The 144,179-nt window shown below is 41.7% G+C and overlaps 3 protein-coding genes and 1 long non-coding RNA gene across 4 annotated transcripts in view; 3 read left to right on the top strand and 1 right to left on the bottom strand.

The window, feature by feature from the left end:
* LOC145407481 (putative glutamate receptor) overlaps positions 1–27,641 on the top strand; it is a 455,848-nt gene extending 428,207 nt beyond the window's left edge. Inside the window, exon 11 of the mRNA XM_080278412.1 lies at positions 27,479–27,641. Within this exon, the coding sequence (XP_080134538.1) occupies positions 27,479–27,622 (144 nt within the window). The 3' untranslated portion in view covers positions 27,623–27,641. The remainder of the gene's footprint in view (positions 1–27,478) is intronic.
* LOC145406098 (uncharacterized) lies at positions 6,215–8,293 on the bottom strand. The gene is made up of 2 exons (XM_080277298.1): positions 7,775–8,293; positions 6,215–6,670 (listed from the first exon to the last, which is right to left on the bottom strand). The coding sequence occupies exons 1-2, from the start codon at positions 8,291–8,293 to the stop codon at positions 6,215–6,217; spliced, it is 975 nt and encodes a 324-aa protein (XP_080133424.1).
* A 27,739-nt stretch (positions 27,642–55,380) lies between the features above and the next one.
* Positions 55,381–75,895, top strand: LOC145408111 (uncharacterized). The gene is made up of 3 exons (XR_013898860.1): positions 55,381–55,386; positions 63,783–63,907; positions 75,814–75,895. It is a non-coding gene; the product is annotated as an uncharacterized LOC145408111 (long non-coding RNA).
* A 12,330-nt stretch (positions 75,896–88,225) lies between these two features.
* On the top strand, positions 88,226–134,787 carry LOC145407473 (glutamate receptor-like). Its single transcript, XM_080278406.1, has 5 exons — positions 88,226–88,440; positions 100,375–100,503; positions 120,588–120,746; positions 122,247–122,337; positions 134,455–134,787. Exons 1-5 carry the CDS (start codon positions 88,226–88,228, stop codon positions 134,785–134,787), a joined length of 927 nt encoding a protein of 308 aa, XP_080134532.1.
* The last annotated feature ends 9,392 nt before the right edge of the window (positions 134,788–144,179 follow it).

The raw sequence follows: 144,179 nt of genomic DNA, 5'->3' as shown, positions 1-144,179 counted from the left end.
ATTTCACTGATATCTTACAACACCACCTTTCAGATCTCAACGTTATCTCAGTTCTTCTACCTCAAACTCAACATGGATAATCTCCAACTGGCCGTTGACTCTCTCCTGTCTCAAGTCTCTACCTTGGTTCGTATCCTGGTCGATGCTATCAACGGACGTGTCACTGCCGACTTAGTACCTGTCTCAGCTCTCCGTTCTGTCCTGGGATGGGCTCACTCCACCTTCGGTCTCTCCCCAGTCCTCCCTTACTCCTCCCTTGAATATTATTATCCTGTTCTCGAAGCCACTCTTACTACATACATCGTCGTCCATATTCCTCTCCGTTCTGCCATAACCTTTAGCCTTTTCCACACCATTCCCTTCCCTTTCTGCCTCAACAACTTGTTACAGGTATCTGTTCCTTCAGAATATTTCCTCCTCTCCCATGATCATCTTTCCGTTGCCTTCCTTTCTTCCACAGACCTCCAGCAATGTTCCTCCCTTACTCCGACCTCTCGTCTCTGTGCTGCCCACCTTTTCGCTATCTTCCCTAGCAGTGCTACACCCTGTGAGTCTGCTTTAGTTCGCAACCATTCCATCTACTCGGCCTGTTCTTTTGTCCCAGCTCTTGACCTCCCGGTCCACCATGCTCACCTCAACCATGTCCAGTCCTTCTTCTTTGCTGTTCCCATCTCTGTCACAATCATGTGTCCTGGTTCTTCCGTTCGCTCCGTCCCCGCTAGTGGTCTCTACAAAGCACCTGACTATTGTACCGTCAAATCAGAGTCCGTCATCACTTCCGCCAATCGCTATCACCAAGCTGTTCGTAAACACTCCTATGACATCTTTCAACTAATCGACATGCCTTCAACCCTACCATCTGCCAACATTACCATCACCTCCCCTCACTTGCGCATGCTCACCTTCCTCAATGACAGTGATTTCATTTTGGATCAATTTTCTCTGGCCTTCAGCTGTTCATGGGTTCATCCAACAGTTGTGTTTCCCCCTGTGGTTATCGCTTTCATAGGTTTTCTACTCATCATCTGTGCAGTGCATTGTTGTGTCAGAAAAATGGAACGTCGACTCCAGGAAATCAGAGTCGCTACAGGCATAGTACACCCTACACATGAGGTAGAAACTCCCCGTACTTAGTGCCCTCACATTCAGTGACTACCATTGCCATCTAACCATTCACCAAACTGTGAACAGCACTCTGCCTACTAGAAAATGATGGTATTTCTTTCATACATTACTGAGTGACAGTGTATCCTACAGAAAATACAAAAAAAAAAAAAAAAAATTGAAGGAAGAACAACAATAGAACTCTCATCTCTACTCCTTGTTTATCATGTATCAACCTATTATTGTGTAATTCCCATTATGTTTATATATACCTTCGACCCTTACTGGATTTGTACCTATTAATCCTTGTATATCTTATCTGTATATATCCTTCTAATTCCCTCCCCTCAACATGGCCATGTCTCTCCTACTGCCCCTGTATCATACTTATCCCTTGTACAAACCTCCCCGGTCCTGCCTTACTACTATAATCACCCACCATTTAACTCCTGGTGTCAGGAGACACCATCTCAGCTACCCGGGGGAGTAGTGTACCCCCTCCACAATATGTCTACCCCCGATGTATATATGTCCCCCCCCCCAATGCATACATGCCCCCACTAAATTTGCTAGGTCAGCATGCTTTCCCACGCCTGAAGACGGCGTTATTGCATCAGTTGATATCAGACAGCCGAGAAGGGCGGACTATTTTACTGTGAGCTTGTAATAAACTCCTTATCTAGCTGTTCGTACACGGAGTTTCTATCACCAAAGTATTGCAAGTTACACACACTACTTTATAAAGCATATTACTGAACATGATTAAACACTGTTTGATATTTTTTATCAAGGTACTTTACTTTATATAGTCAACAAATATATATATATATATATATATATATATATATATATATATAATCACTACCCCTTCTGTACGTGTTGGAACACCTTCCCACCGGCTGTATTTTCTTGTTCACCTAGGCGCAGAAGTCACTTGTCTCATTTCATTAAAAAAAAAAAAAAAATATTGCGCACTATCATAATTTGATCAATTCCATAGAACAATTAAACACTTGCTAAGGCACTGGGACATATATAAAACACTCAAAAATTATAAAGACACTCTTCACTCACCTGTTACATTTAGCTTCTCAGCCATCTCCTGGTACGTTCTCTCCTTCTTCTGCCTATCACGGTAGGATTTCAGGTTCTTGTTATAGAAGTGTTTCTGTTCCCGGTACCACTCCGCCACTTCTATTTCCTTTTCTTCCGATAATACTGAGTATGTCCTTTTGCGCTTGTTGGGAGGGTCCGTCGGTCTACCAGAAGTTGATGGGTCGATGCTGTGTGTTGACCACTGTGTTGACCTCTGAGTAGATCCCTCGTCCTCGCTGTGGTCCTCGGCTTGTACTACAGGATGTCTAACCCTGAATGATGTAGAGGTGCATGGTCTTGATACAGGAGAAGGGTCTGAGGGACGTCTTGGTGCAGGAGAAGGGTCTGAGGGACATCTTGGTGCTGGAGGAGGGCTTGAATGGCGTCTGGGGCTGTATGATGGTCTTTCAGGGTTTTCTTCAGGCAGGTGTGAAGGGATGAATTGTTGCCCAGATTCCATCTGGGTGTCACTGTCGCCTTCCTCTTCCTCTGCCTCCTCACCGGCATCGTCATCACCATCCTGAGGGTCCTGTGATGCAAATAGGTCAACTGATGCCTGTGCATCGCCTTCTCCCTCCTGCTGTGGCTTCATAACCTTCTTAAAAAGTTTCTGTCCCTTTCCCATGGTGGTTGTCGTCTCTGCTGCTGACCGAAGAGGAATACTGATTTTGACACTGTCCGAGGGTGTTTATATATGTGCAGCCACTGCCACACCGCACAATTCATCACGCCACTGTTGAGTCGTGTGAATATTGTGTGTGTCATGTGCACATCCAACAGAGCTCGTGTGCCTATCCTGTGGGCCGTGTGCAAATCGGGTGTTTGTCATGTAGCCCACCTGGCGCCATACACGACTATGGCGGTATATCCTGTAGTGATCCAGATGTTATTGTGCAGTTATCGTGTAGGTCGAGTGGCAATCGTGTCTGCCACACAAAAATCCGGTTTCACACATGCGATTACTTGTGTGGATATTGTGTTGTGATAGGACGCTGATCGTGAAGTCGAGTGTCTCTTACAGCTGTCGAGTAGCAATGTGGCTGTTGTCATATAGTGGTTGTGGATGTCGATTTTTGGGAAGATATTTATTTTGTCATTGTGTTGTCATGTTGTGATCAGATAAAGATCGTGTTGCGGTCGTGCTATTGACGTGTCGATCGAACACAGATTGGGGTCGATAAAGTTGGCCGATCACAGGATGACAACAGCAACTCCAACATGATCATAGTTTGATAACAACACTATAGTAACGCAACAAAAAATAACGTTTTTTTGCTTCACGCTGTCAGGCAAAAAATAGTGCATGGACTAATTTTTGGCCGACCACAGCGACGAATTCCGACCTGTATGACACCCCCTCGAAAAGGACAAATTGAGGCAATCTTTTTACACGATAAACTCACGATGTTAGCCGACTCGAAAAAAAAAAAATTGAAAAGATCAGCTGTGATCGGGGGCTATCGTACTATGTGTGACGCAGGCTTAAGAGTTAAATATCACTACTTGTTCATTTTTTTTTTTTTTTTCAGACTGCTACAGATTTCGGAGAACCATCCTCAAATATTTATATGTTAAATTTTAAAAATTTTACAGGGAAATGAGTACAGTATCATAAAAATGTTTGAAGAGAAGTCAGACTAACATTCTGGGCACACTTAATTATACTGCCAAATTTAATCTCTCTCTCTCTGTCTCTCTCTCTCTCACATCTACTGTATATATATATATATATATATATATATATATATATATATATATATATATATATATATATGAGCCCTTATGTTTCACGTGATTTGGGTTTATGAATTTAGCTTTCACAGAAAATCCCAAAATTTTCAAGAACTAATGTCTCACGATCAAGAATTCGTCTTTAGCGTCAATATATGGGGCGCCGGTTGGCAAGATGATTGTTACCATTTGTGAGACTTTGTGGTGCTCAGGTAGTGATCGCAACCTATCTATCTATCTATTGCCAGACGCCTCAATCCTGTTTAGGGTGGCCATTTTTTGCCTTTCCCTTCGTTCAGCTCTTGTTCTCATGTGGTCTACCTGTACTATATTATGGCTTCCTCTTCATTCACTGGAGGAGCACATAATAGTGGTGACAGTGAAATACTGAGAAGTTCAAATGATGGAGGGAAGTAGAGAAAAGACCGTCGTGAGTATCGGGTCGGTATGAAAAGGAAAAAGTATTCGGTAGAGGATAAGACGAAAATTTTTCAGGTTGGTGATCCATTTTTAATGTATCTTAATATTTTTATCATAGTCCTAGGGTTTTCAGTTATGCTGATAGCCTGGTTCGTGAGAATTATATATTAAAAGTGAGTAAAAGAGTACCTTTAGGAGGGGCTGTAGAGCCAGTCAGAATTGTTACCATTGAGTTAATACTTTTCGATTAGCGAAATTCAGGTTTTGCGCCAACCTCTTGGAACAAGTTAGACGCGAAACTTAGCTCACTATAAATATAACTATATATATATATATATATATATAAATATACCGTGCTTGACAGAAGTATGTGGCGCACGGCGCCCCCCCGAACAAAACAAACCTTTCAATTATGGAAAAAACATGTAAATAATGCATTATAATTACTTTTAATGCTTGGTAGGGTTTCCTTTGCGCCTCTTCACGGACCTGAGACGTCGCGGAAGTGAAAGGGCCAGGTTCCTCAGGTGCTGGGGTGATATACTTGCCCAGGACCCGCAAACGGCTGCTTCCAGCTTAGGCAGAGAGTTCATGTCCTTCCCTTGATAGATTCTTCTTTACGAGGTACCAGAGGTTCTCTATTGGGTTGAGGTCTGGGCTATTGACTGGCCAGTCTTTCATGAAGGAGACCTCGCAGTCACGAAGCCAGTTGGTGACAGATTTGGCTTTATGAGCAGGTGCACCATCCTGCTGAAACATCATGCACCTGTGAGCTCAAAAGACACTGGTAAATGATCACAAAGCAGCTCCAGGTAAACGTCCTAATTCACTTTGCAGTTCCTGGGAAGCACAACAAGCTTCCCCAACCCCTTACCAGAAAAACAACCCCATACCATTAGTGAATCAGGGTGTTTAACTGTGCTTTCCACGTAACGGGGGTCAAGTGGGTCACTACCCCTGCACCGGTACACTCGCCCTCCTAGATTACATGTAACGGTAAACGTTGCCTCATCAGACCACAACACTGACAACCACTGCTCCTCACCCCAGGGTAGGTACTTGTTAGCAAAGGCAAGCCTACGAAGTCGCTGGTTATGTGTAAGAAGAGGCTTTCTCACAGGCCTGTGGCTTGTGTAACCAAGTTCATGGACTCTTCAAGAAACAGTGCGCACTGAAACCTCGCCAAACACTTCCGGGTTGCTCTCCTTTATTCTCGCAGTCACACGAGGATTAGACTCCACTGCACGTTTGAGCACATTAACAGACCTCGGGGAAGTTTTCTTGGGCCTACCAGACCGTGGTTTCCTTGTATGAATGTCACCACTGTTTTCCACTCTGTAACGGGCACACCGCTTCCGCAATGTCGACCTAGCCACACAAACCAAATCACTATTTCCTTCGTGGGGTGGAGTGCCTCTTTTAGAGTAATGATCTGTGATATTATTTCATTAGACAATTCAAGGGTAGGGGCCATATTAAAGTAGCGAAAGCCAAAACACTGCGGTTCACTAAGAAAAAATAAAAAAATAAAAATAAATATGGTGCAACAAGAGAGGGAGGAGCGGCAGTTACCCCCTCTCTCTCACAGCCCGCAGGCAACTGACTACTGAATAGCAGCGTTACCAGATGCCAGTGACAGTATTATCGTACAGCCTTAGTCAAAGTTATCGTATTTTGGCTCAAATTATCGTATTCAATTGCTAAACCTAATCTTCGCGATACAAAACTATTAGTACACTTAATTCTTGACAATCAACTTGTATTAATGTTATCTAACTAAAAAAAAAAAAATCTATTATCTTGGGATTACGTGTTTCTACTGTAAAGAACGTTAATGAACTTACTGTTGTACGTGGCCCTTTTTCTACTCTATGTAGATGTCTGGAACATCATCTGGCTCCTCTCCAGCAAGAGCTGTACTAGGGTACAGCACTTTTGAATTCATATTACGCAACATAGCTCTTGATGGTGTGAAAGTTGTACAGTTGCTATTTTGGTCCCACTGCACACTCTGCATAGCTAATAACATGTCTCCAACAGTGTCGGTTTTTAGCCTGTTTCTGTCTTTACTTTTCATCCCGTTAACGTCTGAGAATATTCGTTCACAGTCAGCATTGGAATGAGGTAATGAGAGTATTGCCAGAGCAAAATTTGCCACACACTCGTATTTCGGGACTCCCTCATCATCAACCACCGTTTTTACAGTTCCCCAGAACTTTTCAGGGGAATTTTCTTTGATCATCCCCTTCTGTTGAGCCATACATGTTACTTCTTCTGGTAGATTGTCCATGCCAAGCCTCCTCCACTCATCATCCAATTTCTGAAGGGTCAGGTCATCTTGCTCAATAATTCTTGGCAGACAGCTTGCAAGGGGAACAAGACTTTGTTCCCGAACTCCTTGATGCCCGACAACATTAGCTGGGTTTAGTATGCTCAGTCGTGACAAAATTGGATCTCCAAAGTCATACCTCTTCTTCACTTGCTTGGCAGCAGTGACAAGGAATGATCTACACCCCGAGACGAAATTCTTTCATTCTTTCTCGGTCGTTGTACATTGCTACATTTTCCACTGTCCTCTTTAACACTGATGCCCCTAGGTATACTTGTTCAAGCAATAGAAATTCTCGTTCTTCATCTGGATCAACATCAGCCAGAGATCTTTTCATCACATAATCCCGGTTCATGTACATCAGCAGAATATCTTTGTATAGTTCACAGGCTTGTCCACGCAGTGAGTTATCACAACGCACTCACTTTGAAACAGTAGGTTAAATTGTGTAAATTTTTGTAACACACAATCCAAGTAACAAAAATACAGTCTGCAGTAAGGATCATGTAACATCTCATATGCTTGTGCTACTGATGTTGCATTATACTTTTTATGGTGCTGGAAGTGCAGATCAGTAAAGAACATCTGCAGAGGGCCCCACTGTTCAAGCATTCTTCTCACGACTGCGGCATATGAAAGCCAGCGGGTCCTGGAAAGTGTTAAAATGTGGTGCTTTTGTACACTAGCAAAATCCTGGAACTCTGAAAACTGAGCTAATCTCTTGGATGATAGTTTTAGGATGTTGTGAACATCGTGAACTAGCTGTTCAATACTATTGGGAAGCTCCTTACATGCCTCGGAGGCACATAAATGTGCCGAGTGACAAATGCACTTCATTAAAAATATTCCAGGACACACTTCTCTAAATCTGCTGCTAACGGAATTGTGCTGCCCCATCACTGTGCTGCAGCCATCAGAATCAAAAAATATAACATTACCAACAGGTACATTAAAATCACTCAGTGTATTCATAATTACAGAGAATATTCGTCTTCCTGTTGCACCCTCAACAGTTCCTTCTGGATCTTCAGCTGTAAATATCGGTACCAGACTCCAAAATTTGCTTACTACTTCTCGTGAATCTGCAAATCGTACCACTACACACAAATTCTGAGGAGTTGAAATGTCCGTTGATTCATCAACCATAATGCTGAACTTTGTATTCCTTAGTTTTTCTGCTAATTCTTCCTGGTAACATTTTGCCATGACTTTCGTACAAACATTGTGGCATTTGGTTCTTTTCATATGTAGGTCCTTTGCTATGGCAGAGTCAGGGAAACAGGCCTTCACTACATCACATAAATGGTCTGCAGCTAAAAATGATACATTATGTTCTACCATGAACGTTGTTAATTTTATTTCTGCAGCCCTTACTGCATCAGCTGTACTGTTCTTAACTTCACCACTTGCAAATGCCTCAGATATCTTTTTTGAAGATGGTACTGACAGTATTTTGTGTTTTACACTTTTTTCATGCAATTTAATTGGCGTTATTTGAGCTGATATTTCCACTCCACACACACGACACAATGCCTTCAAGGCACTTTTCTTTGAAGGCTGCAACCACGGAAACTGTTTTTCCCACGCACTTCTGTACTTTTGCTCACATCTCATTTTATTCTTCGATAAATCATCACTACGGGTCTTTTCTTCAGTGCCTTTTCTTTTATGTATTTTACTTTCAGACATGTTTTACGTTGAGGTAATGCGAAAGCTGTCAAAATTTTACGCTCCTGGGTATAGTTGCTCACTCGTGGGCACACAAGGCGAGGGGAGTCAGGCTACTGGGAGGAGGCCAGCAGCCCGGGCAGGCCACTAAACTCACGCGAAGCGAACAGGTCCAACGCCCGCCAGCCGCCCGGGCAGGCCACTAAACTCACGCGAAGCGAACAGGTCCAACGCCCGCCAGCAGCCCGGGCAGGCCACTAAACTCACGCGAAGCGGACAGGTCCAAGTACCGTCCAACTTACGTTTTATGGGTGATGAACTGGTAATTTGATTACCACTACATCTCGAGTTAAAATTGTTAATGACTAGCGTTTTTATCCAAAAAAAATATACATATTATTATTAGCCATATATTTTCACGTATTTATCGTATAATATCGCATTAAAATGAAGAATTATCGTATATCGTAGAGACGTTATTGTTTATCGTACCAAGCACTGATTTATCGTATTTAAACGATAATTATCGTATATCTGGTAACGCTGCTGAATAGTGGTGGGCGTAATCGATCACTAGTAATCGAATGATTCGATTATTTGTTGGAAAAGTACAGTAATCGATTACTTTTCCAGTAATCGATACTTCTGACCATTTACTCTGAAATTTGAAATAATGACAACGTTTGTTTGTTTGGATCTTATATATATATATATATATATATATATATATATATATATATATATATATATATATATATATATATATATAATTTCAACTGTGCCACCAGGCATATAACATAGATTATATAATATTTGTTACCTATATTCAGTCGGGTGGTAGGGTACTTGTTACGTTTAATAATAATTATATCCATTTAACAATAGTCAATGAAAGAAAACGGGATCAAGTAGCTGATTCTGCGGTCACGGGGTGTGAACTACTGGACTCGACTAACTTATTCACCAAAGTGATTTAGGATGGAATTTGTAATCCAATATTTATATATATATTTTTTTTATGAGTCATTGCAGCCATACCTATATTTGTGAAAGTTGTAAACCATTAAAGGAGTTTGATATTATTTAGACTAATGTAATGAATTATTAAATTAGTAAAGGTTTAACTTTTATAATGTAAATATATAATGTTGTTTTTCAATAATATGTCCTTGCCACAAAATACCCTTTAAATAACTTGTTTTTTTATTATTTAATAAGGTATAAAAAATATTCTGACACTTAAAACATTCGCTGAGTGAGGATTTGCCAGTTGCCACACGTGGAAAGTGTTATATACTGAAAGTAATCGAACAGGTATCGATTACTATTCGATTACTTTCGAAAAAAAAGTAATCAGTAATCGCGATTACTTTTTTTTTTTGCTGGTATCGCCCACCACTACTACTGAGGCGCCAGCCAACCAACATGCAGTAAGGCCTCGGGCTACAGTGACGTCATGTTAGTGACCAAAACTTAAATTATATATAATTACACACACACACACACACACATATATATATATATATATATATATATATATATATATATATATATATATATATATATATATATATATATATATATATATATCATCACCATGAGCCGTTTAAGTAAGTATCCACTGCAGGACCGGCCTATCCCGACCGAAGTAAGGACGATACAGCCAATGTATCTCTATCAAGTGGCTTAGGCTGTCTGATAGAGACTGTATGTAGGGCGAGAAGTGCTTTTAAGTGTAATTGTAGTGTTGTAGAGGCTTTGTATGTGTGTGTAGTCTGTGAACCAAGTGTAATCTGCCCGCACAAGCCGACTGGGTGCAAACATACTTTACAGTACGCGACACTGGTTCAACCACAGCACCCTTGGTGTCCACCAATGCAATATATGGCCGGGAGAACACTTTCAAAGTTTATTACCCTGACTGGGTGCAAACCCTCGCTCTCCAGCGTGCAAAAATGCACTTTACCACTGTGCCACAGAGGCTTCGCTTCATATATATATATATATATATATATATATATATATATATATATATATATATATATATATATATATATATTATTCCCTTTTCTTTCATTCCTTCATTCTTTCCTCTTTCTTCTGCCTATGGGTGACTCCACACTGAGTGACAAGCCAAATGGTTTCCTGTACACCAGGAAACTATTTACTATGCTGGGTGGTAACCATATAACCAAATTTTGGCGCCTGGTGGTTTAGTGGGTAACTATTGTGCTCCAATCGGATTGAGCCGGTGAAGGTTTATATCAAAGTGGTGGTTGGGGTTTATTGTTCATATAATGCCACTCAGGGATGAGTGAGGTTGGTCACTCTCATCTTAAATGTCAGGACCAACTGCCTAGCCCCGGGCTCCTACGCTCCTCATGGGGCAACGTAGGATTGGATGATGGATGGATGGACCGATATATATTAGCAGCAGCAGAATCATCCATACCTCCTTTCCCAACCTAGGGCAGGGTGAGGAGTAGCAACGTCCAGATAACTCAAGTTTGCCCAATCCAATGGGCCACGCTTCCATTCACTCATTAGGGAAGCCCCCGGATTCCTGGCTCAATCTGATATGCCAAAAAACATTCATCAGATTCTGTAGCTTCACATAAACGTATCATCAACGACAGAGTGAATCCGAACGTTGTTACATTAAAAAGGGGTGCCAGATCCATGATCATGCACTCCTCCTCACAACATTCATCCAACAAGCTCGATCTCTGGTTAGTCCTCTAGCCTCTCCGACTTCCATACCTCTCTTCCTTACTGACTCATCCACCATATCTCTACACCTTCTTCTTGGCCTACCTCGCCTCCTCCCTCCTTTAAATTCGCTCATATACTCGTATACCTTTTTCACCACTCTATTGTTATCCATTCGCTCCACGTGACCATACCATCTCGGCGCAGTCTCTTCGATTATGGTGTCCACAGACTTCCTCACTCCGCATCGTTCACGAATCACATTATTTCGTGTCCTATACACTCTCTGTACTCCACATACATTCCTCAACAGTCCCATCTCCATTGCTCTCACTCTAGACATTTAATTTTCATGCCATACCATAGTCTCACACCCATATGTTAAAGCTGACACTAACACTCCTTCGTATCCTATACACTCTCTGTACTCCACATAAATTTCACAGCAGTCCTATCTCCATCGCTCTCACTCTTGACGTTTAATTATCATGCCATACCATAGTCTCACACCCATATGTTAAAGCTGACACTAACACTCCTTCACGTAAGCCTCGCGCAGTTGCAACACTCAAGCCTCTGTTTTTTATCAAGGCATTCATACCACCAGCTATTTTCCTTCTTTGTGTCACTCTACTTTCCACTTCTTTTGCATATTTACCTCTCTTTTCTATCACTGTACCCAGGTGTTTGAACTCTCTCACCAATTCCAGTCCCTCTCCATGCACTGTAACGTCACACTGGGAGTCACTTTCTCTCTCGATTACCATGACTTTATTCTTCTCTTCATTTACTCTCAAGCCACGGCGCTCACAGACATCAGCAAAACTCTGCACTTGTCTACCAAGTTCTTGTCCGGTATTTGCAATAGCACTCCATCATCAGCATACAGCAAATATGAGCTATTCCATCCATTCTCATTCATTACCAATGCCATCCGTCTCTCCATTATTCGTGTTTTTACTTCTCTCATCATCCCATCCACATAGCCATGGGGACATCACATAACAGTGTCGCACGTCCACACTGATCGTGAACCATTCACTTAGATGTCCATTTACTCTTACACATGCCTCACTACCATCATGAAAACTCTTGACGGCACCTAGCAGCTTACCATCTACACTGCACATGCATGAAACGTCCCACAATCCTTCTCTGTCTACTTTGTCGTATGTTTTTTTCTAGACCCATAAATGCCATAAACACCTTATCGTCCTTCTTACAAGGCTTCTCCACCATGTCTCACTGCAAATATTTGATCCATACATCCTCTGCCACTCCTAAAGCCACCCTGTTCATCACTCACTGGGACTTCTATCTCTTATACTTTTTCAATAAGAATTCTTCCATATATCTTTCCTACAACACTCAATAAACTTATGCACGATAATTCTTGCACTCACCTCGCTGACCTTTATTTTTTGTACAGGGATTCAGGTTTGCCTTTGTCCACTATACTGGTACAGTTTCACTCATCCATGCCATCTTACATATCTCCATCAAGCACTTCATTCTGCTCTCTCCACCACACTTAATCATCTCTGCATGGACCTCATCAACCGCAGCTGCTTGCCCATTCTTCAGCCGCTTCACAGAGTTCTTCACCTGTGCGAGTGTCGCGTTTCCTGGCACTGCATTCCTTCTCTGTTCACCCCCCAAACCAATCATGTTTACAGCCGCTCTGCTCTCTCCATTCCCATTCATCATGCTTTCAACATATTCATTCCATATGGTCCTTACTTAATCCCCATGGGTTAATCTACCACTTTCATCCTTCACACTTTCACACTTCTTTTCGCTGTCACTTCCACATTTCCACACCTCTTTCCAGAATAACTTCCCATTTTCAGAGTAATTTCAATTCCTTTTTCATCCAAGATCATCATTTACGTCCTCCTTTTTCCTCTTCACTTTTCTATTTACGTGCTTCTTGCTGTCAGTATATTCAGTTTTTATTTCAATTGAGCCCCTGTTCTGTAACCTCTCCAGTCACATCTTAATCTTTTCCTTCACTGCTCCCTTAACCTCTTCATCCCATCATGCCGTACCATGCTTCTTCGTTGTTACTCTTGCCACACCACACACAGCTTTAGCATTCCTAACTAAGCAGTCCCTATGTCATTCCACAGGCTGTCCAGATCCAGTTCATTCCAGTTCACTAATTCCTACTCCCCCCCCCCCCCCATTTTTGGTCCTGTACGCATCTGCTATTTCTTTGAACCTCAGCTTCTCAACTTTTCAGTCTTTCTCCCTGACTGCTCCTCTCTCTCTCCTGTTCCACGTCACTCCTCTCAGCTTGATCTTGAATTCCACAGTCTTATGACCTGACAGACCTCCACATCGTCCTCTCACGGCCTTCGTATGAGCAACCATTTCCAGCATCGACCTCTCTACGAGCACGTAATCAATCAGAATCCTTTCGACACGATTCCCATTCCTTCTATACTATGTGTATTTATGTGCATATTTGTGGTTGAAATCGGGTCGCAAATGCACCTCCTTTCCTGACACATATCCTTCCTTTGCTTCCCATTATCATTTTCTCCTGGTACTCCATTAAAACCCATTATGTCCTCCTCATGACCAGTGTCTACTCTTCCATTCATATCGCCCATTACGATCACATTATAGCTCCTGGGCATTTCTCCCATTGCTTCTTCCAGCGCATCCGAAAACCTGTCTTTCTCACTCATGTCATCACACGGTGCATACGGTACAATCACTGCCACTTTCACCTTCTTAAACTTGAACTTGACATACATACATCTTGAGCTAACACTTTTGTAATCTTCACTGTGCCACACCTCATTCATCAACAAAGCAACTCCTTCCTTGCATCTTCCTTATCCATTCATGTCCGATCTTACACATTTCACACCCTCCCACTCCTCCACTTCACACCCAATCATCTTTGTTTCACACAATGCCATCACACCATATCTCACACTCTTGAACACATTCACTACTTCCACCCTCTTGCTCTCCTCATTCACACCTCTCACATTCCACATGGCCTTGCGAATCTGCCTATTTGGCTGGGGCCCTGGGCAGGTATTGGGCCCTCCGAGGCTCTCTGAAACGTCAGCCATGATTAAGTGATCTGAAATATGGGAATCTGAGGAGCACTTAACTCTGCCAAAAAAAAAAAAAAAGGTTATATGGTTACCACCCAGCATAGTAAATGGTTTCCTGGGCACAGGAAACCATTTGGCTTGTCACTCAGTGTAGAGACCATAAGGCATCCCTAGACTGATTGGATGATGGGCACCCCCACTTACCACAAAACACACACACACACACACACACACACACACACACACACACACACACACACATACACACACACACACATATATATATATATATATATATATATATATATATATATATAAATATCTAAATCTCTATATATATATATATATATATATATATATATTTTAAATGAAGACCAGGACAAGGAGACGATGGACTGGGGCCATGGTCACGATTTACTTCAGTGACGTTTCGAGGAAATCCAACCTCATCATCAGACAAAACTAAAATACGTAACATGAATTAGAAAATGAAGTTTCACCATAACCTCATTCACAAATTAATAAAAACAATAAAATATATACAAATTAAATTATAAAATGAAGTAGTAAAAAAAAAAAAAAAGAAAAATCATTCACAAAATTACTAAAAATCTATCCTATACACGTCTACACCGTGGCAACTACACAAGCAACTGATCAGTAGACGAAAGTCTGTGGAAAAGTAAACTTGGATGAGCCTGTAATTCTATTTCCCTCATTTTGGCATTCCATTCTTGTTCCCTCATTTTGGCATTCCATTCTTGTTCCCTCATTTTGGCATTCCATTCTTGTTCTCTCATTTTTGCTTGCACTTCATGTTCTCTCATTTTTGCTTGCACTTCAAGTTCCCTCAACTTAATTCTGGCTAACTCAAGTTGCACTTTGTCACCAGTATCATGAGCAGAAAAATCACTAGGGCCAGGTATCTCCGATGCTAAAGGCTCAGGGTCAACACCTTGTGCAGTATCAAATGGCTCAGAACTAGCTATAGAGGACTCACTTTGCTCAAACATGATGTCCAATACTAAATCAAGTAACTTAGTGACTGAGGCAGGAAATCTTAACTGTAAAACCTGGGCAAGCAATATGAGCTCGTGTTTTGTGAGTGTTTTCACTCTGGTTGGGGATGGCTTAGAATCCAAAAATGCTTTCACATCGCTATCACTCATTAGGGCCATGATTACTGATAATAATTAAGTAGGTAAGAGTAAGCCTCGGAGTCCCCAGGGGGGGGGGACCATAAATGCCCCCACCTTCAGCCCCTCTCCCGGTGACGACTCAAGGTGCCTGGAACCACTGTCTGACTCTCTTCTTCATTTCTGCAACATTCGTGGCCTTTCCTCTAACTTTTGCTCTGTTGAGCACCACCTCTCCTCCTCTAAACCTCACCTTCTTTTCCTAACTGAGACTCATCTGTCTGAGGCAACTGACAGCAAACCCTTTTCTGTATCCTCCTACTTTCTCTATACTCATTTCAAAGCCAAAGGTGGCTGTTGTGTATATATACACAACAACTTATCTTGCTCTCGTGTTCCTGAACTCGATTCTTCTGAATTCTCTACACTCTGGCTTCGGCTTTCCTGTCATTCTCTGACTAAATATATCTGTGCTGTTTACTTATCTCCTAATTCTACTGACTATCAAAAATTCTTTGACTATCTTACTTCTGTGATGGAGCACATTCTATCCATTTCTCCTTTCTCTGAAATCTCCATTCTTGGAGGTTTCAATGTTCACCACCACCTTTGGCTCTCCTCTCCTTTCACTGATCCACCTGGTGAACAAGCCTACACCTTTTCTATCCTTAATGACCTAGAGCAGCTTGTACAGCACCCTACCCGTATCCCTGACCGCCTTGGAGAGAGCTCCAACATACTTGATCTCTTCCTTACAACTAATCCTTCTGCTTACACTGTTAATCTTTTCTCTCCGTTGGGCTCCTCCGATCACAACCTTATCACCTTAACCTGTCCTATCGCTCCGGTACAGCCTGCGGACCCTCCAAAAACACGTCGTCTCTGGCACTTTGGAGCTGCGGATTGGGAGGCCCTCAGGCATTACTTCTTTGATTTTCCCTGGAATGATTATTGCTTTCATGGCCGGGAGCCATCTGGGTGTGCCTCGCGCATTACGGAGGTTATTCTCTCGGGCATGGAACCATACATTCCTTTCTCATATCCTTTGACTAATGCACGAAACCCTTGGTTTAATCGTGCTTGTTCTAATGCTGTCCGCAAGAAGGAGAGGGCCTACAAAATGTACCGGAGCCAACCCACCCCTGAATCACATCTTTTATACATTTCTGCCTGGAATCGTGCTAAGACTGTTATTTGCTCTGCTAAAAATAATTTCATCCGGACAAAATGCTCTCAACTCTCTAACTCGAACTCTTCCCGCTCCTTCTGGCACCTTACCAAAAACCTTTCTAACAACTTTACCTCATCATCCTTCCCTCCTCTTTTCTACTCTGATGGTTCTGTAGCTTTTTCTTCTACTGATAAAGCAGATCTCTTCGCTCAGACTTTCTCCTCCAACTCCACCTTAGACGATTCCGGTGCTGTTCCTCCCTCACTTCCCCCCTCTGACTTCCTGATGGCTAACATTAAAATTTCTTCAGCTGATGTATTTTCTGCCATTGCTGGCCTCAGTACTAATAAGGCATATGGACCTGATGGAGTTCCTCCTGTTGTTCTCAAGAACTGTGCTTCTGAGCTTACTCCCTGCCTAGGCAAACTCTTTCGCCTTTCTCTGTCAACTTGGACCTATCCTTCTTGCTGGAAGTTTGCTCTCATTTAGCCAGTCCCAAAGAAGGGTGACCATTCCGAACCCTCTAACTATCATCCAATTGCTTTAACATCCTGTATCTCAAAAGTTTTCTAGTCAATTCTAAATAGAAAAATTTTAAAGCATCTTTCCTATCACAACCTTCTTTCTGATCGTCAGTATGGGTTCCGTCAGGGACGCTCCACAGGCAATCTCACCTACCTTTCAGACTCCTGGTCATCCTCCTTTAGGGACTTTGGCGAAAGCTTTGCCATTGCACTTAACATCTCAAAGGCTTTCGATCGAGTCTGGCATAAATCTTTAATTTCCAAACTGCCCTCTTACGGTTTCTATCCTTCTATCTGTGCCTTCATCTCTAGCTTCCTTTCTGGTCATTCTATAGCCGTTGTAGACAGCTATCGTTCTTCTCCTAGATCTATTAACCCACCCCATCCCGTCGAAGTATGGGTACGTTGCAACGATTTGCATTTGCCAGTCCCGACGACGTACCTGTATGTCGTGCAATTGCAAGGTCCCTAATTTGAACAATTTTCAATTTTTGCGCGTGATTTTTCATATGTATACACGGGACACCTTCCTCTATTCCTCTACAAGATGCCAAGCAGGGACAATGCCTTACACCGCATAACCTCCCCTCTTCCCCCCCTCATGCCATTGTCTCGGCAATTCACCTGTTACCAGTGACCTGGCCAGTAAAGATATTCAGGGCCAGAGTGATTCCCCAATCGATGACAATGTGGAGGACAATGTTTACATAGCATTAGAAGAAGAAACAGTCAGAAATAATGATCAGGTAATGTGGCAAAAAAAGGTCAGGTATGGTGATTAGTTAGTGAGTGAAACAATGCTTATAATGCCTTTATTACTGCTTGAAAACCAATATACTCTCATACTACATATAAATTCATACCAAGTAAATAAATAAATACCGTTTATGAGTGGATGAAATAGTTACCCTCCCATAGAACTCGTTTTCTTTGGTGCCAGCATGTTAGAAAACCCAGTCAGGTAAGGAGGAACTTCTACCTGGACTGAGTATTTTAAACCTCAGGTGAGCGATTTCTCTATGAATTTTCGATGTTTCTCACCAAAAGCGAAGGTTTTAGCCAAAAAATTTTTTTTCGAAAATACCTCGGGATTGGGGGATGTCGGAGGTGCGGAAAACCTCGGAACGTGACAGGTTAACAGTGGTGTTCCTCAGGGCTCTGTCCTATCACCAGCTCTCTTCCTTTTATTCATCAATGACCTTCTAAGCTGTACATCTAACCCTATCCACTCATACGCTGATGACTCCACCCTTCACCTTTCCATTTGATTCCCGCAACGTCCATCTCAGCAGTTACTTCAACAGGCAAGGGATGAGGCTATGGTACACCTAATGTCTGACTTGGCTCGTATCTCTGACTGGGGTAAAAAGAATCTGGTTGTTTTTAATGCATCAAAGACTCAGTTTTTGCACCTATCAACCCGACAAAATCTTCCACAGGTATACCCACTTATGTTTAATAATACTCAACTTAATCCTGCATCATCGTTGAATATGCTTGGGGTTTCATTTGCTTGGGACTTGTCTTGGAAAGGTCATATTACATCTCTTGTAAAATCTGCTTCCAAGCGATTTGGGGTGCTAAGCCGACTCCGTTCCTTCTTTACCCCTGCACAATGGTTGACTCTATACAGGGGTTTTATCTGCCCCTGTGTGGAGTACAACTCTCATGTATGGGGAGGCTCCCCACATACAGCTCTTCTCAACAGGGTGGAGTCAAAGGCTTTTCGTCTCATTAACTCTCCCCCTCTTACTGACTCCCTTCAACCTCTGTCTCTTCGTCGCAGTGTTGCATCTTTATCTCTTTTCTACCGCTACTTCAATGGTCACTGTTCCTCTGAACTGTCTGCATGCATTCCTCCACTTCTACGATGGGTGTGTAGCACCCGTCTAGCAGCAAACTCTCACCCCTTTTCTGTCCAACTCTCTAATGCAAGAGTCAACCGTTACTCCCAGTTCTTCATTTATGTAACAGGTCAACTCTGGAACTGTCTCCCTCTGTCTGCATTTCCTGCTTCCTATGATCTCCAGTCTTTCAAACGCAGTGTGTCCAGGCATCTCAAAATGAATGGATCTTGAATTTGGCTCTCTCTTGTATTTTGTTTTTCTCTTGGAGGGTACAGTATTGCGAGCTCATTGTCTTTGGTTCCTTCTTCCTGACAGAAAAAAAAAAAAAATGTGGCCAAGGTTGCCAATATTATGTCATAGAGCTATCCTGGTAGGAGGTCACCAAATTGTTATGGGGTGTATATTAAGGTACACTCTTAACCCTTAATTAAGCACCAAAAGGGATAAGATAAAGTTTAAGAAAACTAACCTAACTTTACTGTACACTATAACATACACAACCAAACAAGAAACCAGGGTTCGTTTTACAAAAAGGAGGATTCATATAGGCCTCAGGATACAAATATAAAACAAGTTATTTCTTTCCCAACCAGAAAACACTCAGTGGAAGCTAAGTACTCACAAAGCTCGAGGAAACTTGGAGACTTCGAAGGTTAACTCCAGGTATAAATCACACACTAGTGTAAATGGAGGAGTGAATAAAAGAAAAAGGGAAATGGTGCACAAACTGTGTTTTTTTGTAATCAAAGTCACGTACTGAGTAGTGTTGGGGAAATGTGCAACACAATGTGACAGAAGAGTAACGTGACAGTAAATGTGTACAAATGTGTACAAATGACAAAATGTGTACAGGGATGCGTGTACAAAATGAGATAAAAATCTGTCTCTACACACTTTCCTGGAGCTTATAAAGGTTACTTACTCCACCTTTCTCAGCTAATTAACCACTAGGCTGTCTTAAAAATAATCTCTTTCCAGACAGAAACAATAGAGCCACCTGCTACCAATGAGGGCCTCATACACTTCACACAGAACCAATTGCGTGCCATCAAGAACGTGATGAAAGCACCATTTAGGCTTCTAATTGGCAAACATCCCTACTTTACTCCTCCCACATTATGTCACACCCACCGTTCAAGGACAAGAGGAACTTTCTGCGTAAATTGTGAGAAAAACAACTGGGCCTGTATTCTGCATAGTGCTTATGGTCGACCCTAGCTAACCGTCATAGCTAAGCAAATTTATGACAGTCAGTCTTATGGCCGTCGGAAGTCGTCGGCCATACCTCACTAATCCAACAACACCGTCAGCTGCTAGAACGCACCGCTCACAATTTGTCAACTTTAAATTTATGGAATAAAATAGGTTCTTGGCATTATTTTCTTGGATTTAAATTGTTTTAACTTCATATTACGACTTTTGGGGAAGTTAGACATAGTAAAATAGGAATTCGTTTGTGAGAAAATGCGCTGAAACGTATTCCCGTTGAAAAGTGTGTAACCAAAATAAACTTAACCTACCTTATTAATTTCATCTAATTTCATATTAGTATTTTTTTGTTGGCTAGGCTAAACTTGGTTAGGTTAAATTTTATTATATATATATATATATATATATATATATATATATATATATATATATATATATATATATATATATATATATATATATATATTTTATCATTATTTATTATAATATACTTAACCTACATTACAAATATTTTCTTAAGTCCAAAGAAAGTTAAAGAAAATGTTCATTGCTATGGACAGCAATGGGACAATAACCAGTTCATCTGGGTTAGGTTGAGTTATATATTTCTATAATTTGTTTCTGGTTTATTTAATATTTTCATATTTTTTTACACTAACTTTAACCTAAAGTATTATTTTTTCGACCAGTCTAAACTTTACCTATCCCATTATTATTATTTTATTATATTTAATTATTTATTATTTAATATTTTTTAGACGTCCATAATTAACCTAACCTGCTGGGGCTAGCCCTACAAGTACTGTAAAGCCCAAACTCTGCACATTTGCATTTTTCCGGTAGCAAGATAACGTAGTGTTATGATGACCTTAAGCTCCGGGGTGAGTGGGTTTCTCCTCTTGGTGTCATTCGATAAGGCGTCTCTCACAAGATTGGTGACATACAAAATACCGTCCCTGTCTAGCCGGTATCTCTTGATAAGCTCAGCATCACTGAGCTCGTTAAGCACGTCCCTTCTTCGGAAAATATTCCTCGGCTGGGGATCTGCTTGCTGTGGTGCGGCCATGTTGACACACTTCTGACGGTCATAGGCGGCGTTAAGACAGGGTGAACCCGAACATACCATCGCGCGTCTTATTATGGTCGTCCATAGGAGTTTATGGTCGACCATACGAGTTTCTGACGGAGTTATGTCTAAAATGCGCCATTTTGTTTAGATATGTACGATGGACTTAGCTATGACGGTTTGTAGAATCTGGGCCCTGGTGTCTTATCAGCTGAGAAGGCAAAAGTGACCGCTTGGGTTTACCCTTGCAGGCGGCAAAACTGATAAGTCAAATGATTTACTATTCTTGAGGCTCGCTTCTCTCTCCTTTCTTTATCATCCTATTTCTATTTCACCCATTCGTTACTGGGGTAACTACGCCAGTGACAATATATATATATATATATATATATATATATATATATATATATATATATATATATATATATATATATTCTGCTCCAGAACGTCTACTACCGTGCAAATTGTGGGTGCCTACGGAAAAACAATGGCTTCGTTCCTCCAGGTGGCTGTCCCCCTATGGAAGTGCCCATCGAGGTCCCGCCTTGCTTTTCTTAAATAACAGAACAGAGGAAAGAAAAACAAATAAATAAATAAAAACATACACCAGATTACTGGTGTCCTCCATTCATAAATAAATCTGTAACAGTTGGACTTTAACAGCCTTCGGCTGAAGTTTCGGGGGAAGCAACTCTGGGAAAGAAGGTTCCAAAGAGATACAGTTCGGGCAATAAATGATTTCTGATAGGCGGAAATTCTGCAATATGGCTGTGTGACAGCCCAGTCATGAGCACAACCAGATACCCATGTAGCACAAGAGAAGTCATGGAGAGGTGGCACAATGAATGCATCTTCGTCTGAGCTTTTGCCATAAAAGTATCTGTAAAATAATGCAAAGGAGGCAACATTCCCACTTAGCTGTAAGGAAGGTAGTTTGTTTGAAATAGCAGAATTAATAATAATTATAACAGCATTGTTCTGAATTTTGTCTAGTTGTTTTAGTGCAACCTCTCCAAATCCATTCCACAAGGATGAGCAATTTTCTAGCTGAGAGCGCACATGACTCTTATAAACTATTGCTAACTGCTCGTCAGTGAAGAAGCTTCAAACTCCGTACAATAATCCAAGTTTCTCTGAGGCGGTTTTAGCAAGTGATCTGACATGAGAGGTTCAGCTGACGGCAGTCTTAAGTAAAGCACCAAGAATTTCAATACTTTCGGAGATAGGAATATCAGTAGCACTGAAGGTAATTTAAGAACGAGGCACTATCTGTCTACTAGTAAACTGTATATATTTGGCTTTACTAGCATTAAATGAAGCAAGGTTATTTTGTCTCCATTCAGTGATCCTAGATAAAGATTTATGGGGATGGCTGCATTGAATTGCAGCTTAGGGATATTAAGGTTTGTGAATGGGTGTTTAAGTGTGAATGAAATGTGAAGTGTTGAGTCATCTACATATGAATGGATGGGATTATGAGTGAGAAATAAGAGATTAGTAATATAAATAAGGAATAGAGTTGAAGCCAGAACAGATCCTTGTGGCACATCGGCATTAAATAGGTGGAAATTGGAATATACATCATTTACTTTTATCTTTCTGTCACTGAGTTATGAGGAAATCAGAGGAACAGAAGATGTTAGTCCATAGCAAGGGAGTTTGGATAGCAGGAAATGGTTCCACATTCTGTCAAAAGCTTTAGAAATACCTGGACCTACTGAATGAGTTTCTCCATGTTGGTCAATTGATTGATGGATAGTGGAAGTCAGGAGACTGAGTATACTGTATCAGTGATGAGTATATCGTGTCGAAAACCATAGTGTCTATCACTAATTAAGTTGTTTGATTCAAGATGTTTAACTATGTGCTTATTCATTACAGTTTCAAATAATTTACTAAAAGAAGATGTGATAGCTATTGATCCGTAATCAGAGGAGTCAGAGGAACTTCGTTTCTTCGGAACTGGCTGGATATTCACTTCTTTCCAAGAGTTAGGGAATGAAAACGTACTATATGTATGCATAGTCTTCGTAATTTAGCCAGAACAGAAGCAAGTTCTGGGGAGCACTTTTTCAATAAAACTGGATGAATTCCATCTGGGCCGTTAACTTTGTTGGCTGGTGAATATTCTAGGATAGATTTTACGTATCTAGTCTCTATTTTAAGTGTACTAAATTCGGAAGAGTCAAGTTCAAGTACTGGGACGTACTGGCTGAGTTCCTCCAAGGTAGAATTTCTGGCAAATGTACTGGCAAGGATATTCACGTTATCACTTCGGTCATTAAATGTTACCGTCTGAAGATTTTTGTGGGGGAATGGGTGATGACTTGTTAAAATTACCACTGAATAAATTGAAAGCTGACCAGAATATTCTATTGTCTATAGGATTGTTTAGTAATTTGGATGCTTTGTTATGAAGAAAGTTTGATTGAGCGAGATTTACTTCGTATTACTGCTTTTGCATGGTTTCTAGCATTGTGAAATTGGCTAAGTGATTCAGATGTTATTATTTATTTTTTAATTAAGAATTATATTCTAATGACTTTCGGGCCAGTGCTCTGGCACAATTGCTATCAAACCATTTAGGGGAGTCCGATCTTTTAGTGAACTGTTGACTTGGTATGAACAATTCCATACAAGCTTGTATTAAGCCATTAATGTGAGACTGGGTAGAACTGCTATCACTAGAGGAGAAAGAGTGCCGTGGAATGTCAGCTAAATAATTTCTGAATCCATCCCAGCCTGTATATTAAAGTGCCATCGGGTCACCCAGATAGGTTCAAAACAGGAGGTTTGGGGGAGCCGAATAATGAAACTTTGATGAGATTGTGGTCGGAGGATCCAAGTGGTGACAGTACTTCAATCCTGTAATGATATGGATCATTTATAAGGAACAGATCCAAGCGATAGGGGGTATGGCCAGGATTATCAGGTATTCTGCTTGGTTGCATTACCAACTGCATGAGTTTAAACGATTCTGCAAACAGCACACATTCTAGACCAGTATCGTCAGTTCTTGCAGAGTGTGATGACCATTTTATATTATGTATGTTAAAATCACCAAAAAAGGTCATTTTAGTGCTAAGAGTGAGGTGAATGTTAGTCAACTGTGTGGATATGGAGTCAAATACGCTGGTTCTGAAGAAGCATTGGGGAAGCAATAGACTATACAGATATATTTGGTAATATTTAGATAATTTAGTTTAAACAGCGAATAATCAAAATTAGATGAAGTGAAGTTCAAAACAGTTTGAACTTCAAATTCAGATTTGATAAAACAATAGGTGCCACTCTTGTTACGTAAGTTTGTGGGGAGATGGTAACCAGGAAAACAAAATGGAGATATTTCAGTAGAGGGAGAGATTTGGGGCACTGTTAGGAATAGGGCTAGAGGGGATTTTGATTTCAAGAAAAATGAACTAATACATATTGGTACTAAGACCACGGATATTGGTGAAGTTTAGGGCCGACGCTTCTCAGCTGATGAGCATGAACTGTGTTTGCAATAGTTACTGTCGGGAGAGTCGCATGATAGCGACCGGGAGGACCTGGTGCTGCTAGCCCTACACTGCCGGTGGTGGAAAACCAAGATATCACTGAGCTTGCTGATGTTAATGCAGTGGCCATGGCTAAGGAGGAATGGAAATAGATGGTGTGATCTCTAATGTGCATGTAGTGTGGTGTAGACAGTTGAAAGTAGAGAAATGAGAGTGTGCTGGCCTACTCTCTGTGTAAGTGAAAGCACTGAAAATGTTCAGCAAAGGGAGATCGTCAAGACCAGGTCCTGAGGGCTGGTGAAACGGGAGCTCCATCTCTCCCACTGCCAGCTTGCCATCCACATCGGGACTACTGCCCTGTTCGACTGGTGCTACAGTCTACTCCCTTAAATGTAGCTGGAGCGAACATCTATCAGACTGCAAGATTTCGTTTTCCAAAGTTAAAAACCGTGACCTTGCCCCCCAGGTCTCACTGTGCCTGAAACGTGGCACTAGTAACGATCGACAACCTTCAGAGACTCCACGTTTCCCAAAATGTGGCCGACTTGAACATCTATCATTATACAATATTAAATGTTTTTTTATTATAACCTTGGGCCATGCATAACAAATTTGCCTATGACCACCGTGGGCTGCCCTCTGGAGTCACACCATACTTATATCCTGGTGTGAGTGGATCTATACCATTGTACATAAAATTGTGTCCCTAGGTAAAAAAGTGGTCACGCCTAACAGTACTGGGTGGGGCAACCGAGGGTCCTACCCTGTTTGAAACTTGGCTTATGGCAGGTTTACCACTGACGGAAAATTTGTTTTCCTGACACTTCCGTAAGGACTGGACCCTTTTCTTCAAGGAAGTGCTGTAACTTTGTAAGCGAGTGTTTGAAGGAGGGTGTGACACAATTACGGACAAGCTCTATATTTGGCTGAGCTTGTGGGCATGGCAAAAACAACAGCCACCTTGTGTGACTGAACTCATCTTGTATGATATTAAAAAATCCTGTGCACAGTGGGTCAGCTCTTGAACATTAATTTTCTCCGTTATCCTTTTCTCCCAGGGGCCAGACATTCAATTTCCAAGGAATCTCAAAATGAACAGATACCAGTACTGGATTGGCTGTATTTTGTTCGAATTTCCAGCTCCTAGTCTTTGGTTTCTTCTTGTTAAATCAAAGTCACATCAATAAAAGATAAACACAGGAGGAGTTGGATATATGCCTTTTCATTTGAATGGTGGAGGTCTATGCTTTTATTAATAAATGAATACTTAGCCATAGGAAATCAGTTAATATTGCCTTTTACCATTTATATTAGTGAGAAAAACATAGGACTGCCCCTGCAATCACACTTTCTGGTCTACAGTGTCATGCAAACACTCTGATTCCATAAAATATTACTTGCAAATAGTAAGAAAGATAACATGTAAGATGTTGCATCTATAATACTGATTTTTCTAGACTCTAGAGTAATCGTACTACATCTTGGTATATAAGAGAATTTTCTATATCAAAATAAAGCAACTTGTACATTCTAAAATCCTTATCACAGAGCCTGCTTTGGTTTCACAATATTCCCACTGTCCTGGCATCTTTAATGCATGTTAAATTCATATACCAGAGGCATATATTACATATTTGTACCACACTACTCACCTATTCTCAATGATAATAATAATAATAATAATAATAATAATAATAATAATGATATTAATAATAATAATCTATCTATCTATTGCCAGACGCCTCAATCCCGTTTGGGGTGGCCACAAACAAATCGCCTCCAAGTCGCCCTGTCCCCCGCCATTTCACTACCCTGCTCCCAACTCACACCCCCCTCTCTCATATACCTCTCCACCCCATCCCTCCATCTCATCCTCGGTCTCCCCCTCCCTCTTCCACCCTCCACCTCACTCACATACACTCTCTTCGTCAGTCTTTCACCCTCCATCCTCTCCACATGGCCAAACCACCTCAGTGTGTTCCTCACAACGCTTCCTATCACATCCACATCAACACCACAACGCTCCTTTATATCCTCATTCGTCAGCCTGTCTCTCCACGTGACTCCACAAGCTCCTCTTAAATAACTTTAATAATAATAATAATAATAATAATAATAATAATAATAGCAACAACAACAACAACAACAACAACAACTAATAGTAACGACCATCACCAAACTGAACTTTTCCCTCAACGATAACGATGATGATAATGATGAAGTGATGATTATGATCCTCATCAATATCATCTTCTTTCCCACTACTACAGAATGAGTCGGAAATGCAGAAAAAGGAACATAAGCATTAAATCTGGCGAAACTATCGTCAACTCACTAGTTAAGATGGTCGCATTTTGACTCACTCATCATGTAATCAGTTCAACTTGAGAATGCTACTGATGACTCGATGTTCCTACCCAGAATTTATCCTATTCAGCTTTAGAAGGTCTAATCGAATTGGAGGAGTTATATACTGCAAACACTATCCATACCGTCTAAACACTACTCACCACAGGACAGACTTTTCCAACTGGTGGCTTTCTATGTAGGTTTAAATAATACACCAAAATAATTTAATTCTTCTCCGTAGCCGAATAAAATCGTATTGAACTAGCAAGAATAAAACAATTATGTCATCTGATCCAGTGGTTGAAAACTTTCTAAACAATGACATATTTTGCTTCATGATTACTCCGATATCTCCTGAAAGTGATGCTGAGCTTACAAGAGGTTATTTGTAATGCAGAAGATAGAGATATCCCTCATTAATGCTTTCACTGCTGGAAGTACTAACAACCTGAATCTTTTGTTGGTTGCTTAAGTAAAAAAAAGTACAGTGCCTTCAGATTCTTCATTTTGACATATCTCTCATCAATATATAATTTGTGTATGTTTCAGGGCATGTTTGTTATACTTGGTATCGGCTTCCTCATTGGATGTTTGACCTTCCTGTTAGAAGTTACGTGGATTGCTGCTAAGCCGATATTCGTACTGTGCAAACATCGACCAATACAAACATCTGCATCTTGTAATCTTCAGTGAGGAAACATGAACAAGACGACACTAAGTAGAGTTATAACAAGTACCATATTTAAACTGTCTGTTTATAATAATATATGTAATTGGTGTAACAAAAATGCTGATTTATAAAGCATAAAGATATATCACTGATTGTTTAAGACTTTTATTATACTGTGGATAATAATTTCAGTGTTTTCTAGCAAATACGGCATTTAAGAATTTTTCTATTTCAGTCCATGATCGAGAAGAGGCAAGTTACTGCCTGTACTGTATATATTCAGGTTGTCCATAAATTAATCACCTAACTATGAAACTGAATTAAGGTTCAGCATTTACGCCCGTAGGCTTGAAACTGAGGGGAGGGGTTACCCTTCCCGCACCCTGCTCGAGGTGGAAGCTCACACATTCAACGTATGTGGTAATCTTGAAAGCGGGAGAGCGCACCCCTTCGTGTGGGTAGGCGCGGCAAAGAGTTGGTAACACTGCTAATTTTAACATTCAAAATCTTAAAACAAAAACAATAAATATGACAGTTTCTAAGACTCATACACAAGATAATCTATTAATGTTTTCAATTCTTACCTCTTTTGTTATTAAAGACTGGCATTTGTTCTTAAATACTCTGTATAAGAGTATGCATACAGGCTTTGGAGAGCATGTACCGTAGGGAAAATTTGGTGTCAGACATAGCTTCAAAGGTTCATGCGGTCAGTAATATCCCTACTAATGCCTTAGCCGGTCATACCGATTTTGACTATATTTCTGCCTCAGATGCTTGTTTTTGTCATTTTTTGCACCCAGAACTCTGAAATCCCACTCCACAGGACACGGGGGGAATGGGTAAATTTGAAAACCAATCACGCACACCGAAAATAAAAGCCAAATTCGTTCAGATCACACCAAAATAAACCAGATAAATATATTGCCAAGCCAAAACAAAATAGTGCGGACTCGCAAAAACTCAATGAACGTAAACATGAGACTTCGTAATTCAAACTAACTGGCTTTGCACCAGTCGTTTGTTTAGGTAGAACTCGGCCATTCTTTACTGTAGGAATTATTTCACTTACTAATCAAACTAAATATAAAAGTATCATGCACCATATCCGATAAACAGCTTGGCAGAAATATTGAGAAATAAAAGGGAAGTGGATGCAGTGCCTCATCTTTGTTTTCGTCTCGTCGCAAATTAATTATCTCCAGAGAAGCGATGAAGTCTTTTAAATCGATAAAAACATTAACGCCCGTAGTCTCGAAACTGAGGGCACGGGTTACCCATCCCGCACCCCACTCGAGGTGGAAGCTCACACCTTCATCGTAAGTGGTAATCTTGAAAGTGGGAGAGCGCACCCCTTCGTGTGGATAGGCGCGGCAAAGAGTTGGTAACACTGATAAATTTTAAAATTCAAAATATTAAAATAAAAACAATACATATGACAGTTTCTAAGATTCACACACAATATAATCTATTAATGTTTGCAATCCTTACCTCTTATGTTATTAAATACTGGCATTAAAGACTGGCATTTGTTCTTAAATACTCTGCATACAGGATTTGGAGAACCTGTACCACAGGAAAAATTCGGTGCCACACATAGCTTCAAAGGGGTTTATGCGGTCAGTAATAACCCCACGAACACGCCTTGGCTGGTCATACTGATTTTGACTATATTTCTGCCTCAAATGCTTATTTTTGCCAGTCTTCTCACCCAGAACCCCGAAATCCCACTCCCCCAAGACACGGGGTGGGGGGGGCTTAATTTGAAAACCAATCACGAACACTTAAAATAAAAGCCAAATTCGTTCAAATCACACCAAAATACACCAGAAAAATATATTGCCAAGCCCTAACAAAATAGTGCGGACTTGTAAAAGCTCACCGAAAGCAAACGTGAGACTTCGTAATTCAAACTAACTGGCTGTGCACCAGTCGTCTGTTCAGGTAGTACTCGGCCATTCTTTACTGTAGGAATTATTTCACGTACTGATCAAACTAATTATAAAAGTATCGTGCACCATGTCTGATAAACAGCTTGGTAGAAATATTGAGAAATAAAATGGAAGTGGATACAGTATCTCATCTTTGTTTTTGTCTCGTCGAAAATTTACTATCTCCAGAGAAACGGTGAAGACTTTTAAAACAATAAAAATATTAAACGCTTTTTTTTTTTTTTTTACTCGATGCTTTTCTCATTAAATTAAAATTCCCATCACAAATACCATAGGGATCTTCAAGTTCTACATAGATTTTCTTTGCACAAGGCTGCTATAATATGACGAAAGGGCATGCGAAGGGGTGCTATGAGACTCTCCGTGGATTCCAGTACTACTCTGTGGTAATCCTCTCCCGTTCACCAGGGAACGCTCTCCCTTTCGTGCGTTAACCCCACACCGCGGGCATGTTTACCAATGTTTTGCGTGTCCCGCAGGGTTATTCGGGCTCCGACAGACTCTCAAAAAATATTTGCCAAAAATCAGTTATTAGCCCTAGAATAATAAAATTACATATGCTTATGGCACATACCTTCAGCTTTCTCCTGGAATATTTGTTGAGCCTTCGTCAGTTACCGTAGGACTTGTGGAGACCTCTGAAGTAGGGTAACGAAGTCTCCACTTTACACTTCCCGGCAACCCGTAATATGATTACCACAGCCAGATATAAGCACTATAAACACTATTCTATAATTTTCAAGTAGTTTGGGATCCATACTCCAAAAAAAAAACACTGTGAAAGCAATGGAAATTACGAGCGCGTCTGATCGTCGCACTTGCGCTAGTTCGCTCTTGGTACTCTGTCATTTATTATTCATAAAACCCCTCACACTTTATATTTCTATTACTATATCACACTTACATATATCTGGAGTCTTTCTCCATAAGTTTCCTTCAGTCGTATTAGTTTATTGTCACTGAAGTAAGGATAACCAAATGATTGCGTTCAATATAACCATCATAATTACACCTGTTTTCTTCCCTCTCTCTACTGACACCAAATACACGAGAATACTGTCGTCAGTCTTAGTTCAATGGGAGTCTACAGCATGTAGGGAGGTGTTCACTGATTGGTGTGGTGGGGGAGAGGTGTTAACTGGCTGGTGCGGTGAGATGGGAGGAGTTCACTGGACGGTGTGGTGAGAGAGAAGGTGTTCATTGTCTCGTGTAATGAAAATGGAAATGTTCACTGGCACGTGTGTTTGGAAGGGAGGTGTTCACTAGCAGGTGTGGTGAGGGGGAGGTGTTTACATACTTGTATCATGAGAGGGAAGGTGTTCACTTAGAGACGTTGTGAGGGGAGGTATTCACTGCTAGTGTGGACAAGAGAGGTGTTCCCTGGCTGGTGTGTTGAAAAGAATGGAGTTTGCTGTCTGATGTGTTGAAACGGGTGGTGTTTACTGTCTGGTGTGGTGAGAGGAGAGATTTTCGCTTGCTTATGAGGTGGGTGGAGTGGTATTCACTGGCTGGAGTGGTTAGAAGAGAAATATTCAGGGCTGGAGTGGTGAGAGGAGAGGTGTTCATTGGCTGATATAGTGACATGGGAGGTGTTCCCTGGCTGATGTGGTGAGAGGGAAGGTGTTCACTAGCTGGTGTGGTGACAGGGGAGGTGTTCACTAGCTGGTGTGGTAAGAGGGGAGGCGTTCACTAGCTGGTGTGGTGGGAAGGGACGTGTTCTCTGGCTAGTGTGGTCAGAGGAGAGGTGCTCACTGGCTGATGTGATGAGAGGGGAGGTGTTCACTGGATGGTGTGGTGAGAGGGGAGAAGTTCCATAGCGGGTGTGGTAAGAGGGGTGGTGTTCTTTTTTTAACTAACAGGAAGTGTTTATATAAAGGCCGCGGAAGGGGGTTCAGCATTCAGTGCTCAGCTGTTGCTCCAGGTTCTGAGAGTCCTGCTCCGGCCTCATCAGCCCCGCACCTTCACCGTTAGTCATGTGGCACCGTGTTGCTACACTCTTTGTTGTCAGTCATGTGGCACCTCTTTGCTGTCTACTTTGTTTTCAGTCGCGTGGCACCGTGTTGCTACACACTTTGTTGTCAGTCATGTGGTACTATGTTGCATTACACTTTGTTTTCATCACTTACCTCCGTATTTCTACTCATTTTGTTATCATTCATGTTTTTTTTTTTATGCGAGGAAGAAGGAACCAAAGGCCATGAGCCCGCAGTAACAGTTCCCTCAAAGAGAAAAACAAAATACAATAGAGAGCCAAATTCAAGATCCGATCATTTTGGGATGCCTGGACACACTGCGTTTGAAAGACTGGAGATCATAGGCAGCAGGAAATACAGACAGAGGGACACAGTTCCAGAGCTGACCTGTTGCATAAATGAAAGACTGGGAGTAACGGTTAACTCTTGCATTAGAGAGTTGGACAGAAAAGGGATGAGAGTTTGCTGCCAGACGGGTGCTACGCGCCCGTCATAGAGATGGAGGAATGCAAGCAGACAGTTCAGAGGAGCAGTGACCATTAAAGTAGCGATAGAAAAGAGATAAAGAAGCAACAGTGCGGCGAAGAGATAGAGGTTGAAGGGAGTCAGTAAGAGGAGGAGAGTTAATGAGACGAAAAGCCTTTGACTCCACCCTATTGAGAAGGGCTGTATGTGGGGAGCCTCCCCACACATGAGAATTGTACTCCACACAGAGGCGGATAAAACCCCTGTATAGAGTCAACAATTGTGCAGGGGTAAAGAAAGAGCGGAGTCGGCTTAGCACACCCAATCTCTTGGAAGCAGATTTTACAAGAGATATAATATGATCTTTCCAAGATAAGTCCCGAGTAAATGAAACCCCAAGCATGTTCAAGGATGATGCAGGGTTAAGTTGAATATTATTAAACATTAATAGGTATACCTGTGGAAGATTTTGTCGGGTTGATAGGTGTAAGAACTGAGTCTTAGATGCATTAAAAACAACCATATTATTGTTACCCCAGTCAGAGATACGAGCCAAGTCAGACATTAGGCGTGCCATAGCCTCATCCCTTGTTTGTTGCACTTAGCTGTAAGCGATGTCGCACTGTGTTGCTACTTGCTCTGTTGCCAGTCAGATGACACCTTTTCCGTTCACATTTTTAAAGATCATAATTGTAAATTAGCATGGATTTTCTCCGAAGTAACTTAAAAGTGTTAATGCTACTGAGGGAATTGCCATATGGGATATAATGAAAATTCTTATTTCAGTTTAAATATACTTTTTTTTTTTGCATCAAACGTCAGATGCTATTTGATTAGAATGAATGTTCACTTCCCCCCCTAATTTTAAAATGTCTAACAACTGAATTAATTGTAACATGTCATGTATCACGTAAGACTGGTTCGCATACAGTTCATAGAGATTCTTGGATATACCAGAGCAAAGAATACCTAATGAAGAATGACCAAGTCATTTAGGTGTAGGAGAGACTGCAATGAAGTTTACTCCGCTGTCCAAAAGAATGCATTCTAAATTTCTATTACCACAAAATAAAGGACTGAGTACTTCGTATTTAATATCAGAAAACAGATGTAATTTAATCGAATAAAAATTTGAAATGTTGTTTTAAACGCTGTGCTAATGAACTGATCATAAGAAAAACATAAGGAATAGGCTAACGTCAGTATCATGGCCACTTTATCTTTTGTTTTCCTTACTACCAGTGAACAATGTTGTTGAGCTCAGTAAAGAACCTCTTGCAGGGAAGGGGTAGAAGCTGTCTCCATTCAATCTGTCAGTATGATCCCGATTTATTTTATTCCACCTGGTTTGCTGATGCATCCTTAAGTGTAGTGTTGAAAATAGCTAAGAAGGAAAAATTATATAAAATGGAAGTAGCATACCTACATCCTGATTTTTTTTTTTTTTTTTTTTAGTATATACGCAAAGAATCTTGGTCCAATTTTACCATTCCTCAGGAAGTATTATAAACAGTCTTCCAAAGGGTTGTGTGTTAAGTGATAATTTATGGAGGGAAAACCAGATCCCCAATTATTAAAGATAAGTATTTTCTGAAGCACATGACGACAGACCACATCAAGACAAGGGGATGAAAGAAGTAATTAGATGTAACAATTAGCCTGCACGCCACATTCTGGAGGGCGTTCATTAATCATAAGGGAAATTCTTTTATGCATCATTACAGGTTTATGTCTAATCTACAAAGAAATATATGTAATGTTAGTGCCCCGTATAATGATTTCCGTTCTTTAATTATTTCTCACCAACCTGCGGTAATTTGCTGGCAAGAAATTTGTGTTGCTAAGCATCCTGAGTCCTATCCAGTATATAGTTATATTTTTCTCAGTTTTGCACACTGTTTTTTCGTCTCTTCAATTTTAATCCAACAAGCAGTTCGTTATGGTTATTTTTAAAATCCTATCAAGCTCCTGTGCATCCCAGCACATGAAGATTTATGCTTGTGTGCCGCTTTCTGTTTCTCCCTTGGTGGCGATTGATTTTCACGTCTTGGCGACTTGTTGACTCATCTCCCTTCTCCTTTCTTGGATGATTCTGTCTCTATATTTTTGTGTGGGGTGACGCTGTCATTAATCCTCTTGGCCAAGTCACATGAAAATATTATTTTATTATATCAATAGTACGGGTGACCTCACCCTCCTTGAGGTCGTTACTAATTCCTATTCTTGCATAGATCTCTCGTTTTTCTCCCCTGCGCTTGTCCTAGACGTCAACTAGTTGACGACTCAAAGAGATGCCTGGAACCACTATCTGACTCACTTTTTCTTCATTTCTGCAACATTCGCGGCCTTTCTTCTAGCTTTCTCTCTATTGAACACCACCTCTCTTGCACTAAACCTCCCCTTCTCTTTTTGACAGAGACTCAGCTGTCTGAGGCAACTGACAGAAAACCCTTTTCTGTTTCCTCCTACTTTATACTCATTTCAAAGCCGAAGATGGATGTTGTGTATATATACGCAACGACTTCTCTTGCTCTCGTGTTCCAGCATTTGATTCTTCTGAATTCTCTACTCTCTGGCTTCGGCTTTCTTGTCATTTTCTGACTAAACATATCTGCGCTGTTTACTTATCCCCTAATTATACTGACTATCAAAAATTCTTCGACTATCTTACTTCTACAATGGAACACATTCTATCCATTTCTCCGTTCTCCGAAATCTCCATTTTAGGAGATTTCAATGTTCACCACCACCCTTAGCTCTCCTCTCCTTTCACTGATCCACCTGGTGAACAAGCCTACATCTTTCCTATCCTTAATGACCTACAGCAGCTTGTACAACACCCTACCCGTATCCCTGACCGCCTTGAAGAAAGCTCCAACATATTTGACCTCTTCCTTACAACTAATCCTTCTGCTCACACTGTTAATCTTTCTTCTCCATTGGGCTCCTCCGATCACAACCTTATTACCTTAGCCTGACCTATTGCTCCAGTACAGCCTGTGGACACTCCAAAGAAACGTCGTCTGTGGCATTTTGGAGCTGCGGATTGGACGGCCCTCAGGCAGTACTTCTTTTGTTGTCCCTGGAATGATTATTGCTTCCAAGGTCGGGAGCTATCTGAGTGTGCCTTGCTCATGATGGAGGTTATTCTCTCGGGCATGGAAGCATACATTCCTTTCTCATATCCTTTGCCTAATGCAAGAAAACCTTGGTTTAATCGTGCTTGTTCTAATGCTGTCCACAACAAGGCGAAGGCCATAAAAGGTACCGGAGCCAACCCACCCCAGAATCACATCTTGTTTATGTTTCAGCCCGGAATCATGCTAAGTCTGTTCTTCGCACTGCTAAAAATAATTTCATCTGTGCTAAGTGCTCTCAACTCTCCAACTCGAATTCTTCCAGCTCCTTCTGGCACCTTGCCAAAAACCTTTCTAACAACTTTACCTCATCATCCTTCCCTCCTCTTTTCTACTCTGATGACTTTGTAGCTATTTTTTCTACTGATAAAGCAGATCTCTTCGCTCAGACTTTCTCCTCCAATTCCGCCTTAGACAATTCCGGTGCTGTTCCTCCATCACTTCCCCCCTCAGACTTCCTCATGGCTGACATTAAAATTTCTTCAGCTGATGTATATTCTGCCATCATTGGCCTCAATACTAACAAGGCATATGGGCCTGATGGTGTCCCTCCTGTTGTCCTCAAGAACTGTGCTTCTGTGCTTACACCCTGCCTAGGTAAACTCTTTCACCTTTGTCAACTTGTACCTTTCCTTCTTGCTGGAAGTTTGCTCTCATTCAGCTAGTCCCAAAGAAGGGTGACCATTCCCAACCCTCTAACTATCGTCCAATTGCTTTAACATACTGTGTCTCAAAAGTTTTCGAGTCAATTCTTAACAGAAAAATTTTAAAGCATCTCTCCTATCACAACCTTCTTTCTGATCGTCTGTATGGGTTCCGTCAGGGACGCTCCACTGGCGATCTTCTCACCTACCTTTCAGACTCCTGGTCATCCTCCTTTCTGGACTTTGGCGAAAGCTTTGCTATTGCAATTGACATTTCAAAAGCTTTCGATCGAGTCTGGCATAAATCTTTAATTTCTAAACTGCCCTCCTATGGTTTCTATCCTTCTATCTGTCCCTTCATTGCTAGCTTCCTTTCTGGTCGTTCTATAGCCGCTGTTGTAGACGGCCATCGTTCTTCTCGTAGATCTATCAACAGCGGTGTTCCTCAGGGCTCTGTCCTATCACCAACTCTCTTCCTTTTATTCATCAATGATCTTCTAAGCTGTACATCTAACCCTATCCACTCATACGCTGATGACTCCACACTTCACCTTTCCATTCGGTTCCCGCAACGCCCATCTCAACAGTTACTTCAACAAACAAGGGATGAGGCTATGGCACACCTAATGTCTGACTTGGCTCGTATCTCTGACTGGGGTGAAAGTAATATGGTTGTTTTTAATGCATCTAAGACTCAGTTCTTACACCTATCAACTCGACATAATCTTCCACAGGTATACCCACTGTTTAATAATATTCAGCTTAATCCTGCATCATCCTTGAACATGCTTGGGGTTTCATTTACTCGGGACTTATCTTGGAAAGATCATATTACATCTCTTGTAAAATCTGTTTCCAAGAGATTGGGTGTGCTAAGCCGACTCCGCTCTTTCTTTACCCCTGCACAAGTGTTGACTCTATACAGGGGTTTTATCTGCCCCTGTGTGGAGTACAACTCTCATGTGTGGGGAGGCTCCCCACATATAGCTCTTCTCAATAGGGTGGAGTCAAAGGCTTTTCGTCTCATTAACTCTCCTCCTCTTACTGACTCCCTTCAACCTCTGTCTCTTCGCCACACTGTTGCATCTTTATCTCTTTTCTATCGCTACTTTAATGGTCACTGCTCCTCTGAACTGTCTGCTTGCATTCCTCCACCTCTACGACGGGCGCGTAGCACCCGTCTGGCAGCAAACTCTCATCCCTTTTCTGTCCAACTCTCTAATGCAAGAGTTAACCGTTACTCCCAGTCTTTCATTTATGCAACAGGTCAGCTCTGGAACTGTCTCCCTCTGTCTGTATTTCCTGCTGCCTATGATCTCCAGTCTTTCAAACGCAGTGTGTCCAGGCATCTCAAAATTATCGGATCTTGAATTTGGCTCTCTATTGTATTTTGTTTTTCTCTTTGAGGGAACTGTTACTGCGGGCTCATGGCCTTTGGTTCCTTCTTTCTCGCATAAAAAAAACAAAGCTCTTCTCAATAGGGTGGAGTCAAAGGCTTTTCGTCTCATCAGCTCTCCTCCTCCTACTGACTCCCTTCAACCTCTGTCTCTTTGCCACACTGTTGCATCTTTATCTCTTTTCTATTGCTGCTTTAATGGTCACTGCTCCTCTGAACTGTCTGCTTGCATCCTTCCACCTCTATGACAGGTGCTACGCACCCGTTTAGCAATAACCTCTCATCCCTTTTCTGTCCAGCTGTCTAATGCAAGAGTTAACCGTTACCCCCAATGTTTCATTTATGCAACAAGTCAGCTCTGGAACTGTCTCCCTCTGTCTGTATTTCCTACTTCCTATAATCTCCAAACGCATTGTGTCCAGGCATCTCGAAATGAACGGATCTTGAATTTGGCTCTCTTTTGTATTGTTTTTGTTTTTTCTTGTAAAGAACTGTTTGCGGGCTCCTGGCCTTTGGTTCCTTCTTTCTTGCATAAAATATAAAACTATCTTAAACTACTTATGGGATATTTTGTTGAGTGATTCGGTAGCAGTACTGGAGTAAAACTCGATTGTATGTTTTCCTTGTTTGATTATGCTAGGTATATCAGTGAGTCTCTTGGACAAGTCAAAATATGAATTATAAATCACTGGTGAACTAGGTTAAATAGTGAAGGATGAAATGCTTTTATTCTGAAGTTTGTGGATGATGATGTTCGTTACTAATGGCTGAGTCTTTGCAGACTAGTTGGCAGCCTTAGCAGAATCTGTAACTCTCAGAATCTGAACAGTATCAGTGTTTTCATTAACGCAAAGAGTGAGCCAGCATGCTCCTAAACCTCTACCTCTAACTGTCTACACTACACGACATGCCTACTAGACATCACAGCTATTTACATCCCAAATTAGTAATGGCCGCTGCAGTATTAAGAGCAAATTCGGTGGTACGTTGAATTGCCATGACCGGCAGATTAAGGCTGGTGCCTCGTGGCTCTCCTGCTTGTCATCAAACGACTGTGCTGACAGCAGTTATTGCAACCACAGATCGTGCTCGTCAGAGGAGAGGTTCTTGTTCAAGTGACTTTGATCTCTCATTAGACAAACTAACTTACTTAAGTATATCTACAGTAAATATATATGTATAGTTTTTCGTTTCCTCAATGTTTCTTCAGAACCCAACGTATTTGGTCAACACAGTTGACCAACCTACGCCTCACCCTAACCACTGAAATAACGGTTTTGGGTGACTTTAACCTTCGTAAGGTAGACTGGTTAATGCACTCATCCAGGACTGACGATGCAGGTCTGGAATGCGAGATGTTTGCAGAATCGTTTAACCTTACTCAACTGGAAAAACAACCAACCAGAATACCAGATAATCCTGGCCATAGCACTCATCTCGTGGACCTATTACTGACAAATAATCCAAATTAATACAGGACAGATGTACTGCCACCTCTTGGATCCCCTAACCACAATCTCATCAAAGGCTCATTATTCACTTGCCCCCAAACTCCCAATTCTGAACCAGTCAGGGTATCGGATGCCACTTTGATGGGGCAGACTGGGATGAATTTAGAAGTTTTCTTATTGGTATTCCATTGCAGTCTTTGTTCTCCATTGACATCAATTCTACCCAGTCCCACATTATTGACTCAATACCCTTACAAGTTGGTATGGAATTGTTCATACCCAGTCAACAATTTACGAAAAGGTCTGACTCCCCGAAATGGTTTGACAGCAATTGTGGTAGAACAACGACCCAAAAGTCCTTAGCACATAACTCTTACTTAAAGTACTAAAAAAGAAAAAAAAAAAAATCCCTCAGTTAATTTCAAATTCCTAGAAACCAAGCAAAAGCAATAATGAATCTACCCATCTCAAACTATTTTCACAACAAAGCGTCCAGACTATCAAATAATCCTAATGACAACACAATATTCTGGTCAACTCTAATTTCTTTCAATAATAACTTTAGAAAATTACCACCAAATCCCCCACTAAATTCTTCAGATGGAAATACTGTAAATGACCTTTGTGTAAAAGCAAACATCATTGACAGTAGGTTTGCCAGAAATTCTACCTAAGAGGATGTCAATCAGAACGTTTCTGTGTTAGAACATAACTCCCCAAATTGATCCACTTATGACATATACTAGATACATAAAATCTATTCTAAACAGCTCACAAAACGCCAAAGCATCAGGGCCTCATGAAATTCCTCCAATCGTTTTGAAAAATGGTGTTCCCCAGAACATGCTCCTACTCTAGCTACATTATTCAGAGTATGCATATGTACTTCTCCATTTTCTACTTCATGGACAGAACAAAAAATCCACCCAGTTCCAAAGGCAGGAATTTCATCTCATCCCTCTGATTACAGACGAATAGCTGTTACAACTTCTTTTGGTAAAGTATCTGTGATTGTCATTAATAAGCACACTGTTAAACATCTTGAATCCAAAATCATAATTAGTGACAGACAGTATGGTTTTCACCATGAAAGATCCACTGTTGATATACTCAGTCTCCTGACTCATATCATCCATTTCAAATTGACGAGCATGGAGAAACCCATACAGTAGCCCTTGATATTCCTAAAGCTTTTGACAGAGCATGGTACCATTCCCTGCTATTCAAACTCCCCTGCTATGGCCTATCTTCTTTGGCTCCTTTGATTTCCTCATATCCCAGCAACATAAAGATAAAATTAGGTGATATATTTTCCAATTTCCACTCGGTTAATGTGGGCGTGCCACAAAGATCAGTCCTGGCGACAACCCCATTCCTAATTCATATTAATGATCTCGTGTCTGCCACCCATAGTTCCATTCATTCATATGCAGGTGACTCAACACTTCACTATTCCTTCTCACTTAAACTCCCATTCTCAATGACAGATATCTCAATCTCCCAACTCAGTACAGCAACCTCCAAAAATCAAGACTTATCTGTGATCAGTGGGGACAATAAAAACACTGACTCGTTTATTGCTAGGAATACCACACGTATATAGAATTTACCAACAGACTGATACTGTTTGATCCTTATATTACCTTCATGGCCAGCAGTATTCCTTATGTGTAAAAGTATTGAAGTTCTCGGTGTTTCACTGAACAATACCCTCAGTTGGACCTCTCATAATCATTAAATCACTTGCTAAAAACCGCTTCAAAGATGCTTAGATTATTGTACAGAATGCATAACTTCTTCACTGGCGAGCAATTAATTACAATTTACAAGATTTCTTGTGCGTTCAGAGCTAGAATACTGTTCGGCTTGTGGAGTGGACGTGGAATGCTTGCACTAAAACATTTTTACAAATTCAGACCAAAGCTATAAGAATAATTAATAATCCAGTAATTACAAATGAAATACCTCCCCTTCAAGTAAGACGGAATATTTCCTCCCTTGTATTATTTTGCAGATTCTATTATGCCAAAGCTAAGAGTGAAGTAAAGTCAACTGTGCCACCTCTCCACGACTTACCCCGTGCTTCACGGGCATATGATGGCACTTCTGATTCGACTGTCACACTGCCATTAAGCAGAACTGCCTATCAAAACTGTTTTATTCCCCAAACTTCTTCTCTTCGGAACTTGCTTCCTCAGAACAGTTTCCCCCCAAACTTCAACTTGAAGTAGTTCAAGTCCAAATGTTACAGATTTTCTTATGAATGAGGACACCTGTAATCTGGCTTACCAATTATTTTTTATTTAATTTGTTTTCTCTTCCACTATCTATCCTGTGTAAAAAAAAAAAAAAAAAAAAAAACACTGGTTGCTGTTGCAACTGTATTAAGGTGCCCTGACAAAAGAGTCAGAAATGCGTAAAGGAATTTACAGTAAATTAGTCAAAAAGTGTTGTAAACTGATTCGTGTAAAAAAAAAAAAAAAAAGTCCCTCATGAACTGAGAAGAGCACAGAGACTGCAGTACGACTAAATGAAGGTGTGTTAAATTCAGGAATGACTCCTCCACACACATACCGCAACTCAGCCAGGAGACAGGGCGTGTGTGCAGAGCATTCCCCAGGCCCTGTCTTCCCCCTTACCTTACTCAAGACAACCATCACCAACCGGGCTACAGCAACGCCCGGTCTTCTCGAATGAGGAGAGAATCAACAACAACAACAACAGGAATGACTCGTGCATAAAAAATTGGAATGTGGGAGAAATAGGAATGAAAATATACTGCAGTGCACAAGGTTTGCATAGCCTGAATAAGACAAGAAATAAAGAGATTGGAAAATAATGTGCATGTACAAAGGACGTACGTAAATTCGTCGGTGTTTTCACAAACCGGCGAATATGAAAATTTGGTCTGATTGAGATAATACCACCTGGACATTAACGACAACCAAGTGTTTTACCAGTTTGAGTTTGAACTACGTAAGTGAAACACTTTTCGAGATTGAGACATGTGGTAGTGTCGAATATTACTCTTATGTAACATTGCTGTTTTCACAAATAGACGAATATTGGATTTGTCGGTTTGCAAAAACAAAGCTGTGTTTACACTCATGATTTCTGTTTTCACAAACAGTAGAATAATCATGTTAACATTCAATGTATACACATGGAAGGCAAGACATGAAAGTTCACTTCCTTGTTCACCCATTAGAATAAAGCTTTCGAACCTTCTACCATCTTTCGTGCCAAATGAACCATTGCTTCATAAGATTTCGAAATGTTTATAAATGTGAGAGTCGTCAGGAGTCACTCTCAGAACCTTCACTAGACTGGTGTTTATCACCACCACATCAGCTGTCAGGACGGCGGTTGCTACTGCAGTGTTTTCCAACCACAAACTCTCATTCCAGAAGGTGAGCTGATTGATAAAGTAGTATTAAACATTACAAATCTGCATCATTATTGCTTTGCATATCGTTACTATAGCATTCATTCAATGGAGGTTCACGCCGCTTTGGTGCATAGCTGCACTGACATGCTGTCTCCAGCCCTGGGGTCCTTCTTGGAGAGTTGCCAGGCATGGAAGCTGGTGTCTTTCACAATAACCTATACAAGTCCAACAACAATTAGAGGTCACATATCCAGTTCATTTTCTCTTTCAGATGGTTAAAAACGTCGATGTCCTGGTTCGATGGGATGAAGACAACACCGAGAATGTTGTTCCATTGCGTGACTTGAGACTACCTCCCGGGAAAAAGTTGAGAAATGGCAGAAAAGTTAAAGTGTGGTGGCAACCCCACGGCAAGTGGTGGAGTCGTCATACAGTTTGAAGTAAAACCTACCTATGAGGGAAGTGATGATAGTGATGATGACATTCCAATAACAGAATTCCTGAAAAAAAGTGACCCGAGTAACATGAATGAAAAGAATAATAAAAGTGGAGAGGATGCACATGGATCAGTATCTTCCCTAAGAAAAGATCAAAGCAGTGACATTTCTCACCTAAGCACTTCCGATGACTCAACAATGTCTGAGTGCGATTCTGTCAATGATCCTTTGTATATGCCTGATGATGACTTAATTATTGATGATGAACTTGTAAGAGCTACTGTTTGTGGACATACAGGCTGTAAGTCGGAGATATTTGCAGCTTGCACCAAACAAGAATGTCAACGTCTTTTGTGCTATAATCACTTCCGAGAGGATTCTTGTGAAAATCACAGTTTGACAGCATGTAATCCTGCAGAAAATATCACACCAGATACTCACAATGAAAAGATGTGTAACCCATTCGCAAAATCTGTGACACAACCAGAACACTTTGTTGTTGAAGGATTGCCTAAACAATCTCCAGATAAAATTAGAAAGGTGTCAGAAAAAGAGAAAATCAGGAAAAATTTGCAAGAGAAATCGCAACAGTGGGGAAGCGTATATCAGTATACAAAGTGGTAAGGAGATGCCTGCAAGGCGAATATTGAAAAATCGTTGCCCTAAAAACAAGTGCAGTAGTAGAGGACTGTTTTGTGATAAAGTAACTGAAGAACAGAGAAAAATAATTCTGAACAGCTTTTATGACTTGGGAAATGTTGAGAGTCAAAGGGAGTGGATAAGTAGGACCATTGAAGTGAAGGACCCAAAATACGCATGCCTGGGAAAAGAAAGCAGAAAAAGTAGAACCTTTGCATATTTCCTGCCAATTGCTGATTGTAGAAAAGTCAAAGTGTGCAGAATAATGTTTGTCAACACTCTTAACATTAGTGATAGGCAAATCAGGACCACAATGGAAAGATTATCAACTAGATCATTACAAAAAGAAGGTCGAGGAGGAAGACGACCAAAACTAAAGGAGAGGGATGAAAGGTTGAGGAAAAAAGTGACAGGCCATATTAATCGATTTCCTCGAATGGAGTCTCATTACTGTCGGCAAAGCACTTCTAAGGAGTACTTATTCCCTGGCCTAACATTAAGTACAATGCACAAACTGTATAATAATGAACATTCTGAGGATCAAGTTAGCTTCTCTTTTTGCAGGAAAATATTCAGTGGACTTAATCTTAAATTCCATATTCCCTAAAAGGACCTTTGTGGAATCTGTGACACTTTTTGGAATGGGAGTAAAGATGATCAAGAAGCAGTAAAAGGACGTTTTGAAAAACATGTTCTTGAGAAGGAGACGGTCAGAGAAATTAAAAGTAAAATCAAAGGGAGAGCAAAAGTGGATGAGAAACTTCTTGCAGCAATATTTGATTTGCAACAAGTGGTTTATTTGCTTATATCTAAACGGTGTGAACTGTTTTATAGGCGAAAGCTGTCATGCTATAATTTCACTATCTACAATCTAGGAAATGGTGACGATTCTTGTTACTTTTGGCATGAAGCAGTTGCCAGTCGTGGGGCAGATGAGATAGCATCATGTGTGTATGATTTTTTGGTGGATGCTGAAAAAAAAGGTATAGTTGAAGTTAAATATTTATGTGACGGCTGTGGAGGACAAAATAAAAGTTTCATCCTTCCAGCCATGTTTATTTATTTTCTAAAATGCTCAGTTTCCATCCAGCGGATCTCCTTATGCTTTTATGAAACAAATCATGGACAGAGTGAAGGGGACTCGATACACAGTACCATTGAAAGGGCCGTAAAAAGAGCAGGAGACGTTTTCGTCCCAACTCAGTTGGCTATGATAATCCGTCTTGCTAGAAAAGTTCCGTATAAGGTTACTGAAGTACAATCATCAATGAAAAAAGACTGGAAGCAGTATTCTCAAGAGCTTAGAATCCTTCGTATCCGAGAATCCGATGAGGGTGCATCAGTAGACTGGACTAAGGTCACGCAACTTCATACAGACAAAAGCAAAGGCCAGAAACTGTTCTACAAAACCTCTCATTGTGAAGAAAATTTTCTGTCTCTCCATGGCGCCAGACGCAACTCTACTGTGAGCCTTCCAACCAGTCCAGGACCTGTGGCACAGCTTCGAAAGTTGTCAAATTCTAAACACAAACATCTTATTAGCTTATGCAATGGCCCAACTCCAGTGATTTGCAATGAAAATCATGTTTCTTTTTATCAGAATCTTTCACACTGGTAGCAATAATGCCTTGCTGAACTGAGAAAATAAGAGATTATAAACTGCTGTATGTTTTGTATGTTATTTCATCAGACAATTTTCATATGAAATGAAGTACCTAGTTTTTACCATAGTGAATAAAAAAAATTAATAAAATTCACACTAATGTAAAGCATGTGATTTTATTTTGATTGTTGTATATACTAGTATTTGCTGCATATAGTAATTGTATAGTTTTATTTTATGCATTTATTTAGACCTATTACTATGTAATTTTTATACTGAAGTGGCGAATTTTATCTGAGCTGAATAAATATGTTTCCACAAACTGACAAATTAGTGTCGAATCTTTACCTTATTCATGTTGCATGTTTCCACAAACCGACAAATATATTTCAGTTGCATTTTCTCCATGTTAGAAAGACTAAACTAAGGAATGGCAAAGGCCAAATACATATGATTATCTGAAATTTCAAAACACAAAATATTTTCTGAGTATTGTAAAAAATAAAGCAGAGAGCTGATCTGAAAAAAATGGAAATTTTTACAAGCAATTTTCTAGAAAGGGGAAAACTACAGATTCGCCAGTTTGTGAAAACACCGACGAATTGGTGATGGAAATTTCGAAGGCTTGAAAACATAATTGATAATGATATAGATGATTTTATGACCTATTTCACTGGGCACTAATTTGACACTTGTTAAATGTTGTACTTCCCTGTTACTCTTTACGGAAAACTCATCACATTTATTAACAGAAATGAAGTAAGAACGATAATAATGGCGATATGAAATAAAATCTTACCACAAAATACTGTACGAATCTTCAGTATATTTACACATGTCAATGTCAACAGAGAGAGAGAGAGAGAGAGAGAGAGAGAGAGAGAGAGAGAGAGAGAGAAAGAGAGAGAGAGGAATCAATTTGTGAATTAGTTTAGTTCTAAGTATAAACAACTATGAGTCTTGGTCAAATAATATCGTGTAAGGATTACCAAACAACTGCATTCAATAAAAGCATCATAATTACACCTTTTTTGTACTGACACCAAACACACGAGAATACTATCATCAGTCTTAGTTCAACGGGAGCCAACAGCATGTAGGGAGGTGTTCACTGGCTGATGTGGTGAGAAAAAATGTGTTCACTGGCTGGTGTGGTGAGATGGGAGGTGTTCATTGGCTGGTGTGGTGAGAATGGAAGTATTCGCTGGCACGTGTGATTAGAGAGGAGGTGTTCACTGGCTGGTGTGATGAGAGGGTTTTTACATGCTGGTGTGATGATGGGGACGGTGTTCTCTTGCTGGCGTGGTGAGATGGGTGGTGTTCAGTTTTCACAGTCCGGTGTGGTGAGAGGAGGGATATTCACTGGCTGATGTGTTGAGGTGGGAGGTGTTCATTGGCTGATGTATTGAGAGGAGAGGTGATCCCTGGCTTATGTGGTGAGTGGAGTGCTAATCATTGGCTGATGTGATAAGGGCGAAGGGGATCACTGGCTGGTGTGGAGAGAGGGGTAGTGTTCTTTGTTCCCTGATGGGCAGTGTTTATATAAGGGCTGCGAGTGGGAAGTCAGCATTCAGTGATCAGTTCATGTTCCAGATTGTGAGTCCCGCTCCTGCCGCACCTGCCCCGCACCTTCACCGTGAGTGTGGCTTCGTGTTGCTGGGCCCTTTGTTGCCAGCCATGTGGCACCGTGTTTCTACACACTTTGTTGTCAGCCATGTAGCACCGTCTTGCTACACACTTTGTTGTCAGTCATGTGGCACGTGATCCTACAAACTTTGTTGTCGGTCACCTGGCGTCACTGGAGCTTTGCCAAGGAAAGGAGTCAAATAGTTCTCATTCAGTCTTGTTATTGGCACAGTTGCATGAAACCGCAGACAAACTTATCTTGCAATTTCTTGGTGTGCTTCTTTTTGCCACACAGAGGGAAATTGTAGCCTATGTTATTCCTGAAAGCAGTTTTCATTTTTGTCATAATTTCGTTCTTAAGCATTTGCTTTTCCCTTCTTTCACGTGTTTTACAAAGTCAGACAAATAAGCAGGGCTTGAAAGATGGACATTGAGAGGTGAAATATGTTTAAATGTGAGCTAAGATGATAAAGCTAACCTTACCTAACATAATCTTATCAACTTAAGGTTGGTTAAATAAATGACGTCACACAACCAGGACTTCCTAACCTACCAAAACCAAACTTAACTTCGTTTAACATACAGTAAGTCTTGTGCTTGGCAAAACCAGCCGAAGGTCGCAATCGGGCAATTTGTCAGCAGGGGCTACACACCAGTGCAGATGGTCCAGCCTTCTAAGCGTCATCAGAGTCAGTCAATAGTGTTACATTTAGGCTAATTTTACTCCAAGTTCTTTCAGAGCTCACAAAAAAAAAATATAGGAGCTGTTGACAGATGATCTGAAATCTCATAATCGTACCCCTTACCGTAATATGATGAACATTATTTTGTAACTGATTGGTCTCTCAAAACAAAATGAATTTCTTCCATTCCACAATATATATATATATATATATATATATATATATATATATATATATATATATATATATATATATATATATATATATATATATATATATATCTGTACCCACTCCACAATATGTCTACCCCCGATGTATATATGTCCCCCCCCAAATGCATACATGCCCCCACTAATCTTGCTAGCTCAGCACGCTTTCCCACGCCTGAAGACGGCGTTATTGCATCAGTTGATAGCAGACAGCCGAGACGGGCAGACTATTTTACTGTGAGCTTGTAATAAACTCCTTATCTAGCTGTTTGTACACGGAGTTTCTTTCACCAAAGTATTGCAAGTTACATATCTATCTATCTGTATATGTATATCTACCTATCTATCTATCTATCTATCTATCTATCTATATATATATATATATATATATATATATATATATATATATATATATATATATATATAACGTGCAGAGACAGGGCGAGTTGAGATTTGCAGGGCGAGTTGAGATTTGCGGGACAGTTCAGTAATTTTTTCCCAGAGTCAAACAGTGACTTGTCAGAGGACAGTGTGCCAAGTAAATTATAAAGTGAAGTCAACTGAAGTCATTAACAGAGCTGTGGTGTATGTTAAAGCTCTGAACTAACATTTTGACTATTCTCTCCGTTTCCATGCTAATACTTACTTCAAAAACTGCAGATGCCAAAGTATAAGAGAGTTTTCTCTTAATTACGAGGTATGTCTTTGTACAAATATGAATCAATCGGGCTGGATAGCAATATCTCAAAGTAACAACCAATGATTCTAAGATCTAAGCTAAGTGAAACTTGGTATTCCACGTTCCACACTCTACTTATGCAGTATATAGCTATTAACTTACAGATAAAGAAGGATAATCTTGCAATGGAAACAGCAATAAAAACCAACACACAGATGACCCCCGGCTAGATGGACCGTTTTCTTAAAAAAAAAAATAAAAAAAAATCCAAGCATACAAAAGAAAACTTCGAAAATATCAAATATTTATATTACTTTTATCGTAATATATCTGTATGTGTAGTTTACCACACAAATCATGTACTTTATGTAAATTATTAGTCACATGTGGGCATTCCTACAAAGTTTGCGTGGGAGTTATGGGAGATGGGAGAATGCTCCCTGCCACCTTTCGGAAATGACACCCCAGGATCTTCTGCCTCGTGTCATTCTTTGCACCTGTCGGATTTTGTCTACCACCTTCGTCTCCCATTGGCCCTTCATACTCTGAAATGTTGCCTCCACATTGTGTCACGAATCCTTTCTCTCTTTTTCTCTCTTTTGTTGCTGGTCGGATACCTATTTTGATCTTCCTCTAATAGCCTTTTCGGATCCAGATTCATTGGCTCTGTATTCGTCATTGTACACACCACAAAGTGTTCTGTGCAGTCTTTGTACTGCTTATTATTATATCTGCAATAACAGGTCGCCTAACTGCTAACCCACTTGATTATGGTGACAGTGATCGTTATTTGAATGTCAGAACAGTTTTTTTGCACATTGTTATTCTGTCCATCATTATTTAGCCAATTTCAGCAGCCCAGACATCAACATCACACAGAACAGAAAAACTGTGATATGCAAATAATTACGAAACTGCACGTGTTGTACCAACACACCTGTGGAACTTTTTATGCATCATATAGGCAGTAAGTTGAGTATCTTGCACTGAAATACTAAGCCCAGAGCAGATTTCAATCCAGAAATAATTGTTCTGCTAAAAAAACTGAATAATATTTTCGAAAAGCACTAACATTACCAATGTATCCTTTGCGAAAAAAATTTTTTATGTCTTTTATAATACCCACAGAACCATTTCTATAAGATAAAATAATGGAAATGCACTATGGTAGTTTGTGACCTTACTTATAAACTAGAAAAGATGTCACAAAGCTAGAGAGAGTTTTTTTGGGGAAAAAGCACCCAGTCACACACACACGTTATCATTCAACAAAAATTGCCAGTATGCAGAACAGTACACTTTTATCCCCATCAGAAGGCTTGCCATCAGATGTGAACTTTTGGCATCAAAGCACAGAGCGAAACAGAGGAAGTATCTTTCCTTAATAGATTAACTAGTCTAGGCTAATAATAGTCATCCTCTAGAGTTCAAAAGACACATTTGGGCAAGTAAACATCTATAGAATTTATGATACCTCGTTATTCGTCATGACTGACTCACTTACTGATTGACACTGGTACACACACACACACACACACACACACACACACACACACACACACACACACAGGTCGTGAGTTATATATGTCGTGAATTTTGTTACTGTGATTCCTTTTAGTGAACACAAATGTTATGACCCTAAATCTATGTTGCTCAGGTTTTTGAAGTTTTCCATTCACATTTGATTATGTCCGCTGTTGCGTAAACGGCTCCTTGTCAGCCATGTACAGTCGTGGCCATAAATAATTACCTATCCTCCCGTACCCGGTGCCTCAGGCTGGCTCCCTTACACGACAAGTCACACTGGAGTGAGAGGGACTGAGAGGTAGGGGCCAGAGAGAAAAGGGAAGGTGGGTGGGGGGACGAGCGATGGTGCTTAGGTGGAGTGAGGGAGGGGAGGGGAGGGAGAATGAAATGCGATGTTGTGTCCATATAATTTGTCTATTTTCTTTCATTCAGGGCATCATAAAAAGGAGTTACTATTCGGTAGATAAAGCTGCATTACACCTTGTATGGCGGCGTCGGATAACACACTTTAGATAGGTGGTGATGTCAAGGACTGGCTCGTGAGAGAAGTATACTGACGTGACATCGAATATTAGTGCTGAGCCAGATTTTGTCGGCCCAGATTGTCAACGCGTGGATAAGGCTACCAGAGTCCCGTCTTTAGGCGGGACAGTCCCGCTTTTTTTTACATCTGTCTCACTTTCTTAATTGTAACTAAAATGTCCTGCTTTTAGTGCATATTATGTAAAATGTCCCGCTCTTAGAAAATTGCTATTACATTAGATATAACATGACCTTTTATGAAATTATGATGAATTAGTAAAATTGTGCATAATCCAAACCAAGTGAAACACCAAATTGTTAATATAAAATTTGTATTACTAACTGGTAACTTTGGTCGGCCCATTCACCGTACCGTACTGTATATTGGTTATTGGAGTTCGTTTGAGACGTTAGTGTTTGAGTAGCAGCCCCAGAGTGAGGTGCTGGGTAGCAGCCGTCGCTATCACTCGCATGTCACTCTCTCTCTCTCTCTCTCTCTCTCTCTCTCTCTCTCTCTCTCTCTCTCTCTCTCTCTCTCTTTTGCCAGATGTCATAATCCTGTAAGGGGTGGCCATTTGACTTTGAGTTATTTGTTTTACGGGGAGGGGCACTAACCCCCCACCAACCCACTTGTTGACACGTAGGGACCACGTATGGTTTGGTTATTCGGTTCCCACCCAGCGTTGTAAATGGATTCTTGGTATTCAGGAAACCATTTGGCTTGTCACTCAATGTAAAGCCACCTGTAAAGGAAAGAAAAGCAATAATAAGTGAAAGGAAAGATGGGAGAAATAGGAAGAGAGGAGAGCAGGCACAGAAAAAGAATGATAAAGGCTAAGGAAGAAGTAATCAGTACTACATCAAGTGAGTGGTGATGGTCGCCACCACCTACAACTAATATATATATATATATATATATATATATATATATATATATATATATATATATATATATTCACACACATACACACACACACGAGACAATGTCCTGCTTTTAGCTCCAACAAGTCTGGTCACCTTACGCGTGGAAGCCAGAAAACTAGGGGACACGGGCCCGCCTCCTCCAGCTCATGAAAGACGAATGGGAGCTATTCAAACGAAACCAGCAAACCATCAACAACATTGTTTCCCTGGTGACGCGACGCCGCCGCTGGACTACTTACTAAGGCGTTCCTGATTGCTTTGCTTTGGCTTGACCAGTGTCGGTAGACACTGACATACTGTCGATATATTCTGGGAGTTTGGGTAGGATTTTGTTTCATTTTCCCTCGAACATACGAGAGATACCGTTACCATATCCACCCATGAGCATAGACATCAAATTTATTTACCATTTATGCACAATTGTTTTACATATCCTTTTCATATAGAGATATCATTAAATAATTATTGAATTGACATGATGGTGACTATATAGAGGGAGTGTATACAGAGAGGGTGATCATATTTACTGTGGACACAGCCATGTCAAAGGTTGCATATAATATTTAGTTCCAAAAATTAATTACATGTGAGGGTAGAGGACGTTTCTTAAACATTACGGAAGTGAATGCCATCCAGACTCCATTCTGCGTCCGAAGTCAAAATACACAGATAAACACAAATACCTGGCCCTGTACTAATGTTTTATCTGTCACTTCAGTATATTTCTCTCACGAGCTAGTCCTTGATATTACTACCTACCTAAAGCTTGTTATCTGACGCCGCTATACAAAGTGTGATGCAGCTTTATCTACCGAATAGTGACTCCTTTATATGATGCCCTGAATGAAAGAAAATAGACAAATTATGTGGCCACAACTTCGCATTTCATTCTCCCTTCCCTACCTACCCTCCCTCCCATCCCTCACTCCACCCCAGCACCATCTCTCGTCCCCCCACCCACCTTCCCTTCTCTCTCTGGCCCCTCCCTCTCAGCCCCTCTTACTCCACTGTGACTTGCCGCGCATAAAGGAGCCAGTCAGGCACGGCGTACAGGATGATAGGTGATTATTTATGGCCAAGTCTGTTCAACTGACTGCAAAAGCTCTCTTCCTCTTCCCCTCAGCAGTGCATAATATTATATATGTTTTGGTAGTTGAAAATAACATTTACTTTAATGTAACTGTTTAAGTAACCCAGGGGTTATCAGCCTGTGGATCGCAAACCCCCAGGGATATGCAGGGTTGTATCCAGGAAGTACTTTGGGGGGATTTTGAAAAATCAGTATAGAATATACTAATTTTGCTGATATAATTCAAGAAACAAATATTGAGAATGAGGACACAACTTCCTATAAAACATCCATAATATTTTCGCACTCAAATGTCACACTGATGTCATGACTGAAATACTGTGACAACAGTGACAATTTTTGTACAGTATGTACGTTAATATTTATTTGCGTGACAAAATAACTACCACTTCAATAATTTTACAACAGCTAGTGTGCTGCCTTTTCATAACGGCTAACTGTTAATGGTGCACTAATCTATATTTGGTGATCGGTAATGGAGGTATGGATCAATGATTTACTCACTCTGGGAGGTGTTGCATGAGTAAGTTTGAGCCGTCTTATTATAATGAAGAGTATCATTATGTATATCCATAATTGTACAATGACAGATATTATCTTTGGCTGTGCAATATTACTTTCAGGTATCATTAACAAAGATGGACGTGAAGCGTTCCTCACGGGTAACAAGCTTGGTGGATCGCTCCAAATTTGTGTGGTTGTGGGCAGGCGGGATGTCTGCGCGCGCCATAGCCAGGGAGACGGACTTCAGCCTCACCACCGTGTGCAAGTGGATCAAAAGATGGCGGCGGGAGGGTCACATCTACACGAAATCCAGCACTGCCATTTATTTTGAGAAATACTCTTACTACGCCAGCCAATTTCCTACCGTAATTCTTCCAGTGAACCCCTGCTTTTGCAAAAGAATGCTTTGTAGACGAAGGACATTAAGCTCTGCAAAATCAAGTGTACCACATCAACAATATCCACTAAGTTATGGTGTAAATGCAATGCCTTCACTATATGATCACAGGGAATCCCAGATGAATTCGTCTTTTCACTCGCGTAACTTGCCAGGAGCTTCTTCAACACTGCCATTAAGCAGTGACGAATTGTTTTCACAAAAGTTTTCTTATAATGAAGTGACCAGATCCAATACTCATCATCACTCTCAAGTGTCTGTAATTCAGCCTCCGCTCAATTTAATCATGTGGCATTAACTGGATTTAACTAGTAGAGTTATCTCTTCTGTGAGAGACTTGTGTATTGCAATACCATGCTGCTGCCAGAACAGCATCGGAACTGTTCATAGTAAAATGAGAATCAGAGATTTGATGGAAGAGAGCAGTTTTATCGGGTGACGATTGAACAACAGATATTTCTTTGTGAAAGGGATGAAGGAAAAGAGGAAGAAGTACAGCTGCTGGAGGTTACTCCAGTAAGATGCTGGAAGGAGCAAAGGGGAATCTGAATTATACATTCTTTGTATCTGAAATAGCAGAAGCGTATGAATCCGGTAGTGCACGTGGTTCAGGCATTAGACAGCGTCGGTACATTTTGAAAGCTACCATTTTGTGTACAGCATTAGAACATGTATTACAAACCAAATCACAATATGCATTACTCAGATGATAAGAAAATGGACGGTATACATTCATGTCCAAGAGAATAGCCTATGTAATACACATAGCACACACAAATAACTGTAGCTATGGAAGGAATAACCATTCCTGGGATAGTAAAAAGTGCTCCTGGAAGGTTTCCCAGTGAAGAGCCGTGCAGTGTCACAGACGTTGCCCCTTAGGAGAGTCCACGGTCCTTAGGAGAGCAATACAACAGATCGCAGAAAAAAGGCTGTGTTTGTAGAAATCCAAAGGATAAAAAGATTGTTTTGAAGTATGATTGTCTTCCTATGTTGTAAACAAGTTGTACGAGACACTGAGTTCCGTGGTCTCTACAATGGTCTGAGATATGGGTTGGGTGATATGGAGGGCCTACATTCTATTTTTCGGTCATGATAGCTGAATGAAACAATTATCTGTCAGTGTTTCATCTTTTTACCCCATGGACATCTTTTTTTCAAACTTGTTATAACTGGATGGTATTTCTCTGCTTAGGAGAGACTGCCTTGGACTGGTGTAGTTAGAAAAAATATTTAATGAAGTTTCAGCTTAGCAAAGTCTTTAAAATCTCACTCTTGCCACCGCATCATGAGTTCACAACGTTTAGAAGAAAATATCTCAGTCAGAGGGGATTATGCAGATGTTGCTGGTGAGGCTGTCCTTGCCTAGGTGGGTGTTCATCGACCAAATGAAAAAAAAAAATGTTCGACATTTTGATTCTGAAGTCACATTTCAGTTCCCACCACCCCACACTCTTCAATATAAACCTCTCATATTAAAGAATGGATATGGGGTAGAAAGTCCCTAATTTATGAGACAATTACAAAGGTCAGGAAGAGTGAAGTACAGTATGTATTTGCATTTCTACTTACACTCCCGGATTAACTGTGTAACATGACAATCAGGCTAATCATACTCTTTGCTTCCAACTATTCCATAGATTAAGTTATACAGAAGTCATCTTTTAAAGTGTAGACCATGTTTGAGCAAACATGTGGCTAATATTCTTTTCTCTCTCCAGCTATGTTCATACGAGTATTTCTGCTATAGTTTAAAAAATTGCCAAGATGAAATTTTGATGGTCAGTTTGGCACTATTTACTTTTTTTCAGCAAACGGTAGCTGATTTTGAGAAAGTAGCATTACAGTTTCATATGCCGTTCAACAACGTGCGTAGTTCCGACTTTGATGATGTGCTAGCTTCACATGGGGACTTTCTTTACACCCTTGCACAATAAGTTATTATAGTACAGACTTTAGTTGTCTTTGTTACGTAACTCTGCCTCAATGATTTTATACCTAAATAACATGTGAGATGCTGGACTTGCCGAAATATTTACTATGTTTTTCAAAATCGTTCTCGTATTTCAACATACCTAACACAATGGAGACCATTTGTGTGTATCTTATCAGTAAAATGTTGAGGTTTGTAGAGGAACAGGTACCTAGTGAACTACCCTTATTGTTTCGTATCGTTCAGCAAATCTAACAAAATTAATAAAACACATATTGAATGCTTACCGCATGACAAGTAGTTCTGTTTGTCAGAAGAATAAAGGAAACCAACTTCAAGGTTAGCTACAAATAGGAATCCTGGACCTTAGCTGACCCTGATCTTAGCTTTCCTTTTTATCAGTTAGCGATGCGTGTTTACAGAGAACACATTCTCTCTCTCTCTCTCTCTCTCTCTCTCTCTCTCTCTCTCTCTCTTTTTCAGGCTTGCTCACTATCGAAAAGCGTGTTGACAGTGGTGTAAACTGATGGGTGGTGCTGTGTGGATACTGTGGCTTGGCATAACTGTGTGCTGCCTCATGGTTCACGCCCGTCTTCCACGCTGCTGTGGTACGTACGTCAGTGATATGCTACTAATAATACGTAAATATCATTAAATGGATATTGGTCACTTCATGAGTGAGACTGGTGAAAGTGTGTAAACACACACACACACACACACACACACACACACCGTTCGCTGGTGTAGTGGTAACGTTCTCGCTTGCCAACTGGTGGACGGGAGTTCGCGCCTCTCTCAGGTTACGAAAAGTTTCACTGACGAGGTGGGTGGTTACTGTCCCCCTTGAGCAAGGAGACGGGTGTGTGCGTGTGTGAAGGTCACAGCCTTGCCCTTGGATCGGACTATATGAGCTCTCAGCTCCCTTCCGGGAGGGTAAAAAGCTGACGATCACTACCATCCAGTGATCCTGACCGACCCGGTGAATTACACACACACACATCATAGAACAATGTAGCAAAATGAATTTTTTCTCTTTTAATTTGGGGGAATCGGGCCCCCATAACAGCATTGGCATGGCATTATCATACTAACAAAACGTGACGTGAGGGCACTTAAATGACACTCACAGCACTGACATGACGTAACATGGTATAACAGCATTGACATACCGTAACAGGACATGACAGCAGTGACATTGCATGGCATGACAGCACTGTTACGACAGCACTGACAGACAATTATAAACTAAAAAAAAATATATAATAATAATGGATGTATCGACCATTCATTGGCGAAATGTTATTAAAAAGTAATCTCTTAACTGCAGGAAACCTTAACGATTAATCGTCTACGGAGGTAAAATGCATCAATCGTCAGCATAAAAATATATTAAACTGTGCTGACGATGGACCCATAGCCATTGTAGCGCTATGCATCGATATCGTTAGCACGGGAGATGGTTAGGAACAGGTCCTGAGAGCTGGTGAAACGGGATATATATATATATGAGGAGTAGACTGTAGCACCAGTCGAGCGAGGCAGTACTCCCGAGGTGGATGGAAAGCTGATGTCAGGGAGAGCTGGAGCTCCCGTTTCATCAGCCCTCAGGACTAGTTCCTGACCATCCCCCTTTGCTGAACTTTTTCAGTGTCTCAGTAACACAGTTAGTTTCTCTAACTATCTACACCAAACTACATGCACAGTACACACTACACTTCCTTTTCCAAAATTCAAAAGAAAATTATGGCAGCTCAACACACGGCCTCGGAGTCCCCAGGGGGGGTGACCATACATGCCCCCAACCTTCCGCCCCTCTCCCGGTGACGACTTGAGCTGCCTGGAACCACTGTCTCATTCACTTCTTCTTCATTTCTGCAACATTCCTGGCCTTTCCTCTAGCTTTCGCTCTGTTGAGCACCACCTCTCTTCCTCTAAACCTCACCTTCTCTTTCTAACTGATACTCAGCTGTCTGAGGCAACTGACAGCAAACCCTTTTCTGTACCCTCCTACTTTCTCTATACTCATTTCAAAGCCAAAGGTGGCTGTTGTGTATATATACAGTATACAACGACTTATCTTGCTCTAGTGTTCCTGAACTCGATTCTTCTGAATTCTCTACACTTTGGCTTCAACTATCCTGTCATTCTCTGACTAGATATATATGTGCTGTTTACTTATCCCCTCATTCTACTGACTATCAAAAATTCTTCGACTATCTTACTTCTACAATAGAACACATTCTATCCATTTCTCCTTTCTCTGAAATCTCCATTTTAGGAGATTTCAATGTTCACCACCACCTTTGGCTCTCCTCTCCTTTCACTGATCCACCTGGTGAACAAGCCTACATCTTTTCTATCCTTAATGACCTAGAGCAGCTTGTACAGCACCCTACCAGTATCCCTGACCGCTTTGGAGAGAGCTCCAACATACTTGACCTCTTCCTTACAACTAATCCTTCTGCTTACACTGTTAATATTTTCTCTCCGTTGGGCTCCTCCGATCATAACCATATCACCTTAACCTGTCCTATTGCTCCGGTATGGCCTGTGGACCCTCCAAGAAGACGTCGTCTGTGGGACTTTGGAGCTGCGGATTGGGAGGCCCTCAGGCAGTACTTCTTTGATTTTCCCTGGAATGATTATCGCTTCCATGGCCGGGAGCCATCTGGGTGTGCCTCGCGCATGACGGAGGTTATTCTCTCGGGCATGGAAGCATACATTCCTTTCTCATATCCTCTGACTAATGCAAGAAAGTCTTGGTTTAATCGTGCTTGTTCTAATGCGTTCGAGGGCCTATAAAAGGTACCAGAGCCAACCCACCCCTGAATCACATCTTTTATATGTTTCTGCCGGGAATCGTGCTAAGTCTGTTCTTTGCTCTGCTAAAAATAATTTCATCAGTACTAAATGCTCTCAACTCTCCAACTTGAATTCTTCCCACTCCTTCTGGCATCTTGCCAGAAACCTATCTAACAACTTTACATCATCATCCTTCCCTCCTCTTTTCTACTCTGATGGTTCTGTAGCTATTCCTTCTACTGATAAAGCAGATCTCTTTGCTCAGACTTTCTCCTCCAATTCCACCTTAGACGATTCCAGTGCTGTTCCTCCTTCACTTCCCCCCTCTGACTTCCTCATGGCTGACAAAATTTCTTCAGCTGATGTATTTTCTGCCATCACAGGCCTCAATACTAACAAGGCGTATGGGCCTGATGGTGTCCCTCCTGTTGTTCTCAAGAACTGTGCTTCAGTGCTTACACCCTGCCTAGGCAAACTCTTTCGTCTTTGTTAATCAACTTGTACCTTCCCTTCTTGCTGCAAGTTTGTTCTCATTCAGCCAGTCCCAAAGAAGGGTGACCATTCCCAACCCTCTAACTATCGTCCAATTGCTTTAACATCCTGTATCTCAAAAGTTTTCGAGTCAATTCTTAATAGAAAAATTTTAAAGCATCTTTCCTGTCACAACCTTCTTTCTGATCATCAGTATGGGTTCCGTCAGGGATGCTCCACTGGCGATCTTCTCACCTACCTTTCAAACTCCTGGTCATCCTTCTTTCTGGACTTTGGCAAAAGTTTTGCCATTGCACTCAACATCTCAAAGGCTTTCGATCGAGTCTGGCATAAATCCTTAATTTCCAAACTGCCCTCTTTACGGTTTCTGTTCTTCTCTCTGTGCCTTCATCTCTAGCTTCCTTTCTGGTCGTTCTATAGCCGCTGTTGTAGATGGACATTGTTCTTCTAGATCTATCAACAGTGGTGTTCCTCAGGGCTATGTCCTATCACCAACTCTCTTCCTTTTATTCATATATGACCTTCTAAGCTGTACATCTAACCTTTTCCATTTGTGGACTGATGACTCCACCCTTCACCTTTCCATTCGGTTCCTGCAACGTCCATCTCAGCAGTTACTTCAACAAACAAGGGATTAGGGTATGGCACACCTAATGTTTGACTTGGCTCATATCTCTGACTGGGGTAAAAATAATCTTGTTGTTTTTAATGCATCAAAGACTTTAGTTCTTACACCTATCAACCTGACAAAATCTTCCACAGGTGTACCCACTAATATTTAATAATACTCAGCTCAATCCTGCATCATCCCTGACCATGCTTGGGGTTTCACTCACCCGGGACTTATCTTGGAAAGATCATATTACATCTCTTGTAAAATCTGCTTCCAAGAGATTAGGTGTGCTAAGCCGACTCTGATCGTTTTTTAACGCTGCACAATTGTTGAGTCTATACACGGGTTTTATCCGCCCCTGTGTGGAGTACAACTCGCATGTGTGGGAAGGGTCTCCACATACAGCTCTTCTCAATTTGGTGGAGTCAAAGGCTCTTCGTCTCATTAACTCTCCTCCTCTTACTGGCTCCCTTCAACCTCTGTCTCTTCACCACAGTGTTGCATCTTTATCTCTTTTCTATCGGTACTACAATGGTCACTGTTCCTCTGAACTGTCTGCAAGCATTCCTCCACCTCTACGACAGGCGTGTAGCACCCGTCAAGCAGCAACACTCATCCCTTTTCTGTCCAACTCTCTAATGCAAGAGTTAACCGTTACTCCCAGTCCTTCATTTATGCAACAGGTCATCTCTGGATCTGTCTCCCTCTGTCTGTATTGCTTGCTTCCTATGATCTCCAGTCTTTCAAACGCAGTGCGTCCAGGTATCTCAAAATGATCGGATCTTGAATTTGGCTCTGTCTTGTATTTTGTTCTGCTCTTGGAACGAAAAGTTTTTGCTGGCTTCTTGCCTTTGGTTCCTTCTTCCTAGCATAATATATATATATATATATATATATATATATATATATATATATATATATATATATATATATTTATCCCGTTTCATCAGCCCTCAGGACATGTTCCTAACCATCTTCCGTTGCTGAACATTTTCCATTAACACAGAGAGTAGGCCAGCATTCTCTCATGATACCTCTACCGGCAACTGTCTACACCACACATGCACATTAAATATCACACCTATCTGAATCCTTTCATAGCAATGGCCGCCGCATTATTATCTGCAAATTTGGTAGTTATCTCCGATTGCCACCACCGGCACGGTATCCCTGATGGCTTGGGGTCTTCCTGGTCGCAGTCAAGCGACTGTGCTGATAGCCATTGTTGCAAACGCTGTTCATGCTTGTCAGCGGAGAAGAGCAGGTTCGGCCTTATATTTCACAAATACCTGTGGTATTAGTACCAGTCTGAATTCCGCTCAATTTTTCCTCCAATCTGTATCCCCTCTCGCCCTGTTCCTCAAAAAAAAAAAAAAATAAAAAAAAAAAAGCTCTCCCTCTACTGATATATCCCATTTTGTTTCCTGGTTACCATCTATTAAAAAACATCCGTAACAGGGAAGGTACCTGTTGTTATAGCAAATCTGAATTTGCAGTTCACACAATTTTGAACTTCACTTCAGCTAACACTGATTATTATCGCCCGCCTTTAGAAGGCAGAGCGATAATGTTTTTGCCCGTCTGTGTGTGTGTGTGTGTGTGTGTTCCCATTATATTTCATGAACGGCTTGAGCTATCAACATGAAACCTTCAGGTTAACAAGATATGGCCTAAATCTTGGCCAAGTTAAAAAATGGTCACTCTGGGTCAAGGTTAAGGTTAGCAAAATGCTGTCAAATGTCAACCAGTTTTTATTGCCCAACTTTAGCACTATAAAATCTCATGAACGGCTAGAGCTATCAACATGAAACCTTCAGGGTATCAATATATGGCCATAATCTTGGACTTGGCCAACAACATTTTTTGGCGGGCGATTAGCATTCGGCTCCCGAATGCTTTGCTTTCATTCATTACATTAACTAAATTATCTAAATGCAACCAAATATATCTGTATAGTTTATTGATCCCCCAGTGCTTCTTCAGAACTCCAGCGTGTTTGACTCCATATCCACAAAGCTGACCAACCTTAACCTCACCCATGATACTGAAATTTCCGTTTTGGGTGATTTTAACGTCTATAACGTAGGAAGGTTAATGCATTTGCCAGGAGCGACGATACTGGTCTAGAATACGAGCCTTTTACAGAAATGTTTAACCTCGCGCAACTGGTAAAACAACCAACCAGAATACCAGATAATCCTGACCATAACACCTACTGTATCTCTTGGACCTATTCCTGACAAATAATCCAGATAAATGCAGGATAAAAGTACTGTCATCACTTGAGTCCTCCAACCACACTCTTATGAAACCCCATTAATCAGTTGCTCCGAACCTCCCTCCCCTGAACCTATCAAGGCAGATAGGGATGGATTTAGAAATTATCTTGCTGATATTCCATGCCAGTCTTTCTTCTCCACTTACATTATATCTACCCAGCCCCACATTGATGACTTAATACAAGCTGGTATGGAATTGTTCATACCCAGTCAACAGTTCACTAAAACATCGGACTCCCCCAAATGGGTTGACAGCAACTGTGCTAGAGTAACCACCCAAAAGTCCTTAGTATATAACTTTTACTTAAAGTAAAATACATGTGAATCACTCAGTCAATTTAAAATTGCTAGAAACCATGCAAAATCAGAAATAAATCTCGCTAAAGCAAACTTTCATCACAACCATCATCAAAAGAGGGAATAATCCTTAAGACAGCATAATATTCTTGTCAACTCATTTCTCTTTGAACAATAACTTTAACAAGTCATCATCCACTCCCCCAATAAATACTTCAAATGGTAACACTACAAATGACCCACGTGGTAAAGCGAACATTCTTACCAGTGCATTAGCTAAATATTCTACTTTAGAGGAAGTCTGCCAGAACGTCCCAGTACTAGAACCTGACTCTCCCGAAATTGTTCCGCTTAAGATACAGGCTAGATATGTAAAACCCATCCTACACAATTTACTAACCATCAAAGCTCCACATCCGGAAAGAATTCCTTCAACTGGTTTTTAAAAGACGTTCCCCAGAACTTGCTCCTCTTCTAGCTAAATTATTCGGACTATGCATACGTACTTCTTTATTGCCTAATTCTTGGAAAGAGGCCAATACCCACGCAATTATTGAATCCAACAACTTAATTACTGGTAGGCAATACGGTTTTTGCCATGAAAGATCCACGGTTGATATACTGAATCTCTGGACTCGTATCATCCATCAGTCAATTGATCAATATGGAGAAACCCCTGCAGTAGCCCATGATATTTCTAATGCTATCCAGACTCCCGTGGCCTTTCATACTTTATTCCTCTGAGTTCCTCATATCTCAGCGACAGAAAGATAAAAGTAGATAATGTATATTCCAATTTCCACTCAGTTAAGTCCGGCATACCACAAGGATCAGTAGTGGCTCTGACCCTATTCCTAATTCTTATTAATGATCTCTTATCAGTCACCCATAATCTCATTCATTCATACACAGATGGCTCAACACTTCACATTTCATTCACACTTAAACTACCAATCCCTAAGTTTAATATCTCTAACTCACAACTCAGCACAGCAAACTCCATAAATCAAGACTTACCTTGATCAAGATTGAATGGGGACAAAATATCATTGTCTCATTTAATGCTAGGAGACCCAAACATATACAGTTTACTTATATATGGATGTTGCCTGATTGCTACACTACCATCAATGCTACTACTATTCTTATCTCTAAAAGTATTGAAATTTTCGGCGTTTCATTTACCAATGCCCTCAGCTGGACCTATCATATTAGGTCACTTGACATAACCGCTTCAGATAAAGCTTGAATTATTATACAAAGTTCGTAACATATTCACGACTAGCAGTTGGCTATAATTTATAAGTCATGTGCGTTTTTCAGCTGGAATATTACTCATCTTTATGGAATGGACGTGGAGAAGTTGCACGAAAACAACTAGGAAAAATTCGGAAAAAGGCTGTTAGAATTATTAATAATCCTACTAAAATAAATGAACTACCTTCCCCTACAAGTAATGTTGACTGCCTTGCATTATTTTACAGATACTTTTACGGCAAATGCTCAGACGAAGTTTCATTTATTGTGCCACCTCTCTACCCCTTCCCCCGCGCTACATGGGCATCTGGGAGCGCTCATGATTGGACTGTCACACTGCCATATTGTAGAACTTCTCTCTATCAGAATTCTTGTATACCCTGAACTGTGTCTCTTCGGAACTCGCATCCACAAAGTGGTTTCTTACCAAGTTTCAATCTATGGCTGTCCAAGTCCAACTGTTACAGAATTTTTTTTAATGAACAGAAGACACCTGTAATCTGGTGTACGGATTATTTTTTAATCATTTGTTTTTCATTCCTCTGTTGTCTTAGTGTAATATATATATATATATATATATATATATATATATATATATATATATATATATATATATATATATATATATATATATATATATATATATATATATATATATAAAATTAGCAGGAACTACAATAGCATTTCCATCGTAAAATGTTTTTAAGTACCATTGTCTTTTTGCCCATAACGATATTGAGCTTTCAATGAACATTTCTGACCAAAAAGTTGAGAAAAATTATTTTCCCTTATTTTCGTGTGTCGCGATTTTCGACAATTTCGAGCCGTCGCGTTGCGTGCAATTGCCAAAATTTATGTACGGTATTTCCTCACAGCTCCCTAGACTTACCGCGACCTAATGCAAAATAATTAGGTCGATCTCTATTACCGTTCTTGAGAAAGAAACAAACAAATGCATAGAGATATACACATCCACAACTCGGCTTTATTATTTGGGTATCTAGTGTCGGGAGTAACGACACCACCAGTAATGACGCTACATAGTGGAGATCCTTTTCTAGTAGTGAGTAGCTGCAATTTGCTATTATTGATTAAGATTAGTAATACAGTATTATTACAATATTTTCAAGGTTCCAAATGTTCTTTGATACTATTAGTTGTGTTCGTGTTAGATGTGAATCGTTAATATTAGGCTGTATATAATACAAGTTTCTTAACCCTCAGCTACATGTTGCTAACATACATCTTTTCCACGACTTGGCAGATGTCGATAGGTCTGAGAGTCTGTATCAAACCGCTATTGTCAGCATGCTGGCCACACAAACATGTGGTCGCCACTCAGTCCTCCTGCTGTCGGATGGCTCAGTGTGGGCCACCTTGGTCTTTAAGGTCAGTTACATAATGGTATGCTGTTATGTTCAAAGATCAGCCTGAATCGACACACCTGTGCCCATTTTAGAAAATGTAAAACACGCCTGCATGACTTGACACAAGTTTGTTTGAACTTACACCTTGAATAACTGGGCATTTTGAAGGCCGCCAAATAATATTTCTTACATTTGAAAAAAAAAAAAAAAAAACTAAGGCAATCATGTAATTCGTGATGTTGAGGGTGGCATAAAATATGTGAGTATAGTCACTGCGTAACAAGAGACACTAAAATGTTTCATACGCACGTCACAGTATCCATTCACATACTTAGCATCCTACACAGTCCGACTGCCGCGCATCATGTACACCGTCCTGGAGAATGAAGGAACTATAGTAACAATATGAAAATGTTTATTTATCGGGAAGGTGCAACAGTTTACAATTAACTACAATGCTCATCAGTTATATACAACAAGGAGAGAGAGAGAGAGAGAGAGAGAGAGAGCCTCACACCACCAAACCTGAGAGAGAGAAAGAGAGAGAGAGAGAGTGCCTCACATCACCAAACCTGTCAGATTTCTCTGTTATATCTCACACTATAGAAGTCTCACTTAATCTCCAAGTGTACATTTTTTTTTTGTAATCAGCAGTCAAGGAAAGATAACTGTACCTACAAAGTTAAGTAATAATGTTACAGCCACGAAAGAAGAAAGAAAAACATGCGGTGGATATACTAAAACTGGACTTGAGGAGTTGCAGAAGTAAAGAAAATACTGTGATTAGGAATTAGGTACAATGCAGTGCTCTCTTGCTTTAGTTTACCCTTCCCCTGGCCTGACTATATTTATTATTTAATAAGACTTCAGTAGAAATTTACCTGTCATTCCTGGTCATTAAATTAGATTAAATGGTAACACCTATGACACATTGCACAAAACAACTTAAGTCGTATATATAAACAAAGCACAGCGACTAACATATACACAGATTCACATCAAAAAGTTATTCCAGTGAGTGAAGAACACGAGGCTGAAGCAAAATAATAATATTACTTACACTATGATTGCCAAAAACTATGAAAGGTGGCTCCATTCGTCATGCAATTAAATGTACATGGGTCCTTCGAGAAGTTCTTGGCCACACCCTAAAACTCATCAAAGGAGAAATGTTCTTGTATTATTTTTCAACATAGTTTCCTCTAAGCTCAGTGCAATGCACCTGGTGCACTGACGTTCAAGCAATGCAATCCAATTGGAGAGGCTCTATATACGTCTCAACTGCATAGATGGCTTCATCATCACTCCGAAAACGATGACCATGCGGGTGGAATTTCAGTTTGGGAAACATATAGAAGTCAGACACAACCAGGTTGGGTGAAGAAGGAGCAGGAGGCAACAGTTCAAAACTCGCTGACTACTTCAGTTACTGACTCCTGTGCCGTATGGATGGGGGCATTGTCCTGCAGCAACAGCACGCTTGTTTGCAGATTTCCTCTCCATTTCTCTTTCATGGCTTCTTTCAACTGTCGCATTTCTGATGCATAATAGGGCCATTAACCCTTAACCGCCGGCTGTCATGTACGGCTGTGTGAGGGAGTTGACTCAGTATGTAAATACCTGCCAAACCAAGCTCCAATGGAAATCACCGATTTTTTGAAGAACTAGCGAATTCTGAGGGGTTCAAGTGTGCTGAGACGTCCATGAAGGGTGTAAGAACACTTACTTGAAGTCTTTGTTGGTGATGGGTGGTGGACTTAGATTTAATTGGTGTGAAAATATCTGAAGGGGTAGGCCACACTCCCCTCGACTCGCAAGCTCAAGTCTGCGCATGCTCACAAGCAACTGGTGACGTCACTTCGTTGCCAGGGCAACTAGGACGCTACCTAGGATACCGGGCATTCCACCATGCTCATCTGCTATCAATAAGTTCGAGGTTAAACTAAGCCCAAGTAGCCATGTCCAAAACACTCGATGATCTTCTGCAAATGCAACGTAATCAGTTAACAAGAATTACTAAGGATGAACTAGTGGATATACTGCTAGCAGCACAGAGACCAGATGGCAACTCAACTCAAGCTATCCTGACCCGGCTGGCAGAGTTGGTGGCGGAGGTGACCACGCTGAAGCAGGCATTGATGTCCCCTGACAGTGCCATCAGAAAGTAGAGGAGCTACAGGAGCAGGTAAACAGACAAGCACACATCATTGCCAAACAACAGCACTACCTGAAATCTCTTGATAGAAAGGAAAGACAATGCAACTTGATTGTGTTAGGAGTGCCTGAGGACCAGGAAGCCCTGGATGGTGCCACTACAGACAGAGACAAAGTGGCGAAGGTGTGGGAGGCGGCAAGAGCGACCTGTTGTGTGACATCTGTGAGGATGTTGGGCAAGGTAGCCGGTGCAGGCGAGGGCGACCGGCGGCGACCTATCCTTGTCACGGTGGGCTCACGGGAGAACCGGGATGCCACGCTAGCCATGGCCAGGCACCTCAAATCAGCTGGAGAACAGTACAAAAAGGTGTTCATTAAGAAAAATTTGCATCCCAGTGTGAGGGAAGAATGGAAGCGACTGAGGGGGGTGGAAAAGTGTGAGCGAGATCGACCAGAAAATGTAGGCTGTAACATTTATCTAAACGTGAGGGAACCTCAACTGTATAAAGATGGAGTAGTGATGGATAAATGGAACTGCCAAAATTATTGATCCAACCACAACAACAGACCTTGAAAATTTTAACATGGAATATTAATGGCGCAAAAACTAAATTAGAAAAACGTAGTGTGCTGAAGTGGATCTGCCAATATGATATTATAGGACTGAATGAGGTGAAAACTGAACTGTGTTAATTTGCCTGGATATGTTGGTTACAGAAAGGTACAGGGAAACTATGCTTATCGTGGGGGTACTGCTGTATTTATAAAAACTGTCTGTCTGAACATGTGTCATCAGTGGACGTGAGTGTTGATGACCAAGTGTGGTTAAGGGTGGAATATGCCCCTTCAATTCTCTTTGGTTTCTGTTATATCCCGCCCAGTGACTCCCCATATTTTTCTCACTATTCGTTTGCAGCAATTCATGAAAGAATCGTGGACACTGAAAATAGCAGTAGGTTTTTGATTATGGGAGATATGAACGCAAGGTTTGGTGCTAGTATTCGTGATATGCCGAACAACGAGTATTCAGTGCCTGGCACGTTTTCGTACCCATTAATCCCAGATGATATCACAAGGCCTAACGAGAATGCGTACGTGTTAGCTACAATATGTAAGGACAACAATCTCTTCATCGTCAATAATCTAAAAATTGATACTAAGCATTTTGTGGGTAGAAAAACTTAAAAGAAGAAAGATGTGTGGTTATCCGAGTTAGACATAGCTTTAGCATCCTGTCAACTTGTGCATGACATTGATGCATTCCAGGTCCACCAGATGGCCCACCTGCCGTCCAACCATGCCCAGGTCACTCCTAGAGAAGCAGCTGCCTAGAGTAAACTTGGCCGTGTTGAACAAGCAAGCAGGCATGCTGGGTTGTCATGGCCCACTCAGGGAGGGGCGGCGGTCGGGCGGATGGGTGCGTCAGCCAGTTGGTTTTAGTTCTATAAACCCAGACTTATTTTCTACTAACATACCTACAATGGAAACACTGTGTGATATGAATGACATTAATAGTTTTAGTAACAACATCACAGATGCGTTGTACAGGTGTGCGATGGGAAGTCATTCTGTGTGCGGGAGGGGGATGACATCAGATTGGGTCGCTGGGAACGGCTCATGCTGGATGGTGATCATAGGAAAGTTTGGCAAGCCATATATTGGAAAGGCAATTTTCATTCAAATGATAAATCACCAATTATACCATCTGATGATGAGTTCAAAGAATATTTTGAGAGAACTTTGCATACTGCCAAAGCAGGTAGTGCAAGGCTAGGTCCCATAGATGCAGTGGTGAACGTCCCACTTCTGGACGACCCCATCACTCCACTGGAACTTGAGGAACACGTGGCACGACTCAAACCCGATAACGCGTGTGGTCCTGAATGCGTCCTGCCCGGTGTGTTCAGGCTGTTGCCCCCTCACTGGCTGCTCTCTATTACCACCTTATTTAACTGCTTTTTTCAATTCTGGCTGCTACCCAGACTTATGGACTAAAGCAAAATTCATTTCTATATTCAAGCAGGGTGACAGAACAGATCCAAGAAATTATCGCGGCATTAACGTAATCAACAGCATTACCAAACTCTATGACATGATGTTGTGTTGCCGGCTGGAGTACTGGTTTAGGCCGTACCAGGAGCAGGCTGGGGTGCAGCGGGGCTTGGACTGTCTTGAGCACATCCTAACCCTCAGAGTACTTACTGATTATGTTAGGAAGAAAAAGCAGAAGTTATTTGTAACCTTCGTGGACTTTTCCCAGGCGTACGACATGGTACCCCGGGGTATATTGCTGCGAGTGTTGCAAAGGCTGGGTTGTGGGTCGGTGATGCTTGGGGTCATAGCAGCCATGTACCGTGTGACAGAGAATGTGCTGGGTACCACCGTGTTCGCCACCACGATGGGGGTGCATCAGGGGTCCCCGACATCGTGCATAATGTTTATCATATTTGTGAATGAGCTAATTAAAGTTATGAAAGAGAGGTGCAAGGATGACGGGTTTCTCTCCTGGCTGCACATCCTCATCCTGATGGATGACACAGTTCTGCTTGCCACCACGAGGGAAACAATGCTTTATAAGCTTGGGATTCTGAAGGCCTTTTGTGACGAGTATGGAATGAAAGTTAATGAGGGAAAGACCAAATTCTTTGTAGTGGGTGGTGGTGTGGTGGATATGGAGCCACTACAATTGGCGGGGCTGGAGGTACGTGGTGCCAGCAGTACATGTATCTTGGGGCAGCCTTCACTACTGATGGGTCGGTGCACCAGGCAGTCAGGGCTCATGCCGAGGCCAAGGCGGCACATGTGGCTAAGTTTGTGTCATTCATTAAGAAAAATAATGATGTGCCTTTTAAAGTTAAAAAACGTGTATTTGATGCCGCGTTCATGTCTGCTGTCCTCTATGGCTGAGTCCTGGCTGAATGCAGACCTAAAACCAATTGTTAAAATCTATAACTGGGCCCTAAAGACCATGTTAGACGTCGGGATGACGACCTGTAATGATGTGTGTTGCCTCGAGTCTGGGTATCCACCTGTACATTCCCTTGTAAAGAAGAAACAGAGAAAGTTTTTAAAGATCATGTGGAGGGAAAGGTCACATTTAAATGAAGACCCCTTGATGCTGGCTTTGAGGATTGTCATGGGTGCGAGGTACAACACCAAAGATTATGTACAAGAGCTTATATACAATGAGGTAGATGATGTTGAGGTTGGGATGAGAGATCTGGAGCAGGCGGTGCTATGCTCCACGTCCTCCAGGCGCTGTACCCATAGGGAAATAAATCCAAGTTTTGTCAGTCCATGCAGTCTATACTGCACAGGAAAATGTGGCTGAAAGTGACTGCATAGCATTTACACGTTTTCGTGTGTCGAGCCACTCTCTAGCTGTAGAAATGGGCAGGTGGAATAGGAGGAGGCACGACCGCTTACCAGTAGAGGAAAGATTGTGTGCTTGTGGTGAGATACAGATGGAGGTGCACGTAGTGGAATATTGTACGCTCACTCAGCACTTACGTAACTCCCACTATTTCTCATGAATTCGTGATCTCTTTGATGGTACATTTACTCATGAATCCTCTTGTAGAATCATAAGACAAATCCTGGATACTTATTCGTGACATGTATCATGTTTTATGCGTGTGTGTATGAGTCAATGTATAGGTGCATATATGTATATACTTGTATGCTTATGGTTGAATGTGTGTGTGTGTGTGTGTGTGTGTGTGTGTAATTCACCGGGTCGGTCAGGATCACTTGATGGTCGTGATGGTCAGCTTTTACCCTCCCGGAAGGGAGCTGAGAGCTCATATAGTCCGATCTAAGGGCAAGGCTGTGACCTTCACACACGCACACACCCGTCCCCTTGCTCAAGGGGGACAGTAACCACCCACTTTGTCGGTGAAACTTTTCGCAACCTGAGCGAAGCGCGAACTCCCGTCCACCAGTTGGCAAGCGGGAACGTTACCACTGCACCAGCGAGCGGTGTGCGTGTGTGTGTGTGTGTGCGTGTGTGTGTGTGTGTGCGTGTGTGTGTGTGTGCGTGTGTGTGTGTGTGTGTGTGTGTGTGTGTGTGTGTGTGTGTGTGTGTGTGTGTGTGTGTGTGTGTGTATGAAGGTGTGTGGGCTGTTTGACTGTATTCGTGTATGTCTACAACTGTATGAATGTATGAAAATACAGTATGCGTGATTTCTTTTATTTTGGTCTTAATTGTAAACATGATTATAATTTCAGATCTTTATGTTTTTATAATTGACGCTGTCTGAGATGGCGTTTTCTTGATTTAGTATTTATTATTGTAGACAAGTACCTGTAATGATTGCTTCAGCTATTTTATATTTTACATTACCATGTAATATATTTAGCATTTTTATCAGTTGTATGGAAGCAACGAGATAGTTGAATTTTCACTGGACTAGCAATAAGTGTTTATTCCTGTATTATAAATTTGGGTTTATGTTGGACCAATCTCGTAAAAGTTTATATATGTAAAAAAGAGTTGTGGTCAATAAACTATCTATCTATCTATCTATCTATCTACGGACGTCAGGATTCAGGCTGCCAGTTGACTGATATACTGCACTCACCTTCCCGCCACTGTCTTAGCGCATGACCATTTTCTGTGATACCTACTGGGTAGGTAGGACCCCCAGGTACAATGTGGTTGCGCGGTTCAGTCTGTACACAGCAGTGGTAGCGTGAGGAGCCATGTCTTCTTCATCATCGTCCGATTCCCTCGCATCACGTGAAAGGCCGATCGCCTCATCAACCCCTGCAAAAGTTCATCCCATAGTGCCAGGGAAAGGGCTAAGCGATTGAGCCATTGGACGTGCCTTGGACAACACAGTATCCTCTCGTACACTCAGCGAGCGTATGTCTTTGGAGGAGAGGAAGAGCTACCACGTGGAGGGCGAGCTCTCACCCTCCAACCCCTACTCTCTTTCTGATGCCAGAGAAGGCTCTGAGACTTCTCCAGGAAGAGGTGAGAGCCTACGAGAGCGACTAATTCGGCGATGAGGAGGCGATAGATGACCCACGACATTGGGAAAGTGGCCGTGGACTTGGCGGTCCTCTGTGGAATAAATGCCATAGAGCTGTTTCCCCTACACTTTCGCCGCCTGCCCGCCGATAATCGTCCTCCAGTGCTCCGCAACACCTCAGTCTACCACCTCAAGGGCTGAATCTCCACAACCAGGCCCTTTGAGTGTGGTACCGGTATTTCACACACAGGCCGCACGTGGAGATATGCAGCATCGAGCATCTCCCCAGGAAAGTTCCACATTAGGTGAGTCACCACCCGCTTACTCCCCCATCTCCCACACCTCTTCCCCTCCTTCCTCACCATCTCCTGCCTGTGGGCGTACATGTGGGTGTGCACGAGTGTAAAAGAAACGTCCGGGAAGTGCCAGATGGCCAGCTCTACCCTGTATGGGTAGAGTTGACACATTTGTTTGGGAGGTTGGTGCTGGCTTTGAGCTGTCTGTGCCAGCATTTGATGAGGAGGATGCAGGTGTGCAGAAGGATGAGCTTTCCCCCAGTCCATGGACTATTAGCAGTCTGTTCAAGGCAATTTTCATGACTGCAATAACGAAGTATCTGGTACATGAGATAAATTTCCACCAGGCCAGGTGCGTGCGGTGGCTGGACGCGGCTGCCAGTGAGAGCACGCACATGCGTGGATACCTGTGCAGGTGGGGAAGATGTTTGTGTGGCTCGCCTTGACAATGTTCATGGCGCACATTAGAAAACATGTGCTCCACGACTATTGGTCGGTGGATGAACTTATGGGCACACCTGCCTCCGGCAAGTATATGGCCCATGATAGGTACCTGGCCATCCGGAGGTTCCTACACTTCAACCAAAATTACGGACCTGCACCGAATGACAGGTTATGGAAATTAAGAACAATCCTTACAATGCTAAAGGAGTAATTTTCCAGTTTTTTTTTTGTCCGTTCCAGAAAGTGGTTATTGATGAGTCGCTGGTGTTACTCAGGGACAGGCTTTCATTTATTCAGTATGTGCCGTCAAAGCATCACAGATTTGACCACAGATTCTTTGTACTTTGTGACTGTAACACTGGATATGTGTTGGATGTGATAGTTTATTCGGCAACAGATGCTGATATACCAAGTAATGATCCCCATGGGTTCTCTGCATTGCCAATGAAAGTGCTGATGGAAAGGTATTTCAACAGGCACCACATTCTGTATACCGACAATTATTACGCTGTCCTGGCGTTGACCAAGTATTTGCTTGACCATGGTACTGGGTACTGTGGAACTGCTACGGCCAATAGAAAGAATTTCCCAGTACTTCCGGCAAATACTGAGAAAGGAGCCCTTCTGACTAAGAAATGTGGGAACATGTTAGCCCTTCTCTGACATGACAAAAGACGGGTTAACATGTCGTCTACATTTCATAAGGGTGTGTTGGAGGAAACTGGGGAAACAGACCATAGGACTAGGGAACCCGTGATAAAGCCAGATGCAGTCAACGATTACGGTATCAACATGTGGCTGGTTGATAAATTAAACATGCAAATTGGTGAGGTCAATTGCCTACGTATGTCCTGCAGGTTGTACAAGAAGGCATTCTTATAACTTCTTGATATTGCCGTCCTGAACAGTTTCATACTGTTCAACGAGCTCCTCAGGAAACCTCTCTCTACGAGTACCTGAGAGAGAGCTGGCACGCAAACCCCATGAGGAATATTCAACTGCTCAGGTGACAGGTGCTAGGCAGGGGACAATGCCTACAGCGGACAGGCTCAGCTGTGCTATTTCCGTGGCACAAACTGGTGGAGATTGGCAGAACCACAGCAGGTTGTCTGGCATGCAGGCGGTGCCACGTCTGTTGCACAACCAAACAACGTCCCCCACCATGAAAAAAGACCTCATACCAATGTGTAGAGTGCAAGGCCTCTCTATGCCCAAAATGTTTTCTCAGAGTATCACTCCCAGTGTGAATACTGAGCAGGTGTGTGGGAAAGTGTAGTGTACAGGAATGCACAAGTTTGTGTATTTTCATAAATGAGTGAAATTTGTGATATTATAAGTGATTTATGGTAAGTGCTATGATATGTCTTTTACAATAAGTTCTACAAGTGCATATAAGTGATTATAGTAAGTGCAATGATATAGGTGTTTTATAATTAGTACAACAAGTGCAATATAAAAATTGATACTGTTTATTGGATATTGGTAAGAAAATTATTAGAAATAGCTTAAGTTAGCCTACCTGTTACCTGACAGAAAACCACTTGACAGCTGGCCAGAAAGAAAAATACCTAAAAGAAAATTACATCACTCAATATTCAGGAAAATTGTGATGAATGTGAGCATCAGTGTATCCTACCTGTTACCTGAAAGAAAACCACTTGTGAGCGGGCCAGAAAGAAAATTACCTGCTTGGCTATAAATAACTAAATTATTTCACTCAGTACTCAGGGGAATTGTGCCAAATATGAGCATCAGTGTATTAGTGATATGAAGTACAAATAATGTAAGTTGTGTAAAACATTTATATGATTTTCACTCTAACCCTGATTAGTACAAAGCAGTCTGAATTATAGTACAAATAATTACCTCATACTCAATGGTACTGCATGAAACAGCAACAGCATTTACGTGTCAAAGTGCAATTACCTGTAATCGTGATGTAAGGTGAAATTCTAAATGTCGTAGTAAAGGGAAAATATTTTTGTTTACGGTAGAAGTGAGTACAGAAAAACGAAGAGACTTTTCCTTTCCCACACACCTACGAAGCATAGTGGCACAATGGAATGGGCGGTAAACCTTTGGAGGAGCCACATGGACAGGGTGATTACACATTCTTACGACAGTGAGTAAGGAGAAGTAGAAAAACGAGTGGAATATTCCACATTCCATCAAAGGACGCACGGGAAGTGTTACAATCACCACTCCAATCAGTGCTGCCACACTAGCTACCGGGGCCAAGGTCACGGCCAGGGCGTGTGGGCAGAGCCGCCCGCCAAAACGTGAAAAACCACTCGTTTTCAACTCATCCTTACTCATCAACGGGACTACCTAGAATCCTCGGGATATCTCCATTGGTAAAAGGAAGTATTGATGAGTCTTATGAGCTTTTATTTCTTCTCTAGCTATTATAGTTTGGCAGATATTATGGTTTGAAGTAAGAGTAATTTTTCCAAAATTTCAAAAATCCCCCGTAGGGAGGAGTGGACGGCTGCCGAGAACCCCCAGCGGCTAAGAGTTAATGGTTTGACCCTTTTGCAAGTATTCAGTTACAATAACTCCTCCAGTGCTCCAAAACAATGAGGCTGTCACCCTGCCGACAGATATTACTTGAATTTTGGGGGGGTTACAACTGAAGTGTTTCCATGCTTGCTTTGATTCACTGACTCAGGCTCAAAGTGGTGATCCCATGTCTCATCCTGGGTCACAAGTCTCCAGAAGAAATTGACTAGATCAGCCTGGAAACGAGTCAAAAGTATCCTTGAACTTTTCAGTCTGGGCATGCTTTGGTCTAGTGCCAACATTCTGGGCACCCATCTTGCAGACAGCTTGCACATCTTCAAGCTTTCAGTAAAAAAAGTGGGCATCGAGCCAACACTGGTGCGGCATCCCAGCTGTGGGTCATCATCTGTGCTCTCCCTGCCCTACTTGAAATCAGTTGCTCACTTGGTGTAATAGCAAGGAGACTTCTCGTAAAGTGTCTTGACCATGTCTTCATTAATTTCCTTGGGGGTCATACTTTTTTTTTTTTTTTTCAGAAACGTGATCACAGCATGTGCGTCTTTCTTGTCCATTTTTGGGTTTTCCTCTAACTTGCCATTTTTCAAAAAGCCTCACCTGCAGGCAATAAAGACAACGATTTTAGATTTTTATACTTACATAAGGCTTTATCATATGCAGTCAGACCCAAAAGCTGTGCACACTCCTCTTGTTTCTGGGTGGGGGCAAGAAGTTTTTGGCAGACCCACATAAGTCTGGGGCCCAATCTCCTCCTGGAATTGGGTCAGGGAAATTTTCTAACACTCCGCAACTCAGTTCTGTAGTTCATACCCATAAACAGTCTATAAAAATCTCTTATAGAATTTATAATTATATCAATAGAAAACAGAACACGTTCTGCTGGAATTTTGATATCATACGACTTTTTAAACAAAGTTAAAGTATTCCAAGTGTTATGGGGAAGCACAATTATACAAGGCGCTGATGAGGAACCTAAATATGTTGGCGCTGCACACTGTGGGTGGAGCAAGACAGAAGTGGCGTCCACCCGAGCCAAACCTCCTCATTTCCCTGCATGTTGCCGTGTGCACCGACCATGTCTGGTCCTGGCGAGGTGCTCTCTACTACAAAGTGACACCTGTTCTCTGGACAGTGCGTGTACTGTACTGAACCTGTAGGATGGCTTCATAAAAAACGACCGTGTATCTGTGGTCCATGGGTCTCTTGTCGAAGCAGATCGGGTTTAAGCAATAATAATAACAACGATACAAACATTAGGAGCTCATTAACACACAAAAAACTGACTATAGTTTTGGCAGGCATTTATTTTAGAACACTGTTTCATGACAATGAAATGCAAATTTTACCACCCTGCTGTGTCTCAATAGGTGGCAAGTTGTCAATGAGGAGTCATCAATACTAGAACATGCAACCGAATTTTCTGTAAAATAAATCACGTTTGTTTTAGAAGTTACACATTGAATATCATGTTTTCACATTGCTCTGAACGGCGTCATGAGTACAAGAATAACATCAGCCCCCCCCCCCCCTTTTTTTTTTTACAGGATATCACTGGGATACCTTCACCATGGGGTGTGGCACTATTCTGGGTAACTGGCAAGAGTCATGACAGCAACCTCACTTTGTCACCCCTGTCTCGGATGGTTGAAATGGCAAGAAGTGTAAGTTTTAATTTATATAAGTTTATGAAACGCATGATAAAGAGGATATACTCTCTCTCTCTCTCTCTGGACCCCAAAATTACTTCCGTCACCCCTCCTGCCTCTCGTTATCTAACCCCATATATCTCATACATCAAACCCTGCTGATCCCCCCCCCCTCTCTCTCTCTTTAATATGTTATTACCTCATGGGTATGAATTAAGGACTAGATGGGAAAGAATATTATGAAAGTCTGGTGAATGAGAATGGAGAGACCAAAGCGACTGTTAACATGGCAGTGTTCTGGGGGTGAACAGAGAAGCAATGGGGTGCCAGGAAACCTGACACTCACAGAAGTGAAGAACGCCGTAAAGCGGCTGAAAAATGGAAAAGCAATCGGGATTGATGAAGTCTATGCAGAGATAATTAAGTGTAGTGGGGAGAGTGGAATAAAGTGCTTGTTGGATATATGTAAGAAGGCATAGGTGAGTGAAGCTGTGCCAGTGGAGTAGTAAAAGGCTGTGATTGTGCCTCTGTACAAAACTGAAGGTGAGCGAAGTGAATGCAAGAATTATCTTGGCATAAGTCTAATGAATGTTGTAGGGAAGGTATATGGACGAATTATTATAGAGAAAGTAAGAAACATATCAGAAGTCCTGGTGAGTGACGAGTAGGGTTGTTTTAGGAGTAGCAGAGGATGTGTGGATCAAATATCTGCAGTGAGACAGGGGTGTGAGAAGGACAATAAGGTGTTTATGGCATTTATGGATTCGGAGCATATGACAAAGTAGATAGAAGGATTGTGGAAGGTTTTGTCCATGTACGGTGTAGATGGTAAGCTGCTAAGTATCGTCAAGAGTTTTTATAATGGTGGTGAAGGATGTGTAAAGATAAATGGGCATCTAAGTGAATGGTTCACGATCAATGTAGGCGTGGGACAACGTTGCTTGATGTCCTCATGGTTGTTCAATATATATATATATATATATATATATATATATATATATATATATATATATATATATATATATATATATACAGTATATATGGATGGTGATGAGAGAAATAAAAACTCGAGTAATGGTGATAGGAATCGCGTTGGTAAGGAATGGTGATGGATGGAATATCTCAAATTTGTTGTATGCTGATAATACCATGCTACTTGCAAATACCGGAAAAGAGCTTGGTAGACCAGTGGAGAATTTTGTAGATGTTGTGAGCATCGTGCTTTGAAAGTAAATGCAGAAAAGAGTAAACTGATGGTTATTGAGAGGGAAGGTGACTTGCAGTGTGATGTTACAGTGAATGGAGCGAGACTGGAATTTTTGAGAGTTAAAATACCTGGGCACAGTGATAGAAAAGAAAGGAAAATGTGCAAAAGAAGTGGAAAGTAGAGTGACACAAGGAAATAAAGTAGCTAGTGCTATGAAGGCCTTGATAAAAAACAGAGGCTTGAGTGTTGCAGCTGCATGAGGCTTAAAAGGAGTGTTAGTGCCAGCTTTAACATACGGATGTGAGAGTATGGTGTGGCATGAAAATGATAAGTCACGAGTAAGAGCAGTGGGGATGGGACTGCTGAGAAATGTATGTGAGGTACAGAGAGTGGAAAGGATACGGAATAATGTAATACGTGAAAGATGCAGAGTAAGGAAGTCTGTGCTTGTTTTGGTTGACTTGGAGAAGGCCTTTGAAAGAGTCCCTGGGGAGGTGGTGAAGTGGATAACGAGAAAGCTTGGGATCGAGGAGGGGCTAGCTAGAGTGGTTATGGCTATGTATAGGTGTTCACACCCAGGTGCGGAGGAGCAGATATTTGAGTGATGAGTTTTCAGTGAATGATGATGTGCATCAGGGGTCAGTCTTGAGCTCATATTGTTTATCATGGTGCTTGAAGCCCCTTTACATGATTTCAGGAAAGGGCTCCCATGGAAGATGTTGCATGATGATGATCTGGTGTCGATTGCAGAGAATGAAAGGGAGGCAGAAGAAAGATTTAGGAAGTGGAAAGATGGTATGGGGCAAAAGGGCTTGGAAGTAAATGCAGATAAAACAAAGGTGATGGTATCATGGGTTGGTAGCAGCACTGTCAAAGAAGAGGGAAAGTGGCAATGTGCTGTTTGCCAAAAGAGCATGGGAAGTAATTCCATCTTGTGCAGTGTTTGTGATAGGTGGACACATAAGAGATGTAGTGGAATTAGAGGCAAACTGCAAGATAATGCTGTTTTCATGTGTACCTAATGTCCAGCAGAGCATGTGGAGATTGTCAGGGATGAAAGAACTGATCTTTTCACCTCGAGCGTGTGGAAGATTTTTGGTACTTGTGTGACATGTTATGTGCTGGAGATGGGGCTGGAGCTAGCCCTGCAGCTAGAGTGTTGAGTTGACGGAAGAAGTTCAGGGTGCTCTTGCCTCTCCTGATATTGAAAAGGCTCTACTTCCGTGCTAAAGGATCTTTGTATATGGCATGTGTTAGGAGTGTAACGCTGTATGGTAGTGAGACCTGGGCAGTAAAGGAAAAAGATAATCGTAGGCTCAAACGTACAGAAATGGCAACTATTACTCGGATGTCCAGTGCGTCCTTGAATGCAAGGCCTAGGAGGACAAGGCCTTCAATGGATGAGTTGATATGAAGGATGGCATTGGTGTATATTGGTGTTGTGATGAGGAGGTGTAGACTGAGATAGTTTGGTCATATGGAGAGGATGGAGGATAACAGTTTGTTGGGATGAGGACAAGGAAGGAGATAGAATCAGCGAGGCCAGCTTGACATTTATTCTAAGAGGTCCAGGCATATGCGTATCCTATCACTAGTGTGGCCTGAGTCAGACTGCCAGCCAAGCCCCAAATGCAGGCCGGTGGCACGCGGGAGAGCACTGCTTGGCAGGAAGAGTTTCAGCGCAAGCACTAACTCCAACACCCCCTCTCCATTGCAGTGAATTCCCCACTTGCTGCAGTATTAATACAAAGCACACTGGTCGAGGAGGAGGGAGGTCTCTGCAATAACAAAACAATGGGCAGATACTGACTCTCATCATAACTTAAGACTAGGCTTTGTGTGACACTCTGCTGGCAAAATTTACATGTTACAGTCAGGGACAGGTCTGCATTACCCACCTTTGGAAGCACTGGTATGAGACGGGTGAATGTAAAGCAGCAGCCGGACATCACATGTCTGGTAACTGTGAGTGTGAAGGAGGGGGAAGAGGGGTGGGGAAAGAGTTTGGTGATAGACTGGGAATCACATGTAGGTCTGCTATGTATGACTTGGACGGTGTGTTTGAGTTACTTTAGTAAGGGTAGATGACAATATGATGCCAGCATTTTATGAAAAAATAAGTAGATGTCTGTAGAGTTACCGTTGTCAGGAAAGTTATGGAAGTTTGTTGGGTTCGGACAGAGGTTTGAATGCTTTCATTCCCTCTCGACTTTAACATAAGACGTTTCCCTAGGAGATGCTCATAACGATAACATATATTTTGTACTGACTCGAAAACAAAGCCACTATGTTACATCTATCTATCCATCAATGTATGTAAATTCACAAATTTTTTTATGTATTTATCCTCCATCATCCCACTGTAAACATGCGCCTGCAAACATATCCAGTGTTATCTGGTAATTATTCACCTCGAACTTAGAGTCTAGGGTATTGTATAATAATAATAATAATAATAATAATAATAATAATAATAAAAACACTATCTATATGAGCGATTAATAGGTTTCTCGTTTTCCTCTTGACTGAATAACATGGGAAGTCCTAATTATAAGATCAGTGTCTGTAACTATCATTCCTATCGAACACTATACAAAATGAAGGCAATGGAGAATACGTCTCACAGTAAACATGTATTATACTGTATAGGCAGTAATGTAGACAGACTCAGAGAACAGTGTGATACCATACAAACAACATACCGCTTTTGAGAATATGTTGGAGGTATTATCATTGGCTATTGATACTGTGATGTGAGCAACTCTTCAAACCCTCCCATCCCCGGCCACCCTCCCTCCCACTCACAGTTACCAGACAAGTGAGGTGTGGCTGGTGCTTCGTGACTATTCGTCGACACCAGTGCTCCGAACTGTGGGTAATACGGACCTTTCCCTGACTGTTACATATATGATGACTTCTGAATCGCAAAATTGCTACAACAATGAGGAATTCAATTACATGCGCTGGAGCAACCATTTCTCTTGTATCATGGTATAAGTGCATCAAGGTTATACACATTACAAACATCTTAACATGCCTAGGGGTTCAAAACACTGTAGTGTCATGGGACATTGTTTTCTAGGTGTCTTGGGGAGTACCTAGTGCCCGCGGCCTCTCTGGGGGAGGGAGAGGCTGAAGGGCCTCCCCCCTCCAGCCGTCCTTCTGCCAGAGACAACCCTCAATGTGCGTGGTGGGTGTCTGTTCCCTTGTCTTCTCATAGAGGGATAGGTGGCAGCAATTCCTGAGTGAAGCTCGCCCACTGCCATCCAACCTCTTCAGGTATTGCCTTGGGGCTGGTGTGTCAACAATAACCTCTACATGGTCCCATGCCCCATCTCCTGGTTCTGTAAGTGCAACAGCTGGCCTGGGTTGAGAAGAGAAAAGTTGTGTGCCATCTGGTTGAATGTCATTGCCACTGCATCCCCAGTTTGGGCCATGGCCCGTCCCATGCTTCTCAGCATCCCGGCCCACCTCCTGCTGATCTTGTCTGTTCTTTGGCAGTGGGTACAGATTCATGAAGCTGATGCCTGATCAGTGACTGGGCTAGGGATGGATTGGGGTCATGTAGAGAGGTGTTGAGGTACTGCACTATGGCCCTGATGGCTGTATCCAAATCCAGGGAGCCTCCCAGATTGGTGATGTTCCTCAGCAGTCTCATTGCAGACTTGACTACAGCCTCCACTCAGCTGTTGGACTATGGGTAATGGGCCGATGGCATTCTCAGCTGCACACGCCACGCAGATAGGAATGTCCTCATTTCGCCACTCACGAGGTTTGTACCCTCATCACAGGACAGGACCTTCAGGATACCGAACCTTTTGAACCACTTACAAAAGGCCATTATGAGTCGTGAGCCGGTGGTGCCCCTGGGCAGATGCTCCACTTTCAGGAAGCCAGTTAACCTGTCTGTGTAAGCAGTGTACTCTTTCCCCTACAGTTGGAACAGGTCAGCCACTGCTTGCTGGAAGAGGTATTCTGGTTGGGGTTGTGGGCAGTAAGTTTTCCACGGGTTGTGATGGTTCGTTGAATTCAGATACTCGACAGTGTCTCCTCTTCTGCTTCACCTCAGCATCTATGCCGGGCCAATACATTCATTGCCTGGCACACCTGAGCATGGAGTCCCTGCCTTGGTGACCTGCATGGAGGTTGGCCAGGACCGCATGTCGAAGGGCTGTGAGAATATAAGTCGCAGGTGCCCCTCGTCACTGGTGTACATGACAGTGTCCCCTTGGCATGACAAGTGTCTCCTCATCCTGTAGTATGGGTGGAATGCTATCAACTCCTCATCCTTCCAGTCGGCACATTCCCCAGCACACTTGCGCTCATGAAGGAGCCTCATCTTGGTGTGCTTCCTCCTCCACTTGACGGAAGTCCATCTTCTAGGCCACAGGCCATCACTGCTGTGACTGCAGCATATTCAACCTCGTCTTCTGCCAGGTCAGTCTCTTCCAGTCCTCTCCATAGTAGGGGGTATCTTGAGAGTGCATCTGCTACATGGTTCACCTCCCCCTTCAGGTACTTTGTACGAAATAAGTACTTCTCCTTGAGGTTGAGTATGCTAGGGTTGGTGATGGCTTTCAGCTCTTTGTCCTTGAAGATCTTGGTAAGCACATGGTGAACAGTGATGAAGGCGAGGTCAAGACATCCCAGCAGGAACAGGTGTGCCTTTTTCAGGCACCATATGATAACAAGGACCTCCTCCAACGGTGAGTAGTTCTTCTCAGTCGATGATAGATGGCGGCTGTCGCACAGAGCCAGTTTCTGGCCACCATTGCAGCACAGAGGTGCCTCTTGAGACACACACAGGCAGTACTGCTGCACCACCATAAAACCGATGCCAAGCATGCTGAAACTGGTGAACACTGCTGTGGGCTGTGTGGCATCATAATCCTGGAGGCCCGCAGCCACAAGCTTGCCTATAACCTCCATTGTCGACTCAAAGATGGACCGGAGTTGGCTGTCCCAGTACACCACTTTCCCTGATGGTTTTTTCAGTAACCCTCTGAAGGGCTCCATGAGTGGTGCAGTGGCGAGGAATGGCACCAACTGGTTCACCAGCCCAAACTATGACCAGATATCTGTGAGGGAAGGGAGTGGCGACATCTGGGAACTGGTTATACTGCTTAGCAAGTCCTGGCTAGGCTGATACTTCTCCCAGCCAAACAGGAAACCTGCAAAAGGTCAAGCTTCTCCTGCAGAAGCAGAATATGTCTGAGCAGAGCGTGATCCCATTTTCGGCACACGTTCTCAGGAACTGGTATATGTGCCAGAAAACATCAGCGATGATACTGTCGCGCAGGAGCTCATTTCAGTGTCCTGGGGATCACTGCAGTTGCGTTGTCAAAGCACTTGGTAAAGGCATCCTGCCTTGCACAGTGGCTTATGAGTGTGTGCTGGCAGTGGAAGCGGCCCCAAGGGGTGATGAAGGTGGTCAATAAAGTGGAAATTGAATTCCTATGAACTTAGAGTTGCTAATTTGAAACATGGTGGAAATGATGCTCCATCACGGTCACTACGCCGCTACACAAACGTTTTTTTATATTATGTACGCTCACTCCAGCAACTTACACTCCAAAATCGAGGAAATGATGACGAAAATGAAGAATCTGAATGATACATGTTGGAGGATTTCTCTCACGATTTAACTTTGAATGAACCATAAAATCATCTGCTTGCCTGTTTTCAGTATCTACAAACAGTATTCTGCCGATATAAACAAAAAACTACAAATCGTAAATGTATATGAAACACCAAATCGTGACTGGTCCAAGATTATGTGTTAGCTGTCGTCCATTTGAAGGTTCTTCAAAAGTGGAGGGACTGTGACTGACGATTTGTCTAGCTGCACCAGCTCGGTGTAGTTCTTGGTCTCAAAATCTATCTTCAAAGCGGATTTGTCAAACACTCTGACATCGTCGCTGTCGTTCTCCTGCACTTGCTGAATGAGTGCAACAGCCATGCAGCATGTGTGTGGATCTTCATCAGCAACAGCTGACAGCAGGATATTTTCAGGGTGACAGAAGTAACTTATTGCTGTGTATTGGGCGAATGATGCCCTGATCTTCTGGCGGCAATTCTGACAATAGTTCCATCATATAGAAGAAATTTTTGGTGTCATCCTGACATGAAGTGTTCGCTCTTACTTTGAACCAAGAATGAATGAAAGAAGTAATGTCAATACTGGAGATGGCTCTTCTGACGACATGTACAGCTGCAATGTACTGTTGGCTTTACTTAGCCATCTGGCATGGTTCAGTGGCCCTGGCTGCGCAGATGGTTTCAAAACTACGCCTTCAGCTCCTCCGACTTGCACTGCCAGACATGCACGGTGCAAGTATTGCTGATATTTGCTAAGATCCTTCTCAACTTCATTTGCCTAAGTGCAAGTTTTTCCACGCACCCATTCATAGTCTACAATTGTCAGATCCTTTAGATCTAACTCAAGGGATCTACCTACTTCCCCTCTGGAGCCAGTTGAACCCGTCGTTGCACCATCAATGGCTTCAAAATACCATGTGAAAAATACTTCAATGAGATGTAACAAACAAACAAGCCACTGTAGTGGCCTCCAGCTGGGTTTCCAGCACATAAATCACCCCATTCTTTTTTCCAGTGTTTATGTTCATGCCATTGCAAACAATAGTTTGCAGTGATTCTGCTGAATCGGTCTCATGGACAACCGACACGATCTTGGCGATATTCACTGCTTTTTCACTTTCAGGGGAGGCATGATCTATGGAAGCAGCATCAGGGAAGCCAATTACTGAATAGTGGTCTTGCTTGATGATGACCCCTCTCACGATGAGGAGTTTTACTCAGAGTCTTGTCAATTTTACCATTAAAACCCAAATAAACTACCTTTCTCATGGCACTTTGATGCTGTTGAACGGCAATATCCTTCCAGTAACTTCTTTGATGCCGAAGTTTGCTAGGGTCAAGTTTGTTTTCCTCAGCAAGAATTCTCATGTCCTTCAGTGCAGCATTCACTATAGAGCATATATCTCTGTTGCTTATTTGGCATTGGTCTGATACATGACATAGTTCAGGACATGCCAATCTATTCTGACCCTGCTTGCCTCTGTCTACGTCTTCAGTATCATCATCATCACATTAATCATCTGATACATCACAACTAGTATCATCAATATGATCCCTGCATGCTGTTCCTGCATCTTCTTCATCCTGCATGGCTTCCTGAACTGACTTTTCATGAAGTTTTCTTTTCATTTGTCTGTTTGCGGTGAGTCTTTTGCTTGTTTTCTTTGTCAATGTACATTTTCCTACATCTGTTTTGGTCCAGCCAAAAGGGCCATTCATCAGGAGGTATCTTGAAAGCCCAGGCACAATGACACTCAGACCTCTCCCAAACATCAACATTTTTGTAGCATTTACAGCAGCAGATGTCAAACAGTACATCAAAGCTGGCCAACTTCTCCAAGCAGGTGCTTGAAGTCCTCTTGTTTGCAGAGTATTTTCTTACCTCCCGAGCTTTTGTTACCAAACGTTTCACACAGATGACAGAGCTCTTGTAGTAAATTTTGGGAATCGATGCCTTCTTACATACTTCTACTACTTGGTCAGCAATAGTTTCAGCATGGGCTTCCATGCTTGATAATGGCTCTGTCATTTTGTGTTCCAAGTATTATTTAATATAATCTTTGCATGTAGGTAGCTGATGCACTGGAAGACTATGGGGTAAACCAAATATAGAATCATTTACCTTTTCCCTCATGCTGCAGGTAGCCATCATTCCAACACAGGGTATAAATGACTGCAAAAAGTTAAACTAACAACTGACAAGCACAGCTGGTTTGTGTAACTGGTAACAAAGCCGTTAAAATCAGTATCGTCAATGTCAAAGCTGCCAAAGTTCATATTATCACTAAATTATTACTGCGTTCATTTGGTGCAAACATATAATAAAGTTGCTGGAGGATCGTTCGCCAATTTTCAATGTTTCAGTTATATTATGTGAATATGGTGTTTCAGGCATCAAAATATCCATGTTTTGTTGAATTTAAAATTTTTTACCCACCCTAGTGGTCAGCTTCTTGCTCTCATCCAGGGGGATCTAGTGGTACCCCAAATAAGTGTCTGCTAATGTTTTAAACGTGTGCTTCAGCACGCTGGTGATTGCATCGAATGGGTGGTGAGTGTGGTGGGTCTCCCGCTGGCTTGCCTGGTTCAGTTGCTAAAATTTCAGTGTTCTGTGTGGCCGCCCGTCCTTCTTCGGAACTACCACCATACGGAAACACCACTCCGTGGGCTCCTCAGATGGTACGGGCTCGATGATACCCTTCCTTATGTCCTCCTCCAACTGATAGCGAACTTCGTCGTAGAAGTGGTGGGGGTTAATCGCTGGCATGCGCACCATGTAGGGCTTTGAACAGGGGCGCAGGTGGATGTGGTGGGCTGGCCCTTTCATCTCCGGCAAGGGGGTATGGTTCACAGTGAATGTTGTGCACCTAAAGTGCTTCAGGAACCACTTTTCCAGCTGGTTCACATTTTCTTCCACCAGAGTGCATGGGGAAGTATCGAGTTGGGTGGGGACTGGGGGCTCTTTATCCTGTTCAACGGCCCCTACAGTCACCAGCACGTTGGGGAAGTCGTATGGCAACACACCCAATGCTTAGCATGTCTGCAGTGATAGATACAGCTGCTGCACCCCGTCAGCAATGTACAGGTTCGCCATAGCAGACCTTCCACCAATATTGAAGAAGCATTCCATGCATCCCACAATATGCTGCCTGAGAAGTTATTAATACTCATGGTAGGTCTCTGTAGACTTTGTGGAGTCAGCCTGAGGCCCTGCATGAGGTGGTGACCCGCTATGCATACCTGTGCACCTGTATTGGCTACCACCATCACCTCGCATGCTGTGGGTGGGTCGTCACACTTCTCTTCCACCCTGAAGCATGCTAATGCCTTGGCGCTGGCTTTTGTGATGCTGCCGGTGGTTTCGCTGGGGTTGGGCTGCTTTGCTGACCTACACACTCGCTGGAAGTGGCTGACCCTCCACATCTGTGGCAGGTGACCCTGACAGCAGAGCACTGGCACTGTCTGCTTCATTTGTTGCTGCTGCACCTCCAGCAGCCTTTTGCTGGTGGGGAAGGGGCATAAGGCTGGGGTGGCCCTGCACACACATGCCACAACCGAGTGGCACCAGCTACTTCCATTTCCTCCTTGTCACTCACTGAAGCACCTGCCACTCCACTATGTCTGTGCACTCCTGCTATTTTTTCTGCAGATTCAAATACTTCACAGGTGTTTGTGATTTCTTCCATAGATTGCAACACTGGAAATCACCACAGCACTTCTGTTTTCATACTGAGGCTGCACGGCCCCATCACATGTTTTTTTTGACAGCATGAAATCAACGAGATTTACAGAACACTGGGGGCACCTAAAATCACACTTTACCGCCTTGGTTATACATTTTACCACATATAAACACATGTTATCATTGAGCTCCTGCTTGTATGTAAAGAAATCCAACCATGCTCCCACAGTGCACCTGAGGCCCACCATCATGCTCCTCACGGCACCAACATCCTCCTCTGTGCACATGGCCTTGAATCTATGCTTGGTCACTCGTGCATCCATGCATTGTTGCACCACAGGGTCACACAGCAATCTTAAGTAACCCGCAGCCAAGGGTAGGACCCACCTGCAACCACTGTTGTAGCACTCGACGCTTCAGGCCCATACCTTGAACTGGGATTGCAGCATTCCCATGGTAGCCTTGCCGGGAGTTGCAGGTGGTGCCGGCACTCGCCACTGGGCCAGTGCTTCCAGGTGTAGGGCTGGGTACGTTGGCTGGTAAGTTGTCCCCATCCCTGGAGGTAGGACCTGGGATGTTGGCACAATGTACATGTTGCAGTGCACTTAGTCTCCCGGCACCATGGGGCAGAACCAGTCCTTTGACTCTGGGTTCACCTGCTTGGACACTTGTGGCACTAACCCCGAGTTACCCATAGAACTCCACTGCATCTTGCTAGGATGAGGACCAGGAGGGAGATAGAACCAGTAAAGCCAGCTTGAGGAGGTCCAGGCATGGGCACATCCTATCACCAGTGCAGCCTGAGTCAGGCTGCCCGCCAAGCCCCAGGTGCAGGCCGCTGGTGCGTGAGGGAGCTCCACTTGGCAGGATGAGTTTCCATGCAAGCACAAACTCCAACACAGTTGGATTAGGAAACTTAGGAGTGTCAACGTTGGGGGGGGGGTGGGGGATGAAAGAGACAGACCAAAAAAGACCAGGGATGAGGTTAAAGAGAGTGACCTCGGTGATAAGGGACTACTGAATGCCAGAGGTCAAGCAGCATGGACAGCCACAATTAGGTGACCAAGGCCATCACATTCAAGCATGTTGAAGCATTATAAACGAAATGAAACCATTCTTATGTATATGTCAATATATATATATATATATATATATATATATATATATATATATATATATATATATATATATATATATATATATGCATGGACTCTCTCTGTTTATACCTGAGAAGGGTCTTAGTTTAATCGAAACTGTTACCTCTTACAGATCACCATTTTCGTAAGTCAATGCATGTTTTCCTTGTGTGTAGAAATGATGGTAGTGTGAAGTATAGATACATGATTAATGTCAGTATGTCACTCTACTTAAACCCCGTCCACAAGGTGTTTAAAACATTGCCAGAAACAATGCTAGGACCATGTGAGGAACATGTCAGATACCTGCTTCCAAACACGCCACAAACATGTTCGTAAACTTGCTGGACTGATTATCCCCAAACCTGTTCCCGGCAGGAAACGTTCACATCAGTGATGATAGCATGCGTCAAAACAAGTTTACGGGTTTGAAAGTCCAAAGGAGATACTTCAAACATGTGTGCAAACATGTCGGAAGCAGTGTTTCCAACATGCTTCAAAACTTTTTTCAGGCTGGTGTCGACGGGACCTTAGCATTTAGATTTTCATATCCGTTATGTTGTAGTCGAAATCTATATATCAATATACATTTTTGTGTGATCAAAGTCTGAAATGAAACCAAGTATATGAGCAATGTTTAGAATAATGAACTGAGGATTTGTTTAGCTGGTGACGAGGTTGTATTGCATGACTGTGGTGGTGGTGAGCAATGACCCAGCCTTCCTCGCCGCCTTTGCTGAGTTCTCCTTCAAGAGCCACCTCCTGCTGGTCCAGACAGCGAGACTGCTAGCCATCACTCGCCTGCCTGTCCACCGCCTCCACACCCTACACCACCTTCAGAAGACCCTATCACGTACAAATTCACTCATCGCCGTCATCAATGACAACTCTACTGAATTCTGGTAATTTTCATCAACCAAACCATCAACATCATAGCCATTATATCATAGTAATTTCATAACTGATAAATAATAATATGATTACTACTACTACTTCTACTACTGCTACTACTACTACTACTGTTACAACTACTCTTATTTTAGGTGTCAGAACGCATTCAGAGAAGTACCTTGAGATGGTTTGCCCACCTGGAGAGAATGGAGTGTGTGTGTGTGTGTGTGTGTGTGTGTGTGTGTGTGTGTGTGTGTGTGTGTGTGTGTGTGTGTGTGTGTGTGTGTGTGAAAGGGGGGTACGGGAGGGGTAGATCAAGGATGAAATTGAGGAATTGGATAGACAGGTACAGTATATGTGAGGGTGTGAGTTGGATGATGGGCAACCTGATGGAGGAGAACAGTGTGATATGTAGGCGATACGTTCGTGGCAACCCCATCGGTATTAATTGGTCTGGCTATGTAAATCAAATTTCTCATCTTCAACATCATCATTATCATCGTCATCCAGGTTCACATTTAAAAAAAACGGGGAGTGTACTGTACTTTCCTGAGACAGGAAAATAACACACAGGAACTGAACAACTACAGAGTGCAAAGTGAAATGGGCCATACATCATATCTACTGTACTATATCTATTGCCAGACGCCATAATCTCGTGAGAAGTGACCACAAACAAATTGCCTCCATGTCGCCCGGTCCCCCGCCATTTCACTGCCTTCCCCCTCCGCTCACACTTCCCTCTCATTTTATATATATATATATATATATATATATATATATATATATATATATATATATATATATATATATATATATATATATACATATATATATATATATATATATATATATATATATATATATATATAGATAGATAGATAGATAGATATAGATATAGATATAAATAGATATATATATATATATATATATATATATATATATATATATATATATATATATATATATATACATTTGTGGTAGGATATATATATATATATATATATATATATATATATATATATATATTTGTGGTAGGTGGGGGCACTCACCTTCTATTCACTCAATGTAGTGCTGCTGACAGGTGTCTGCCCTTTCCTCTCCTCTCTCCATACCTTCCATCCTCTTCCGTCTTCCCTTACTTCATTCATTTCTTGTCCTTCTGCCTACCGATAACTTTACACTTCCTCTTCTGTCTACCTTTCGTTCATTCTTTCCTCTTCCTTCTGCCCGTGGGTGACTCTACACTGAGTGACAAACCAAATGGTTTGCTGTACACCAGGAAACCATTTACTACGCTGGGTGGTAACCATATAACCAAATTTTGGCGCCTGGTGGTTTAGTGAGTAATTACTGCGCTCCAATAGGATTGAGCCGGTGAAGGTTTATATCCAAGGGGTGGTTGTGGTTGATGAGTGAGGCTGGTCACTCTCATCTTAAATGTCGGGACCAACTGCTTAGCCTCGGGCTCCTACGCTCGTCATGGGGCAATGTAGGATTGGATGATGATGATGATGTATATATATATATATATATATATATATATATATATATATATATATATATATATATATATATATATATGCAAGGAAGAAAGAACCAAAGGCCAAGGGCCTGGAAGTTGCTCCCTTCAAGAAAAAACAAAAACAAGGTAACAGAGAGCCAAATTCAAGATCTATTCATTTCGAGATGCCTGGACACACTTCTTTTGACAAACTGTAGATCGTAGGCAATTGGAAAAACAAAAAGAGGGAGACAGTTCCAAGGTTGCCATCTTGCATACATGAAGGACTAGGAGTAGCATTTAACTCCCGCATTAGAGAGTTGGACAGAAAAGGGATGAGAGTTTGTTGCTTGACGGGTGCTATTGCCTGCTGTGGAGTGGAGGGATGCAAGCAGACACTTAAGAGAGACCATTAAATAGCGATAGAAAAGAGATAAAGATGCAACAGTGAAATGATGAGACAGAGATGGAAGGGAGCCAGTAAAAAGAAGAGAGTTAATAAGACGAAAAGCCTTTGACTCGACATTACTGAGGAGAACTGTGTATGGGGAGCCTTACCACACATGAGAGTTATGAACTCAACAACAGTGCAGGGGTAAAGAAGGAACGGAGTCGGCTTAGCACACCCAATCTCTTGGAAGCATATTTTACAAGAAAGGTAGTATGTTCTTTCCAATATAAATCCCGAGAGAATACAACCCCAAGTATGTTTAAAGATGATGCAGGATTGAGCTGGACATTGTTCAAACTTAGAGGGTACTCCGTTGGAAGATTTTGTTGGGTTGACTGGTGAGTGAACTGAGTTCTTGATGCAATAAGAACAACAAGATTATTTTCACCCCAGTCAGAGACATGATCCAAGTCAGACATTAGGTGTGCCATAGCCTCATCCCTTGTTGAAGAAACTGCTGAGATGGATGCTGCAGGAAGCGAATGGAAAGATGAAGGGTGGAGTTATCAGTGTATGAGTGGAAAGAATTAGATGTAGAGCTTAGAAAGTCACTGATGAATAAAAGGAAGAGAGTTGGTGATAAGACAGAGCCTTAAGGAACACCACTATTGATAGCCCTAGGAGAAGAACAGTGGCAGTCTACAACAGCAGATATAGAATGACCAGAAAGGAAGCTAGAGATGAAGCACAGATTGAAGGATGGAAACCATAGGAGAGTATTTTGGAAAATAGAGATTTATGCCAGACTCGATCGAAAGCCTTTGAGATGCCAAGTGAAATAGCAAAGCTTTCTCCAAAGTCCCGAAAGGAGGACGGCCAGGAGTCTGAAAGGTAGGTGAGAAGATCAACAGTGGAGCGTCCATGGCGGAACCCATACTGATGATCAGAAAGAAGGTTGTCATAGGAAAGATGCTTTAATTTTGTTGTTGTTGTAAAGAACAGACTCGAAATCTTTTGAAATTAAGGATGTTAAAGCAATTGGGAGATAGTTAGAAGACTAAGAATGGTCACCCTTCTTTGGGACAGGCTGAATTAGAGCAAACTTCCAGCAAGAAGGAAAGGTGCTGGTTGACAGACAAAGACAAAGAATTTACCAAGGCAGGGTGTAAGCACAGAAGCACAGTTCTTCAGGACAACACGAGGGACCCCACAAGGCCCATAGACATTGTTAGTACTGAGGCCAGTGATAGTAGAAAATACTTCAATTCAAGAAATTTTCATGTTAGGCATGAGGAGGTCAGAGGGCAGAGGAGATGGAGGGACGGCAATGGAATCGTTTAAGCTGGAGTTGGAGGAGAAGGTCTGAGCTAAGATTTCTGCCATATCAGTAGATGATATAGGCACAGAACCATCAGAGTGGAAAAGAGGAGGGAAAGATGATGTGGTAAAGTTGTTAGAAACGTCATGGCAAGATGCCTGAAGGAGTGGGAAGAATTCGTGTTGGAAAGTTCAGAGTATTGAGTATGGATGAAATTATTTTTAGCAGAGCAAAGAACAGACTTAGCCTGATTTCGGGCAGAAACGTAAAAATGATGACATTCAGGGGTGATTGGCTCTGGTACCTTTTGTAGGCCTTCTCCTTGTTGTGGACAGCATTAGAACAAGCGTGATTTTACCATTTTTTTTTTTATTAGTCAAAGGATATGAGAAAGGAATATATGTTCCCATGCCCGAGACAATAATTTCTGTAATGTGCAAGGCACACTCACATGGCACTCGGCTACGGAAGCAATAATCATTCCAGGGAAAATCAAAGAAGTACTGCCTGAGGGCCTCCCAATCAGCAGCTCCACAGTGCCACAACCGACGTTTCTTTGGAGGGTTCACAGGCCGTACTGGAGCAATAGGACAGGTTAAGATGATACGATTGTGATCAAAAGAGCACAATGGAGTGGAAAGATTTACAGTGTAAGCAGAAGGATTAGTTGTAAGGAAGAGGTCAAGTATGTTGTAACACTCTCCAAGGTGGTCAGGGATATGGGTAGGGTGCTGAACAAGCTGCTCTAGGTCATTAAGAGTAGAAAAGATGTAGGCCAGTTCACCAGGTGGATTAGAGAAAGGAGATTAGAGCCAAAGGTGGTGGTAAACATTGAAATCTCCTAGAATGGAGATTGTAGAGAAAGAAGAAATGGATAGGATGTTTTCCATCGTAGATGTAAGAAAGTCAAAGAATTTTCCATAGTTAGTAGAATTAGGGTATAAGTAAACAGCACAGATATATTTAATCAGAGAATGACAGGAAAACCGAAGCCAGAGAGTAGTGAATTCAGAAGAATCAAGTTCACGAACACTAGGGTAAAATAAGTCAGCCACCTTTGACTTTAAATCGAGTATTGAGAAAGTAGGAGAATACAGAGAAGGATTTGCTGTCAGTTACCTCAGACAGCTGAGTCTCAGTTAGGAAGAGAAGGTGAGGGTTAGAGGAGGAGAGGTGGTGCTCAACTGAGAGAAAGTTAGAGGAAAGGCCTCGAATGTTGCAGGAAAGAAGAAGTGAATCAGACAATGGTTCCAGGCATCTCGCTGGGTCGTCACCGGGAGACGGGCAAATGGTGGGGGCATTTACGGTCCCCCCCCTCCTAGATGACTCTTAGGCCCTTTTTTTGTTAATTTTCCATAGGAAGTGTAGTGTGTAATGTGCATGTAGTTTGGCGTTCACAGTTAGAGAAACTTGTACTGGAGAGTATGCTGGCCTACTCTCTGTGTTACTGAAACACTGAAAAAGTTCAGCAAAGGGGGATGGTCAGGAACTAGTCCCGAGGGTTGATGAAACGGGAGCTCCAGCTCTCCCTGTCACAAGCGTTCCATCCATCTCTCCATATCTCCTCCTTGGCCTCCACATGCCTCTCCCCCATTCCACTTAACTCATATACTCTTCTCGTTAGTCTCTCGCTCTCCATCCTCTCCACAAGGCCAAATCACTTCAGTGTATTTCTCATAATGCTTTCAATCACATCCACATTCACACTACAATGCTCATTCACATCCTCGTTTGTCAGTCTGTCTCTCTATGTAACTCCACAAGCTCCTCACAGATAACTCATTTCCACTGCTCTCACTCTTGACTTGTGTCCTTCCAACAAGGTCCAAGCTTCGCCTCCATACGTTAGAGCTGGTATCACAATATTATCATGCAGTGACTTTAATTTCCATTCTCACTTCTCTATTTCTTATCACTGCACTCAAAGAACGAGCATCCTTTCTTCCCTGCTGTACCCTTTCAAGTAATTCGTCCTCCAAACTTCCATCCATACTACCCAAGTACTTAAATGCACTCACATTTTACATTTCCTCATCATCCAATCTCACTGTGGATTCAGTGACTTAATTTCTCTCGAGGACCATAACTTTAGTCTTCCCTACATTTATCATTAGATTCCATTTCTTACACACTCTTCTAAACTTATTCACCAAACCTTGCAGATCCCCTTCGTATTCGTTTTACAAGTATTGTCTGTAAACAAGAGAACAGAAAGTTTCCAAACGCTGCCCTAGCTCATTATTACCGCTTCAACGTCCAATAGCCTACCTTGTATCCCTTTTACAATTCCATCCATATACCGACTGAACAGCCATTAAGATATGACACATCCCTTTTTTAATCCTACATTCAGATAGAAAAAGTCACTCAGTTCACCATCCACATGAACTGCAGCATTAGCACCCTCATACATTTTCTTCACGGCATTCAACTACTTTCCATTTACTCCATGTATTCTAACTTTTCCACATATCTTGTCTTTCCACTCTGTCACATGCTTTCTCCAAATCCATGAAGGCTGCATATGACTCTTTTCTCCTCTCTAGTAACTTTACCACTAAAGACCTAAGGATGATAATCTCATCTACATAACCTCTTCCCTTAAAACCTCCCTGTATTTCTCTAGGTAATTCCTCTGTTATTTCCCTAACTGTGTAAATAAGTATCCTACCACATACCTTTCCTGTTAAAGTGTTATCTCCATCTGCTCACATTATATCTCTTCTCCACTATCAATCTAACAGTTCCCGACTAACTGTTTCATCACTCTGACTCTCTTTACCTCCACCCAGAACATTTTCTTACATTCCATCCACTTTACACTCAAATTCCTTCCATATTCTTCATCTACTCTCTTCTTACACTCCCTTACTAATCTCTTCACCTTTCTCTTCCTCAGTACATACTGTATAACTCTCTCTTCCGTCTCTCAACTTTCTCCATGGTCCTGCTTCCCACCCACTCACTATTTGCTTTCTTCTTTTGCGCAACATTTTGTCTCACCATTTTATTCCACCGTGCTGTCCCTTGCACCCACTTTCATCTTCTCTTCACCCCACACACCACCTCACATGCTGCACAGATTTCTTATGTGAATATATCTTGCACACATCTTCCATCTCCTGCACCTGCTCCAAATCATATTTACCCAATTACTCATCCACTTCTCTCTTCTATTGTGCCCGTTTTCCATCCTCTAGCAACCTTTCTGCCCTCCTTGTACTGACTTCCTCCTGTCCCTCTTTCACTTTTCTCATGCATCACAACAGCACACTGACTTTCACCACCACCAAGTGGTGGTGAGAAAGTTCACTTCCCCAACTTCTTTATGCTCTTGCATGTATTACATACCTTCTCATTCTGTCATCCACACACAAAAATACTCAGTAATCGCCTTCCGTTCATTCAGTTCGCCACCCACCCTTCTCATCACCCGCCATGTACACCTGTGGATCATTCTGTGCCTAAGGAGGCTATTGACTATTACCAACCTCTTCCCACACAAATGTCCACTAGAGCACTGTCATTCTCAACCATTTCTGCTGGTACACCTCAATCACCAACTTCTCCATTCACCTTCACATTCCCTACTTTTCCATTCATATCTCTCATACACTAGCTCATTCCTCTCAAACTTTTCCATTCAGACCTCAACATTTGCCTAGAACTCTTCTTTCACTCTGCTCGCACGGTCTTCCGTTGGCGCATATACACACACAATCGCCAACGTTTGTATTCCTACTTTTAATCTTACCCACACAATCCTTAACCAACTGATTCATACTGTCTTATTTTCTCCTTCTATCTCTTGCACACAACAATACATACACCCTCTTTTGACCTGTCATTCTTATATACCTACTCCTGCACATACACCCCATCCATACGCCCACTTCCACGCACTCTCACCTCCGTATTTAGTATCATTTTATCCAAAAACAGTATGTCCACTTTTGCACTCTCAAGCACCTGGACAATCTCTCTTTCACCTCATCATTTGCACCTTTTAAATTCCATGTTGAAACATCCACTGACGTATATTTTAAACTACTTAAAATTCTCGTCTGTATTAAAGAATATATACTAAATACCTTAATAAGATCACCTTATATTGTTTATTCTTCACATTGTCCGAGGCCTTTTGTAGTTAAATGATTAATACGGCACAAATTAATGATTTACCATCCACTCACTTTTTTTTTTTTCAGGTATTATAATTTCGTACATACTGTATTGACTCAAGCTTATGCTGCACATATATTGATTGGAATGTTCTTAAAATATATGAATGTTACTGTACTAAGACAACTACTGTGGATCTAAATGTGGGGAATGAGGGCTGAGAATCCAAACATCAGCTTTTTTCGTCTGTCCCATTATTACTTCCACGTGCAGGGCATAGTATCTGTGTGTGTGTGTGTGTGTGTGTGTGTGTGTGTGTGTGTGTGTGTGTGTGTGTGTGTGTGTGTGTGTGTGTGTGTATGTGTGTGTGTGTGTGTGTATTAGTCTGTTTGTCTGTAAACAGTATAACTCAAATAATTTTGAATCAGTAGGGACCAAACTAAGTAGAACTGAGCCACACAAAGCAACTATTTTTTTTAAGTAATAAGACAAGGGTCATGACAGTCAGCTTTAAGAACTTGATCCTATATACACCAAACTATGCAGTTAGGTTAGGGTTGAGGTTAGATAGTGGTTGGGACAGACACCATGAGGAGCTTGTATTCTTGCTTTGGGCCTTTGTCGGGTTATTCACCCAATACACTAGGATACAAAGCTGCTGGATCATCCACGTTACCTCATTTATCTTCCCTAGGTGCTACCCTATCTACTCATGTAACCTATTAACCAAAAAAAGGTGAATAGACTCCTGAGTTGAGTGACATCAGGTGCCCACACCATGATTCGAACCCTAACAATATTGGGCTGACAGTTTTGCAGCCAGCAATGCTAATCACTTATTCACCGCAGTGACTTTACACTAGTTCAGGTTAGGCATGGACTTTTTGTCAACATTCAGACTTGTGGAAAATGTTTTCTTCTCAGCCCGATTACGTACCCTCGGTCAATTTTTCGGACTTTTTAATTAATTATTTAGTTCATTTTTTGTCGTCAGATCAGGTGTTTCTGAGCTCGAACTCTTCATCACCCTTGTCTTTTTGTTATTTACGCCTCTTGGGTGGGTGTGAGGGCGGTGATAAATCGTCAGCACCGTGGTAGGTACACGGGCGTGAATCCGTCTTTGCTGGGCTACAAACGAGAACTGAATTACTAAATATGCAGTACTTGGCAACTGCGGTGTGCCAAGGTTTGGCAGAAGCTCTGATGATGTAGATGGAGACTGAACATTCTCATGCAAATCACTGACGCTTCCTCGTGCTTGAAATCATGACACAGAGATCCATCGTCTGATATCAGGCCTGATAGGAGGCGATCAGCATGTCCAGAGGTGCTGCATATCTAAATGACTAAATATGCGGTATTTGGCAACTGCGGTTGGCAGGGCTTGGCAACACTCTGATGGTGTAGAGGGAAACTTAACGTTCCCATAGAAAACATTGACACTTCCTCATGGTTGAATGGTTGCGATGGCTTTGGCGCCGAGACAGTCAGTGCAACCAGGGGTGGACTGCATATCACCTCATATGAGGTGAAGAGCACAGCGGTGATTAAGGACAGAGAAGTTGTAGGCTAATTCACCAGGTGGATCAGTGGAAGGAGAGGAGAGCCAAAGATTGTGGTGAACATTGAAATCATCTAGAATGAGGATTCCAAAAAAAGGATAAATTAATTGGGTTTGCTCCATCTTAGAAGTAAGAGAGTCAAAGAATTTTTCGTAGTCAATAGAATTAGGGGATAAGTAAACATTCCTGACATAGTCACAGAATGACAGGATGGCCAAAGCCAGAGATTAGAGAATTCAGAAGATTCAAATTCAGGAACATGAGAGGAAAATGTGTTATAGGATGCAGATTTGAAAGATGCATCTTTAGGTTTTTGTTTCATGTCGATATGATGAATTTGAAAGGAGTTATGGCGAAAAAACGATTTTTACATCCCCCCCCTTTTTTTTTTTACATCAACCTGGGCCTTGGCCCAATTTGGCCCACAATTTAATCAGGTGATCAGAAGGTTATAATCATCATCCCTGTAATTTTAGTCATAATCGCACCAGTAGTTGTCGCGTAAAGTTGTTAACAGACAGACAGACAAACAGACAAACTGAGTGAAAACAATACCTATCCCCGAGCCCTTCCAGGGAGGGGAACGAGTAAATGTATTCTGGCAGGTGAAAATCTTCTTTTATAACTACTGCAATGCAATTCTAAATTGTTTTCTCTTGGGCGCAGTTGTATAATTGTTGCAGTATTTACAAAACCTTATGCATACACTTCATGCACAAGCTGCAAGTTATTATTTTATCTAAACCCCAAGTTTTCATTAGCTTTACACTGTGTTGGACACCGTTATAAATGTTCACCTTTGCATCACATTGAGGCCTAGTGTTTCAGACTTAAGCAAAGTTTTATCTTTTTATTTTAATTTTCATATATAAATGGAATACTAAAATAACATCTGCTGCATATCCATGAACAAGTATAAAAAAATCTAAGACTAAAAAATAGTCTGCTTTAGTGTTTTCTTACAGTTTTAAGTAATCCACTGCCTACATTCTAAACAAAATAAAAAACAATATTCCAAAGATCATCCACTAAAAAGTCATTTGGGCTTTCTACCCTAGCACATTTTACAGGTTCTCCAGGACAGTGGCAGGAAACTGTGCAAGAAATGTCACATTTTTCACATTTGCAATTTGTTTGCGTTCACCCCTTACGGGATTAAAGAGTCTGATAATAGATAGGTAGATAGAATTTCGTATGCAACCTTTTTTGCCACCACGGCAAGGTTGTACTTCAGGTATACCTGATTTTGCTGATTGTTTGACTGATACAGCTTCGAGGACACCATTTACAACTTCTCCACCAAATTCCTTGGGGTTTGGAAGTTCTGGGACAGATATATGGGTTGATTTACAGGTATATATATCTGGTTAATTGCTTGTAACACATGAAGGTTGAATGAATAGTTTGTTGGTGGCAAACATAAGTCAGCTTTGGAAGACTATCTATCTATACACCTAGGCTGCTTTCCCCAAGGAAAGGGAGGTAGCCGAGACAGGACGACACACTCCCAATTTACTCATCCACTCAAACACATTCGCATCTTAGCCCCAAAGGGGAGAAGGGACAGATCCTTACCACACCACACTGCCCGAGGGTCAACTGCGCAGTGCAATCAGTGACATCCAAAGCAGGGCCCGACAGCAGAGCTGGTTTACTCTTGCCATATCATAATAGACCCATCCCCTTACCCACACCTGACCTGATTAGCTGATCAGACCAAATGAGGGAGAATATCCCCTCAGGGCTGGTTCATCATTTATTCATTCACAATTTCTCTCTATTTATTTCCGTCACGCACAGAAGATAGTGTACCAAAAATGTGGGCACTCAGTTTGTTCAGACTTTTGAACTGTTCTCTTCCATACAGTTTCACACACACACACACACACAAACAAACAAAATGTTTTGCATCTGAAGTAAAATTTTCAACAAACTGATTGTCAACTTTGTATGGCTCTTCATTAATCGGCCGAAGAGTTAAAAAGTCATGACAGGACCCCAGAGCAAGTCTGCGTGCCAGTTTTCCCTTTTCTGAATGTCTGGCTGGCATATAGTTAACAGAAACCCTATCAGAATGTTTTATGATACATCAAACTAAACTGAAAGCTGTTTAGGGATTTCGTATGCAGTTATGAGCTGAAGATTTTTTCTTTTCCAACCGAAATTTTTTCTAAGTTTAGTCTTGAAACATAGTATACATGTATACAAAGAAGCATGGCATCCGTATGAGTTGCATGAACAATGGCCCTTTTGCAGCCACCCTCAGATACACCATAACTGATGTGTGCAGTCAGCCTTCTGTAAGCCTCCTCATGATTTTCACAACTCAAACTGTTAATAACACTGACACCTTGTTTGGTAAGTTTAACTGTTTTTCCCATTGTCCTGTTTCATACCCCATAGTACCGTTTCAATACCCTGAGGGAGATTACAATGGTTAGATGACCAGCAATTGCTCAGGTAATTCAAAAGATGGCCTTTGTTTTTTATGTTAGAACAAAATTGTTCCCAGTCAGGGATTTGTAGGTCATCAACTGGAATATACTCTTTGCTCTTAGTCTGTGATTTTTCCGTCTGTGTCTCTTCTCGTTTTAGGGAAGATTTGTCATCTACTTCATAACGATCTCCAACTACATGTATCAGATTAGATTAGCCTACAGTTTTCGGTTATCTCCTTGACTATCTTCGACAAATACATCTAGGCTAAATCTTTGAAAGTTGTAGCATATAATGTTTGATTCCTCTGAACAAATGCCATCATAGCTATGACGTACAAAATATTCACTGTGTTTTCTGGTAAAGACTCTTGGTTTCAGGTAACATCAGCCTCTGCTAGAAGTGGAATTGAAAAGTCTGACTTTTGTCCTTTTCTCATTGCAGAACCACTAGGCATGTCATTACCTCTCTCAAACAATGTTGGTGGATAATCCATCCATCCATAATGAATCACTTCCAGCTTTATTTTTCCATCAGCAGTTACAGATGCCACGCAATGGCATCTGTAACTGATTTCGTTATACCTTCTAATAAACAGTGTACCCTGAACAGTGCCAGCATATACTCGATGGTGCCGTTTAGTGAGCCAGAGTCTCAGCTGCTGCGAGTAGCCACCTGGACACCTGGCAAAGGCTTGGTTCTCCAACACCCAACACAACTCTTCCCTCACAAGTTTGCAAAGTAAGTGAGCATTAAAACTATGAAGACATTTTGAGAGATTTTTGAAGTTACCAGGTACACCCTCCCAGGCCACTCGGACTTTTCTAAATGAGAACTGCTTTTGAACCTTGCTTCACTTTGGAGCAAGTGCCGTGTGGCAAGACAGGACCACAGAGTACTTGACCAAATGAGAGCCGTTTCTGAACAGTCACCACCACCACCACCACAGTTACCACCACCACTATTTTTATCATAGCTGCCATCATGACAACCACCATCACAATTACAGCTACCAGCATCACCATCATCATCACAGCTACCATCACCAGCAGCACAAGCACCAACACCACAGTTATTGCCACCTCCATCTTTACAGCTACCACCATCACCACCACACCACAAGAACCACCATTGCAGCTACCACAGTTTTTTTATGAATAAAGTCATCTGTTGGCAGAACCAATGAAGCAGGACTGGGCACTTTCACAATCACTTCTGCAAACCGCAGAGTCCTCAATTGTCAAAGTGTGATTTCGTTTGTCGATTTGCATTTGTGACAAAGTTGACGTAAATTTGCTTTTTTGCATTTGTGGAAACCAGCAACCTTTCTTCCTTGTTGTGCCCTTTCAAGCACTTCACCCTCCAAACTTCCATCCTTACTTATCACACTACCCAGGTACTCAAAAGTACTCACACTTTCCATTTCCTCATCATCCAACCTCACTGTACATTCACTGACTTCACCTCGAAGACCATAACTTTACTCTTCCCTACATTCACATTTAGATTCCGTTTCATACACACTCTACTAAACTCATCCACCAAGCCTTGCAGCTCCCCTTCGTCTTCATTTAGCAACACAATATCATATGCAAACAACACAGTGTTCACTTTACAACACAGTATCATCTGCTAACGATAAAAAAAGCTGGGGTTTCCGTTTCATCAAATCGGGACTAGCTTCTGATCATCTCCATATGCTGAACGTTTTCATTGTTTCAGTAACACAGAGAGTAGGCCAGCATACTCGGTTATACAGTTTGCTCCAACTGTTAACACTAAACTACATGCACATTACACTGTACAGTTCTTTTATTAATTTAAAAATAAAAACGGCATCTCAACACCCATCCTCAGAGTCCCCAAGGGGGGAGGAGAGGGAGGTACCATAAAAGCCCCCATCATCCGCCTTTTTTCCTGTGACGGCCAAGAGAGATGCTTGGAACCACTGTCTTATTCACTTCTTATTCATTTTTGTAACATTTGCGGCCTTTATTCTCATTTTCTCTCGTTTGAACACCACCTATCTTCCTCTAAACCTTACCCTCGCCGCCTTACTGAAACTAAGCTGTCTGAGGCGACTGATAACAAACCCTTCTTAGTATCCTCCTACCAAATTGGGAGCCAAAATGGCCAAAAGGGCCTAGAAATGGATTTAATATGATCTAATAATACTTTTTCTGGGTCCACATTCATAAAATACGTGTCCTGGGGCTTATAATTAGTGAGGTCCCCTCTGCGTTTCCTCTTGCAAAATGTCCTAAAACAAGTAGGGATGTTACACAAAATAAGTACATATTTTGAGGCCAATATTTTGAATCCGGTGCCCATATTGTTGTTATCTTACTATTTATAATAATTGTGGAGAATGTTATAAGCTCCTTATTCCAGGTCTGTGAATGGATGACTGTGCATGATGTAGTGAATGCACAAAAGCATATGTATCAAGCACATGTATCAAGATATGATTGAGATATAATGTACCTATATAGCTGCTGAAAGGATGAGAAGTTGGTCACAACATATTAGCATAGTAGAACAAATGGTTCCATACTGGACAGTGTTTCATCTGGACATGATAAATAAGCAAATTACATTCCAATATATTTAGATGAAATGAAATCCTTCCAGACCTCTGCACCGGACATTTTTTAAGGATTTCTAGTTGGAAATTTCAAAGTACATAGGATTAAAGCTATGTTTAATGGTGTTTGAAGTGACATGGAACTGGATAAGATAAGTCAGCTATATTCTAAGGAGTAACTTAAAATGAAACTACAGTGAAGAAATAAATAAAAATTTCCAAATTTCTCACACAGATATCAGAACAAGTGAAAGAAATAGGTCATACAAAAAAGGATATATCAGGAGGTCACCACGACAATTCCACAAAACAGGTGAAAAGAGACATTATACCACTGGCAGTATGGTGTGCAGTACTGATTATATAAATCCTTATAATAATAGTGAAGGGTCCAACTTATTAATCATTGCTTCAGGACAAAAGGAAAACTCCAAGGAAATCACTGAGGCAGGTGAATGAGGGATGGAAGCTGTAAGGAGGGCACAGCAAGGAAAATGTAACTGTAGATAAAGTTAGCACCCTTCTTCTCCAAAAGCAAAAAAGTTCTCAAAGGAGGATAAAACAAGACAAATACATTCAGATGAGAGTCATATTCTAAGGTCTATGTACTTTATGCAGATGGAAAAAGAAAGCTGGAAGCCATTCATTATGAATGGATGGATTATCCACCAACAATGTTTGAGAGTGGCAATGACATGCCTAGTGGTTCTGGGATGAAAAAAGGAGAAAAGTCAGCTACCAGAGACTAATGTTGCCTGGAACCAAGAGTCTTTACCAGAAAATACATTGAATACTTTGTATATAATAGATATGATGGCATTTGTTCAGAGGAATCAAACATTACATACTGCAACTTTCAAAGATTTAGCCCAGTTGTGTTTGCCGAAGATGCTCAAGGAGAAACGGGAAACCTGTACTGCGATACATGTAGTTGGAGATCGTTATGATGTAGATGACAAACCTTCCCTAAAAGAAGAAACATAGACGGGAAAAATCACAAACTAAGAGCAAAGAGTATACTCCAGTTGCCGACCTACAAATCCCTGACTGAGAACAGCTTTGTTCCAACATAAAGAACAAAGGCCATCTTTTGAATTACCTGAGCAATTGCTGGACATCTAACCATTGTAATCTCTCTCAGGGTATTGAAACGGTACTATGGGGCATGAAACAGGACTCTGGGAAAACAGTTAAACTTACCAAACAAGATGTCAGTGTTATTAACAGTTTGAGTTCTGAAAATCATGAGGAGGCTTACAGAAGGCTGACTGCACACACCAATTATGATGTGTCCGAGGGTGGCAGCAAAAAGGCCATTGTTCATGCTACTGATACGGATGTCATGCATCTTTGTATATACTGTACTATGCTTCAAGGCTAAACTTTAAGAATATTCGGTTGAAAAAAAAAAAAAAATCTTCAGCTCATACCCGCATACGAAGTCCCTAAACAGTTTGATGTATCATAAAACTTTCTGATAGGATTTCTGCTTTTTATATATCAGATATCCCTTTAGACAAGAGAAAAATGGCAAGCAAACTTGCTCTGGAGTCTTGTCATGACTTTTTAACTCTAGTGAAGAACCATACAAAGTTGAAAATCAGTTTGTTGAAAATTTTACTACAGATGCAAAGCATTTTTTTTTTTTTTTTTTTGTGAAATTGTATGGAAGAGAGCAGTTCAAAAGTCTAAACAAACTAAGGGTACATTCTCTTCCCAAGCTGGCTTAAGGTTGCCGCCAGCAGACCACTCATTCAAACTTCATGTGTTAGGAGCAATTTACCAGATATAAATCTGTATATCAACCCATATATTTGGTGTCCCAAAACTTCCAAACCCCAAGGAGTTTGGTGGAGATGTAAATGGTTCCCTCGAAGCTGTACCAGTGAAACAATCGGCAAAACCAGGTATACTTGAAGTATAACTTTACCATGGTGGAAAAAAAGGTTGCCTACGAACCTGCAAATGTGAAAAAGTGGCATGCTTTGCGCAGCTTCCTGCCAGTGATGGAGATCCTGTAAAATGTGCTAGGGTGGAAGACCTAGATGACTTTTTAGTGGGTGACCTTTGGAATATTGTTTTTTTGTTTTAAGAATGTAAGCAGTGGATTACTGTAAAAAAAAAACACACACACGTACACTAAATCAGACTATTTTTTACTCTTACATATTTTAAAAGTGTTTATGGATAAGCAGTAAAAGTTATTTTTGTTTTCCATTTACCATCTATCTATCTATATACCTAGGCTGCTTCCTCCAAGGAAAGGGAGGTAGCCGAGACAGGACGACACACTCCCCATTTACTCATCCATTCAAACACAGTCGTTCGCATCTTAGCCCCAAAGGGGAGAAGAGACAGATCCTCACTGCACCACACCACACATGGGTCAACTGCGCAGTGCAATCAGTGACATCCGCAGCACGGCCCGACAGCAGAGCTGGTTTACCCCTGCCACATCATAATATACCCATCCCCTTACTCGCACCTGACCTGAGTAGCTGTTCAGACCAAATGCGGGAGAATATCCCCTCAGGGCTGCGTCATCATTTATTCATTCACAATTTCTCTCCATTTATTTCTGTCACGCACAGCCACTCTTCCTTGCTCAACAGACATCCCTCTCGCATCCAGCGCTCTCTTCACACTGTCCATCCATCCTATTCGTGGTCTCCCTCTCAGCCTTACACCTCTCACATCAGATCTAGTTATCTTTTTCACCAATCGCTCATTATCCATTCTCTCCATATGCCCAGACCATCGCAACACCCTCTGCTCAACTCTACCAGCCATCTCCCGAACAACTCCAGTTCTCCTTCGCACTTCACCATTTCGCACTCGATCCATACGCGTCACTCCACACATACTCCTCAGACACCTCATCTCCATTACATTCAAACTTTTCCTCTCTGCTACACCCATATTCCATGTTTCACCCCACATAATGCAGTCGGTACCACAGCACCCTCATACAGCCTTCTCTTTACATCCATTCTAAGCGAACGACATCTAAACACTTTTTTCATTCCTCCCAGCACCTTTCCTACTTCATTTATTCTAAACTTCACTTCTGCATCTATTCTTCCATCCATAGCAACATGCGACCCTAAATATTTAAAACACTCCACCTCCTCAAGCAACTCACCATTCAAAACTATATTCATCCCCCTACCATCTACCAACCTCGCACACTTCATCACTTTACTATTATTCTCAGTTACTTTCAATTTCCTCCTTTCACACACCCTTCCAAACCCCTTTACCAACTGTCTCAATCTCACACTTCATCACTTTACTATTATTCTCAGTTACTTTCAATTTCCTCCTTTCACACACCCTTCCAAACCCCTTTACCAACTGTCTCAATCTCTCCTCTGAATCAGCCACCAGTGCAGTATCATCTGCAAACAGCAGCTGCTTAAAATTCCTCTCTCCACCATCGACATTCACCAGACTCAGACCTCCACCTAAAACACTTGCATTCACCTCTCTTACAACACCATCCAAGTAAATGTTAAACAACCAAGGCGACATCACACATCCCTGTTGCAGCCCAACTCTCACGGGAAACCAATCACTCACAGCATTTCAAACTCTTACACACGCTCTACTACTTAGATAAAAACTTTTCACCCCTTTTAGTTACCTACCATCAAGTCCATACAATCTTAAAACAGTCCACAAAGCCTCCTTATCAATTCTGTCATACGCTTTCTCTAAATCCATGTATGCCCAAAACACATCCTTGCCTTTCGCTAAATACTTTTCACACACTTGTCTCACAGCAAACACCTGATCCACGCATCCCCTCCCTCTCCTAAAGCCACACTGCTCATCACCAATTACTCCCCCTGTACCCTCTCTAACTCTCTTAATTAACACTCTACCATACACCTTACCTACAACACTCAATAGACTTATACCCCTAAAGCTAGTACATTCATACTTATCACCCTTGCCTTTATACAACAGGACCACACAAGCACTTGCCCAGTCAATTGGCACCACACCTTTCACAAAGCACACATTCAACAATCTTACTCACTCCACCACCCTTCAGGCATTCAACAGCACACCCATCCATACCTGCAGCTTTCCCTGTTTTCATCTCCTTTACTGCCTTCTCCACTTCCTCCTTCGTGATTAAAGAATCATTCAACTCTCCCAACACATTAATTCCTTGCACCCTTCTATCTGCCACAATCTCAGCCACCCTTTCCTCCTCTACATTTAACAATCTTTCAAAATACTCTGCCCATCTCTTCCTTTTTTCTTTTTTTTTAAGCGAGGAAGAAGGAACCAAAGGCCATGAGCCCTCAGTAACAGTTCCCTCCAAGAGAAAAACAAAATACAATAGAGAGACAAATTCAAGATCCGATCATTTTGAGATGCCTGGACACACTGCGTTTGAAAGACTGGAGATCATAGGCAGCAGGAAATACAGACAGAGGGAGACAGTTCCAGAGTTGACCTGTTGCATAAATGAAAGACTGGGAGTAACGGTTAACTCTTGCATTGGAGAGTTGGACAGAAAAGGGATGAGAGTTTGCTGCCAGACGGGTGCTACGCGCCCGTCGTAGAGGTGGAGGAATGCAAGCAGACAGTTCAGAGGAGTAGTGACCATCTCAATTAACATCCTTTCATCCTCTGCTTTTATTCGCTCTTCCTTCCCCGACTCTCCCTTTCGCATCCTTTTCACCTCTTTCAAAAACATTTTCTTATTCTGTTCAAAATTCTCAGTCAGCCGCCTACCCCACCTCTCATCTGCTGCCACTTTAGCATGACGCACAGCTCTTCTCGCCCTATTCCTCCTTTCCTTATACCTCTCATATGACACCTCATCCTTCCTCTGCAGCCACACTTCATATGCACGTCTCTTCTCTGCCACAGCCATACTTACTTCCTCGCACCACCATTCACTTCCTTTTCTTACACCACCACCCACACGTCTCACACCACACACCTCTTCTGCATGCCCCACCACAGCACTCTTATACAACTGCCATTCCTCTTCCACACTGCCATTTTCCTGATCTTTCACTGCGTTCCACTCATCTTTCAATTTCTCCGGATACTCTATCATTTTCTCTCTTTTATCCAACTCACTCACTTTCAAAACCTCCCTGCCACATCTAACCCTCCTAGCTCTCACCCATCTCATATCTACTCTTAACTTTCCCTCCACCTGGTAGTGGTCAGACATACCTCCACCCTCCCCTCTCAGAAGTCTCACATCCAACAATCTTCCTATTACAATCCTAGACACAAGCACATAGTCCATCAAAGCTCTATCAACAACCTTTCCACCCTCCTGTCTCACCCATGTTTACTTATAAAAATCTTTCTTCTCAAACAGCGTATTTCCAATCACCATCTCTTGCTCAACACACATCCCTATCATTCGTTCCCCATTTTCATTTCTTCCAGGCATACCATGGATACCAACTACGTCTTCAACTGCTACATTTCCCACTTTAGCATTCAGATCTCCCATCATTACCACATTCACATTCGCTCCAAAACTCTGCAGACACTCATCAACATCATTCCAGAAAGACTCCCTCTCTTCTTCATCCCTTTCACTACCAGGCCCATATGCACTCACAAACACCCACAACTCCCGTTCAAATTTCGCTTTCACCCACATCAGTCTTGATGACACCTCCTTCCATTCAGTCACACACTGCTGTACTTCTGGACTCACTAACCAGGCCACACCTTCTCTTGCCCTTCCTCTATCAACACCAGACAATCTTCCAGTCACACTTCCAACCATAGACTCACCCTTCCCTTTCATCTTCGTTTCACTCAAAGCTAACACATCCAACTATCTTCTCACAAACATTCTCCCAATCTCCTCCCTTTTAGCCTCCATCATACTACATCCATTCACATTCATAGACCCAATCTTCAGGGTACTGGGATAACTCAATCCCCCATCCCTTTCTCTGGCCTGCCTCTTTTTAGGAACTAAAAAACAGAGGAGGGGGTCCCTAGTCCCCTCACCCCCCTCCCCTTTTAGTCGCCTTTTACGACATGCAGAAAAAAAAAAAAAAAACTTTGCCGAAGTAGGAAACACTAGGTCTCAATGTGATGCAAAGGTGAACACTTATAACAGTGGCCAACAGTGCTACACAAATGAAAACCTAGGGTTTAGATAAAATAATAACTTTCAGCTTGTGTATGAAGTGTATGCATAAGGTTTTGTAAATACTGTTACACTTCTACAGCTGTACCCAAGAGAAAGCAATTTAGAATTGCATCACAGTAGTTATAAACAAAGCTTTTCACCTGCCAAAATATATTTACTTGTCCCTGCCCCAGAAGGGCTCAGGGACAGGTATTGTTTTCACTCAGTTTCTGTTTTGTCTGCCTGTCTTTCAGTCTGTTTGTTAACCCCTCCACGCATGATGACGTGTTTGTCGTCATATGGGTGTGGCTGCGACTATACTCATTGATGCTTTTGATGTCATTAAAGCATAAAAACTTCCATCAGAGGAAAAGTTGTTGGCTGACCGGCATCATTTTTGGAGGCATCATAGCTTCCCTGCTCTTCGTCAAAAGTAATGAGTTGGCAACTGTGGGTCCTGATACCAGCAAGAGAGCGGACAGGTTATTCAGTACCAAATGAGCTGTGAGTGGGGAAGGTACTGCACGGTTCTTTCCCTTTAAATTTCCACCCTTACCCCCGTCCCTGCTGTGCAACATATTTCACTATACTAGTAATGCTTGTGTATAGTGTCTGGGCACTGTTGTGATTAGATTTGGTGTTTGCAATGGGAAATTTGGTGTTTGTGAAGCAATCTTGGTCATTATCAGCCGTTGGCCCAACGAAGATTGTGCTACTGTTTCTAATCAACTACACTCTTCTACCCTGCAGCAAATGTGAGTATTCAGCTATAATAATAGTGACAGTGAATCATGTGAATGTAGTGTGCATATCTAGTGTACAAAGAATTGGTGAAATACATGCAGTAGCTTAGAGGAAGGCAGGAAACTGCCCTACGGTCATGACATGGAGTTGGTACACTGTAGTTTTTTTCCTTTATTTTCGAAAACTATGAGGCCTAGGATCATCGTTATGGACTCAAATGAAAGCCAGTTAAATTCTCCATTTGATGATAAACTAAAAGCATAACAGTGGCGAGAAGTCTTTTTCTAGAGCTTCCCGAAAAAAAAAAAAATCTGTTGTCTGTCGGAAATGGGTTTTACATTTTTGCTTATTACTCAAACACCATACCTCGTATCAAACTGGGACCTCCGGCATTCGAAAGCTAATAAAATTCTCTTTCCAATGATTGTATAACATGTAGAGATTGATTAGTAATCATTCGACTTATGATGTTGAGAAGTGAGATGTATGCTCTTGAATGTTTATTCACATGGCCCTACGTACATATAGTGTGTGTTTTTGTGCGTTTTTTTTTTTTTTCTTATCATGTAGAATAAACATCGACGAATAGGAATATGTGGGTTTTGTGACAAAGTACATATGTTTGGGTGGTGAAAATAAGCTGAGAATACACACCTTTGGAGCGAGCGGCAGGCAGGGGGGAGGGGAGAAAAGCCGGTGTGTCATGTCCCACAAAACTCATTAACTTAACCACGTGCGAAAGGCTTGACAACTTTATGCGAAAACTACTGGTGCGATTTTGACTAAAATTACAGGGATGATGGACTATGACCTGATCACCTGATTCACTTGTGGGCCAAATTGGGCCCAAGTCCAGGCTGTTGGCCCAAAAGATATATATATATAAAAAAAAAAATGGGGATGGGTAAAAACCGTTTTTTCGCCATAACTCCTTTCAAATTCGTCATATTGACATGAAACCAAAACCTGAAGATGTATCTTTCAAACCTGCATCCCATATCACATTTTCCTCTAATGTTCCTGAATTTGAATCTTCTGAATTCTCTAATCTCTGGCTTCGGCTATCCTGTCATTCTTTGATTAAATATATCAGTGCTATTTACTTATCTCCTAATTCTACTGACTATGAAAAATACTTGGACTATCTTGCTTCTAGGATGATGCAAATCCAATTAATTTCTCCCTTTTCTGGAATCCCCATCCTAGATGATTTCAGTGTTCACCACAATCTTTGGCTCTCCTCTCCTTCCACTGATCTACCTGGTGAATAAGCCTACAACTTTTCTATTCTTAACCCCCTCCGCACTCACTGCCTCATATGAGGTGATATGCAAGCCACCTTTGGCTGCGCTGATTGCCTTATATTAAGCGATGGGTCTCGGCACCATCATTTCAACCATGAGGAAGCATCAGTGGTTTCCATGGGAACGTTAAGTTTCCCTCTACATCATCAGAGTTGTTGCCAAGCCCTGCCACACAGCAGTTGCCAAATACCGCATATTTAGTCATTCAGATAGGCAGGCCACCCCTTGCCATGCTGATCGCCTCATCAGGCGATGGGTCTCTGTGCCATAATTTCAAGCACGAGGAAGCGTCCGTGATTTCTGTGGGAACGTTGAGTCTCCAGCTACGCCAGTAGTGTAAAACTCAGTCCTTCCCAGGGGTCTACTTCAGTTCTGTTGATCTACTGAGGGCCAAGTCTACCTGACGATCTAATTACCTTGCCTTGATGGAGTCTGGCAAGGTATTCTTTTTGGTCAGGTTTGCTTGTTTCATTGTTTGTTAGCAACATTGCGGAAAAATGCCTGAGTGAAATTACATGAAACTATCAGAATATGTGGGCAATGGCCCCAAAAGAAAGTAATTACATTTTGGAGGTAACTGAGTGAATCTGAAAGGCCAAAATCAAGGTCAATGGTTTTCCAAGGGCTATAACTTGACAACGGTTAAAGATACAGATATTTACTATTATGAATATACAGGAACTCGTAATATGGGCTTTCATTTGGCACCAAGACCTTTGACCTTGAATGACCTTGAAAGTTCATACTCAAAGTCACGGATATACAGGGGCTATAGCTTGAAACTGGTTGAAAATAGAGATATATTTACTATTATCAACATATGGAAAACTCATATGGCTTTTTAATTGATACCTTGACCCATGTCCGTAAATGACTTTCAAAGCTCAGACTCGGAGTCACGGATATTCAGGGGTCTGTAACTTGAAACTCGGAGATAAAGATATTTGCTACTTCCAAGATATAGGAAGTCGCATATGAGCTTTCATTTGGCAGCATGACCTTTGACCTTGAGTAGCCCTGAAAGGACAAATGGAAGATCACGGATTTTCAGAGGGCATAACTTGAAAACTTGCGCCATTCCATTAGACTTTGTTTGTGCACCGCCACTAATGTCAGAAACGAGTCAGTACTTAACAGCAATAAAATAACTGTATTTAACAGCATTAAAATAACTGCTGTACTTAACAGCAATAAAATAACTGTATTTAACAGCATTAAAATAACTGCTGTACTTAACAGCAATAAAATAACTGTATTTAACAGCATTAAACTAACTGCAGTCAGGCAAGGTTGTGTTTGGCACCACTATTTACATGTAATTTTGTCAAGATTTTCAACACCCTTTATTATAAATTTCAACTGGTGAGTACTGTCTCTAACAACTTTTATTCTCATTCATTATAAGCTACAATAATCACTGACCTCAAATAAATGTAGAAACAATAGGATAATGCAGGTAGAACAAGCGTCAAGATTGTGGTACGAGTGTCCCAGGGAGCAAAGACCTGAGTGTTTACGTTTTGCACTTCGTCCAAATTATCAAAATAGGAAATACTGTTTCTAGATTTCCATCAGATCATTCAACTATGCTTGCACACTGTACTAAACATTATTACTTTAAAGTGCATGCAAATTTGAAATTTGCAATATGAAATTGGAAACTTGTTGGATGAAAATAATAATGGTATAATAATAATATATAATACGGCAAAGCTGATGCCTGATCAAAGGTTCATAGAAGTTCAGTACTAATCTCACCCTTGTAGTGCCATTGGCTTCTGCTTCAAATTATTGATAATATTTAAATAAATATATGGTGACATATATGTTCACCATTAAAGTATCCAATTGGTATATTTATCAATCAATATATCAATGAATATTTTTTAACATATGGCAGATTTTATGAGGATTTCCATTTGTTATTTGTCATTTTTTCTTAAGTCATTGCAGACCACTTTTTTCCTCATCGAGGGCCACATGTGGCCCGTGGGCCACCAGTTTGACACCTCTCATCTTCACCATTAGAGCTGCTGCCAAGCCCTGCCACATCCCAGTTGCCACTTATCGCATATTTAGTACTTCAGTTCTCGTTTGTAGCCCTTCAAAGGCGGATTCAAACCCGTCTACCTCCCACGGTGCTGGCGACTTATCGTTGCCCTCACACCCACCCAAGAGGTGTAAATTACAAAAAGACAAGGATGATGAAGAGTTCGAGCTCAGAAACACCTGAACTGACGATAATAATGAACTAAATAAAAAGGCCGAAAAAATTACTTAGGGAAGGTAATCGGGCTGAGAAGAATTTGCTTGGCGGGGTTAATGACCTAGAGCAGCTTATACAGCACCCTATCCTTATCCCTGACTGCCTTGGAGAGAGTTCCAGCATATCTGACCTCTTCCTTACAACTAATGCTTCTGCTTCTGCTGTTAATCTTTTCTCTCTGTTGGGCTCCTCTGATCACAACGTTATCACCTTAAGCTGTCCCATCACTTCAGTAAGGACCGTGGACTCTCCCAAGAAACAGCGACTAGGCACTTTGGGGCTGCTAATTGGGAGACCCTCAGACAGTGCTTCTTTGATTTTTCCTGGAATGATTATTGCTTCTTTGGCTGTGAGCCATCTTAGTGTGCAGTGTTTATTACAGAGGTTATTCTCTTGTGCATGGAAGCTTACGTTCTTTTCTCTTGTCCTGTGACTGATGCAAAAAAAAAAAAATGGTTTAATCAAACTTGTTCCATTGCTGACCACAAGAAGAGATACAGGAGCCAACCCACTCCTAAATCTCATCTCTTTTATGTTTCTGCCCAGAATCTTACTATGTCCATCCTTTGCTCTGCCCGATCTCAAATTCTTTTTGTTCCTTCTGGCACCTTGCAAAATACCTTCCTAACAACTTTAGTTCATCATCCTTCCCTCTTCTTTTCTGCTGTGATAAGTCTGTGGTCGTTTCTTCTACTGATAAAGCAAAATTCTTTGCTTAGTCTTTCTCTTTGAATTCGCCTGAGATGAGTTCTGTGCTGTTCCTCCATTCCTTCCCCCATCTGACTTCATCATGGCTGACATTAATGTTTCTTCATTCGATGTGTTTTCTGCCATCGCTGGACTCAATACTAACAAGGGATATAGAATTGATGGGGTCCCTCCTGTTGTCCTCAAGAACTGTCCAGTGCATACATCCCGCCTAAGTAAAACCTTTTGCCTTTGTCAACTTGTAACTTTCCTTTTTGCTGGATGATTGCTCTCATTCAGCCTGTCTCAAAGAAGGATGACCATTCCAAGCTTTCTAACTATCGCTCAATTGCTTTAATATCCTATATTTTAAAGTATTAAAATCTTATTCTTATCAAGAATAATTTTACGCACCTTTCTCATCATGAGCTTCTTGCCGATGCTCAGTATGGGTTCTGCAAGGGATGCTTCACTGGCGATCTCCTTACCTTCCTCTCAGACTCCTGATCATCCTCTTTTCGGGACTTTGAAAAAAGCTCTGCCATTACACATGACAGCTCAAAGGCTCTCAATCGAGTATGGATCAAATATGACAAAAAATTTTAATTTCCAAACTGCCCCCTTATGGTGTCTATCCTTCTATCTGTGCCTTCATCTCTAGCTGCCATTCTGGTCATTCTGTAGTTGCTGTTGTATACAGCCACCAGTCTTCGCTTAGATCTGTCAAAAGTGGTGTTTCTCAGGGCTCTGTCCTATCACCATCTTGATTACTTCTATTCATCAACGACCTTCTAAGCTGTACATCTAACCCTGTTCACTCCTACGCTCATGACTCCACCCTTCACCTTTCCATCCGCTTCCCACAGCATCAATGTTAGTAGTTACTTCATCAAACAAAGAATCAGGCTGTGGCACACTTAATGACTGACTATCTATCTGTCTATCTATTGCCAGACGCCTCAATCCCGTTTGGGGTGGCCACAAACAAATCGCCTCCAAGTCGCCCTGTCCCCCGCCATTTCACTCCCCTGCTCCCAACTCACACCCCCCTCTCTCATATACCTCTCCACCCCATCTCTCCACCTCATCCTCGGCCTCCCCCTCCCTCTTTCCCCCTCCACCTCACTCACATACACTCTCTTCGTCAGTCTTTGACCCTCCATCCTCTCCACATGGCCAAACCACCTCAGTGTGTTCCTCATAACGCTTCCTATCACATCCACATCAACACCACAACGCTCCTTTATATCCTCATTCGTCAGCCTGTCTCTCCATGTGACTCCACAGGCTCCTCTTAAATAACTCATTTCCACGGCTCTCACTCTTGACTAGTGTCCTTCCAACAACGTCCAAGCTTCACTTCCGTACGTTAGAGTTGGTATCACAATACTGTCATGTAGTAACTTTTTCACTTCCATGCTCACTTCCCTGTTTCTTATCACTGCTTTCAAAGAACCAGCAACCTTTCTTCCCTGCTGTACCCTTTCAAGCACTTCACCCTCCAAACCTCCATCCTTACTCATCACACTACCCAAGTACTTAAACGTACTCACATTTTCCAATTCCTCACCATCCAACCTCGCTGTACATTCACTGACTTCACCTCTCTCAAACACCATCACTTTACTCTTCCCTACATTCACCTTTAGATTCCGTTTCCTACACACTCTCTCAAACTCCTCCACCAAGCCTTGCAGCTCCCCTTCGTCTTCACTCAACAACACGGTATCATCTGCAAACAACAGTACAGGGAGTTTCCAAACACTATCCTCTCTCACCAGGGCCACTCCAACATCCACTACCCTACCTTGTACCTCTTTTATTACCCCATCCATGTACAGATTGAACAACCATGGAGACATGACACATCCCTGTTTCAACCCAACTTTCAAAGAGAAAAATTCACTTAGTTCACCATCCACACGCACTGCAGCCTTCGCACCATCGTACATACTCTTCACAGCATTCAACAACTTCCCATCTATTCCATATATTCTTAACACTTTCCACAATCCTAGTCTATCCACCCTGTCATATGCTTTCTCCAAATCCATGAACGCCACATACAACTTCTTTCCCTTCTCTAGAAGCTTTTCCACTAAAGATCTGAGAATGAATATCTGATCTACACAGCCTCTTCCCTTCCTAAAGCCTCCCTGTTCTTCTCCAACTAATTTCTCTGTTCTTTCTCTAACTCTGTCAATAAGTATCCTACCATACACTTTTCCTATTATACTAAGAAGACAAATGCCCCTATGATTACCACACACTTCTTTTTCCCCTTTTCCTTTGTACAAGGGAATAATTATACCTGACTTCCAATCCTCCGGGACTCTACCTTCCTCCCAGGCCAATCTGCACATCTTCCACATCCATTCTACTACTATCTCTCCCCCATGCTTCAGCATTTCACCACACACTCCATCAATTCCTGGGGCTTTCCCTGATTTAACTTTCTTCATTGATTCCACAACTTCTATCCTACTGATTTCTTCCTGTCTTCTCACCTCCCTCCTTCTTCCAGCCATTCCCCAGCCACTTATACTCGCATTACTTCCATCCTCCACGTTCAACAATTCCTTAAAGTGTTCTCTCCATCTGCTCACTTTTTCTCCCTCCTCCACTAGTAATCTACCTTTTTTATCTTTCACTCCCCTGCTAACTTCACTTCCACCCTGTCTTACTCTTTTCACCTCTTTCCAGAACATTTTCTTACAGTCCCTCCACTTTACACTCAAATTCCTTCCAAATTCCTCATCCACTCTCTTCTTACTCTCTCTTACTAATCTTTTCACCTCTCTCTTTCTTTCTACATATAACTCTCTCTTCCGCCTCTCAACTTCTTCCACGCCCCTATTTCTCATCCATTCATTGTATGCTTTCTTCTTTTGTGCCACAGCCTGTTTCACCTCTTCAGTCCACCACGCTGTTCCTTGCACCCCCCTCCGTCTTCTCTTCCTTCCACACACCACATCACATGCTGCACATATTTCTTCTGTAAATATTCTACACACACCTTCCACGTCCCCCATCTGCTCCAACTCATATTTGCCCAATCGTTCCTCCACTTCTCTCTTATACTCTGCCTTTTTCTCATCCTCTTGTAACCTTTCCACTCTCCTTGCAACCACTCCTTCCTCTCGTCTTTCCCTTCTTCTATTACTCCATCTTTCTTGAACTTTAACTCTGGCCACCACCAAGTAGTGGTCAGAAAGTCCACTCCCCCAACCTCTATAAACTCTTGCATCCAATATACATCTTCGCATCCTTTCATCCACACACACATAATCAATCATTGCCTTCCTTTCACTCAATTCACAACCCACCCTTCTCACCACTCGCCATGTATACCTGTGGATCATTTTATGCCTGAAGAGGGTATTGGCTATCACCAACCCCCTCCCAGCACAAATGTCCACTAACGCACTCCCATTCTCATCTATCTCAGCAGGCACACCCCACTCATCAACTATTCCATCCACCTTCACATTCCCAACTTTACCATTCATATCACCAATCAAAAACACTCTATCATTCCTTCCAAATTTTTCCATGCACACTTCTACATTTGTCCAGAACTCTTCTCTCACTCTTCTAGCACGATCTTGCGTTGGCGCATACACACACACAATCGCCCACATTTGTATTCCAACTTTCAACTTTACCCACACAATCCTTGATCCAACTGATCCATACTGTCTTATGCTCCTCTTCCATCTTTTACTCACAACTATACATACGCCTTCCTTTGCCCTCTCATTCTCACCTACTGCAGCACATATACCCCATCCATACTCCCATTCTCTCACACTTTCTTCTCTCCATTTTGTTTCAGTTATTCCACATACATCCACTTTCGCATCCTCAAGCACCTGGACAATCTCGCTCTCTTTCACCTCATCATTTGCTCCCCTTACATTCCACGTTCCAATTGCAATGTCCTTTGTCCGGTCCTTGGTCGTCAACGTTTGGTCAGTCCTTGTCCGAGGCTTATTGTTTGTTTTTTTAGTTAGTTGTTTTCCGGGGAGGGGCACTAACCCTCCGCCAACCCTTTTAGTCGCCTTTTACGACAAGCAGGGATACTGGGGGAGTATTCTTGACAAACCCCCCTACCCCCAGGGGGTAGTAAAAGTAATCTTGGTGTTTTTAATGCATCGAAAACTCAGTTCTTACATCTTCTGACTCTTCAAAAGCAACCACAAGAATATCCTCAAACTTTTAGCAATGCCCAACTCAATCCTGCATCATCTCTAAACATACCTGGGTTTTCACCCCCGCGGGATTTATCTCGGAACGATCAGAGTACCTCTCTTGTAAAATCTGCTTCCAAGAGATTAGGTGTGCTAAGCCGATGCCATGCCCTCTTCACTCCTGCACAGCTGCTGACTCTATACACGGGTTTTATTCACCCCTGTGTAGAGTACAACTCTCATGTGTGGGGAGGCTCCTCATTTAAAGTTGTTTTCTCAGCATTTTGTGTGTGTGTGTGTGTGTGTGTGTGTGTGTCCGACTCTGGGCATAGGCTTCACAGCCTGTTCTCAAGGCCCAGTAGTCCTCCTACATACCATACACCTCTACATGTCACCACTCCGGCGCTAACACCCACCGTCCATATTGAATACATGCAGGATTGTCTCATACAGGACTGGTTTATTAGTATTAGCAGGGGTATTTTTACATGTCGGCACTTCTTCTGGTAGATCAGTAAAGTTTGATTTCAGGAAATTCAAATCCTTAAACTGTTCCCTGCCCCAGCGGGGATTTGAACCTGGGTCCGGTAGGACTGCAGGCCACCTCTCTACCGATTGAGCCACCGCCTCCTGAAGTCAAAGGCTTCTTTTCTTATTATCTCTTCTCCTATTACTGGCTCCCTTCAGTCTCTATCTCTTTGTCACACTGTTACATCTTCCTCACTTCTCGTGCCTTTTCAATGGTCACTGCTCCTCTGAACAGTCTGCATGCATCCCATCACCACTACGGCCAGTGCGTAGCACCTGTCTAGCAACACACTCATCCCTTTTCTGTCCAGCTCTTTAATGTGAAAGTTAACCATTAACCCAGTCCTTCAAGTGTAAAATAAGTCAACTCTGGAACTGTCTTCATCTGTATTTCCTACTACCTATGACCTCCAGTCTTTTAAACAAAGTGTGTCCAGGCATCTCGAAATAAACTAGTTTTGAATTTAGTTATTACCTTGCCTTTTTCTCTGGAGAGAACAATTTGCGGACTTTTAGCTTTTGGTTCTTTCTTCCTTGGATAAGAAACTAACAACAGACCATTTATATTCAACTGATACTGGGTACAGAAACCTGAAGATATTGATCTTAGTTTCACTATCCATTTCATGGTCAGGATAACACTAATGTAGTCTTCTATTCCTGACTAAGCCTAACAATTTTATTCACCATAAAGTGAGTTACTGGAACCTGACCATTAGTAAAACCTAAACGTGTATCCTACTGACATTCAATGGTGCTGCTTTTCTCAACTTCTCGTAAAATAAGTAAAATATAGTAAAATTAGTAAAATTTACCATTCTGCAACATTTCACTTTCCTGGCACATATCACATAGTGTCTGGATTCCATTCTTCCAGAAAGTACAGTAACTCTGTGAATGAGTGAGTGAACGGGTGAGTGACACAATTAGGGACAAGCATGATTTTTGGTTGCCCTTGTAGCCGCAATAAAAACAGGGTTTATTTAAAGATGCATTTTGAAATCTTTACTAATGTGGCATCGTATCATCGAGTATCTGAATTACTGCAATTTAGATACAACTGTGTCAACCAAAAAAGATTTTTTTCAATAGCTCATTCAGAAGGATACAAAACAAGCAACTGCTACGTTATACTTTAAATCACATTTTTCTCCAGACAGTAACACATTAGGGCTACTGTGTCATAATTTTTTTTGTCAGTCTACTTCTCATTACTTTTCCGCATAATTTACCACCAGTATTGAACTGTAAGGGAAATTTTGAAACAACCGAAGCTATGGCCACACAGCTGTGTTTCATAGCTAATAACGTGGCTGTCCAAGGATGAAATGAGCACGGTGGCATCATCACTTCAAGGTAATAGTGTGATGAATGTTAGTTGCAACGAACCGGGTTCTTTTGCTGGCAACTACCATGACTGTAGTATTTCTTTGTAACTGTATTTGGGTAGAGCGATACACTACCACAAGGCTCTGCCAGATCCCATGCTGCCACATTCCACAGTTTACTACCTTAAAAGTGTCACACCTACACTATCACACATTGCAGACACATCACACATGGACACACTGCCAGACCTCACACTACCACTGCTACGCCTCACACATCCATACCTCACAATCCCATACGTCATCACACTGCCACAGTTCATATCTTTTCATACTTAGCGCCTGACACAGGTACAAGGAACAGTATTACATTTCACACTGTTACATCACATACTGTCACACCACGGACTTCATATGCCACACAGTAACACTTGTCATCCACGCTTAATACATCTCACACTGACGCATCTCACAGTACCACACCGCAACCTCCACGCCTCACACTTTTAAACATCACACTGTCACACCTCAGTATGTTACTCTACACACTGTCACATCACACGGACACATCACTTTCACGCATCACACAACGCCACACTTCTCATGGCCACAGTACACACTGCCGTACCACATACCGTCATAATTCACACAGACACACTTCACACTAAGACAACTCACACTGCCACAAGACATGCCGCCATACTACAGAGGTACACCTCATACACACTCACTTCATTCTGCCACACCTCTCACAGTTACACTACCATACCCCACTCTGTCACATTTCGAAGTGTCACAATACACATTGCCACACCATACCCTGCTACACCTCTAAGTCCCACAAAACATACAAGGACACCACACAGTTACACTGCCGTACTACGCACTGTCATACTTTATCACGCGGCCAGTCTTTTACTGCACAATGACATTTCTAACATCTTGTGTACTGGTATATACAGTATATCACTCTATATTGTTATATATTACCGAACTTTACAAAACATGTTGTAATACAGCGTAATAATACCAGACACCTAACAATAGTACTTTGTTTCCCACAAAAGGTTCCCACATCGTCCTCACATACTGGCAACGGCGGAACAAATCCCAACACAAACTGTGATGGAGGTGGATGACCCAGCGCAGCCTGGAGGCAAGAGGGTCATCGTCCAGGGACTCATGGACAATATGATGCAGCTCATGTCAAGAAGAATGAATTTCACGTAAGATGTACTATTTACTTTTCCATCACAATGATAATTATGATTATCATCAACAACGGCACTCCCATCATCATGAATGTCATCATCACCATCAACATTAGTATCACCTGCAGGATCAACATCAGCCTTACTATATTAAACTAGTTTACAGTAAGAAGGAAACCCACAAAGCAGAAGTGTAATCACCATTGTCCAGATATTTTAGGTTACACGTCCCTTCAGCGTCAATCATACCTAGAAAGTTCATCTACATGCTGATGTTTCCAAAGCCAGTATTATGATCCAATTTGTCACTGTTTTACTGTTTTGCCGCACACATCGCTTGGAGGAGATATTTCAACGTTTACTTAGTAACGAACTGAGAGAGAGAGAGAGAGAGAGAGAGAGAGAGAGAGAGAGAGAGAGAGCTGTTAGGGACATTAGGTGAGAGAAGGAAATACATGAGCAAAATAAAAGTTGGATATACACAAAGAGTAGGAAATAAAGCAATAGAAAATTGAGCAGTTATAGTGTTGTGAGGGTGTGTGGGGGGGGGGTCTGTGGGAGGCAAGAGATATCTGTAATCAGCTGGTTTATATGAGACGGAATGCTACGCTGGGTAATAAGTATTATTCATAACCTAGCCAATTAACTGTCTGCATGAGTTTATCACTACTTCCTTACACCGCCACAACCATTATTTTGATATGAAATATTCGCTTACTCCTCTCTGATGAAATATTCATTTTCTTGTTTCTTGCAACCTCCAGACGATTTTATTCAAAATAATGTTTACTGGTAAAGGGTTTTTCGTGTTGTTATTGTAGGCCTACTCTCCTTATTGCTTCCCTTTAGCCTCTATCCTTCTTCGCCAGACTGTTGCATCTTTATCTCTTTTCTGTCACTGCTTGAATGGTGCCTGCTCTTCTGAACTGTCTGCTTATCCTATATTATGGTAGGCGCGTAGTACCAGTCCAACAACAAACTCTCACCCTTTTTCTGTCCAGCTCTTTACTACGAGAGATAATCGATACTCCCAGTCCTTCATGTATGCAATATGTCAACTCTGGCAGTGTCATCTTCTGTCTGCATTCTCTTCTGCAATATGTCCAGGTATCTCAAAATAAAGGGTTCCATCGCCTTTGGTTCCTTAGTCCTCGCATTAAGAAAAAACGATATAAAACCTAGGGTTCGAAAAGGTGCTACTAACCGTAGACACAGTCTCTGAAAGTCGCAAGATTAAAGGTGAAAAAAAATTAACACGTCATCGGGCTGAAGAGCCTAGACTCTTGAGCCAGTTCAGTTTAACTCGTTACTCCCACCAAAGCATCATAATGTGAGTGATGTGTTCCAATAACAATCCTTTTATTCCTATCTACGCTCACTTTCAGTCACCAATCCTTACAAACACTTACAACTGTGTGAACAAAAGTGAAAAGGTGCTGCTTATTATTTAGAGACACTGCAGCCTCGCCTGCAGCTGAAATGTCAATTTTCCCAAAGTGCATTCTTTTGCTCCAGGTACTCCTACGTCAGAGCCGCCGACAGAAAATGGGGCGCCAGGCTAAACAATGGGTCGTGGACTGGCATGTTGGGTCTACTGATGAGGGAGGTAAGCCGTAAATATTCTGCGCTTCTCATTACTTTTATTTACTGTCTGCCTTACCTCATTTATGTGGTGTGGTGGTAGTGTGGTGGTGTTATGGTGTTGGCGTGGTGTGCGGTATTGAGATGGTGATGGTAAGGCGATTACGGTGCGTTGTGGTATATCTTTATTCGTGCTTGCGCTTGCTTCGCGAGCGAGGGTCTTGTATTTGATTGTGTGTGTGTGTGTGTGTGTGTGTGTGTGTGTGTGTGTGTGTGTGTGAACAAAATTACACAGTGTACATTCAGTTTTAATCAAAATTCATGGAAGGACTGGTGGTTAGCCTTTGACTAAACTTACTGCTCTTTAGAACAATAGGTCAAAGGTCAAGGTCACAGGGTTAGTCCAACGTTGATCTTGGGAAATCAACTTAAACAGTTTTTATCCCAAGCGAGACAAACGTTGGGGAAGGGTTCTAGCTTAGGGAAGAATGAAGAGTACTCAGTTTATATATCAACCGATCAGAGGTCAACATCACAGGGCTGGTCAAAGTGTGTAAACCGTTCTGATCGAAATTTAATCAAACTTGCTTAAAGGGTTGCAGGTTAGGAACAGAATAAACCTTTTTTTTTTTTTTTTTTTTTTAAGAACTGGCAAATGTGATGTCATAGAACAAAGGTCAAATAAATAAGTTTGTATCCATTTTTGATTAAACAGTGTCATAAGTAGACTGTTGCACCAGTCGAACAGGGAAGTACTTCCAAGGTGGATGGAAAGCTGATGAGAGGAAGATATGGAGCTCCCATATCATCAGCCCTCAGGACTAGCTTCTAACCTTCTTGTTTGGCTGAACTATTTCAGCATTTCAGTAACACAACAAGCATCCCAGCATGCTCTCCAATACAAGTTCCTCTAACTTTCATCACCAACCTTCATCCACATTACATACTACACTTCCTATTCATAATTTAAACACAAATGGCATCTCAACATCAAGCCTTGGAGTCCTGGGGGGGGGGGGAGATCAAAGGCCCAACCATCCGTCCTTCTCCCGTTGAAACCATTGTATGACCATTCTTCTTTACTTCTGCAACAATCACGGCCTTTCCTCTAACTTTCTGGCAGTTGAACTCCAGATCACCTCTTTTAAACGTCACCTTCTCGTCGTCACCGAGACTCTACTGTCTGAGGAAACTCTTCTCTGTATCCTGCTACTTTCTCTATACTCACTTCAAGGAAAAAGGTGGCTGTTATGTACTATATATGTATACATCATATCTTGCTCTCGTACTCCTGAACTAGAATCTTCTGAATTCTCTACTCTCTGGCTTCAATTATCCTGTCATTCCCTGACTAAATATATCTGTGCTGGTTACTCATCCCTTAATTCTACTGACTCTGAAAAATTCTTTGACTATTTAACTTCTAAGATGGAATACATCCTGTCAGTTTCTTCTTTCTCTGAAATCTCCGTTCTTGGTGATTTCAATATTCACCACCATTTTTGGCTCTCCTCTCCTTTCACTGCTCCATCTGATTAACAAGCCTACATTTTCTCTGTCCTTAATGACCTAGAGAAGATTGTACAGCACTCTAATCACATCCCTGACGGCCTTGGAAAGAGTTCCAACATACTTGGCCTATTCCTTAAAACTAATCTTTCTGCTTATGATGTTAATCTTTTCTCTCTATTGGGTTCTTACGATTACAACCTAATCACCTTAACATGTCTTGTTGCTTCAGTAAGGCCTGTGGATCCTCTCAAGAAATGGCAATTGTGGCACTTTGGAGCTGCTCACTGGGAGGCTTTCAAACAGTACTTCTTTGATTTTCCATGGAATGATTATTGCATCTATGACCAAGAGCAATCTCAGTAAGCCTTGTACATTAAGGAGGTTATTTTCTCGGGCATGGAAGCATACATTCATTTCTCTTATCCTGTGACTAATGAAAAAATAAAAATTGTTTTAATCACGCTTGTTCTAATGTATCCACAACAAGGAAAGGGGCTGGAAAAGGTAACAGCCAACCCACCCCTTAATCTCATCTATGTTTCTTCCCGGAACTGCTAAGTCTGTTCTTCGCTCTGCTAAAAATAAATTTTATTCGTATTAAATGTTCTGAAATCTGCTACTCAAATTCTTCCCACTCCATCTAGCACCATGCTAAGAACCTTTCTGACAACTTTAATCCATCATCCTACCCTCCTGTTTTCCACTCTGATGGTACTGTAGCTATTTCTTCTACAGATGAAGCAGAACTCTTTGCTCAGACTTCCTCCTCCAATTCCACTTTAAATGATTCCGGTGCTGTTCCTATATCACTTACCCCCTCTGGCTTCCTTATGGCTGGCAAAATTTTTTCAATTAATGTGTTTTCTCCCATCACTGGCCCCAATACTAACCTGGCATATAGGACTGATCGGGTCCCCCCTGTTGTCCTCAAAACCTGTGATTCTGTGCTTACACCCTGCCTCTTTTGCCTTTGTATGTCAGCTTGTATCTTTTCTTTTTGCCGGAAGTTTGCTGTCATTCACCCTGTCCCAAAGAAGAGTGACCATTCCCAGCTTTCTAAATATCGCCCAATTGCTTCAACATCCTGTATTTCAAAAGTTTTTAAATCTTTCCAATCGTCAGTATGGGTTCTGCCACGGATGCTCCACTTTCGATCTTCCCACCTACCTTCAGACCCCCGGTCATCCTCCTTTCGGGATTTTGGCAAAAGCTTTGTCATTGCACTTGACATCTCAGAGTCTTTCGATCGAAACTGGCATAAGTCTTTATTTTCCAAATTGCCTTCATACGGTTTCTATCCTTCTCTCAGTGCTTTCATCTTTAGCTTCTTAGCTGGTCGTTCTATAGCTGCTATTGTAGATGGCCACCATTCTTCTCCTATAGCTTATAACAGTGATGCTTCTCAGGGCGTTTCCGTATCACCAACTCTCTTCCTTCTTTTCATCAGTGACCTTCTATACTGTACATCTAAGCCTATCCACTCATACACTGATGGCTCCACTCTTCACATTTCCATTTTCATCTCGTGGTGTCCCTCTCAACAGTTACTTCAACAAACAAAGTATGAGGTTATGGCACTCCTAATGTCTGGTTTGGCTCATATCTCTGATTAGGTTAAAAATAACCTTGTTGTTTTTAATGCATCCAAAACTCAGTTCTTACATCTTTAACCCGCGCCGTCCCGAGGACGTACTTCCACGTCCTCACGTTTTGTCACAGCTAATCCCGAGGACGTACTTCAACGTCCTGCAATTGCAAGGTTCATAATTTCCACAATTTTCAATTTTCGCGAGTCATTTTTGGTACGTATACACGGGACACCTTCCTCAACAAGATGCCAGGCAGAGACAATGCCTTACCCAGCATGACCTCCTCCCCCCCCTGCATGCCCTTTTCTCAGCAATTCACCTGTTATCAGTGACCTGGCCAGTATAGCCATGTCATGCCACGGTACGAAATTCAGTGCCAGAGTGATTCCCCAATCAATGACAATGTGGAGGACAAACTTTACATAGCATTAGAGTAAGAAACAGTTAGAAATGATGATCAGGTAATGTGGCAAAAAAAGGTCAGGTATTAGTGAGTGAAACAATGCTTATAATGCCTATATTACTGCTTGAAAACCAATATACTCTTGTACTACATATAAATTCGTAACAGTAAATAAATAAATACCGTTTATGAGTGGTGTGAAATAGTTATCCTCCCATAGAACTCGTTTTCTTTGGTGCCAGCCTGATAGAAAACCCAGTAAGGTAAGGAGGCTCTCCTACCTGTAATGAGTATTTTAAACCTCAGGTGAGCGATTTCTCTATGAATTTTCGATGTTTCTCACCAAAAGCGAAAGTTTTAGCAAAAAAAAAAAGGGTCGAAAAATGGTCGGGATTGGGGGGTTCCAGTGGTCAAAAAGTGGTCGGGACGGGGCGGGTTAAACCCGACAAAATCTTCCCCAGGAGTATCCACTAATTTTTAACTATATCCAGCTCAATCGCGCATGATCTTGGGGTTTCATTCTCTCGGGATTTATCTTGGAAGGATCATATTAACTAACATGTGAAATATGAGTCCAAGAGCTTAGGTGTGCTAAGCCAGCTCCACGCCTTCTTTACCCCAGCACAGTTGGTTACTTCATACATGGGTTGTATCCACCTCTGTGTAGAGTACAACTCTTATGTGTTAGGAGGCTCCCCACATACAGCTCTTCTGTACAAGAAGGAATCAAAGGATTTTTGTCTCATTAAATCTCCTTCTCTTACTGGCTCCCTTCAACCTTTGTCTCTTTGTCACACTGGTGCACCTTTATCATTTTTCTATTACTGCTGCAATGGTCACTGCTCCTCTGAACCACCTGTTTGCAATACTATGGCTGGTGAGTAGCATCGATCCAGCACCAAACTCTCATCCCTTTTCTGCCCAACTCTTATGCAATAGTTAACCATTACTCTCAGGCCTTCATGTAAGCAACTGGTCAACTCTGGGACAATCTCCCTCTGTGTGTATTTCGTACTGCCTATGGCCTCCAGTCTTTTGAGCACCGAGTGTCCCGGCATCTCCAAATGATTGGATCTTGAATTTGGCTTTATGTTAACTTGTTTTTGCTTTTTCTTGGAGGGAACAACTATGCAGGCTTCAGGCCATTGGTTCTTTCTTCCTAGCATAAAAATGTAAAGGGTATAGGGAAAAGTTAGAGGTCATGCTCATATTGAGTTGGCTGGAACCAAACTCGGTGGAACGGTTACGGGTCAGACAAGAACACTAAGATTCATTTGAGAACAATCAGTCAAAGGTCTATGTCACAGGGAAAGGTAAATATTCGAACTGTGTGTCTGTGTGAATAACATAAATTAATTCTGATCCTATTTGCATCAGAATTGGTGGATGAGTTGACGATTAAGCTAGAGGTTGACCTCTTGTTTCTTAGAACAATAGGTCAGTGGTCATTGTCACATTGACAAAGTCAACTTAACCTGTTTTTTTTTTTTTTTTCTAATATATGCCAAGTATTGTGGATGGACACAGATTAAAAGAAGGATAAGGAAATTGGATTTTAAGAATAATTCAAAGTTCAAAGTGATGAATGGTCAAAGGTCAAGGTCACTGAGCAAAGTCAGCTCAGACAGTTTTGATCTGATCTGAACTAAATTGAGTCGAAGGGTTAAAGGTTAGTAATAAAAGCGGTAACATTTATTCGAAGATCTCTTAATGATCAAGACTGCAGAGAAAAGTAAAATATTTGGCTTTTAGACCACTTGATGGGTGTGGGTGTTGCACTTTCTGAGTGCTCCTACTTGTTGAAAATTGTTTTCTTTTGATTTAATAACATTCTGTAATCATCTTGAAGGAACAGAAATCTTGGTAACTTGTAATGAATGAATCCAAATTGTTACTGTACCGGGATGTAACAAAACAGAGCATATTGAAAAAAAAAAATAATAATAATAATAAAGAATACACTTACCTCAGGATTGACAGATTCGTTCTTTGTAAACAATATCTGTCTGTCTGTCTGTCTGTTTTTATGTCTATATGTGTGCGATTTTGTGTAATGGCAGGAAGATAAGGTGTCTTAGGTCCACAATGAGTGGGGCTGGGAAGAGACAGACACGCACTAGATTGTTGGCTCTTAAAACAGAAAGCAACACATAGTTTATCATGGCTCATACTTTTTTTTTTTCTCACAACGTTTTACATTATGCCAATGCTGAGTCATAATATTAATATGTATTTTAGTTCACTATTTTTTATGTCTGCTAAACTTTTCTTAATCCATCATGACCCAAAAGAGCAGGGATTAAGCATTGCAACAGATGATTATGCATGGAAACAGCATCTCTCACCGCACTTTTTACAATATCTCACACATAGTGGACACTTCTGGGCGTTGGTCAATCACAAATCATTTATTCTGGGACAATAATTCCAGAATTTATGCTAAGCAACAGCTTATAGCTCATGATACAAATGTCCAGTGCACCACAAGACCTATTCACACTAGATACCACAAAAGACTTTGGCTCAGAGTAGTTGCTCACAGGGAGTTTGGAATGATTTAATCATGTCCGTGCCGTAATGCATGCCCGTGTTTTTGTTTGTGTATTTTTTAGGACAAAACAACAAGCTGTGTCTGGTGGGGTGCTCAAATTTCAGTCATATTTATCCACCAGTAAAGCTGCAAATGTAAAGAACGATTAAGTGCATTCTATCTCTCAAGGCAAGTTTTTTGCTAAGTAAAAAAAAAAAAGGGGGGGAGGGGGCATTTCAGCATTTACGTCCCTCATAATGGTAACTTGATAAATGCTGGAATAGTTCCATCTATCAGTCACACAGGTCTTTACTACCATGTAAGGACCGGAGCAGGCTGGGGGTAGGCTAATTAGTTTCATTTCAGGCATTATGAGAGCTACAAACCCCAACTAACCCTCGGATTTATAACCTTGTTAGTCATATCTGGTTACAGTACTTTAACCCGAGATGTCCCATCGACGTATGGATACGTTGCAACATTTTGCATTTGCCAGTCCCGACGACATACTGGTACGTCGCGCAATTGCAAGGTTCATAATTTGCACAATTTTCAATTTTCACGCATGATTTTCCGTATGTATACAAGGGACACCTTCCTCTATTCCTGTACAAGATGCCAAGCAGGGACAATGCCTTACACTGCATAACCTCCCCCCCCCTACACGGCATTGTCTCAGCAATTCACCTGTTACCAGTGACCTGGCCAATAAAGACATTCAGGGCCAGAGTAATTCCCCAATCGATGACAATGTGGAGGACAAAGTTTACATAGCATTAGAGGAAGAAACAGTCAGAAATGATGATCAGATAATGTGGCAAAAAAAGGTCAGGTATGGTGATGAGTTAGTGAGTGAAACAATTCTTATAATGCCTATATTGCTGTTTGAAAACCAATATACTCTCGTACAACATATAAATTCGTACCAAGTAAATAAATAAATACCGTTTATAAGTGATGTAAAATAGTTACCCTCCCATAGAACTCGTTTTCTTTGGTGCCAGCCAGTTAGAAAACTCAGTAAGGTAAGGAGGTACTTCTACCTGGATCGAATATATTAAACCTCAGGTGAGCAATTTCTCTATGAATTTTCAATGTTTCTCACCAAAAGCGGAAGTTTTATCCAAAAAAAAATTTTCTAAAATACCTCGGGATTGGGGGGTGTCGGAGGTGCAAAATAGCTCGGGACGTGACGGGTTAACCGTCTAGACCACCAGGAGATCCTGTGCTTATACAGTTACCACCTGTTGGAGTAAATGGCTTTGTGGGGTACTTGTACCTCACTATTATAGTCAAATGAATATTGCATCACATACAGTAAGTGTATGTTGAATGCCCTCACAAAAAGAAAGATGCAGAAGTTAACCTGTCACGTCCTGGCTGATTTCTTGCCAAAGACCACCCCAATCCCATCATATTTTCAAAACAAATTTTCTTGGCTCAAACCTCTGCTTTTTATGAGAACATTGGAAAATACAAAAAAAGTGCTTACCTGAGCTTATTAGTGTGCTATACAGGTGTCCCTCCGAACACCTGGTACCGTCTTCTCTGTGCATGCGCTGCTGCTGTCACGCTTTCTATGGTAGGGGTAACTATTGCAAACCACTCAGGATAGGTAGATATTTGTTCATTTGGGACGAATTTATATGTAGTACAAGAATATATAGGTTTTCACACAATAATATAGGCGGTGTAAGCATTGTTTCACTCACCGAACACATCAACATACCGCACCTTCCTTGGCGAGGTACCTCCTCATCACTGCTGCTTGTTTCTTCCTACGGCGCCATGTAATCTTTGTCCTCCACATCGTCATCGATTGGGGAATCACTCTCGCCTGTGAAGGCATCAAGGGCGGCTTGAATTTCGTCATCGGAGAGACCGCAGTGGTACGTATCTTTACTGGCCAGGTCACTGGTAACAGGTGAGTTGCCGAGACAATGGTGCGCAGGGGTCACATGGGGTCAGGCAGTGATGCCGCCTGGCAGCTAATAGAGGAAGATCTCCCACACATGGCTACCAAATATCACCTGTGAAACTTGAAAAATGTACAAATGATGGACCTCTAAAATGTACTGGTACATCACTGGGTCTCAGCATGAAAAAAAGTTATGATGTACCCATACGTCGCCAGGATGCGATGGTTAAACATGTGCGACATAGCCAAGATTGCAAGGGCTTGAATGATGAGTGAATGAGTGCCTAGCTCATTTCACTAAACATGGTGTTGACAGTTTTTCCCACTCGTGCTCTCTCCTTGCTGGTTTTTGGATCATATTTCAGCTCATCCTCAGATGGGAGTAGGAGGTCAGGATGATGAACAAAAGCCAGGAAATAAAAGACAGTGCAAAAATTCCTTTGGTTCTTATTATAACAACAAATATTTTTTCATGCAAGGAAGAAGGAACCAAAGGCTAGGAGCCTGCAAACCATTCCTTCCATGAAAAAACAAAAAAAAACAATACAAAAGAGAGCCAGATTCAAGATCCGTTCATTTTGAGATGCCTGGACACACTGCGTTTGAAAGACTGGAGATCATAGGAAGTAGGAAATACAGACAGGGGGAGACAGTTCCAGAGTTGACCTGTTGCACAAATGAAGGACTGGGAGTAACAGTTAACTCTTGCATTAGCGAGTAGGAGAGAAAAGGGATGAGAGTTTGTTGCTAGAAAGGTGCTACACGCACTTCGTAGAGGTGGAGGGATGCAAGCAGATGGTTCAGAGGAGCAGTGACCATTGAAGTTGCGATAGAAAAAGAGATAAAGATGCTACAGTGTGGCGAAGAGACAGAGATTGAAGGGAGCCAGTAAGAGGAGGAGAGTTAATGAGACGAAAACCCTCTGACTCCACCCGATTGTGAAAAGCTGTATGTGGGGAGCTTCCCCACATATGAGAGTTGTACTCTACACAAGAGTGAATAAAACCCGTGTATAAAGTCAACAACTGTGCAGGGATAAAGAAGGTACAGAGTCAGCTAACCACACCTAATCTCTTGGAGGCAGATTTTACAAGAGATCCAATATCATCTTTCCAAGATAAGTCCCGAGTGAATGAAACCCCAAGCATGTTCAAGGTTGATGCAGGATTGAGCTGGATATTATTAAAGATTAGTGGGTACTCCTGTGGAAGATTTTGTCAGGTTGATAGGTGTAAAAACTGAGTTTTTGATGCATTAAAAACAACAAGATTATTTTTACCCCAGTCAGAGATACGAGCTAAGTCAGACATTGGGTGTGCCTTAGCCTCATACCTTGTTCGTTGAAGTAACTGCTGAGATGGACATTGTGGGAACCGAATGCAAGGGTGAATGGTGGAATCATCAGCGTACGAGTGGATATGGTTAGATGTACAGCTTAGAAGTTCATTGAAGAATAAAAGGAAGAGAGTTGGTGATAGGACAGAGCCCTGGGGAACACCACTGTTGACAGATCTGGGAGAAGAATAATGGCTGTCTACAACAGCAGGTATAGAACGACTATAAAGGAAGCTATAGATGAAGGCACAGATAGAAGGATAGAAACCGTAAGAGGGCAGTTTGGAAATTAAAGATTTATGCCAGACTCGATCGAAAGCCTTTGAGATGTCAAGCGCAATGGCAAAGCTTTTACAAAAGTCCCGAAATAAGGAAGACCAGGAGTCTGAAAAGTAGGTGAGAAGATCGCCAGTGGAGCGTCCCTGACGGAACGCATACTGATGATTAGAAAGAAGGTTGCGATAGGAAAGATGCTTTAAATTTTCTGTTGAGAATAGACTCAAAAACTTTTGAGACACAGAATGTTAAGGCAATTGGACGATAGTTAGAGGGTTGGGAATGGTCACCCTACTTTGGGACTGGCCGAGTGAGAGCAAACTTCCAGCAAGAAGGAAAGGTACAAGTTGAAAGACAAAGGCGAAAGAGTTTACCTAGGCAGGGTGTAAGCACAGAAGCACAGTTCTTGAGGAAAACAGGAGGGAGTCCATCAGGCCCATATATCTTGTTAGTATTGAGGCCAGTGATGGCAGAAAATACATCAGTTGAAGAAATTTTAATGTCAGCCATGAGGAACTCAGAGAGGGAAAGTGATGGAGGAACAGCACTGGAATCATCTAAAGTGGAATTGGAGGAGAAAGTCTGAGCAAAGAGATCTGCTTTATCAGTAGAAGAAATAGCTACAGAGCCATCAAAGTAGAAAAGAGGAGGGAGGATGATGAGGTACAGTTGTTAGAAAAGGTTTTTGGCAAGGTGCCAGAAGGAGTGGGAAGGAATCGAGTTGTAGAGTTGAGAAAATTTAGTACAGATGAAATTATTTTTAACAGAACGAAGAACAGACTTAGCACGATTGCAGGCAGAAACATAAAAAAGATATGATTCAGGGAGGTTTGGCTCTGATACCTTTTATAGGCCCTCTCCTTTTTGTGGACAGCATTAGAACAAACGTGATTAAATTAAGGCTTTCTTGCATTAGTCAAACGATATGAGAAGGAAATGATGCTTCCATGCCCAAGAGAATAACCTCCATAATGCGCAAGGCACGCCCAGATGGCTCCCTGCCATATAAATAATAATCATTCTAGGGAAAATCAAAGAAGTACTGCCTGAGGGCCTCCCAATCTGCAGCTGCAAAGTGCCACAGTTGACGTTTCTTTAGAGGGTCCACAGGCGGTACCAGAGTGATAGGACAGGTTAAGGTAATAAGGTTGTGATCGGAAGAGCCCAATGGAGAGGAAAGATTAACAGTGTAAGCAGAAGGTTTAGTTGTATGGAAGAGGTCAGGTATGTTGAAGCTCTCTCCAAGGCAGTCAGGGATATGGGTAGGGTGCTGTACAAGCTGCTCTAGGTCATTAAGGATAGAAAAGATGTAGGCTTGTTCACCAGGTGGATCATTGTAAGGAGAGGAGAACCAAAGATGCTGGTGAACATTGAAATCTCCTAGAATGGAGATTTCAAAGATAGGGGAAATGGATAGAAGTTGTTCCATCGTAGAAATAAGATAGTCAAAGAATTTTTCATAGGCAGTAGAATTAGGGGATAAGTTAACAGCACAGATATATTTAGTCAGAGAATGACAGGAAGGCTGAAGCCAGAGAGTAGAGAATTCAGAAGAATCAAGTTCAGGAACACAGAGCCAGATAAGTTGTTGCGTACATATACACAACAGCCACCTTTGGTTTGAAATGAGTATAAATTAGGAGGATACAGAAAAAGGTTTGCTATCAGTTGCCTCAGACAGCTGAGTCTCAGCTAAGAAGACAGGGTGAGGTTTAGAGAAGGAGAGGTGGTATAGGCATTAATATAGTGATAGCAAAATATGTAATAGTTATAGGCATTAATATAATCATAGCACAATATGTAATAAGGCTTTGGATATGTCTGGTGCATCAGGCCCAGACTACCAAGAATGTCAAACACATGATGTATATCAGACACATGATAAAAACATCACCGGGCCCAGACTACACTGTACACATGATGAAAACATCACCGGGCCCAGACTACCAACAGTGTCAAATAAATGATGTGAACATCGCCTGGCCCAGACTACCAAGAATGTCAAACATATGATATCAACATCTTCTGGCCCAGACTACCAAGAATGCCAAACACATGATGTATGTCAAACACATGATAACCACAATACTAGAAGAGTGTCATACACTATACACACAAATATACACACACGTCAGCCAGCTGGACACCAGGAAGTGATTAATACCCAGAAATCAGGAGTAGGAGCGAGTAGGAGATTGGGGAAGAGTAGGAGATAGGCAGTAGAGTAGGAAGTTCGCAGCCAGCAAGAGATTAAGCTGTCACTCTGACAATCAGTGGGTCACGTCACTGTCCCTCACACAAGTGCAGGGGTAGGTAGTGAACAATACAATTGTCACAATAAAACCCCTTAACCCCAGCGTGTCTCTACCTCATCTCCACTTACGATACAAGATAGACAGGGGGGAAAGGGGTTGATACAGAGAAGGAGCTACGTCGAGACTAGAGAGATAAAACCTTCGCAATGAATGTAAAGCTAGACTGATAGGCCGTGCAATATGCATAAATTTCATTACATACACATACTTAACCATAGATAACCCGGATAATATAGTCTTAAGCAAACGTATTTCCGATTTCAGGAAGTAGACTTGGCCCTGGGTCCACATGCATTTGGCTGGTCAAGATATGAGTGGATGGATTTCTCACGATATCTGTCGCAAATTGAATACAAAATTTTAGCTGCCCGTGCTCGTCCTGAGGTTGACCCGTGGAGCTTTTTTCTACCTCTGTCGCCACTGGTGTGGGCTTCCGTGATGATGGCGCTATTGGTAGTGATCACTATCATGATGCTCTTGCCAGCCTGCCTTCCCACTAGCACACAACACACAGCCAGGCGGGACACGAATATGTTTAACTGTGTTCGGGTTCTTCTCCAGGAAGGTAACATTCACGACATCTCTAAGCAGAAATAAAGTTTGGTGGAAGAGTTGGTTGGACACAAGATCCCAAGTTAATGTGTAGTCAGGGAACATAGTATTACCCTAGTTTTGTCCGAATATTATTTAATACAGTACTAGCAAAGCATAACCAAAGGTTTAACTGAAGCAATGTTCATCGCTAACTCATGGCCTTTTTTCATTTCTTCAACAAACTAAACAAGATATTTCTCTAATTTTACAGATAAGACTAATAATAATCCTTTTGCACGTCTGGGTTACCCAATTAATCAAGTCATAGTGATATATCTATTCTAGATTATCACTGATAAGTTCAGGTACATCTCTTTAGGTATTTTGCACAGTATGATATGTATACACAACTCCTCTCATCTCTGCATGCAATGAAATTGTTTTGTGTCGAAACAGACATCCGAACAACTACAGGATGGTGGTGGTGGGAACGAGTGGCGCTGGGGGTGTGGATGCTGATGATATTGGTGCTGACACAGAGCTACACTGGCAACCTTATGTCCCTCCTGGCAGTCAGACACATCAGTAATCCTTATGAAGACCTCAGAGACGTACTTGACTCTGGCGTTGGGATAATTCTTTGGGAACATAATGTCAATACTCCGTATTTTCGGGTAAGCGTTGTAGTTAAAGCCCCTTTCTGAAAAATCCCTTATTCCTCGAAGCCAACATTAATACCACCAAAAATCAGAGCATGTGCTCTGCAATAACCTAGAAGTTTGTTAGATGTTTTTACGTATATATATTTTTTCTTTATACAAATTTCATCAGTCTGTGAGAATATAAAAAGTTAAACAAATATCTGAAAAATATTTGTATTAATTTTTATATTTTCTTTTAACTGTTCAGTACACTACATGGCCATTACACATCACACTATATAAAATAATATAAAGTGGTGACTAATCAGTATCTAGCCACGTAGTACCCTGCGAGGGGGATTGGGAGCATCAGTACCAAACATCAGGTCCTTTCCAGGTGACGCATAAATGAGATGTCCTTGACCTTCTCTGGCAGTCTAACTATTCATTTTTGCAATATTCGCCGTCTTTCCTCCAAATTCCTCACTCTGGGACACCACCTCTCTTCCTCTAAACCTCACCTTCCTTTCCTTACGGCAAAACAATCATCATAGGCTTCTGATAGGAGACCAGTGAATCCTCCCTAATTTTAAGCTCTTTTCAAAGCCAAGGTTGTTGTTGAGTACTTGTATGTACGAGGACCTAACTTGCTCTAGTGTTCATGATCTTGAGTCTTCTGAGTTCTTGAAATTATTGATTTGGTCATTCTTCCACGGTCATACTAAATATTATAGTCATGTTATCTTATGCGGAAATGTCACCAACTATACAAAATTCTTTTGCTATTATACACCTAAAGTGGAACGCATTGTTTCCACTTCTCATTCTTCTTAAATTACAATTTCAGACTATCCCAATATTCACCACTACCTTTGGCTCTTTTCTTCATTCGTTGCGCCATCTAGTGAAGAAATCAACATCTTTTCTTAATGACCTGTTGGAGCTTGAACAACAGCCTAGCTGTTTTACTGACTGTGAGAGAGACTTTGAACATATTGTACCTTTCTCATACAACCAGTTTTTCTGGTTATACTCGTAGTCAGTCTTCATCTCCATGGTGCTCCTCCAGTCAGATTCTCATTTCAGTAATCTGTACTACCGTTCCAAGGCCTGTGAAACCTCCCAAGAATAAGTGATGTCAGTAGCTTTTTAGTGCTACTATTTGGGTAGCCTTGATGAAATATTTCCTTGCTAGGCCATGGATGGATTATTGCTTCCTTGATTAAGAGCCTCCCAAGTACATTGTGCATTAAAAAGTTATTACGTAGACCAGAGAATCCAACTTCTTTCCCTTACCTTTTAACGGATTTTAAACTGACTCTTGTTTTAATTGTGGTTTTCTAATGCTGTCCTTAATAAGGGGGTGGCTTTCAAGAGGTATCGGGATCAATTTACCCCTGAATCTCGCGAGGTATGAATTTCTTGCCAGAAATATTTCAGCTCTGTTTTCCATTCTTCCAGAGATAATTAAATCCAAGTGCTCATAAGTCTTTGGTTACGATTCTTCCCACTCCCTCTGGCACACTGCCCAAAACATCTAGAATAAAATTAGGCCTACTGCGTCGTCTTTCTCTCTTCTTGCCGATCTTATGGACCTGCAAATATTTGTCCTGCTTACAAGGATGAAATCTTTGCCAGAACATCCCCCTACCATTCCAAGTTGGATGATTCCGATGCTATCCCCCTTTTTTCCCCCCCTCCTCTTTTGACTTCCTCATGCCTGTCGGATAAATATATTCCGAGGATGTATTTTATGTCCTCATTGCCACCAGTACTATAAAGTTGTGTGAACCTGCTGAAGTTCCTCCTGTTGTTCGCAAGAACTGTCCTTCAATGGTGAAACTCTTGCCCTTGTCTGTCAACATGTTCCTTTTCCCTTCCTGCTGGAAATAAGTTTTCATTCAGCCTCTGCCGAGGAAGGGATACCACTCCCAGCTCTCTAACTATTGTCATTTGCTCCAACTCGGTCATTGCTGCATCTTTTAACAGGGAACATAATTCTCTTGCCTCGCCAAGATGATATCGATTTTCAGTTTTTATATTTTGATATGGTTTGTCTGGAATTGTCGGATCGAGTCAGAGGCTGCTGAAATTGAGAACAGATAACCATATTGTATGGGTTATTACAATTTTGCTGTCGTCACATGACACACTTAGGAGGGAGACTTGTATATTCGGAAAACATGACAGCAGCTCCTTAAATCTGCTTAACCCCTACACCGCGGGCTTGTTTACCAATGACTTGCATGTGCCGCGGGGTTATTTGGGCTCCGACAGACTCTCAAAAAATAATTGCCAAAAATCAGTTATTAGTCCTAGAATAATAAAATTACATATGCTTATGGCACATACCTTCAGCTTTCTCCTGGAATGATTGTTGAGCCTTCGTCTGTTACTGTAGGACTTGTGGAGACCTCTGAAGTAGGGTAACGAAGTCTCCACTTTACACTTCCCGACAACCCGTAATATGATTACCACAGCCAGATACAAACACTATAAACACTATTCTACAATTTTCAAGTAGTTTGGGATCCATACTAAAAAAAAAAAAACACTGTGAAAGCAATGGAAATTACGAGCGCGTCTGATCGTCGCACTGGCACTAGTTCGCTCTTGGTAGTCTGTCATTTATTATTCATAAAACCCCTCACACTTTATATTTCTATTACTATATCACACTTATATATATCTACAGTCTTTATCCATAAGTTTCATTCAGTAGTATTAGTTTATTGTCACTGTAGGGATTCAATTTCTTTCAGTAAAATACGTAGCATTCACTTTCTCGTCCTGTATACTGGCATTGAGAGTGAATGTCACTTTCATCTTCACTCTCATAACTCATAGTATTCATACATGCTAAAGTGAAACTTTCACTTTCATTACTCATAGGGTATATACTCATATTCTTATAATACTACTCATTTACATTTCTATTTACGTTCTCTATTTTATTTACGTTATTTACATTTCTATTTTATTTACACTGTGTTGTGCACTGTCACTTGAAATAACTTATAAAACTATTTTCCATTGTTCATGTATATTTACATTCATTACTTTCACTTGCTGTTTACACATTATTTACACATTATTTACAATTCCACTTGCACTGTTTTACTCAATAGAAAGATCGTAGTCACTCTTTTATCAATTGTCAGCCCTTTACCTCTTTCCACACGAGGTTTAGTAGGGGGTAAAGGTCACAGAGCCATTTGCATGGGGGTGAAAATAAGGCCTTGAAGTCAGCAAGATGAAACATACGTCCTCTCACTTCGGAAGATGAGAGTAAACTGATAACGCAGGGCCAGCCAGCCTGGAGGCCTGTTTTATGGGTTATTCAGAGTTACCAATATTACTTCTTGAAACAGCTAAGTCTAGCACTGATATGATTGGCAGGAAATCTAGACCATACATTATAAATTTGGTAGTTCCAGGTGAATGTAAATATCACTTAGGCTTCTCCCTTCCCTCCTTACATGTATATTTATTACGAAAATAGATTAGAGGCCTACTTAGGAGATATATAATCAGAGCTACCAATGTTAAATCTTGAAACAGCTTTGTGTAGCACTGATATGATTGGCAGAAAATCTAGACAATACATTATAAATTAGGTAGTTCCAGGTGAATGTAAATATCACTTAGGCTTCTCTCTTCCCTCCTTACATGTATATTTATTACGAAAATAGATTATACGGCATATTTCAAGGAGAAAAAAACAACGAAAATTAGCGAACGAGTGCACGTGAGGTGTTGTCAGGTGATAATTAGCCAATTCCAGGTGTATGGCACTCTCACTTACCTTATTTCTTTCTTGTATATATTATTTGGTATAAGAATACGACATAGGGCTTATTTCAATGGATGAAATCAGTGAAAAATTCCAGGGAAGATTTACTTAGCGTAGCATGGCCGGGCAGGCGAGAGGATAGGGTAATGGAGGGGGGGTAGGGAGGGGAGTCAAGAACGGGGAGAAATGGCTAAATTGTCAACAATGGATGGGAGTACAGATGAGATTAGGAGTGCTGACTAGTGTTGGACATTGTCAGTACTGATAGATGATACAAGCCCCCACTTGGAAGCCCGGGTGAATTCAAAATAACACAGAATCACAAAAGCGACGCCCCGCGGTATGATCCCTTGCTCCAAAGCATCACGAAAGTGACGCCCCGCGGTTAAGGGGTTAAGCGAGCCTGAAAATTATGCATGCTTGAGGAGCAATGTATGAGATAATTATAGTATTTCGGTGGAAGTTTTCTGCACAGTCTGTTTTTTTTTTTCTTTTATTTCAGAATTTTACTGATATTATGGAAGTCTTCAGCCCTTAGGATGCCAATAATATTCCTCTTAGTACCAATTGTTTGACAATCAATGTAAAAGAGAATTAATCTAGAAAAAAAAAATCCGTAGAGAAAACTCTAGATATTAATAGAAGGTGCGATACTCTCTTATATGTCAGTACATAGTGAATGCAGAAAAAATCATGCCACAGTTCCATTCCGTTGTGTAGTGGGATGGTAAGAGTCTGCGTGTATACTTGAGGACCAATATGAAATGCAACATAGAAAAAAGAAATCTAGAATTCAGCATCCACTTTCTGGTGGTTCCTAGTTACCTAATGTCACTAGCAATTTGAAATAACCTTAGCTTATGGCCTCGACTGACGCCTTCAGCAGTGAAGACATCACTTTGTTGTAATGCTTCTGTTTTGAAAAGTATCCTCATTAGGAATAATTTGAAACACGTTTACCTCGCGTGACCGTATTTCTGACGGTCATTATGAGTTCTACTTGGGATGCTTCATTGGCTATCTTCTTTCTTCCCCCTCCTCCATTTTTTTTTTTTTTTTACTTTTTCCATCCATCTTTTGTGACCGGTTAAAACTTTGCCATTGCACTTTGCACTTCAAAAGCTTTCGACTAAGTCTGGCACAAATTCAGTGTTTTCAAATTGCCCTCTTATGGATCTCACTCTGTCTGTGCCTTCATCTGCAGTTCCTGCTGTACACACCGACTTTTCATGCAAGACTGGCAGTTGTGGCATTCCTCAAGGTTCTCTCCGGTCACCATATCTCTTTTATTATGTTGTTCGATGATATGAGTTGCACAGCTAGCAATATCCATTCGTATAGTGATAATTTTTCCTTTCGTGAAAGGAAGGCAATGATTGATTATGTAGATATGGATGAAAGGATGCGAAGTTGTGTAGTGAATGCAAGGGCATATAGAGGTTGGGGGAATGGACTTTCTGACCACCACCAAGTGGTGGTCAGAATCAAGGTCCAAGTAAAATAGAGATATAAAAAAAGGGAAGGACGGGAGGAAGGAGTAGATGCAAAGAGAGTGAAAAGGTTACAAGAGGATGAGAAAAAGGCAGAATATAAGAAAGAAGTGGAGGAACGATTGGGTAAATATGAATTGGAGCAGATGGGAGACGTGGAAGGTGTGTGCAAGATATTAACAGAAGAAATCTGTGCAGCATGTGAGGTGGTGTGTGGGGTGAAGAGAAGACGAAAGGGGGTGCAATGAACAACATGGTGGAATGAAGAGGTGAGACAGGCTGTGGCACAAAAGAAAAAAAGCATATAATGAATGGATGAGAAACAGGGGCGTGGAAGAAGTTGAGAGACGGAAGAGAGAGTTTATGTAGAAAGGAAGAGAGAGATGAAGAGATTAGTAAGAGAGAGTAAATCTTTATTGCATACAATAAAGAAGAAGAATAAGAAGGGCTAAAGGTTACTCCTGGCGGTCTTTTGTGTCCACTGCGAATCGTTTTATTCTATTTAACAAAGTCTGGACCACCATTAAAGTATTAAATAATAAGTGTCTTAACATCCCTGTGACCACACTGCAGGTGAACAATAACAACTATCACAATCCCATGGACGTAACTAACGTCTTTGCCAGGAGTTTTTCTCAAGTCAGTAGCTCAGACTATTACGATCACCGTTTTCAACATTATAAATGCACAGCTATCTGTCTATCTATATACCTAGGCTGCTTCCCCCAAGGAAAGGGAGGTAGCCGAGACAGGACGACACACTCCCCATTTACTCATCCATTCAAACACATTCATTCGCATCTTAGCCCCAAAGGGGAAAACGGACAGATCCTCACCGCACCACACCGCACAAGGGTCAACTGCGCAATGCAATCAGTGACATCCGCAGCAGGGCCCGACAGCAGAACTGGTTTACCCCTGCCACATCATAACAGACCCATCCCCTTACCCGCACCTGACATGACTACCTGGTTAGACCAAATGCGGGAGAATATCCCCTCAGGGCTGCGTCATCACTTATTCATTCACAATTTCTCTCCATTTATTTCTGTCACGCACAGCCACTCTTCCTTGCTCAACAGACATCTCTCTCGCATCCAACGCTCTCTTCACACTGTCCATCCATCCTATTCGTGGTCTTCCTCTCAGCCTTACACCTCTCACATCAGATCTAGTTATCTTTTTCACCAATCGCTCATTATCCATTCTCTCCATATGCCCAAACCATCGCAACACCCTCTGCTCAACTCTGCCAGCCATCTCCCAAACAACTCCAGTTCTCCTTTGCACTTCATCATTTCGCACTCGATCCATACGCGTCACTCCACACATACTCCTCAGACACCTCATCTCCATTACATTCAAACTTTTCCTCTCTGCTACACCCATATTCCACGTTTCGGCCCCATATAACGCAGTCGTACCACAACACCCTCATACAGCCTTCTCTTTACATCCATTCTAAGCGAACGACATTTAAACACTTTTTTCATTTCTCCCAGCACCTTTCCTACTTCATTTATTCTAAACTTCACTTCTGCAAATATTCTTCCACCCACAGCAACATGTGACCCTAGATATTTAAAACAATCTACCTCCTCAAGCAACTCACCATTCAAAACTATATTCATCCCCCTACCATCTATCAACCTTGTACACTTCATCACTTTACTCTTATTCTCATTTACTTTAAATTTCTTCGTTTCACACACCCTTCCAAACTCCTCTACCAACTGTCTCAATCTCTCCTCTGAATCAGTCACCAGTGCAGTATCATCTGCAAACAGCAGCTGCTTCAGATTCCACTCTCCACCATCAACATTCACCAGTCTCAGACCTCCACCTAAAACTCTTGCATTCACCTCCCTTACAACACCATCCATGTAAATATTGAACAACCAAGGCGACATCACACATCCCTATCGCAGCCCCACTCTCACGGGAAACCAATCACTCACAGCATTTCCCACTCTTACACACGCTCTACTATTTACATAAAAACTTTTCACCCCTTTTAGTAACCTACCATCAAGTCCATACAATCTTAAAACAGTCCACAAAGCCTCCCTATCAATTCTATCATACGCTTTCTCTAAATCCATAAATGCCCAAAACACATCCTTGCCTTTCTCTAAATACTTTTCACACACTTGTCTCACAGCAAACACCTGATCAACGCATCCCCTCCCTCTCCTAAAGCCACACTGCTCATCACCAATCACTCCCTCTGTACCCTCTCTAACTCTCATAATTAACACTCTACCATACACCTTACCTACATCACTCAACACTTATACCCCTAAAGCTAGTACAATCATACTTATCACCCTTGCCTTTATACAAAGGGACCACACAAGCACTTCCCCAGTCAATTGGCACCATACCTTTCTCAAAGCACACATTCAACAATCTTACTAACCAGTCAACAATAGTCACTCCACCACCCTTCAGGCATTCCACAGCACACCCATCCATACCTGCAGCTTTCCCTGTTTTCATCTCCTTTACTGCCTTCTCCACTTCCTCCTTCGTGATCAAAGAATCATTTAACTCTCCCAACACAATTATTTCTTGCACCCTTCTATCCGCCACAATATCAGCCTCCCTTCCTCCTCTACATTTAACAATCTTTCAAAATACTCTGCCCATCTCTTCCTTACTGCATCCATTTCAGTTAACATCCTTCCATCCTCTGATTTTACTCTTTCTTCCTTCCCAGACTCTCCCTTTCGCACCCTTTTCACCTCCTTCCAAAATATTTTCTTATTCTGTTGAAAATTCTCTGTCAGCCGTCTACCCCACCTCTCATCTGCTGCCACTTTAGCATCACGCACAACCCTTCTCGCTCTATTCCTCTTTTCCTTATACCTTTCATATGACATCTCATCCTTCCTCTGCAGCCACACTTCATATGCACGTCTCTTCTCAACCACAGCCATACTTACTTCCACGCACCACCATTCACTTCCTTTTGTTACACCACCACCCACACGTCTCACACCACACACCTCTTCTTCATGCCCCAACAAAGCACTCTTAAACAACTGCCATTCCTTCTCCACGCTGCCATTTTCCCGATCTTTCACTGCGTTCCACTCATCTTTCAAATTCTCCTGATACTCTATCTTTTTCTCTCTTTTATCCAACTCACTCACTTTCAAAACCTCCCTGCCACACCTAACTTTCCTAGCTCTCACCCATCTCTTATCTACTCTTAAATTTCCCTCCACCAGGTAGTGGTCAGACATACCTCCACCCTCCCCTCTCAGAACTCTCACATCCAACAATCTTCCTATTACATTCCTAGACACAACCTGGCCGAACTATGGGGTGGTACTACTACTCTGCGGCCAGGTTGTGTTAGGAAGAATACTGCCACTGTATTCCCTGCGTGTCGTAAAAGGCGACTAAAAGGGGCAGGGTGAGGGGACTAGGGACCCCCTCCTCTGTTTTTTAGTTCCTAAAAAGAGACAGGCCAGAGAAAGGGATGGGGGATGGAGTTATCCCCGTACCCTGAAGATTGGGTCTATG

The sequence above is a fragment of the Coenobita brevimanus genome, chromosome 8 (assembly GCF_032717465.1).
Source record: "Coenobita brevimanus isolate Jiangsu-jjx chromosome 8, ASM3271746v2, whole genome shotgun sequence".
In the NCBI taxonomy this organism is placed as follows: domain Eukaryota; kingdom Metazoa; phylum Arthropoda; class Malacostraca; order Decapoda; family Coenobitidae; genus Coenobita; species Coenobita brevimanus.
The sequence above is the reverse complement of the archived record's forward strand: the minus strand, read 5'-3'. Positions and strand labels throughout refer to the sequence as shown.

Coding starts and splice junctions, on each gene's coding strand:
- LOC145407473 (XM_080278406.1), top strand. CDS start 88,226: ATGACTGTGGTGGTGGTGAGCAATGACCCAGCCTTCCTCGCCGCCTTT. Junction 88,441..100,374: donor GACAACTCTACTGAATTCTG/GTAATTTTCATC, acceptor TACCCTGAACAG/TGCCAGCATATACTCGATGG. Junction 122,338..134,454: donor TGGGTCTACTGATGAGGGAG/GTAAGCCGTAAA, acceptor TTCCGATTTCAG/GAAGTAGACTTGGCCCTGGG.
- LOC145406098 (XM_080277298.1), bottom strand. CDS start 8,293: ATGAGATGTGAGCAAAAGTACAGAAGTGCGTGGGAAAAACAGTTTCCG. Junction 6,671..7,774: donor CTCAGAATTTGTGTGTAGTG/GTACGATTTGCA, acceptor CTGACCCTTCAG/AAATTGGATGATGAGTGGAG.